Source organism: Hyperolius riggenbachi, chromosome 9, assembly GCF_040937935.1.
Source record: "Hyperolius riggenbachi isolate aHypRig1 chromosome 9, aHypRig1.pri, whole genome shotgun sequence".
Classification (NCBI taxonomy): Eukaryota; Metazoa; Chordata; class Amphibia; order Anura; family Hyperoliidae; genus Hyperolius; species Hyperolius riggenbachi.
Genome location: NC_090654.1, coordinates 74,094,028 through 74,229,239, shown reverse-complemented (window position 1 = coordinate 74,229,239; position 135,212 = coordinate 74,094,028). Strand labels below are relative to the sequence as shown.

At 45.9% G+C, this 135,212-nt stretch overlaps 2 protein-coding genes and 1 long non-coding RNA gene across 6 annotated transcripts; 2 read left to right on the top strand and 1 right to left on the bottom strand.

Annotated features, from left to right (window-relative positions):
• Nucleotides 1–1,353: 1,353 nt before the first annotated feature.
• Nucleotides 1,354–9,327, top strand: LOC137531636 (uncharacterized). Its single transcript, XR_011023690.1, has 2 exons — nucleotides 1,354–1,494; nucleotides 9,020–9,327. It is a non-coding gene; the product is annotated as an uncharacterized lncRNA (long non-coding RNA).
• A 37,412-nt stretch (nucleotides 9,328–46,739) lies between these two features.
• CFAP100 (cilia and flagella associated protein 100) lies at nucleotides 46,740–89,124 on the top strand. Of its 4 annotated transcripts, none has more exons than XM_068251575.1 (17): nucleotides 46,740–46,807; nucleotides 47,028–47,172; nucleotides 53,700–53,815; nucleotides 56,509–56,598; nucleotides 56,674–56,774; nucleotides 57,197–57,380; nucleotides 58,528–58,595; nucleotides 59,357–59,520; nucleotides 62,639–62,719; nucleotides 64,324–64,523; nucleotides 75,007–75,112; nucleotides 76,934–77,003; nucleotides 79,777–79,928; nucleotides 80,025–80,160; nucleotides 83,661–83,863; nucleotides 84,661–84,754; nucleotides 88,908–89,124. In XM_068251575.1, exons 3-17 carry the CDS (start codon nucleotides 53,761–53,763, stop codon nucleotides 89,019–89,021), a joined length of 1,818 nt encoding a protein of 605 aa, XP_068107676.1. In that variant the 5' UTR covers nucleotides 46,740–46,807; nucleotides 47,028–47,172; nucleotides 53,700–53,760; the 3' UTR covers nucleotides 89,022–89,124. The 4 variants fall into 4 exon arrangements, with proteins under 4 accessions (XP_068107676.1, XP_068107675.1, XP_068107673.1 ...); XM_068251574.1 differs by having other exon boundaries at nucleotides 53,582–53,815; XM_068251572.1 differs by having other exon boundaries at nucleotides 47,028–47,249.
• A 2,835-nt stretch (nucleotides 89,125–91,959) lies between these two features.
• On the bottom strand, nucleotides 91,960–125,304 carry ZXDC (ZXD family zinc finger C). The gene is made up of 10 exons (XM_068253074.1): nucleotides 124,270–125,304; nucleotides 116,328–116,480; nucleotides 114,831–114,909; nucleotides 113,896–114,026; nucleotides 110,474–110,638; nucleotides 103,787–104,448; nucleotides 100,558–100,642; nucleotides 99,440–99,600; nucleotides 99,058–99,159; nucleotides 91,960–94,584 (listed from the first exon to the last, which is right to left on the bottom strand). Exons 1-10 carry the CDS (start codon nucleotides 125,108–125,110, stop codon nucleotides 94,498–94,500), a joined length of 2,466 nt encoding a protein of 821 aa, XP_068109175.1. The 5' UTR covers nucleotides 125,111–125,304; the 3' UTR covers nucleotides 91,960–94,497.
• Nucleotides 125,305–135,212: the final 9,908 nt, after the last annotated feature.

The window sequence follows — 135,212 nt, the reverse complement described above, 5'->3', positions numbered from 1 at the left end:
TAAACATCCCCTAAGACATCATTTATCAGCCTGTGGGTATTTTTTTTATATATGTTTTCTACTGGCTGTAATTACCATCTCAGTAATACTTTAGTAATATTTTAATTGTTATTTGGTTGAACGGAGTTGACATTGATGTCATACTTTATTGGGACCATATAAAACCTGCCAGTCCACTGACTGGCTTAAAATTGTACCCATGGTAGGCTGTCACAGTCTGTGTTCTTTAAGGCCAACTGGGTGAGTTTGGCTGCCTTATAATAAAGGGAGATATTGGGCAAGTTAGGCCCCCTTTTGACCACTTCACTACTGAGGGTTTTTTTCCCCTTCTGTAACAGAGCAATTTTCACCTTTCAGCAATTCTACCATTCAGCCACCAATAACTTTATCACGATATATTTATAAACGATCTATATCTTGTTTTTTTTTTTTTTGCCACAAATCTTTGGGTGGTACATTTTTGTAAGAATTATTTTATTCTAAATGCATTTTAAGGGGAAAAATAGGGAAAAAAAGGAAATTCATTATACTCAATTTTCAGCCATTATAGTTTAACCCTCCTGGCGGTCTAATGAATTCCGCCAGGAGGCAGGACAGCAGTTTTTTTAGTTTTTTTTTTTAAATCATGTAGCAAGCCTAGGGCTCGCTACATGATAGCCGCTGCTCAGCGGCATCGCCCCGCCCGCTTCGATCAGGAAATCCCGTTCAAAGAGATGATCAACGAGGTGCTCATTTTGCAGACTTGTTGCAAATTTGTTGCGATTGTCATCCAAACTGGGAACAGCCTAACGCAAATTGGCAGCGACTGCATCTGATTGGTCCCGTTTGAAGCTGAATTTGAATTTCGTAAACTGCAAACGCATTTAAACGCATTTAAATGCATAAAAACCGCATTTGCACAAAAAACGCAAAACGCTGCAAAATGCGGTAAAAACACAATAACAAATCACAAACGCACCATCCGAAAATGCTACTTTTTTACGCTATGTCATTTCTGAACCCAGCCTGAGGACTAGGACGCTTCTGATGTCACTGGATAAGATGTTCTGGGGGCGGGGTCACTGCGGTTTCCCTTTTGGCGCAGAGAAAAGCGGAGCTGTCCGGGGAGGCTGCGCTGACCGCTGGATCCAGGCTGGGTAATGTATTTAGCAGGCGATCGGGGGGATCAACAGTAATCAGGGGGATGCCGGCCACCACTACTAGCTAGCCTACTGCTAGCTGAAGCTATTACAGCCATGCAATCAGTTAAAATTATACTGGGGGACTCTCGGCTGCAAACCCTCCTGAGCAGCATAACGCTCGGGAGGTTAATAAATAGCAGTTGCTAAGCCCAACTGCCAGAATAGTGTTCAAACTGTTGGGTGGGGGTGCATCTTTGTGTAGATGTTTTGCAAAGAATGTTTTTGTAAGGAATAATTGAAATACTGAAGATCCCCCATGAAGATATGGACTAGTCAAAAACCTATCAGTTCCATTAGATTTCCACTAACTACTGTAAGTGACAGCAACATAGGAGAAAAGCATTTTACTTGAGATGAAGCATATTTCTTATTTGAATGTGTTTACATGTATTTTAAATTTATTTATTTATTTTTTTGCCATAGTGATCCTTTAGGCCCGGTTCACATCTGTGTTTTTTTTGCGGAACGTAACCGGACTGTACAAATGGAACGGACGCGAACAGATTCAATGTTAATCTATGGGACCGTACACACCCGTCTGTTCGTACAGATATGTTTCGTACGTTTCGGTTCCCAGATTGAAAAAATTGCTGCAGGCCCTAATTTTCCGGACCGTTATTCTAGTTATTGCCTGAATCGCTGGACTTTGTTTTGTTTTTGTAGTCAGTGAGTTTTCGCATCATCTGTATTTACTCTGTCAGAGCTGCTGTTTTTCATTGACTGGCGTTTCCGCCAGTATTGCTGCAGAAATGCCCCCCTGAGCAGCAGGTGATAATTATGCAATAAATGACTTCAGCCACTTCACGTGCGGGCTAATGACTGAGGATTGCTGACATGCCAGGCCTCCGTCATTTTATATTGCTCCACATACTAGTTTCAGCTTCCCCCTGTTTCCTATTAGCACTTCAAAAGCCCCCCGAGTTATCTGCGACCACTGCAGGAAGCCATTAAGTAAAATGATGTGTTCTCGAGCCTTTCAGTACTTCACATACCACATCTGTTCCTGCGGCCTGAGAACTATACATTTTCCTAATTGCCCGCAGTACAGTATGATGCAGAAAATACTGTAACATTGCTGTTTTGAAATCTCTAATGGACATACTGCTACCTGTGCTGTTTACTGATTGGTTCAGGTTGGGGATATGGGATGTCCATAGCCGGCCTTTGATATGAGCGACCGGTGCGGTCGCTCAGGGCGCCAGCTTCCAAGGGGGCACCTATAGCTGGCTACCTATACTGAGGGCACCTATAGCTGATTTCCTATACTGAGGGCACCTATAGCTGGCTACCTATACTGAGGGCACCTATAGCTGATTTCCTATACTGAGGGCACCTATAGCTGGCTACCTATACTGAGGGCACCTATAGCTGATTCCCTATACTAAGGGGAACCTATAGCTGGCTACCTATACTGAGGGCACCTACACCTGATTTCCTATACTGAGGGCACCTATAGCTGGTTACCTATACTGAGTGCACCTACACCTGACTTCCTATACTGAGGGCACCTATAGCTGGCTACCTATACTGAGGGCACCTATAGCTGGCTACCTATACTGAGGGCACCTACACCTGATTTCCTATACTGAGGGCACCTATAGCTGGCTACCTATACTGAGGGCACCTACACCTGATTTCCTATACTGGGGGCACCTATAGCTAGCTACCTGTACTGAGGGCTCCAACACCTGGCTACCTATACTGGAGGCACCTAAGCCTGGCTACCTATGGGGGGATGGAGACCTTCAACTGAATTCCTATACTGGGGCACCTATGCTTGGCAACCTATATTGAGGGCACCTACACATCAGATCCTATACTGGAGGCACCTATACCTGGCTACCTACCTATACTGAGTCTGAGTGCGTTTTAGAGGGGGGGGGCGCACTGCGGCTATAACGCCTGGTGCAAATTGTCGGTGCTGTGCTATCATTCTAAATGGGGGGGGAGGCGCCTAACTGTCCCACTGATTGTTTCTATTAATATTCCTGAAAGGTTCTAGCCTCCATTTTTATGTATATTCAGGATAATGCACTCTTTCCATCCATTCGTGGATCGTGGTTATTAATAGTATTTTTTCTATTATACATATGTGACGTGTCAGAGATCTGAGCATTTGGCGTGATGTGCCACAACGTCACAAAGGTTGGGAACCACTGTCCTAGGAGATATCTCAGGAGAAAAGGTGAATTGCATATGGGCCTGTGTGTGTGTATGCGTGCGTGCGTGTATTTGCACGTGGGAAGAGCATGAAGGGGGGGGGGCAAAAAATCAGGTTTCGCTCAGGGCGCTGTGAAACCTAAGGCCGGCCCTGGGGATGTCAACACTTAAGCTCAACACACACCATACAATCTTGGTTGTACAGATTTACCAAATCTATGTAGTATAAGGGCCAACAGAGTGAAAATACCTTGAATGATTGACTGGATAAGCTCTTATACTACATGAAAGTGGTAAGATTGAACAACCAAGATTGTATGGTGTGTGTTGAGCCTTAGGCTAGGTTTACAGTGGTGGGTTGCATAACGCATGCTTTGTGTGAAATGCAGTGGATTCTGGACATTGACGTTAATTCAGAGCCTGCATGTAATGAGTTAGAATAATGCGGGATTGAGCGCAAGCGTGGTAAGAAACAAGATTAGGTGGTTTTCTGCCTGTCAAATTCTGTGGGATTACAAATGCTCCCATTCTCACTAAACAGGCACGGGTTGGTTCAGGGGACACATATCCCCTTCCACCTATTCCTCCTGCATTGGGGGCCATCGGGAGCGTGCATGTGCACACCCAATCGCGCGCTGCACCCAGCAGAGTGCACACACATGACTCTCATGTCCGTGCGGCTATAGCAGCCGGGGACATTACTCTCGCATCCATGGCGTTAAGGGGGAGCTTATGTGAAATACCGTAAATGCCAACAACGCAGTTCCAATCCATTGCTAAGTTTCCCCTCTACCTAGTTTCTGTTAACCATGGTCTGTACCCGGGCCATAACAACAAACATGGGTTCCCTCTAGCAAAATGCTAGTGAGGTCCCCCTACGTTCATAACCTCACCCCGAAGACCCCCAGGGCCAAGAGGTCCACCTGCCAGGGGATATATAAGTAGTGTGGCCACCATGACCCTTCTCCTTCACTGTTTGGTCACCACGACTCCAGACCCTCACCCATAATAATTCTGGCCACACAAGCTACTCTGGAGGGGGGTGGGGGGGGCCTTGTATCTAGGAGGGTAGGTTACTTATACCTTTTGTTTGTACACATACACCACTCTGCACTGGCACCACCAGGGTTGAGTAAACTGAGTTTGTGGATGAGATTCAGCAGGAAGAAGAGTTTGATGATTGGCTGAAGGGAATATCCTGTCAGTTTGTGTACTAATTTAGCCAAAGCATATAATACCACCTGCCTGGTGCCCAGTAGCATAACTAAGGAGTTTGGGGCCCTGGTGTGAGTTTTACATGGGGCCCCAAACACTCTATTGATATGGAGCCCCAAAACCTACCTAGGACAGCTGCAGTGTCAGAGAAGTGTCATCAGAATAAGAAGATTTTTAAGGATTCAATGCACAAATAGAGGTGTTCATAATGATCACAGCACCAGTGGCGTTCCTACAATAGGGCGCAGGCGGGGCGTGGCGCACCGGGTGACAGCCAGCCAGGGGGGTGTCGCCACGACCTCCCATTGTTGCAGACAGTGCAGGAGGGGAAGAGCAGCGCTGGAAAGAGGGGTGACTGGGATAGCGGCGGGGAGGGGGGAAAGATCCCCCCCTCCCTCACCTGGGTCCCCTCCTTCTGCCTCTCTTCCCCTCCAAATGACAGTGGGGGCAGCGGGCAACTTACAGTCAGGGCGGGTGGGCAGAGACTACTCACTTTACTTCTGCGTTCCAGCAGCTGGAACGCTGGGTCGCCGTCACGTGCCTCTTCTGCGCCTCCAATGCTGTGACACGCATTGGAGGCGCAGAGGCACGTGACGGCGACGGAGCGCTCCAGCTGCTGGAACGCAGACGTAAAGTGAGTAGTCTCTGCCCGCCCGCCCTAACTCTAAGTTGCCCGCTGCCCCCGCTGTCATTTAGAGGAGAAGAGAGGCAGAAGGAGGGGACCCATGTGAGGGAGGGGGGGATCTTTCCCCCCTCCCCGCCGCTGCCCCCACTGCCCCTCCTTCTAGCGCTGCTTCCCCCCTCCTGGAGCAGCTATACTGGGGGCAACTAAACTAGCTATACTGGGGGCAACTAAACTAGCTATCTATACTGGGGGCATCTATACTAGCTATACTGGGGGCAGCTATATTAGCTATACTGGGGGCAACTATACTAGCTATACTGGGGGCAACTATACTAGCTATACTGAGGGCAACTATACTAGCTATACTGGGGGCATCTATACTAGCTATACTGGGGGCAGCTATACTGGGGCAACTATACTAGCTATACTGGGGCATCTATACTAGCTATACTGGGGCAACTATACTAGCTATACTGGGGGCATCTATACTAGCTATACTGGGGGCAACTAAACTAGCTATACTGGGGGCAACTAAACTAGCTATACTGGGGGCATCTATACTAGCTATACTGGGACAACTATACTAGCTATACTGGGGGCAACTATACTAGCTATACTGGGGCAGCTCTGGGGGCAACTATACTATCTATACTGGGGGCAGCTATACTGGGGCAACTATACTAGCTATACTGGGGGCAGCTATACTGGGGGCAACTATACTAGCTATACTGGGGGCAACTATACTGGGGCAGCTCTGGGGGCAGCTATACTGGGGGCAACTATACTAGCTATACTGGGGACAACTATACTGGGGGCAACTATACTAGCTATACTGGGGCAACTATACTGGGGTCAACTAAACTAGCTATACTGGGGGCAACTAAACTAGCTATACTGGAGGCAACTAAACTAGCTATACTGGGGGCAACTATACTATCTATACTGGGGCAGCTCTGGGGGCAACTATACTAGCTATACTGGGGGCAACTATACTAGCTATACTGGGGGCAACTATACTAGCTTCACTGGGGCAGCTATACTGGGGGCAACTGTACTAGCTATACTGGGGGCAACTATACTAGCTATACTGGGGGCAACTATACTAGCTAATACTTTAAATTACAGTTAGCTCCGCCCTCATCCGGTCATGACCACGCCCCATTTTTTTGCCGGTTGTGGCCACGCCCATTTTTAAAAGGGGGGTGTCTTTTAATACCCAGCACCGGGTGCCAAATGCCCTAGGTACGCCACTGCACAGCACCAATAAAAAGCTAAAAGGATGGATAAAGGAGGACCCCTAGTAGGCCCCTCTGCCTCAAGGGCCCCGGTGTGGTCGCAACCTCTGCATCCCCTATTGCTATGACTCTCCTAGTGCCTCATACTGTGTAGGTCTTCCTTGTTCTGCACAAACAGCTGTGACCTGTTGAGGCATAGACTTCACTAGACTCTGAAGCTGTCCTGTGGTATTTGGCACAGAGACGTTAGCAGCAAGTCCCAAATCCTGTAAGTTGCAAGGTGGGGCCGCCACGGACTCGACTTGTTTTTCCAGCACATCCCACAGACAAACAACACGCCCGGCCATCCACATGTTCTAAACAAAAACAAAATCTTGCTTCACCTTCTTCTGTTGCTGCATGGTCTGGTTCAGATGCTCAGATGCCCATTGTATGCACTGTCAGGAGAAGACAGGGGTCAGCATGAGTGCTCTCACTGGTCTATGGCTACACAGCACCATACGCAGCAGGCTGTAGTGCACTGTGGCCAGTATGCATTCACTTTCTCTCCTGAGGTTTCGCCTACTTTGCCTACTACTATGGTACTTTGTTTAATTGTAGAGTGCTGAAAATGTATTTTAACAGAAGATGAAAAACTCTCTCCTAAGATAAAACTCAGGAGAAAAGTGAATTGCAGATGGGCCCTGATGTACAGGGTGCACAGTATGCAGGCCAATGAAAAGCACGCAAGAACAACAAGAAACCAGGGGCCATAAGCAATTCACTTTTTCTCATGAATTTTCTCCTAGGAGATACATTTTCATCTTCTGTTAATAATAACTTTTCAGCACTGTGCAATTGAAAAAGTACAAAAAAGAAGGTGGGAAAGTACTGTCAAAATTATTTTGAGTATTTTCTTGATTGCTTATTGCTTAAAAGGCATTTCATTGACAAGTGTGAAAATATCACCTAGTATATATACACAAAACAATACAGCGCTCACCACCTTATTGCAATATAGTGTCCAGTTTGCTGCTTGCTGTCTAAAAAGTCAGAAAAAATCCTCCTCTTTACACATATACGTTTATCACAGCCGCGCTGCTGGCAAGGTTATTCTCTCTATATTCAGCCATCCATGTGGTGTCCCTAGGAGAGAGGTACAAACACATAGCGGGTAACCTCTAACAACAGTACACCCTGTGCTCAGCAAACACACTGGGCCTGATTCACAAAGCGGTGCTAACAGTTAACACGCTGGTGAAAAGCCCTTTAACACGCCTAAACTCAGTTTAGGCGTGATAAGCTTAGGCGTGATAAGTTTAGGTGTGATAAGTTTAGGCATGATAAATTTGGGCGTGATAAGTTTAGGCGTGATAAGTTTAAGCACCAACTGGGTTAGCACCGCAGTGCACAGCTGATCAAAAGGTTTTGCGCTAGCAAAGTCTGGTGCACTTCGCATAGAGTTTAATGGCGCTGCTTTGCGTGCGGGACTTTGCGCGCGATCTAAACTTATCTAAACTTATCATGCCTAAACTTATCACGCCTAAACTTATCACGCCCAAACTGGCTTTTCACCAGCGTGGTGCAATGGTTATCATGCCTAAAGTCTTTTAGGCGTGCTAACTGGGTTAGCACCGCTTTGTGACTCAGGCCCACTGTGTTAGGGAGAAAAACCGCCACATGCAGGATGGGTACACTCACTCCCCCCGTCAGTTGCCAGCTCTTGTAAAACTGCGTATCAATATCACAGTGATCCAGGCTCTGTGAGTGAAAAACAGACCACACCACTTCTCACAGCGTAAAAATGCTTATTTAATATGGCTCTCAAGCCCCACCTAAAATTCAGCGTACCAGATAGTAATCTTTAAAACAGCATATCTCACATATCCAATGATAGGTAGGTCTCTCCGCGTCTCCTCCGGCAAACCATCCGTCCAGCTACCGGTCAGGGAAAGCGTACGTGTCTCTGGCTCCGCCCTACACGTTTTGTCACTAGGGGGCGTGACTCATCAGGGGCTGAGACACATACGCTGTACTAGCTCTATTCATATGCAAAGGTGTCGCCCAGTTCCCCGCCCCCCCCCCCCCCCCCCGGCTATAGAACCCAACTAGGGTGTGCGTCATTGGTCCGCCGGCAGAGAGGAGGAAGGGCCTGTTGCGGCATAATTACTTTCTCTGCTACCCTGTTTTGCCTTCCTGGATAGCCTCCCACTACCCAAATAATTCAATTTAAATAAATACATATATATTACATATTGCAGATGCCTAGATTTAATTATAAAACACTGTGTTAATAAACATTAACAATAATAAAAGAAGGACATATCAAGGCATCTGCAATATGTGATATATATGTTTTTAACGCATCGCGCGCCACACCAGCACCCCCAACCCCCCCTCCCCTCCGTCCCAGGTTGAGCCAAGAAAAATCTGGTCACTGTACCTAGGAGAAAACTCAGGAGAAAACGTTAATTGCATATGGGCCCAGGATGTTCTCAGATCTCTTCTAGGGGTAAAACCAGTGGTGCATTATTATTAAATTATTGCACAAACCATGATTTAGTACATATACGTTATGAATTCATCTATCCATCCATTAACCTTTACTAGTTTTGTTTCCACAGAAGTTGTGTCAGATTTCTGTCTCCCACTGTGGCTTCCCCCAACTGTTCACAATTTACCTCATAAACTGGCACTTTGTGAGATGACGTCACTGGATACAATCTATGATTTATTGAGGAGAGAGTGTGCCGAGGTCAGAAGATCAGTGTATCCTTGTGGGCTTGCAGAATGATTAGAATGGTTGGAACACGCTCTGATGAATGGATCGGCTCAAAGGCACGCACTGCGATGAGAGACGCAGAACAGCTCGGCCAACACTGAGGTTATTGTCCAGAAATACAGGCAAAATTCACATCAGATGCTAAATGAACACCTTCCCCAAGCGTGATCCGCTTCTTAAGACAACATAAAACTGTCATTCAAGTGCATAGAACAACAACCCTTTACTTAAAGAAAAAGCTACTCGGAAAGCAAAAAGCAAAATAACAGTAATCTATTGCAACTCACGAGAATTCATGATTTACTGATAGATGAGATCCTATTGGCTGATGAGGTTTGGTGGACTCTCTATCAACTACTTATTTTCATACCTGAAATTCTTTATAGGGCATTCCTGAAGCCTCTTAAGCTACATATACACTTCCAATTACTGTCACCCATAAGGATCAGGGCTCAATCCCTTGAGTGACAGTATAGGGTTAAGTGCTGTACAGACATATTGCTAGCTTAGAGGCTAGTTATGTGTCTGTTGCTATGGAAATAAAGCAGGTTCAACCTAAGGCAGAGGCTCAGGAGAAACCAGCCTCTGGATGCAGAGTCCTGAGGGTGCACCTGTGCCCCCCAGGATGTCCCCCTCACCTGGCCATATGCTCACTCACCAGTTGGCGCCACCAAGATCCCTCTTCAGCCCTGCCGCGCAGTCTCACCTCTATGACACCCTCTAGTGGCTCCACTAGAGGGAGTCATAGAGATGAGTCTATGCGACAGACAAGGCTGAAGAGTACAGACTGGTCAATGAGGTCCGCTTTGGTTGCTCTACTCTGCATATGGAAGAGGGGAGGCTATATAATATTGGAGGCACACCTGGCTCTCTAGTCTGGGAAGGGGGCTGTTAATACAGGGGGAATATCTGGTTAGCTATACAGAAGAGGGGGCTACCTAATATTGGAGGCACAACTGCTAAGCTATACTTACTGGGGAGGGGGGCTACCAAATACTGGGGGGCACATCAGAGTCAGATCATCTACAAAGCCATTTAGGCAGATGCCTAAGTCCTGAAAAAGAGACTAGGGGGTCTGGTTGACGTTAGTCCCTACCAAATCTTGCCAAAAAACCCAGGCGGGTGTCAAGAATGGACCCAAAGTTCTTACTTGCCTAGGGCCCCTTTGCACCTTAATCCGTCTCTGGGCACATCTGGCTAGCTATACTGAGGAGCAGGGCTACCTAATACTAAGTGCACATCTGGCTAGCTATACTGAGGAGCGGGGCTACCTAATACTAGGTGCACATCTGGCTAGCTATACTGAGGAGCGGGGCTACCTAATACTAGGTGCGCATCTGGCTAGCTATACTGAGGAGCGGGGCTACCTAATACTGAGGAGCGGGGCTACCTAATACTAGGTGCACATCTGGCTAGCTATACTGAGGAGCGAGGCTACCTAATACTAGGTGCACATCTGGCTAGCTATACTGAGGAGCGAGGCTACCTAATACTAGGTGCACATCTGGCTAGCTATACTGAGGAGCGGGGCTACCTAATACTAGGTGCGCATCTGGCTAGCTATACTGAGGAGCGGGGCTACCTAATACTGAGGAGCGGGGCTACCTAATACTAGGTGCACATCTGGCTAGCTATACTGAGGAGCGAGGCTACCTAATACTAGGTGCACATCTGGCTAGCTATACTGAGGAGCGAGGCTACCTAATACTAGGTGCACATCTGGCTAGCTATACTGAGGAGCGGGGCTACCTAATACTAGGTGCACATCTGGCTAGCTATACTGAGGAGCGAGGCTACCTAATACTAAGTGCACATCTGGCTAGCTATACTGAGGAGCGAGGCTACCTAATACTAAGTGCACATCTAGCTAGCTATACTGAGGAGCAGCGGGCTACCTAATACTAAGGGCACATCTGGCTACTTATACTGAGGAGCTGGCTACAACAACAACAACAACAAATAACATTTGTAAAGCGCTTTTCTCCCGTGGGACTCAAAGCGCATAAGCATGGCTCCGACCATCGTGGTACAGAGGAAGAATTTTATAAATCTGGAAATGCCAGGCTAAACAGGTGGCTTTTCAGTCTGGATTTGAATAGCTCCAGGGATGGTGCTGTCTTTACTGGGTGTGGTAGGGAGTTCCAAAGAGTAGGGGCAGCATGACAGAAGGCTCTGTCTCCAGATTTTTTGAGGTGCACTCTGGGAGTGACCAAGTTTATAGAACTTGCTGAGGTTGTGCGAGGTGTGGTGCAGCTTCAGCAAGTCCTTCATGTATCCAGGGCCCAGATTGTGCAGGGATTTGAATGTCAGCAGTCCAATCTTGAAGAGTATTCTCCATTCTACTGGTAGCCAGTGCAGTGAGCGAAGGATCGGTGTAATGTGACAGTGGCGAGGCTGGTTTGTTAGCAATCTGGCAGCAGCATTCTGCACTAATTGCAGGCGACGCAGGTCCTTTTTGGGGAGGCCAGCATAAAGGGCATTGCAGTAGTCCAGCCGTGATGTGATGAAGGCGTGGACTAGGGTTGGAAGATCCTCTGGGGGAATCAGATGTTTAATCTTTGCAATGTTCTTCAGATGAAAGAAGGAAGATTTAACTACAGATGAAATTTTGTTTCTGAAACTCAATTCCCCATCGATTGTTACGCCAAGGCTGCGCACAAGGTTGGAGCTGTTTATGTCTAAATTCCCAATCCTGATTGGTGTTGCTTTAGGATAGAGCTGTTTTGATGGCGAGCACTGGCTTTGGACAAACAGGACCTCAGTTTTGTCAGCATTCAGTTTCAACCAGTTATCATTCATCCATGCCTGAAGCTCAGCTAAGCAAGAGTTTATTTTTGGGGTAGGGTCTGTTCCACCAGGTTTGAAGGACAGGTATAGCTGTGTGTCATCGGCGTAGCAGTGGTACGTCAGGCCATGTCGTTGGATAAGTGTACCGAGTGGCAACATGTAGATTGCAAACAGCAGAGGGGATAGGATTGATCCTTGTGGCACTCCGAATTGTAGAGGTGCAGGTTTGGACATTATAGGTCCTAGGGATACTCTCTGTGTTCTGTCAGTCAGGAATGATCTGAACCACTGGAGGACTGATCCACTGATGCCACAGTACTCCTGCAGTCTGTTAAAGAGAACCCGAGGTGGGTTTGAAGAATATTATCTGCATACAGAGGCTGGATCTGCCTATACAGCCCAGCCTCTGTTGCTATCCCAAACCCCCCTAAGGTCCCCCTGCACTCTGCAATCCCTCATAAATCACAGCCACGCTGCTGACAAACAGCTTGTCAGAGCTGTCTGTGTTTATCTCTATAGTGTCAGTCTGCTGCTCTCCCCGCCTCCTGCAGAACTCCGGTCCCCGCCTGCATCCCTTCCCTCCCTGCTGATTGGAGGGAAGGGACGGGGGCAGGGACCGGAGCTATGCAGGAGGCGGGGGAGCAGCTGAGACTGACACTACAGATGTAAACAGAGCCTCACAGCACGGCTGTGATTTATGAGGGATTGCAGAGTGCAGGGGGACCTTAGGGGGGTTTGGGATAGCAACAGAGGCTGGGCTGTATAGGCAGATCCAGCCTCTGTATGCAGATAACATTCTTTAAACACACCTCGGGTTCTCTTTAAGCAGGATTTCATGGTCAACTGTATCAAAAGCCGCTGAGAGATCCAACAGGATTAGGATGAAGCATTCCCCTCTGTCCCTTGCCATGAGCAGATCGTTGCAGACTTGGATGAGGGCTGTTTCACAGCTGTGGTGTTTCTTAAAGCCAGATTGTAGAGGGTCCAGGATGTTGTTTACTGACAGCCTGGTTTCAAGTTGCAGATAGACAGCCTTTTCAATAACTTTACCTAAGAATGGGAGGTTGGAGACAGGTCTGTAGCTGCTCATAGCATCTGGATCCATGGAAGGTTTTTTAAGAAGGGGCTTGATGATTCCTTCTTTTAGAGAGGTAGGAAATCTCCCTGCTTGCAGAGAGCAATTTACTATTTTGTGAAATGCTGGACCAAGCAGGTCAGGGCATTTCAGCATATGTTTAGTTGGTCCAGGGTCCAGGTCGCAGGTTGTCTGGCGGAGACGACAGAGGATGTCTGAGATCTCTTCCTCTCTAATACTTTTGAAGTCAGTCCAGGGTGTTAGGTTGTTTTTGCAGCTATTTCCATTAGTTGCATGAGTCTTGGGTGCTACCTAATACTAAGGGCACATCTGGCTAGCTATACTGAGGAGCAGGGCAACCTAATACTAAGGGCACATCTGGCTATCTATACTGAGGAGCGAGGCTACCTAATACTAAGTGCACATCTGGCTAGCTATACTGAGGAGCGAGGCTACCTAATACTAAGTGCACATCTGGCTAGCTATACTGAGGAGCAGCGGGCTACCTAATACTAAGTGCACATCTGGCTAGCTATACTGAGGAGCAGCGGGCTACCTAATACTAAGTGCACATCTGGCTAGCTATACTGAGGAGCAGGGCAACCTAATACTAAGGGCACATCTGGCTAGCTATACTGAGGAGCGAGGCTACCTAATACTAAGTGCACATCTGGCTAGCTATACTGAGGAGCGGTTTTACTTAATACTAGGTGCACATCTGGCTATCTATACTGAGGAGCGAGGCTACCTAATACTAAGGGCACATCTGGCTACCTATACTGAGAAGCGGGGCTACCTAATACTAAGGAAACATCTAACTAGCTATACTGGGGAGGGGGGCTACCTAATACTAAGTGCACATCTGGCTACTTATACTGAGGAGCGGGGCTACCTAATACTAAGTGCACGTCTGGCTAGTTATACTGTGCAGGGGGCTACCTAATACTAGGTGCACATCTGGCTACTTATACTGAGGAGCAGGGCTTCCTAATAATAAGTGCACGTCTGGCTAGTTATACTGGGCAGGGGGCTACCTAATACTAGGTGCACATCTGGCTAGCTGTACTGAGGAGCGGGGCTACCTAATACTAAGGGAACATCTGGCTAGCTATACTGAGGAGCGGGGCTACCTAATACTAGGTGCACATCTGGCTAGCTATACTGAGGAGCGGGGCTACCTAATACTAGGTGCGCATCTGGCTAGCTACACTGAGAAGCGGGGCTACCTAATACTAGGTGCACATCTGGCTAGCTATACTGAGGAGCGAGGCTACCTAATAGTAGGTGCACATCTGGCTAGCTATACTGAGGAGCGGGGCTACCTAATACTAGGTGCACATTTGGCTAGCTATACTGAGGAGCGGGGCTACCTAATACTAGGTGCACATCTGGCTAGCTTTACTGAGGAGCGGGGCTTCCTAATACTAAAGGCACATCTGGCTAGCTATACTGAGGAGCGAGACTACCTGATAGCAGGGACACATCTGGCTCGCTATACTGGGGAGGGGGGCTACCTAATACTAGGTCCACATCTGGCTAGCTATACTGGGGAAGGGGCTACCAAATACTAGGTGCATATCTGGCTAGCTATAATGGGGAGGGGACTACCTAATACTAGGTGCACATCTGGCTAGCCATACTGAGGAACGGGGCTACCTAATACTAAGGGAACATCTAACTAGCTATACTGGGGGGGTTACCTAATAGCAGGGGCACATCTGGCTAGCTATACTGGGGAGGGGGGATACCAAATACTAGGTGCACATCTGGCTAGCTATACTGGGGAAGGGGCTACCAAATACTTGGTGCATATCTGGCTAGCTATAATGGGGAGGGGATTACCTAATACTAGGTGCACATCTGGCTAGCCATACTGAGGAATGGGGCTACCTAATACTAAGGGAACATCTAACTAGCTATACTGGGGAGGGGTACATCTGGCTACCTATACTGAGGAGCGAGGCTACCTAATACTTGGGGCACATTTGGCTACGTATACTGGGACAGGCACAATTTGGGTGAGGGCGCTCTTTGGAATCTCTGCCTCTGGTGCTGAAATTGCCCGGGGGGGGGGGGGGGGGGGTTATATTGTGTGGCACACAACTGAAGGGATGTGTGAGAAGGACAACAATGCGGGGGGGGGGGGGGTTGGATGTCAGTAAAGATCTGCCATGCCAGGTCATTAGGAAGTGTTCTGTACACACTCTAGAATCTTGGCCAAGATGCTCCATAATGGCCGCCACGGCTGAGTTTAACCTAGTGTGTGCCGTTAGCTTAACAGTGAATCACACGACCCCATGAGGAAGTCTCATGACTAAACCGGTCTGTGATTGACAAGGGGAGTTTGTGGCTGGGTGAAGGAGGAGCTGGCAGGGGAACAAGCCAAGTGCTTGGATTGTAGTGGGCATTAAAGTGTACCTGAGATGGTACACTGGCCCCTATTTATACTTACCTTGGGCTTCTTCCAGCCCCATGAGCACCGTGGCTTTCCTCGCCGTCCTCTTTGGCCCCTCGGTTCTGGCGCTGCACCTCCCAGTACTCCGGTCAGTCGCCGCCAGTCGTGAGTTTCTGCGCAGGCGCAGAACGCTCCAGACCGCGGAAGCATGATGATGGGTGCGTGCGAGTCCAAGCTGCGCATGTGCAGAAGCCTCTAGAAGCCAGAGCGGAGGGGCATAGTGGCAGAACGGAGGGTCCGAAGAGGATGGGGACAGGGGCCACAGTGCTCATGGGGCTTAAGGAAGCCCCAGGTATATATAAATAGGGGCTAGTGAACCATCTCAGGTTCACCTTAAAGCTTTTAAACAGTAATACACTATTGGAGATTTTCTCTATGCATGTTATGGTCCACTGAAAGATTTAAAAGCAACAGAGCCTCATTCAGAACAGACAGGCATAAGGACAACACACACATATGAACATTTGGTATGATCATATTTTCTGGTGAGTTTGTTCCCATTAGAGGCGTGGTGGGGTTTTTTGTTAAGAACAAGAAGAGTGACAGTGACAAGCAGTGCAGTTTTAATTGTCAATTCACAGCACATGGGGAGTTGGTCAAAAGTACATTATTCCTATTACAGCAGAGCCCCCTTGTTAATAATAACACATGAAGGAGGTGCCAGACCGGCAGACAGTTCATAAAAATGCATGTGGGATTCCCCCAGTGACCCCGGGACAGAGGAACATGTTGCAATGATCTCCCTGTGTCTGTCAGATTACTCTTTACAAAGAGAAGGTGCATTGCAAACCCAGTGACCTGGTGCTAAACCCAGCGACCCCTCCGAGTGACACATTCACAGATCTCAGGGCCTGCAGCGTGCCATTCCTCCTGCTCTGTGACGACTGCCAGCCCATGCCTGATATCAGCTACAGGAAGCACGGAACACCCCCTCCTCTGAGCTTGTATTGGTGTAAACAGCATATTTCATGGTCTTATTTATCTCTGTAAAGCTTTTCGGGTATCAAGGTCATGCTATGTCCAAATAAAATAAGGCCCTGTTAACATCATACATAGGAATCGCTGACACCAGCGTTTTGAGCGTGATTTTTTTTTTTACCTGCCTTCATTTTTTTCGTACAACGCTTTTGTAAGCGCTTTTGCAGAGCGATTTGTTTTTTCACTACCTGACGTCAGCCAGGAAGTGAACTCTTTGACCCGGAAAATAATAAATACAATGTATTTATTCTTAAAAGTGCTGGGGAAATTGCTATACAAAGCGCTTTTTCAAGCACTCTGCGATTTCCACATACCTTCCATTACAAGCAAATCGCCCCAAAAATGGTACAGGCAGCACTTTGGTGAGTGGATCGGAATCGAACCGCTCATATGTGAACACTCTCATAGGGAATCATTGCACAAGCGCTTTTAGGGCGATTTCTGAAATCGCCTGTGCTCAAACACCCACAAACGCCCTTAGTGTGAACTAGCCCTAAAGGTGGCCATACATCTAGCGACTTGCTGGCTGATCCACCATGTGATTCGATTATTATAATCGAATTGTATGAAAGTGCCGCCAAATGCATGGCCGATCGATGATGCGCATGTTCTCGATCAGGTGCGCAGCAGTAATGGCGTGTGATATCGTGACAAACCATGAATGCGCTGGAACCCCGGCACTGCCCCCCACCCCCGTGTTCCGTGCATGAATACTGGACAGTGTGCCCATATGTGGTTGCCTGAGTGACGTGGACGAGCGTGCATGCTGTCACACATACATACACACATAACACCAACAACCACGTGGGGTGCGTGTAGGTAAGTAAGAGTGCACATATGGAGACAGCGGCAGACACCGACAGGTAAAGTATTCATACATGGGACACCGAGAGAGGCACATCTTAAACGAAGGAGGTCAGTGACTGGTGGGGGCGAGGTGGCATCACTAGGCCGATTCCCGTAAAGTTTCATCCTGAAATCCATGTATGAGCAGCTGACAGATCTCCATTCAGACTCGATCAGAGAGAGATCTGCCTCTTGTTCAAAACTGCCCATCATTGCTAGATGTATAGTGGCCACCTTAAAGGTATACTTAAAAAGTCTAAAAAAAAAAATTATATTTACTCACCCGGGGCATCCCTCAGCCCCCTGAAACTGGATGGTGCCCTCGCAGCCCCGCTCCGATCGTCCTGTCCCCGCCGGTGGCTACTTCTGGGTTCGGCGACAGCCGCCGACAGGCTGGGAACGCGAGTGATTTTCCATGTTCCCAGTCGCTATATCACCCTCTATGCTGCTATAGCGTATATCGCGTTCCCAGCCTGTCGGCGGCTGTCGCCGAACCCGGAAGTGCCTGCCGGCGGGGACAGGACGATCGGAGTGGGGCTGCGAGGGCACAATCCAGCTTCAGGGGTCTGAGGGATGCCCCGGGTGAGTAAATATCATTTTTTTTTTTTTTAGACTTAAGTATTCCTTTAAGTCTCTTCAGATGGACACCTTCTACTGTTCTAGGAGATGTTTTGTCTCTCCTGCAGTGAAACATCTTCAGGTGTAAGGAGTGGAAGAGAATCCCAGATATGTGCAGGTAATCCAGTTGGGAGATACGATTGTGCCAAAAGCTTGAAACATCATCTTCATGTAGGCCCCATGCTTGTATTGTACCATTGTTCCTTCAGCTGAGCTTAGTGGCACCATCCACACTGAAAGCATGACCTCTGAGAGAGGTAGCACATGTTTTTTTATTAATTAATGGACCCACCTTGAGTTGGGAGTTTTGGAATGGCAATAAACATAAGATTAACAAAGATCCTTCTCATGAAGTAAAGCTAGACATGAGGCAGCTTGTAGAACTTGCAAACAATGTGAATATTTATTGAAAATGAATACATAAGATTTCTAGTAGCAGCCGGTTGCTTAGCTAAGCAGAATGCAGTCAGACACCATCTAGCATACAGATGCCCATACATCTACCAATGTATGGGTAGATCGACCAAGAGACAGATCTCTTTATTATTATTTATTATACTGTATTTATAAAGCGCCAACATATTACGCAGCGCTGGACAATAAATAGGGATACATACAATGGAAACAAGGAGTGACAGAGAGGTGGCACACGGTTATACAACATAGCACAAGGTTATCCATGCAAACAGGATATAAGATGCATGATCATGGGATTTTACAGAGACCCAGCAATTCAAGACCGAGTTAGTCCATGAGAAGGATGTCATAGCTGGGGTTGCAAGATCAAGAAGGGCACACTAAGGGGGGGGGGGGGGGGAGACCCTGCCAAAGACTTACAATCTAAAGTGTGTGTGTGTGTGTGGGGGGGGGGGGGGGCATAAAGTAGGGCTGTGGAAAAAGTGCTTGGCTGAGAGAGTTAAAGTGTGGTAGATGGAAGTAGGACATTTTAAAGAAGTGTGTTTTGAGGGCTTGCTTGAAGGTTTCTGAGTCTGAGGGAGGGTGGGAGGGAGTTTCTTTGGTGGGCACGGCTCTTGAGAAGTCCTGTAGGCGAGCATAGGAGTGAGAAATGTATGTGGCAGTCAGTCTATTTCTGATCGAATCTGATCAGAGACTGATCTGTTGGCTGCCTATACACCGCAGGCTGATTCCTGATCGATTTCTTGAGAATCGGCCTTGTGATACTGGCTCCGCTGCTGTCCCTCCAAATGTTAATGCCACCATCATCCCCCATCCATGTTTGCAGTCAAATCTTACCTGATCCAGCTGCTCTGGGTGTCATCTGCTGCTTCTGCATGAGCGTCACACGTGGTTGTCGTGTATAGCAAGTGTCTCGTGTGTGTGATGTCACAGGCATGCCACGTGCTACACAGGAACCACATGGAACTCTCGGGGAAGAAGCAGAGGAGACCCGGAGCAGTAGGAAAGTTGTGGCAGCTGGACCAGGTGAGAATTGAATGCACAGGCCCCGGGGGCGAGGGGCAAATTAACATTTGGGGGGACAGTGGCTACGTTGGCCTGAAATTTTCCACCATGCTTGATTAATACATTCGACTGATTTTGGCCTGAAATTGGTTGAATTGTCGATCGGACATGCTTGTTCCGGCACCGACTTTCATTCGATTCAATCAACTCACGCCCAGCAACGGGCGATTCCTTCCCTGCCCGCTGCATGACGCCGTGCACACACCACTCCGTTGCCCCTCCGCATAGCAACTGTACGTGTTGTCAGCCATACAGCTGACTCATGTCTGTGTAGCCCGGTCAGAGATGTCGCCCAAGGTGATCGGGTCCCGATCCCCAATGGGCGACATCCATCAAAGGTAAGGCACCTTTACACTTTAAGTCTGTACATAAAAGTTATCAGAGGCTCTATCTGCACTAGTATATCTGAACTGAAAGGGATATGGGAGCTGCCATATTTTTTTTCCTTTTAAACAATACCAGTTGCCTGAAAGCCCTGATGATCTCTTTAGCTGCAGTAGCGTCTAAATCAATCACCTCACAGTTAATACTGCAACGCAGAGCAAAACACGTGCCATACATTTTTGTAAAGAGAAGTCAATGGTTGGCACTCCAAAAAATTGGTACAGACAGATCTGTAATTCATTCTGTAATTAAGATAATCCAAAATTCCAAAGCAACAAAGTACCTCTTTATCAAGAAAAAAAACAGTGCAAGTTAAAGGGGAACTGAAGTAAGAAGTATACGGAGGCTGCCATATTTATTTCCTTTTAATCAATACCAGTTGCTTGGCAGCCCTGCTGATCCTCTGCCTCTAATACTATTAGCCATAGCCCCTGAACAAGCATGCAGCAGATCAGGTGTTTCAGACTTTAAAGTCAGATCTGACAAGACTAGCTGCATGCTTGTTTCTGGTGTTATTCAGATACTACTGCAGAGAAATAGACCAGCAGGGCTGCCAGGCAACTGGTATTGATTAAAAGGAAATAAATATGGCAGCCTCCATATACCTCTTACTTCAGTTCCCCTTTAATCTGAAAAACAATTTTCGCAACAATAAATCACCATAATGCACAATAAATAAATACATTTGAAGTAGCCCAAGAAAAAGAGCGTCACCATCGTGGAGGAACACAAGTACCAAACACTAAGGTAGAGAATGTGTGGACAAGTTTTAAAGGTGGCTAAAAGTGCTGCTAGCCTGGAAAGAGAACCACTCTGAAAGTTGAAGACAATAAATGGGTCATTAGACTGGGAGCAAGATAGGAAGATAAAAAGCCAACAGAGGCTTTTTCCTCCACTCCCTCTCTACAGTTATCCATATAATAATTCCTTTTTTTGTATAGCGCTTTTCTCCTGTCGGACGGAAAGCGCTTGTGAGGCAGCCACTACAGAGCACTCAGTAGGCAGTAGCAGTGTTAGGCCCAGTGCACACCCAAACCGCTAACAGATCCGCAATATGCTAGCGGTTTTGGGAGCTGATTTCAGAGCGATTCTAGGTATGTTTAGAGAGGTTTTCTAAACATACCTAGCGGTTTTGGGAGCGTTTTTGTGTAGCAGATTACACATATTGTTACAGTAAAAGCTGTTACTGAACAGCTTCTGTAACAAAAATGCCTGGCAAACCGCTCTGAAGTAGCGTTTGTCAGAGCGGTTTGCGTTTTTCCTATACTTTACATTGAGGGCGAAACAATTCCGAAAACTGCAAACGTGCAGCGGGAGGCGCGTTTGCGGCTTGGCAAAAACCTCAACACACACCATACAATCTTTAGAAAGATTGAAGAAAAATATCTGGCATTCCGGATCGATAACAATCGAAGAAAACGGAAACTCCGATCGGATTTTTCAGTCGAATGAAAAAAAAGCTTTCGATTTTTTTAGGGAGATTCGATCGTTTTTATTGAATTGCCGTAAAATCTGATCATTTTATTGTATCGTGTGTGGCCACCTTTAGAGATAGCCAGTTTTAAATTGTGCAAATCGTGATGCAAATCTAGCCCCCAAAACACAAAATGAGGTGGCAAATCAACATTCAACATTGAGGATCTCAAGGCTTGTGTTTGTGAAATAAATAAAATAGGAAAGGAAGAAGGAAACAATTGGAAAAGGATAGTCGAAAAATGGAAGTTGAAAAATGACAGTTGGAAAATAATGGCAGCCGAAAAACAGTTGAAATTTGGCTGTTGGAAAATGACAGTTGAGAAATGGCAGTTTAAAAGTGACAGTTGAAAAACAACAGTTAACATTTGGCAGTTGGAAAATGGCAGTTGGAAAATGGCAGTTGGAAAATGACAGTTGGAAAATGACAGGTGGAAAATGGCAGTTGGAAAATGACATTTGGAAAATGGCAGTTAAAAAATGACAGTTGAAAAATGACAGTTAGAAAATGGCAGTTGGAAAATAACAGTTGGAAAAAAGCAGTTGAAAAATGACAGTTGAAAAATGACAGTTGGAAATGGCAGTTAAAGTTTGACAGTTAGAAAATGGCAGTTGAAAAATGACAGTTGAAAAAATGGCAGTTAAAATTTGACAGTTGGAAAATGGCAGTTAGAAAATGGCAGTTAAAATTTGACAGTTGAAAAATGGCAGTTAAAAAACAACAGTTGAAAAATGATAGTTTGAAAATGGCAGTTGGAAAATGACAGTTTAAATTTGACAGTTGAAAAATGACAGTTAGAAAATGGCAGTTAAAACTTGACAGCTGGGAAAATAACAGTTAAAAAATGACATTGACAGTTGAAAAATGACAGTTGGAAAATGGCAGTTAAAATTTGACAGTTGGAAAATGGCAGTTGGAAAACTGCAGTTAAAAATTGACAGTTAGAAAATGGCAGTTAAAAACTACAGTTGAAAAATGACAGTTGAAAAATGACAGTTGGAAAATGGCAGTTAAAATTTGACAGTTGGAAAATGGCAGTTAAAAAATGGCAGTTGGAAAATGGCAGTTGGAAAATGGCAGTTAAAATTTGACAGTTGGAAAATGGCAGTTAAAAACTACAGTTGAAAAATGACAGTTGGAAAATGACAGTTGGAAAATGGCAGTTAAAATTTGACAGTTGGAAAATGGCAGTTAGAAAATGGCAGTTGGAAAATGGCAGTTAAAATTTGACAGTTGGAAAATGACAGTTGGAAAATGGCAGTTGAAAAATGACAGTTGAAATATGGCAGTTGGAAAATGGCAGTTGGAAAATGACAGTTGGAAAAGGACAGCTGAGAAATTACAGTTAAACTTTTAACTGCCATTTTCCAACTGTCATTTTTCAACTGTCATTTTCCAACTGTCATTTTCCAACTGCCTTTTTCCAACTGTCATTTTCCAACTGCCATTTTCCAACTGCCATGTTCTAACTGTCATTTTTCAACTGCCAAATTTCAACTGCCCTTTTCTAACTGTCTTATTTAAACTGTAATTTTCCAACTGTCAAATTTCAACTGTTTAAAGGACCACTACAGTGAAAAAAGTGAGCAGTTGAAGAAGAAATTAAGTGAGAGGCATATTGAGGCTGCCATATTTATTTCCTTTTAAGCAATGCCAGTTACCTGGCTATCATGCTGATCCTCTGCCTCTAATACTTTTAGCCACAGCTCCTGAACAAGCACATGCAGGTCAGGGGTTTCTGACAATATTGTCAGATCTGACAAGGTTAGCTGCATGCTTGTTTCTGGTGTGATTCAGACACTTCTTCAGAGACATAGCTCAGCAGGGCTGCCAGTCAACTCATATAGTTTAAAAGGAAATTAATATAGCAGCCACCGTAGTATTCTTCTCACTTAAAAGGAGTTCTTTTGCATCCTAAGAATCAAACAAGCTGACACTTACCTGGGGCTTCTATAGCCCCCCTGCATCGGTAATGTCCCACGCCGTCCTCTTCCGATGCTCCGTTTCCCGCCGCCGGTCCCAGTGTAATCACACGAGTTATTACACTGCGGCTGTACAGTAAGTTCCCGATGACGCGAGCAGGAGCTAACATTAGTCGCCTGTTTAGACGAATATTAAACCGGAACCGGTGGCGGGAACGGAGCATCGTAGGAGGACGGCACGGGACATTACAGCTGCAGGGGGCCGATAGAAGCCCCAGATAAGTGTCAGCTTGTTTGATTGATTTTTAGAATCCCACAGAACCTCTTTAAAGGAGACCTAAACTCAAGCACTGCAGTCAAGGAAAACAAATACTACTGCGCATGCGCAAACACCGACAAGGAGAACTATGGGGCTCCCAGAGCTGGATCCCTTCTACTGTGGAGGAAGGGGGAAACCTCTTTAGGATACAAAGGCCTCCCCTTCCCTGAGGTAAGTATCCCCCCCCCCCCCGGGCACTTTTTTCTTACAGGTACACTAAGAAAAGAAGAAGGCATATGGGAGGGGAAATGTAGGAGGCATTGGTGGGGAAAACGACTACAATTAGATTGCAAGCCTACATATTGTCAGTATTGGCAATCTGTGGGTAGAATTCCAATATAGGTAGCCTTGCAAGTTCCTCTTTCCCCTCCCCCGCATACATATGAACTGCCCGCCGGGAGACTTGGGCGCAGGATACAGCTGGTATACGGCTATTGCTGGAAGCCGAATTGCAGTGTTTTAAAAGCAACTTTAGCACTGTCTTCTGATGGCGCCGAAGTTACTGACTATGCGCCGCTATAGCCGTAATTCCTATTTCGGCCTATGATGGCGCTGGCTGCCCCCAAATCTCCTGCACTGTAATTACAGTGCTCGCCACCCCTCCCCTCCCCCCCCCCCCCCCCCCGCATTATTATAGGTAGCCTAGTCCCACCATCAGAGAGCTGAGAGATAGGCAGTGACTCACCACAAAGTTCGGCTCCCCCCCCCCTTGCTCACTCCTTGCTGTGCTGCCCTGTGGAATAGTCCACACCTTAGATCATCGGTAAGCCAGCCGCAGAGAAGTGACAGTCAGGCAAACGGTGCATGGTGACGGCGTGTATACTTCAACTACAGGAAGTGAGCAGTGATGTCCCTTTCTGTATCTGCGCCATTACTGTGCACTATTTGCCTGGCTGTCTCTTCCCCACTGATCTGAGGTCTGAAGTATGCTGCAGAGCAGCACAGCAAAGAGCGAGGGATAAGGCCCCGTTCACACTTGCGGTTTTGCAAAAACCGCACCGGATGTCCGGACCGCACCGGAGCCGGATCGGACCTGAACCGTACGGTTCCTGTCCGGATCCGGTCCGGATCCGGTCCGGTTGCATACGGTTTCCGTGCGGTATGAACACGGTTGCGGTCCGGATCCGGATTCTTAAAGAGATAACAACCTGTATAAATACCTGGGGTTCTGGGAGGTCAGCAGAAGCTCTGGGGTCATTGTTGGAGACAGCTGGACGTGTGGAGACCATCCTTGGATACAGAGACAGCAGTTGGGACCATGGATCCAGTCATTTTTTACGCTTATTACCTGGGAATTCTCTCCTTCCTGTTGTTTACCTACTACTATGTGGGGAGAAGGCGTGCTCCTCGCAGGAGATGGTGGGTGCACCCTCTACTAGCCAGGAGGCAGAGGAAGGGAGAGTTCCAGGCCCTCTACCGGGACCTCAGACGACACCCACAGAAGTTCTACAGCTACACTCGGATGTCTATTCCCCTGTAAGTATATAGGCCTAAATACACCAACCCCCACCATTCCTAAACACCCCACCCTCACCCCCACAACACCTCATCCCTGTATACCTAGCTAAACACACCACCCTGACCCCCACACCCCTGTATACCTAGCTATACACTACACCCCCACCCTCCACAACACTCCCAAACCTCTGTAAACACACCTCCCCCATCCTCCACCCAACACCTTGTCCCACAACATACTTTACAGCTTCTTCCTTTACATCTCCTGACAGGTTTGATACCCTTTTGGAGATGGTGAAGGATGACCTTAGGAAGAAGGATACCACGTTCAGGAGAGCAGTCACACCACAAGAACAACTACTCATCACACTGAGGTATGTAAAAACAAATTTTTTTATTGCAAAAACAACCACTTTCCAACATGGAAACATTCTTCCAACATGGAAGACAAAAAAATAACATATCTATGGTATAGCCCGGTCAGTTTTAAGGAACACCAACCACCAACTTTGTGCTGGAAGAGTTGCAGGGCATAGCTGCCCAAGTGTCTTTCGGGGACACCAGGCCCTAATAAATTGAAGTGCTTCAAAAACCTAACCACTGGCACATGACCCTCTGAGCCATGGGTGAAGGACACAGGTCAGTGAAAAGGCTAGGCCTCTCACCGACCAGTCAAGGTGTCCTTCATCCATGGTTCAAAGGGTCTTGTGCAAGTGGTTAGGAACAAGAACAAAGTGAGGAGCAAGAGGAACCGATGGCAGAGGAGCAGGACTACAGGTGCAGTGCAACAGGCACAAGGTTGTGACCCAGGTAGTGTCTTTCGGGGACACCAGGCCCTAAAATTGAAGTGCTTTAAAAACCTAACCACTGGCACAGGACCCTCTGAGCCATGGGTGAAGGACACAGGTCAGTGAAAAGGCTAGGCCTCTCACCGACCAGTCAAGGTGTCCTTCATCCATGGTTCAAAGGGTCTTGTGCAAGTGGTTAGGAACAAGAACAAAGTGAGGAGCAAGAGGAACCGATGGCAGAGGAGCAGGACTACAGGTGCAGTGCAACAGGCACAAGGTTGTGACCCAGGTAGTGTCTTTCGGGGACACCAGGCCCTAAAATTGAAGTGCTTTAAAAACCTAACCACTGGCACAGGACCCTCTGAGCCATGGGTGAAGGACACAGGTCAGTGAAAAGGCTAGGCCTCTCACCGACCAGTCAAGGTGTCCTTCATCCATGGTTCAAAGGGTCTTGTGCAAGTGGTTAGGAACAAGAACAAAGTGAGGAGCAAGAGGAACCGATGGCAGAGGTGCATGACTACAGGTGCAGTGCAACAGGCACAAGGTTGTGACCCAGGCAGTGTCTTTCGGGGACACCAGGCCCTAAAATTGAAGTGCTTTAAAAACCTAACCACTGGCACAGGACCCTCTGAGCCATGGGTGAAGGACACAGGTCAGTGAAAAGGCTAGGCCTCTCACCGACCAGTCAAGGTGTCCTTCATCCATGGTTCAAAGGGTCTTGTGCAAGTGGTTAGGAACAAGAACAAAGTGAGGAGCAAGAGGAACCGATGGCAGAGGTGCATGACTACAGGTGCAGTGCAACAGGCACAAGGTTGTGACCCAGGCAGTGTCTTTCGGGGACACCAGGCCCTAAAATTGAAGTGCTTTAAAAACCTAACCACTGGCACAGGACCCTCTGAGCCATGGGTGAAGGACACAGGTCAGTGAAAAGGCTAGGCCTCTCACCGACCAGTCAAGGTGTCCTTCATCCATGGTTCAAAGGGTCTTGTGCAAGTGGTTAGGAACAAGAACAAAGTGAGGAGCAAGAGGAACCGATGGCAGAGGAGCAGGACTACAGGTGCAGTGCAACAGGCACAAGGTTGTGACCCAGGTAGTGTCTTTCGGGGACACCAGGCCCTAAAATTGAAGTGCTTTAAAAACCTAACCACTGGCACAGGACCCTCTGAGCCATGGGTGAAGGACACAGGTCAGTGAAAAGGCTAGGCCTCTCACCGACCAGTCAAGGTGTCCTTCATCCATGGTTCAAAGGGTCTTGTGCAAGTGGTTAGGAACAACAAAGTAAGGAACAAGAGGAATCAAAGGCACAGGTGCAGGACTACAGGTGCAGTGCAACAGGCACAAGGTTGTGACCCAGGTAGTGTCTTTCGGGGACACCAGGCCCTAAATTATTAGTGCTTCTAAAACCTAACCACTGGCACAGGACCCTCTGAGCCATGGATGAAGGACACAGGTCAGTGAAAAGGCTAGGCCTCTCACCGACCAGTGAAGGTGTCCTTCACCCATGGCTCCAAGGGTCTTGTGCAAGTGATTAGGAACAACAAAGTAAGGAACAAGAGGAATCAAAGGCACAGGTGCAGGACTACAGGTGCAGTGCAACAGGCACAAGGTTGTGACCCAGGTAGTGTCTTTCGGGGACACCAGGCCCTAAAGTTCAAGTCCAGCAAAACCAAAAGTTCCCCGACATGGTCATCTGAACACCTCTGAACCTTGGTTGAAGGAGATGGGGCAGGGAAAAGGTTGGGCTAAAAAGCCCTGTGATGGTATCCTTCCTCCGAGGATCGGAGGTATTCAGAGGAGCATGTCCAGGAACAATTTGACTTTTTTTTTCAAATTGTATCGGCACCACTACTAGAAAAGGTGGGAGTTGCTGCATGGAAATCTGGACTCTCTTGGGTGCTGGTCGTGGATGAGCTGGACCCTGACAGCGGTGGCCCATATTGACTGCCTCTGTAGCCGGTGTACATCTGTGATGATTGCCAGGTGGGCACCGCTGTTGGTTGTGGGGGTCTAAAAATTGGTGGTTGCAATAATGGCGTGTCCATGTGCTGTTTAATCACCTCCAGCAAATTGGAATGGCACGCCATCAGGTTTTGGGAAGGCACCTTTTCCAAATATGGTATTAGAGACATCACAGTGTGAAAACACGGGTGTGCCTGCAATTTCAGAAGTTCCTTGCTTTGTTGATGCATTTGCTGCATCATGTTCTGCAGCTGGCCCACCGACTGATGATGCTGCGCACGCAGTTGGTCGATTTCTCCTCTGTGCATCTCATGCATCATTTTAAGCTCGTCCCTGTAGTGCCCATGTACAGCGTCGAGCTCACATTGCAGTGAAGTGATGTGGGACTTGTACTGCTCCATGATATGGCCCCTGTCCTCATCTTGCAACTGCCGGGTTATGAGAGTTTGGTGGCTCTGAAGAATCCCGAGAAGTCCGGAGACAGCCCCGGACATCTCGGACTCTGTCTCTCTCCTTGTTGGGGGGAGGGTACCTCGACGCCTCACTGGTGTGGTGGTCCTCACTGGTGGTGTGGCAGCATCTTCCCGTCCTCTGGCCTGTGTCGGGGTTGCCCTGCGCGCTGGTTGTGCTGCAGTCTCTCGGTGCTCCTCACTTTGTTCTTGTTCCCCTGGAGCTTCCATAGCGGTCGATTGTGGAGGTGCAGCTTCTTCCACACTCGGTCCTGCAACCTCAACATCCAAGCTCTCTTCTGCCAAGTCATCATCAAAGGAGAGAGCTGGGATTAAGGACTCCCTCCTCCTACTCCTCTCCTCGGGGCAATAGGTTACATCGGCGACGTCATCATCCACCAAGCTCTCCTCACTGCTGAACCGTGCCTCCTGGGTCGGTTCCTCTTGCTCCAAATTGTCTTCAGTCCTGTAGATAAAAACAATATTTATTGGTGTGCCAAACAGCATGTGGCGTCAATTCACAGAGCTAGCAAACACTAGCAAACACTTTATCAACCGTTTCTACCCAACATTTGATAAAGCTTGTGAGAAAAGTTCGCTAGCCATGGGAATTGAGGCCAGTTTATAGCAATACATGGCCGAAGTCATGGTAGTAAATGAGCTCTCAGTTCCTGCCCACAGTAGTGGTACTTACAGTCTAGGTTCCAGGCTTGCATTGATGAAAGACAATTGCTTGGCAAATTGGTAGTCTTTTTGTCGCCTTCCCCCGCCACTGCCACTTCGTTCGGCAAGTTTTTTCTTCCGTAGCCATTTCACGTATGCATCACGTATATTGCGCCACCTTGTCTTGAACCTTTCTCCTGTAACGACATGAAAAATTGATTTCGATTATTTCTCTTGTAGGTACATCGCAACTGGACAAACATATACATCGCTACATGTCACATTTCGTATTGGGAAGAGCACGGTGGCAGGCATCGTCGTGAGGACTTCGAGGATCCTTTGGACGCGACTGAGGGCCAGATACATGCCTGTGCCGGACACCACGAAATGGGAGGAGATCGCCCAGGGCTTCTGGACCGAGTGCAAGTTTCCTAATTGTGTTGGCGCACTGGATGGGAAACACATCCGGATTCAGAAACCCGTGGGGAGTGGCAGCCATTATTTCAACTATAAAAAATACTTCAGCATTGTTCTAATGGCAGTGGCAGATGCGGACTACAAGTTTGTGTACGTGGATGTGGGGTCGTACGGTAGTTCCAATGACTCTGGAATTTTCCAGCGTACGACCCTTTGCCGGCTGATGGAGGAAGGCAGACTGCGTCTCCCCCGTGACAGACCCTGGCCTGGGACAAGGGCACCGGCCTACCCCTATGTGTTTGTGGGGGACGAGGCCTTCGCCCTGTCCGACCATGTAATGCGTCCGTACCCAGACAGGGGACTTGATGCCAGCCAGCTACACTTCAATGCTCGGTTGAGCCGTGCAAGGAGAATGGTGGAGTGCACATTTGGGATCCTGGTGTCAAAGTGGAGGGTGTTCCACACGCCCATGCTGCTGAAACCGGGCAACGCAGTTGTCGTGGTGAAGGCAGCATGCATCCTCCACAACTTTGTGCGGCAGGAGGAAAGAGAGACTCCGGAACCCCCGAATGTGCTTCCACTAATGCCCCTGCGGAGGTATGCAACCAGGCCAAGGGTAGTGTCACTGCGGAACAGGGACCAACTGAGACTTTATTTTACCACACCACCAGGACGAGGGTGAATGTTTGGTTTTTAATATGTTTTGTTGAAATGTGTTTATTTTGGAGTTTCAAGTTTTTAAGTGATTTTAAATGTCTTAATTTTTTACAATAAATTGATGTTTAATAATTGGTCATTGTGTATGTTTTATGTGCACAGGTGGGGTACATCGCAGGTGGGTGGGATACATCACAGGTGGGTGGGATACATCACAGGTGGGGTACAGGTGGGTGGGATACATCACAGGTGGGTGGGAGACATCACAGGTGGGGTACAGGTGGGAGGGATACATCACAGGTGGGTGGGAGACATCACAGGTGGGTGGGAGACATCACAGGTGGGGTACAGGTGGGTGGGAGACATCACAGGTGGGGTACAGGTGGGTGGGAGACATCACAGGTGGGTGGGATACATCACAGGTGGGGTACAGGTGGGTGGGATACATCACAGGTGGGGTACAGGTGGGTGGGATACATCACAGGTGGGTGGGATACATCACAGGTGGGGTACAGGTGGGTGGGATACATCACAGGTGGGTGGGATACATCACAGGTGGGGTACAGGTGGGTGGGATACATCACAGGTGGGTGGGATACATCACAGGTGGGGTACAGGTGGGTGGGATACATCACAGGTGGGGTACAGGTGGGTGGGATACATCACAGGTGGGTGGGATACATCACAGGTGGGGTACAGGTGGGTGGGATACATCACAGGTGGGGTACAGGTGGGTGGGATACATCACAGGTGGGTGGGATACATCACAGGTGGGGTACAGGTGGGTGGGATACATCACAGGTGGGTGGGAGACATCACAGGTGGGGTACAGGTGGGTGGGATACATCACAGGTGGGTGGGATACATCACAGGTGGGTGGGATACATCACAGGTGGGGTACAGGTGGGTGGGATACATCACAGGTGGGTGGGATACATCACAGGTGGGGTACAGGTGGGTGGGATACATCACAGGTGGGTGGGAGACATCACAGGTGGGGTACAGGTGGGTGGGATACATCACAGGTGGGGTACAGGTGGGTGGGATACATCACAGGTGGGGTACAGGTGGGTGGGGAACAGGTGGGTGGGCCACGGGTGGGTGGGCAACACGTGGGTGACACAAATCCATAGCAAAAGTGGAATACATCACAAGCTTAAACCACAAGCCCCCCCCAAAAACTTCTAGTCAACATACCCTCTGTGCCTTGCTGTCTCTTGCTCAAGTGCTCAACGTCCTCCACATACAGCTTGGCAATTTTTTTCCACAGGCCTCTGCATTTTTTGATGTTGCTGTGGTCCGCATCCCCCTTGTCCCACAGGGCTGGTACCTGCTGCACCTGTAGGATGAGGTCTTCTGATGTGTAGGGCCTCACCCCCTCGCTATCAGACAGATCCTGCTCCATATTGCTGCCAAAGAGCTCCAGCATGAAGTCACTGCTGCTCCACTCTGTGAACGCTGGTGCCATGTGGTCCCCATCCAAAATGGCCACCATACCATAGAGTCAGCATAGGAAGTGTGGTACAACATCCGGTTTTTATAGCCAGTGTGTTGTGCGCTCTCCGGTTCTCATTGGTTTCCATTGGCCGGATGCAACATTCCGGCTCCGGTCCGGATACGTCAGCCGGACCAGCCGGACCAAAAAATAGCGCATGTTGGAACGGACGCCGGAGTCCGGATCCGGTCCGGCTCCGGTCCGGACGAAACGGACGCATGTGAACGGTCGCATAGACTTTCATTGCTATGCCGTGCGTCCGTTTCGTCCGGTCCGCATGCGGTCCGGCTCCGGCACGGCTCCGGCACGGCGATTCCGGATAGCAGCCGCTAATGTGAACCGGGCCTTAGAAGCAACCCTGTCTCTATGATTACTGCGCCCTCTAGAGGGTGCTCAAATTGTAGCAATGGGGATGTGTGGAGAAGATAGATTGTCAGTCGAGAGGTGAGTAACTATAATGCTGCAGCTGCACTGGATTCTGGGGTTAGGGGGGCCTGCTGCGGGTCTCCACAAGGTCCCCAATATCACCACTGCACAGCTGGTTGCTATGGATGTTATGGTGATCCATATGCCACTGAGCCTGTCTGTCTAATGCTGGGGATACACAGTACGACCCAGCGGCTCGATCGACTCCCGCCGCGTCCTATCTGCCTAATTGCTAGGCAGATAGATGGTTAGATAGATAATTTCCAACTTATTATCTAGGCAGGTAAATCTAACAGAAAATCTAAACAGACAATTGTATGGTGTGTACCTAGCATAGTCAGAGCCTGTCAATGCAACAGCTTCCACATCAGCAGTGACACTGTCTATCTACTTACTACAGCAGTCAAGCTGCTGCTGTACACAAGCCAATAAGCTCAAGGACGCCTTATTAAAGATATAGTGCTGTGCCAAGCTTGCTTTTTACGCCCTCTTGTGGTAGTTTTCGTCTTCTTCCTTTTTTTTTTTTTTTTTTTTGCTAAACATGTTTCTAAAGTGAGCTAGCATTACATTTGTAAAACTACTCTCTCCTGTGGCCTCAAAACACATTGGCCTCAATTCTGGTGACTATGCGAGGTAAATATTTTTTTGGCAGTAAAATACCTCATGCGGTATTTTCCTCTTTTTTTAGCAATTCTAAAAGATATTTCTGCATTTCTGAACAAGCGGTAAAACGGCCGATAAATGCATAAAGTGCGGTAAAACGTGCGGTATTTCAGCTAGAATGCGGTAAATAAATAATAGTAGTCTTAAATTGTCTTCCATGAGTTAGGATAGTCTATGGAAGATGTTTTCTTTTGAGGGAGGAAGGTGTATTTGATTATGTAACAACCTATGTAACGTATATTTACATGGCGACACTTGGACGTGATTGGTAGAAGGTTCATGGTGACTCACAGGGGCGTCTCACCCACCAGGCAAGTATAGGCGGTTGCCTGGGGCGCCATGAGGTGGTGAGGCGCCATGAGGTGGTGAGGCGCATTCCCCCGCCGCTGCTACCGTGTCCATGTTTTTTTTTTATATTATATTACCTCCCGACTTAGTCCCCGGTGCTCGGCACGCTACCATGTGCTCAGCAGTGCCTCCACCTCCACTTCTCCCCAGCCAATAGAGCAATCAATACTGCTCTTCTCTGCCAGGCTCCTTCTTTAAAGCCGTGCCCCTTCTTCTCAGTAGCCACACAGGTAAAGTGTTTACCTCGTGTGGCCCAGCCTTTAACTCCGCCCCACGCCAGTCAAACCAGGGGCCAGCGGCCAGCCAGCTTATGCCCCCGACAGTCTGACCCCCCACCTGTGTCACTGGCTGCACACAGACACTGGAGCGAGACAGCCAGGGGACAGATGCAGTCACAGAGAGAAGAATGTGATGTGTCCGTGTTGGAGCCCTGCCCCCCGCACAAGACAGCAACACAGCCCGGGAGAAGGGAAGTTTTTGCTCCAGAGTAGTGATGGGAATTCCGGCTCTTATCAGAGAATCGACTCTTCTGAATTGGCTCCCATTAAAGAGCCGGCTCTTACGGCTCTGAATCGGCTCTTCATTAAATATCACTAAACACCACTCAGAATCGGAGTAAAAGCCCCGCCCCCGTCTCCATGACAATTCCAGACTGCTTCTCTGACTGGGGCAATCCCTCCTGCTACTGCTCTGCTCCGCCCCATACACTCCTACAAGCTGCAAGAGGAGGACTACATCTCCCAACATGCCTCAGCGCCCTTTATTGCAGAGCAAAGCAGAGCTCTGTGGGGCGGCTGAGGCATCGGCTCTTTCAAAACTGAGAACCGGCTCTTGTCGTTCGCAGCAAAGAGCCGGCTCTTAGAGCCGGCTCGTTCGCGAACGACCCATCACTACTCCAGAGATGATAAGCTGCATGCACAGGCAGAAGAGAAGGTATGCAGGCAGGCTGCTAAGAACACTTCCTGTCCTGTGTGCAGACTCCCAGTACTGTTATAACTGCTAGAATGTGCCCTGCTCTTTTGATACTAGAGTTTTCTTTGAAAGCTGGTTAGGCTGTAGGCTGTTAAAGCTGTAAACCTGTGCTTTAGTGCTGTGCTGTCTCTCCCTCTCCCCTCTCTGTTCCTCTGCCCCCTCTTCCATCTTATGCTGTCTCTACCCCTCTCTGTTCCTCTGCACTCTCTTCCATTTTATGCTCGGCTTTATGTTTGTTTACATGTATTTTCTGGTGAAACGCTTTCACATTACGATTATTTTCTGACAACGCTGCCCCATTACGATTATTTTCTGGTGAAACGCTGCTGCCCTATGATTAATTTCTGGTGAAATGCTGCTGCAATAAGTGTATTTTCTGGTGAAACGCTGCCACCTTACGAATATTTTCTGGTGAACTGCTGCTGCAATAAGTGTATTTTCTGGTGAAACACTGCCACATTACGATTATTTTCTGGTGAATTACGATTCTGAATTACGATAATTACTATTATTTTCTGATGAAACACTGCCGCATTATGATTATTTTCTGGTGAAACGATGCTGCATTATGATTATTTTCCTGGGGGGGAGGGGCTTGGGGGGGGGCGCCACAGGTTTTCTCGCCTGGAGTGACAAAATGACTAGAGGCACCCCTGCTCACTATATAAAGAAATGTAATGTGAAATGTATTCAGACGCTGACAAGAGCTTGAGAAAGGATGACTGCCCTCCGAAACGTCGCTTATTCTTTTCTATTACACAGCCTAGGAACTCCACTAAAACAGCATTAGGAACTCCACTAAGAACTGCAAAATGCATACAAATTGACTTTACCACCAGGCAGGTCTTAACCTCCTTAGTGGTATGCCTGGCACTGTGTCAGGCATGCCGCTCAAGAGGTTTTACTGGCCTCAGGAGTCTCCCCCTCTAAAACTAATAGGTTATCCGGCTGTACTAGGCTAGCTAGTACATGTGTTCAGCCCGCGATATACAGTCCGCTTATACTTTACCCAGCCAGGATCCAGCGAACGCCGCAGCCTCCCGGCACAGCTCCGGTCTTCTCAATGGGGAGGATCGGGTCTGCGCATGACATCGATGACGTCATTACGTCATGTGCGATCCTCCCCTTAAAGAAGACCGAAGCTGTCCGGGGAGGCTCCGGCGATCGCTGGATCCTGGCTGGGTAAAGTATAAGCGGACTGATCGGGGGGATCGGAGGCAATTGGGAGGGGGAAGGGGGGTGCCAATGATTGCATGTACTAGCTAGCCTATTGCTAGCTATGATCTTATACAGCCGGATAACCTATTAGTTGTAGTGGAGCAGACTCAGGCTAGCAGAACTTCCTGAGCGTTGTAACGCTCAGGAGGTTAAACTGATTGGTAGGATTGCTTTGATACCCCTAATCACGGATTCGAGTGAATCCCATCATGGCTCCGCCCACTTCCGGACTGGCCGTGATTGTGATTTTGAATAGAATCGGAATTCCGAATTTAATGCGGGTTTCGAGTCGCAATTTCGCATTACACCTGCAATCATGAGTCTGAATCCGTGATTACTTTAACGGTTAATAGCAAACCCCCCTTACGTGCTAGAAACACCATTGTGGGGAGTGGTGTCGGATGTGTGGAGATCTTCAATCAATGCATCACGAAGAAGGTCACAAGATAGAGGATATTGGCTTGGGATCTTTTCCGAGGATATTGGCGTGGGAACTTTTGTTTAAAGGTACAGGCAAGTATTTCTGGTTAATTAAGACTAATAAAGGACTTTATTTGTGGTTGTGTTTTTATTTCATTTAACCCTTTGTGAAAATGGGTAAGGTAAGTACCCCTATACTAATTTCGCCTGGGAGGGGATGGGCATCTGGGGGTCCCCTTCTTAAAGGGGACTTCCAGATGCCACCATGAACCCCCCCACTTCCTTTTGGGGCACCGCAGGTGGGGAAGAGCCCCTTGTCCATGGTTTGGACAAGGGCTCTGGGAGGGAGGGGGAAGCAGGGCCAGTTCAAGTAACAATTGGGCCCTAGGGCAAGATTAGCCTGGGGGCCCCCAACAGACACCCCCGACCTTTGTTGCAGCCAAATCTCCCTCCTGGGCCCCTGAGATGGCTGCTGACCCTCCCCCAATCACCTTCCAACTTAACAGACTCTGCAGAGTCCCTGGGGAGCAACAGTTAGGATGGGGAGGGACACTTTGGGGGCCCCTACAGGCTCTGGGGCCCTAGGGCAGCTGCCCATTTTTTCCTATGGTAGCTCCGGCCCTGGGGGGAAGCTTGGCCCCTCATACCATGGACCATGCTGGCTGGTATAGCTCAGGGTTTCTGGTTTTGTGCTCAGTTCCCTTTAAGCAGCCATAAGGGTGGTGCAGTTTTAGCTACAGCCGATGCAGAGCCTGATTGTGCTGCCCTAATGCTGCCTTCATGCGCATGCTCAGTGGCAAAATTTCAGGTGGCGTAGACTACTATTCCCCCTCTAGGCTGCCATGGACTCTGGGGTAAGGACAGGATAGGATCCTACTAAACATGCGGGCAGAGCAAATTTTAGGGAAGCACAATTGGACACAGCACCGGTCCTGAAGCTGAAGTGAGAGGGATATGGAGGCTGCCATATTTATTTTCTCTTACAATGCAAATTGCCTGGCTGTCCTGCTGATCCTCTGCCTCGTATACTGTTAGCAATAGACCCTGAGCATGCATGCAGATTAGAGGTTTCTGACTAAAGTGTGACTGGATTAGCCACATATGCTTGTTTCAGGGCCCGTTTCCATTACACGCAGTGCGGTCCGATCATCGCACCGCACCACATCTAAACTGCAGCACATGTTAGTCCAGGCATGGGCAAACTCGGCCCTCCAGCTGTTACAGAACTACAAGTCCCACAATGCATTTGCCTTTATGAGTCAGGACTGTGGCTGTCAGACTCCTGCAATGCATTGTGGGACTTGTAGTTCCGTAACAGCTGGAGGGCAGAGTGTGCCCATGCCTGTGTTAGTCGATGGAACAGTCTCCATTGACGCAAATTTTCAGGCGCGAAGTGGCGAGATGCGAGGTGAGGGAAGTTATGGATAGCATGCTGCAGTTTTCTGCAGCCCGCATCCGAGTCCCCATTGACACTAATGGGAAGCTGCCTGACATCGCATCCGGTTGTTTGCGCGACAACCGGAAATACCCGCGGGGGAATGTAAAGTGATGCGTCGATCGCTTAGCATCCCAAATGCCAATGGAAACTGGCCCTCAGGTGTGTGACTCAAATTCCTCTTAGGCCCAGTGCACACCGAGCGGTTTTTGGAGCGATCCGCCGGCCGCATCCGCCTATAAAAACGCTTGTCTAATGTATTGCAATGGGATGGTGCACTCCGGCGGTTTGCGGTTTTTGCCAAGCCGCAAACGCGCCTCCTGCTGCGCGTTTGCGGTTTTCGGAAGCGTTTCGTCCTCAATGTAAAGTATAGGAAAAACGCAAACCGCTCTGAAAAACGCTACTTCAGAGCGGTTTGCCAGGCATTTTTGTTACAGTAGCTGTTCAGTAACAGCTTTTTCTGTAACAATATGTGTAATCTGCTACACAAAAACGCACGCAAAACCGCTAGGTATGTTTAGAAAACCTCTCTAAACATACCTAGAATCGCTCTGAAATCAGCTCCCAAAACCGCTAGCGTATTGCGGATCTGCTAGCGGTTTTGGTGTGCACTGGGCCTTAGGCCTGGTGCACACCAGAGGAGTTTTTCTGAGCGTTTTGAGTTTTTAAATCTGCTGCTAATGTTATCCTATGTGTCTGTGCACACTGGAGCAATGAGGTTTTGTAAAAAAAACCTATAGCATTACATTGGGAAAAGCTTTTGAAACCTCTAAAAGCTCTTCCCAATGTAATGCTATGGGGTTTTTTACAAAACCTCATTGCTCCAGTGTGCACAGACACATAGGATAACATTAGCAGCAGATTTAAAAACTCAAAACGCTCAGAAAAGCTCCTCTGGTGTGCACCAGGACTTTGGCCTGGTGCACACCAAAAACCGCTAGCAGATCCGCAAAATGCTAGCAGATTTTGAAACGCTTTTTCTTATTTTTCTGTAGCGTTTCAGCTAGCGTTTTGCGGTTTTGTGTAGCCGTTTTGGTGTAGTAGATTTTATATATTGTTACAGTAAAGCTGTTACTGAACAGCTTCTGTAACAAAAACGCCGGCAAAACCGCTCTGAACAGGCGTTTGCGTTTTTCCTATACTTAACATTGAGGCAGAAACGCATCCGCAATCCAAAAAATGCCTCACCCCGGGAGTATGCGTTTCTGCAAAACTTAGGGCTGGTGCACACCGAGCGGCTTTTTCAGCGTTTCTGCAGCCGCTTGCGGCTGCGGATACGCTTGGTCAATGTATCTCAATGGGGTGGTTCACACCAGAGCGGGAGGCGTATTGCTGAAACGCATACTCCCGGGGTGAGGCATTTTTTTGGATTGCGGATGCGTTTTTGCCTCAATGTTAAGTATAGGAAAAACGCAAACCGCTCTGAAAAACGCCTGTTCAGAGCGGTTTTGCCGGCGTTTTTGTTACAGAAGCTGTTCAGTAACAGCTATACTGTAACAATACATGAAATCTACTACACCAAAATCGCTACACAAAACCGCAAAACGCTAGCTGAAACGCTACAGAAAAAGAAGAAAAAGCGTTTCAAAATCTGCTAGCATTTTGCGGATCTGCTAGCGGGTTTTGGTGTGCACCAGGCCTTAAAGTAGATGAGCACCAACATTGTTGCTGCTTGATTCCTTTCCTGCCAATTTACTATTTTTAATGTAGTGTTGCAAAGTGCTGACACGTTATTAAGTTTTAAAAAAGGAACTTTAACCAAGGATTGAACTTCATTCCAATCAGTAGCTGAGCTGATACTCCCTTTACCTTTTCTCTAATGCTGGGAATACACAGTTTGTTTCTACCGTGCATTTCTGCTCTCGATCGTTTTTGCGGCTCGATTCTGCAGTCAATTATCTTATCTTCCGCTCGTTTCTCTTATCTTTTTCCATTCACTTCTATCAGAAAACGAGCGGCCAAAGAATCAAAAGGGAGATCGGACATGTCGGACTCGGAAATGATCTATCGAACCATCTAATCAGTTAAAAAACGAACCATGTAGGCCCGGTTCACATTAGCGGCTGCTATCCGGAATCGCCGTGCCGGAGCCGTGCCGGAGCCGGACCGCATGCGGACCGGACGAAACGGACGCACGGCATAGCAATGAAAGTCTATGCGACCGTTCACATGCGTCCGTTTCGTCCGGACCGGAGCCGGACCGGATCCGGACTCCGGCGTCCGTTCCAACATGCGCTATTTTTTGGTCCGGCTGGTCCGGCTGACGTATCCGGACCGGAGCCGGAATGTTGCATCCGGCCAATGGAAACCAATGAGAACCGGAGAGCGCACAACACACTGGCTATAAAAACCGGATGTTGTACCACACTTCCTATGCTGACTCTATGGTATGGTGGCCATTTTGGATGGGGACCACATGGCACCAGCGTTCACAGAGTGGAGCAGCAGTGACTTCATGCTGGAGCTCTTTGGCAGCAATATGGAGCAGGATCTGTCTGATAGCGAGGGGGTGAGGCCCTACACATCAGAAGACCTCATCCTACAGGTGCAGCAGGTACCAGCCCTGTGGGACAAGGGGGATGCGGACCACAGCAACATCAAAAAATGCAGAGGCCTGTGGAAAAAAATTGCCAAGCTGTATGTGGAGGACTTTGAGAACTTGAGCAAGAGACAGCAAGGCACAGAGGGTATGTTGACTAGAAGTTTTTTGGGGGGGCTTGTGGTTTAAGCTTGTGATGTATTCCACTTTTGCTATGGATTTGTGTCACCCACGTGTTGCCCACCCACCCGTAGCCCACCCACCTGTTCCCCACCCACCTGTACCCCACCTGTGATGTATCCCACCCACCTGTACCCCACCTGTGATGTACCCCACCTGTGCTGTATCCCACCCACCTGTGATGTATCCCACCCACCTGTACCCCACCTGTGATGTATCCCACCCACCTGTACCCCACCTGTGATGTATCCCACCCACCTGTACCCCACCTGTGATGTATCCCACCTGTGATGTATCCCACCCACCTGTACCCCACCTGTGCTGTATCCCACCCACCTGTGATGTATCACACCCACCTGTACCCCACCTGTGATGTATCCCACCTGTGATGTATCCCACCCACCAGTACCCCACCTGTGATGTATCCCACCCACCTGTACCCCACCTGTGATGTATCCCACCCACCTGTACCCCACCTGTGATGTATCCCACCCACCTGTACCCCACCTGTGATGTATCCCACCCACCTCTACCCCACCTGTGATGTATCCCACCCACCTCTACCCCACCTGTGATGTATCCCACCCACCTCTACCCCACCTGTGATGTATCCCACCTGTGATGTATCCCACCCACCTGTACCCCACCTGTGCTGTATCCCACCCACCTGTGATGTATCACACCCACCTGTACCCCACCTGTGATGTATCCCACCTGTGATGTATCCCACCCACCAGTACCCCACCTGTGATGTATCCCACCCACCTGTACCCCACCTGTGATGTATCCCACCTGTGATGTATCCCACCCACCTGTGATGTATCCCACCCACCTGTACCCCACCTGTGATGTATCCCACCCACCTGTACCCCACCTGTGATGTATCCCACCCACCTGTACCCCACCTGTGATGTATCCCACCCACCTCTACCCCACCTGTGATGTATCCCACCTGTGATGTATCCCACCCACCTGTACCCCACCTGTGATGTATCCCACCCACCTGTACCCCACCTGTGATGTATCCCACCTGTGATGTATCCCACCCACCAGTACCCCACCTGTGATGTATCCCACCCACCTGTACCCCACCTGTGATGTATCCCACCTGTGATGTATCCCACCCACCTGTGATGTATCCCACCCACCTGCGATGTACCCCACCTGTGCACATAAAACATACACAATGACCAATTATTATACATCAATTTATTGTAAAAAATTAATACATTTAAAATCACTCAAAAACTTGAAACTCCAAAATAAACACATTTCAACAAAACATATTAAAAACCAAACATTCACCCTCGTCCTGGTGGTGTGGTAAAATAAAGTCTCAGTTGGTCCCTGTTCCGCAGTGACACTACCCTTGGCCTGGTTGCATACCTCCGCAGGGGCATTAGTGGAAGCACATTCGGGGGTTCCGGAGTCTCTCTTTCCTCCTGCCGCACAAAGTTGTGGAGGATGCATGCTGCCTTCACCACGACAACTGCGTTGCCCGGTTTCAGCAGCATGGGCGTGTGGAACACCCTCCACTTTGACACCAGGATCCCAAATGTGCACTCCACCATTCTCCTTGCACGGCTCAACCGAGCATTGAAGTGTAGCTGGCTGGCATCAAGTCCCCTGTCTGGGTACGGACGCATTACATGGTCGGACAGGGCGAAGGCCTCGTCCCCCACAAACACATAGGGGTAGGCCGGTGCCCTTGTCCCAGGCCAGGGTCTGTCACGGGGGAGACGCAGTCTGCCTTCCTCCATCAGCCGGCAAAGGGTCGTACGCTGGAAAATTCCAGAGTCATTGGAACTACCGTACGACCCCACATCCACGTACACAAACTTGTAGTCCGCATCTGCCACTGCCATTAGAACAATGCTGAAGTATTTTTTATAGTTGAAATAATGGCTGCCACTCCCCACGGGTTTCTGAATCCGGATGTGTTTCCCATCCAGTGCGCCAACACAATTAGGAAACTTGCACTCGGTCCAGAAGCCCTGGGCGATCTCCTCCCATTTCGTGGTGTCCGGCACAGGCATGTATCTGGCCCTCAGTCGCGTCCAAAGGATCCTCGAAGTCCTCACGACGATGCCTGCCACCGTGCTCTTCCCAATACGAAATGTGACATGTAGCGATGTATATGTTTGTCCAGTTGCGATGTACCTACAAGAGAAATAATCGAAATCAATTTTTCATGTCGTTACAGGAGAAAGGTTCAAGACAAGGTGGCGCAATATACGGGATGCATATGTGAAATGGCTACGGAAGAAAAAACTTGCCGAACGAAGTGGCAGTGGCGGGGGAAGGCGACAAAAAGACTACCAATTTGCCAAGCAATTGTCTTTCATCAATGCAAGCCTGGAACCTAGACTGTAAGTACCACTACTGTGGGCAGGAACTGAGAGCTCATTTACCATGACTTCGGCCATGTATTGCTATGGCCTCAATTCCCATGGCTAGCGAACTTTTCTCACAAGCTTTATCAAATGTTGGGTAGAAACGGTTGATAAAGTGATTGCTAGTGTTTGCTAGCTCTGTGAATTGACGCCACATGCTGTTTGGCACACCAATAAATATTGTTTTTATCTACAGGACTGAAGACAATTTGGAGCAAGAGGAACCGACCCAGGAGGCACGGTTCAGCAGTGAGGAGAGCTTGGTGGATGATGACGTCGCCGATGTAACCTATTGCCCCGAGGAGAGGAGTAGGAGGAGGGAGTCCTTAATCCCAACTCTCTCCTTTGATGATGACTTGGCAGAAGAGAGCTTGGATGTTGAGGTTGCAGGACCGAGTGTGGAAGAAGCTGAACCTCCACAATCGACCGCTATGGAAGCTCCAGGGGAACAAGAACAAAGTGAGGAGCACCGAGAGACTGCAGCACAACCAGCGCGCAGGGCAACCCCGACACAGGCCAGAGGACGGGAAGATGCTGCCACACCACCAGTGAGGACCACCACACCAGTGAGGCGTCGAGGTACCCTCCCCCCAACAAGGAGAGAGACAGAGTCCGAGATGTCCGGGGCTGTCTCCGGACTTCTCGGGATTCTTCAGAGCCACCAAACTCTCATAACCCGGCAGTTGCAAGATGAGGACAGGGGCCATATCATGGAGCAGTACAAGTCCCACATCACTTCACTGCAATGTGAGCTCGACGCTGTACATGGGCACTGCAGGGACGAGCTTAAAATGATTCATGAGATGCACAGAGGAGAAATCGACCAACTGCGTGCGCAGCATCATCAGTCGGTGGGCCAGCTGCAGAACATGATGCAGCAAATGCATCAACAAAGCAAGGAACTACTGAAATTGCAGGCACACCCGTGTTTTCACACTGTGATGTCTCTAATACCATATCTGGAAAAGGTGCCTTCCCAAAACCTGATGGCGTGCCATTCCAATTTGCTGGAGGTGATTAAACAGCACATGGACACGCCATTATTGCAACCACCAATTTTTAGACCCCCACAACCAACAGCGGTGCCCACCTGGCAATCATCACAGATGTACACCGGCTACAGAGGCAGTCAATATGGGCCACCGCTGTCAGGGTCCAGCTCATCCACGACCAGCACCCAAGAGAGTCCAGATTTCCAGGCAGCAACTCCCACCTTTTCTAGTAGTGGTGCCGATACAATTTGAAAAAAAAAGTCAAATTGTTCCTGGACATGCTCCTCTGAATACCTCCGATCCTCGGAGGAAGGATACCATCACAGGGCTTTTTAACTTTTGGTTTTGCTGGACTTGAACTTTAGGGCCTGGTGTCCCCGAAAGACACTACCTGGGTCACAACCTTGTGCCTGTTGCACTGCACCTGTAGTCCTGCACCTGTGCCTTTGATTCCTCTTGTTCCTTACTTTGTTGATCCTAATCACTTGCACAAGACCCTTGGAGCCATGGGTGAAGGACACCTTCACTGGTCGGTGAGAGGCCTAGCCTTTTCACTGACCTGTGTCCTTCATCCATGGCTCAGAGGGTCCTGTGCCAGTGGTTAGGTTTTAAAAGCACTAATAATTTAGGGCCTGGTGTCCCCGAAAGACACTACCTGGGTCACAACCTTGTGCCTGTTGCACTGCACCTGTAGTCCTGCACCTGTGCCTTTGATTCCTCTTGTTCCTTACTTTGTTGTTCCTAATCACTTGCACAAGACCCTTGGAGCCATGGGTGAAGGACACCTTCACTGGTCGGTGAGAGGCCTAGCCTTTTCACTGACCTGTGTCCTTCATCCATGGCTCAGAGGGTCCTGTGCCAGTGGTTAGGTTTTAGAAGCACTAATAATTTAGGGCCTGGTGTCCCCGAAAGACACTACCTGGGTCACAACCTTGTGCCTGTTGCACTGCACCTGTAGTCCTGCTCCTGTGCCTTTGATTCCTCTTGTTCCTTACTTTGTTGATCCTAATCACTTGCACAAGACCCTTGGAGCCATGGGTGAAGGACACCTTCACTGGTCGGTGAGAGGCCTAGCCTTTTCACTGACCTGTGTCCTTCATCCATGGCTCAGAGGGTCATGTGCCAGTGGTTAGGTTTTTGAAGCACTTCAATTTTAGGGCCTGGTGTCCCCGAAAGACACTACCTGGGTCACAACCTTGTGCCTGTTGCACTGCACCTGTAGTCATGCACCTCTGCCATCGGTTCCTCTTGCTCCTCACTTTGTTCTTGTTCCTAACCACTTGCACAAGACCCTTGAAACCATGGATGAAGGACACCTACACTGGTCGGTGAGAGGCCTAGCCTTTTCACTGACCTGTGTCCTTCATCCATGGCTCAGAGGGTCCTGTGCCAGTGGTTAGGTTTTAGAAGCACTAATAATTTAGGGCCTGGTGTCCCCGAAAGACACTACCTGGGTCACAACCTTGTGCCTGTTGCACTGCACCTGTAGTCCTGCTCCTCTGCCATCGGTTCCTCTTGCTCCTCACTTTGTTCTTGTTCCTAACCACTTGCACAAGACCCTTTGAACCATGGATGAAGGACACCTTGACTGGTCGGTGAGAGGCCTAGCCTTTTCACTGACCTGTGTCCTTCATCCATGGCTCAGAGGGTCCTGTGCCAGTGGTTAGGTTTTAGAAGCACTAATAATTTAGGGCCTGGTGTCCCCGAAAGACACTACCTGGGTCACAACCTTGTGCCTGTTGCACTGCACCTGTAGTCCTGCTCCTCTGCCATCGGTTCCTCTTGCTCCTCACTTTGTTCTTGTTCCTAACCACTTGCACAAGACCCTTGGAGCCATGGATGAAGGACACCTTGACTGGTCGGTGAGAGGCCTAGCCTTTTCACTGACCTGTGTCCTTCATCCATGGCTCAGAGGGTCCTGTGCCAGTGGTTAGGTTTTAGAAGCACTAATAATTTAGGGCCTGGTGTCCCCGAAAGACACTACCTGGGTCACAACCTTGTGCCTGTTGCACTGCACCTGTAGTCCTGCTCCTGTGCCTTTGATTCCTCTTGTTCCTTACTTTGTTGATCCTAATCACTTGCACAAGACCCTTGGAGCCATGGGTGAAGGACACCTTCACTGGTCGGTGAGAGGCCTAGCCTTTTCATTGACCTGTGTCCTTCATCCATGGCTGAGAGGGTCATGTGCCAGTGGTTAGGTTTTTGAAGCACTTCAATTTTAGGGCCTGGTGTCCCCGAAAGACACTACCTGGGTCACAACCTTGTGCCTGTTGCACTGCACCTGTAGTCATGCACCTCTGCCATCGGTTCCTCTTGCTCCTCACTTTGTTCTTGTTCCTAACCACTTGCACAAGACCCTTGGAGCCATGGATGAAGGACACCTTGACTGGTCGGTGAGAGGCCTAGCCTTTTCACTGACCTGTGTCCTTCATCCATGGCTCAGAGGGTCCTGTGCCAGTGGTTAGGTTTTTGAAGCACTTCAATTTATTAGGGCCTGGTGTCCCCGAAAGACACTTGGGCAGCTATGCCCTACATCTCTTCCAGCACAAAGTTGGTGGTTGGTGTTCCTTAAAACTGACCGGGCTATACCATAGATATGTTATTTTTTTGTCTTCCATGTTGGAAGAATGTTTCCATGTTGGAAAGTGGTTGTTTTTGCAATAAAAAAATTTGTTTTTACATACCTCAGTGTGATGAGTAGTTGTTCTTGTGGTGTGACTGCTCTCCTGAACCTGGTATCCTTCTTCCTAAGGTCATCCTTCACCATCTCCAAAAGGGTATCAAACCTGTCAGGAGATGGAAAGGAAGAAGCTGTAAAGTATGTTGTGGGACAAGGTGTTGGGTGGAGGATGGGGGAGGTGTGTTTACAGAGGTTTGGGAGTGTTGTGGAGGGTGGGGGTGTACTGTATAGCTAGGTATACAGGGGTGTGGGGGTCAGGGTGGTGTGTTTAGCTAGGTATACAGGGATGAGGTGTTGTGGGGGTGAGGGTGGGGTGTTTAGGAATGGTGGGGGTTGGTGTATTTAGGCCTATATACTTACAGGGGAATAGACATCCGAGTGTAGCTGTAGAACTTCTGTGGGTGTCGTCTGAGGTCCCGGTAGAGGGCCTGGAACTCTCCCTTCCTCTGCCTCCTGGCTAGTAGAGGGTGCACCCACCATCTCCTGCGAGGAGCACGCCTTCTCCCCACATAGTAGTAGGTAAACAACAGGAAGGAGAGAATTCCCAGGTAATAGGCGTAAAAAATGACTGGATCCATGGTCCCAACTGCTGTCTCTGTATCCAAGGATGGTCTCCACACGTCCAGCTGTCTCCAACAATGACCCCAGAGCTTCTGCTGACCTCCCAGAACCCCAGGTATTTATACAGGTTGTTATCTCTTTAAGAATCCGGATCCGGACCGGAACCGTGTTCATACCGCACGGAAACCGTATGCAACCGGACCGGATCCGGACCGGATCCGGACAGGAACCGTACGGTTCAGGTCCGATCCGGCTCCGGTGCGGTCCGGACATCCGGTGCGGTTTTTGCAAAACCGCAAGTGTGAACGGGGCCTATTCCCAGCACAATAGATCATCAGGGAGGTCTGTATGGCTGATATCAGGGTGAAACCCCTCCTACAGTGTCATGTCATGAACAAGGTCCTGACCGTTTACTGTCTGTGAACCTTGCTGGAATGTGGGAAACAACAGCTTTTCCCAACTGCCAAGCCTATCTCCCTCTGTGCATAGAACTCTCAGTAACGAACATTCCATACAGATCAACAGGTAGAACTAAAGATGACACCACCAGGGATACATTTCAGAATGTAAATCAGGGGTAGGAATCTATAAATAAATATTATAAACAATAAGCATTTTTTTTGAATTATTTTATTTTCACTACAGTTCCTCTTTAATAGTACTAGTATTCATATTTTGTAAAAGCATAATGGTCATAACGGTCCTGGACTGCATTTTTCACAAAAATATACTTTAACAATAGTAATTATTGAATAATTACCACATTTCATTGCAATGTTGTTTATTTCTTTTTATAGTGCGCCCTCTGCTGTCCATTCTGCAAAAATGCAAAGGAAAACTAGAGAAGGAGGGGGAAGGGCTGCTAAGCATTGTAGTCCTGTTGCCATAGAGAGGAGCTCTGATCTCCATGGAGATGTAAACAAGGAAGAATCGTCCCACGTGGTAAGCATTGTGTGGCCTCTATGGAAGCTTATCAATATTTTATCTCCAAGAGGATGTAATCAGCTGTTCTATAGAAGGTGAGTGGAACAGAGGGAATGCTTTTTGGGGTGGTCGTTCTGGAGACTGATATTTGTGGAGAGGGAAGTTAGCTGAGTGCAGCTTATTTGTGTTTCTATTTGATTATAGTTTTGTTTTTCCTGTTTCTGTATGTCCTCCTCAACTTGCAGAACTCAACCTTTAACATCACAGTGCAGTGGATTGTAGAGCTGGCTGCTCACAGCGCAGTAAAAATCGGTACTCTTCTAAAACAGATTTAAAGAGGAACTGTTGCGAAAATCTTAAAATCTGTAACACATACAAATAAGAAGTTCATTTCTTCCAGAGTAAAATGAGCCATAAATTACTTTTCTCCTATGTTGCTGTCACTTACAGTAAGTATTAGAAATTTGACATTACCGACAGATTTTGGGCTAGTCCATCTCTCCATAGTGGATTCTCAGCATGGCCTTTATTCTTTATAAAGACATTCCCTGAAAAATATGTATACAAAGATGCTGGCCAGCCTCCCTGCTCGCTACACATTTTTTTGGCAGTTGGACGGAGCAACTGCCATTCACGAAGTGTTTTTAAAATTAAAGAAAACCCTGAGAACCCCCCATGAGAAGATGGGCTAGTCCACAATCTGTCAGTAATGTCTGATTTCTACTTCTTACTGTAAGTGACAGCAACATAAGAGAATAGTAATTTATGGCTCATTTTACTCTGGAAGAAACATACTTCTTATTTGTATGTGTTTACATGTTTTTAAGATTTTTACGACAGAGGTCCTTTAAATCAATTTGTATTGGCAGGCCGTCTGAGAGCAGCTTGGTAGCGGAGGATCATTTCAATTGGCTCAAGCAATGAATTGATGGATTACTATTGAGTTGAGCAATGCAAAACCATTCACAGCAAAGGTTGTTACTCAGTCCTGAAGTGCTGAGCATCAGTTCATCCGTTCAGAAGTGTATTTTGATTGGAGAAAAGCTATATAGGTAGTCCCTGCTTACTAACCTTAGTTACAGAGCACATTAATGGTACCTTCACACTGACACGGTGCATTGTGACGGACGCTTAGTTGCGCACAGTAGTGCGTTGCAATTCAAAGCTGAGATGGATTAAGATGTAATGGGGCCCTAGGAAAGTTAGGAGATTCAGGGCCCCCTTGTGGTCCTTTTGGTAAGGTGAAGTGGAGAGAGGTCAGAGAAGGTGGCTGGTGGGTGCCTTGACACCCACTAAACCCCGACCACCTGCCTAGTGGACAATCCTAATATAATATACAGAGGCGCCAAATGCAAATCAATACTTGTGTTTCTTATTTTTTGTGTAAGCCCACCCTTACCACCCACATATTTTACTGAATTTTAATTGGTACTACTTTTATTCTATTGGCGCCTCTGTATATTATATTACAATTTGATCCACCTGGTGGATGGGTGTTGATACCCTCATTTTTTCTTGCTACGGAGAGCGACTTTTTTAACCTGAGCGAGGGCAGGTCTAATCTCCTCGTCTGCGATTGAAGTGGTTGCCCTGCATCGGCAACCCAGACTTGTGAGTATAATTCCAATCGTCCTTTCATTTATGCTAATTATATAACAGTGATACACTATCGGGGGCTCTCGATTGTCTTCTTTTTAGTGGACAATCCTGTTCTGATTCAAAGTCTATGTACAGGTTACACCTTATAAGCAGCACTGCCATACATGGGTGTATCTACACTAAGCCCCCCCCCCCCTTCCCCTTATTCATTTAACTGACATCCACCACAGTGGGACTGGCCTGCCCCTGTAGCTAAGGCCTGGTACACACATCCAATTTTTATTGGCAAATGATTAGCCAATTTTACCATTTCCATGTAGTATGAGAGCTTTAAACCTGTAACAAGACAATACCACCCCCCACCCCACCGCGATCCTGCGCAGAAGTAGCCCAGCCCAATCGGGTTCACTCTACTGCGCAGGCGACTCAAGAGAGAGAGCACTGTAACCGAGGGACAGAAGAGGATGGGGGAAGCCTTGTTAGGATCCAGAGGCTTCCCCCTTCCGAGGTAAGTATCCCCCGGGGGATGGGGGGAGATGCTTGTCACGGAGTCTCTTTAAAGTCTGTTGGCTCTCATAATACATGGAGGCGGTAAAATTGGTCAGTGATTGGCCAATCAAAATCGGATGTGTGTATGCGCCTTAATGCAGAGCGGCAGTGGAGCGTTATACATTGCCTACTCCCATGACAGGTCCTCTTCAGTGCAGCTCGGAGCAGGGATTACTCCATGCAGTGCATCATCATGTGGCTCACATGACATGCAGAGAGTGGACCCGCAAGGTGATTGAGAGAACCTGTCATGCCGCTGGGACCAGGTAATGTATAGTGATCTGCTGCTGTTCTGCCCTATGAACAGGAGTAGGCCGGATTCATTGTTAAAGCGCAGAACTTCTATATTTTGATAAATTGGTGCCTGGATTCCTTTAGCATTTGTGTTTGGATCCATTCTTACGTTATGAAATGTGAACAGTTGCATTATAAGATCAATCAGTTTCTGGATGTAAAGCAGACCATACACTATGCAATGTGTACTCGGATCAGCGATCAGTGTTCCGCTGTCTGTTATTATGACACACTGTACATTGTGTGCTATCCGCATAGTACCGTGAAAGTCCATTTTTTGAACACTATAAACCCTAACAGTCCATTGTAACATTGACACTGTTGCCTTAGTACCATACTACCATGTGATGCAGCAGAAAGCTATGCAGTTGTCAAGTGCTAATTGCTGAATACGGTGTCAGCCATTTAGTAAGTGCTCCACACACTGATTGCCACTTTATAAATATGGTAATCATTACTTACTGTCGTCAAAAGTGGCGATGACAGGAAACAGGCAAACGTACATTAGTGGTGATTAATTAAGTCTGTTGTCACTTTAATAAATATAGTGACCAGCTGATCTGCAGAAAAGTGCCAGCAATATATTTGCGATCAGCTAATCCCCACCTTTATAACAAGACCACTCAAAAGAGATTCACTTCACACTCAATATGCTGGACACATCCAGGACCTCATCAGTTACAGGATTCACAATCATTGACTCCAGTTAGAATAGAGACGTTTTGATTATTATCAGCACAAGGTGTTTATGTCCATGGCCCGAGGGAGTAGCCATGGGGTGGTACCGAGGCAGAGTAGCCAGTTATGGAGAAAAAAACAGGTATTGGTTTGGTTGGCCACACGTTTTAAAGTTGAATTTCACGCATATCAGGATTTCTGCAATGCATCTTTGCAGAGACTACGCCCCTCAGCTTCATAAGCATTCATCATTTCAAAACGTTGTTTAGCATCTTCTTGAAGTTAATAGATCTACAGTGTGACACAACAGCTGCTGTGCTGTGCAGCCCCATGCTCCCAGGAATGATGGCTTATGGGAGGAGGCGTGGCCTGGCAGTCCAGGGTTGGCTGTGGTTGGGAGCAGTCTCTAAAAACATCAAAAAGGATTTTTAGGGGGTTTTTTTGGAGGGGGGGGGGGGGGGGGTTAAAGAGACTCTGAAGTCTCCCTAAAATGAGGTTTTTATTTTAAAAACCTCATTACCATTATAGTCCTTCTTAAAACACCGCATCCCCGCGGCTGAAAACCCCCTCGATCACCCCAAACTCACAGGGGTGCACGGCGGGCTCCTTCCACATAGAGGCAGCGCAGCTCTGCCTCTATGCGCGTCAATCAGCATGGCTCGCCGCCTCTCCCCCGCCCCTCTCAGTCTTCCTTCACTGAGAGTGGCAGGGGAGAGGCGGAGATACGCGCTGATTGACGCGCATAGAGGCGGCAGCAAAATCCACGACCAAGAAAGTCGCGGATTTTGCCTGCCGTGTACCCCGTGAGTTTGGGGTGATCGAGGGGTTTTTCAGCCACAAGGATGCGGCGTTTTACGAGGGACTATAATGGTAATGAGGTTTTTAAAATAAAAACCTAATTTTAGGGAGACTTCAGAGCCTCTTTAAGTGTTGTTTTTTTATTTATTTATTTAAATTTGTACTAACTCTCAGGCTCGGCTCACAGTAGCTTTTGCCAACAGAACAGTCCATATGGTTGAGTTGTCCGTTCCTCTGAACGGACAAAAAAATGCAGCAGGACCCAATTTTCCGGACTGTTTCGCTCAACGGAAGGTTTTGCAGCTACATAGGAACAAATAGAAAACTGACAGTTTTTATCTGATCCTGATGGTCAGATCCGTACAGCCGGCTCCGCAAAAAACGCAGATGTGAACCGGGCCTCAGGCCCATATGCAATTCCCTTTATCTCCTGAGTTTTCGCCTTCGAGATTTTTTTTCAATAACTTTTCAGCACTTTGCAATTGAGAAAGTACCAAAAAGTACTGCCAAAATTATTTTGAGTATTTTCTTGCTTGGTGATGGTTCAAAATGCATTTATTGACGAGATGTGAAAATATCACCTAGAGGAAAACTTAGGAGAAAAACATGATTGCATATGGGCCATAAGTTCTACTAGAGACAGTTAGTGTGATGCTAATTTAAACTTGCAGGCAAATGTAATTTGAGGAAAACTGTATGCAACTTGGCCAGTTCTAAGCTGTGTACAATTTGCCACCTCCAACTCCATTGTTGTGGATTGGGTGTTCTATTTACTCATAGATGTTAATAAGCATCCTTGGCACAAAAAAATATAATACAGTATGTACCGTATATTATTTGATCACATTGCACATGAGTTTTTCCAGGCATGTCACTGCACTTCCTTGGTCATGTCGCACCTTTATTATTTAGGCAAACATGGGCTATATTATTGACATGCATTTGTAGTTGCCAGGATCTGCATCTTAGACTGCACAATGGGGGAGATATACTTCACCTGAGTGCCAGTTCTGCTGGTCAGAAGGGCGTATCTTTTTACAACAGGGAGTTTTGACTGATGATTGCCTCCTACCAGGCCCGGATTTACATCACAGAAGCCTATAGGCACAGATGTCCTGGCTCCCTAGACTTCACTCTCCATGAACATACAAAACCCGCCACACTACACCGCACATGTGCTGGCTGGCCCAGCTGTCACATCTCCCTTACTTTGCTTGCCTGGCTATCATAGGTCAGAAGACGGAGCTGAAGTTACTTTTAAAACACAATAATTGCTGGAAGCCGAATTATTTCATTCCACACCATCCATGGCGGCCTGGAGGGGGAATAGTATTTACCACGGCCGGGAACTTGTGCGGCAGCAGGATCAGCCATATACCGGCTGTATCCTGTGCCCAAGTCTCCCGCGCCGATAGCTCTCATATGCAGCTACAGGTGCCCCTGAGCATTAGGTAGCCAGAGGAACCCTCAGTATTAAGTAGCTAGTGGTGCCCCCAACTGAAGGGAGATCTCGTCAGTGGAATCCCAAGAGCTGGGTGAGTAACCTCTTATTTATGCTCTGCTTGGGACTCTGCATAGGTAAGGAGGATGGGGCGCACTAGGGGAGGGGGATGAACCGCCTTTCCATCATTAGATGCCTGTAGGCGTGTGCCTACAGTTCCTTATGGTAAATCCGGCCCTGCCTCCTACACACTATGGGCTTGATTTACTAAACCGTGATAACTCAAATATCACACCTTATCAGAGATCACATTATATGAAAAGATATCACACCTTATCAAAGTTAACACGCCTTAGCAGAGTAGCATAGCAAGCGCTACAAACTTATGCCTGCTAATTGCCAATGACACTCGTCCTGCCCTGAGCCCCTGCAGGTTCCTAGCGCTCGCTATGCTACTCTGATAAGGCATGTTAACTTTAATAAGGTGTGATACCTTTGATAAGGTGTGATATCTTTTCATAAGGTGTGATCTTTGATAAGGTGTGCTATTTGAGTTATCACGGTTTAGTGAATCAAGCCCCATATGTGTTTATGGTTTTAACTGGTTTTATTCTGTTCTTTGTACTAGTAATTGCTAAATCATACCTCCCAACTTTTTGGAATATGAAAGAGGGACACTTACGCCACACCCCTGCCACACCCTTAATCATGCCTCTGACACACCCCTAGTCACGCATACCAAAAAGATTTGATAAGAAAATGATGTTGTTTTATAATTTAATCTACACTGGTATTTTGTATACTGGTTCAGTTTTATTTATATTAACATTTGAAAATTAGAAATATATCAATTTGAAGGATGGGAATAAAGTCAATAAAAATTTTTTTTGCAGAAAATAGATAAAATGACATAGATTTGTACATGATTCCTGAAAGAGGGACAAATGCAAGAGGGATGGAACTGGAAGGATTTGGTTCCCAAATAGGGACTGTCCCTCTAAAACATGGACAGTTGGGATTTATGGCTAACTAAAATTTTGTATTGGTTTATTCTAATTGTAATTTCAGGGTTTCTTGTTCTACTATTCATCTGTTGTATAGTCACGGGACTGACAATACTCACCTAGATAATATGCAGTATCTGCCGGATAACAAGGCCCTCCACTGACTTCCCTTTTGTGGGCAGGTTGTAACACTGAGCACCTAAACGTCTCCAGACCGTGAAGCGGACTCTTCCAGAATCCAGAATGTCATCTCTAGAACGCTCTGTGGTGTCACGGGAGAGCACGGCCTCCGGATCCAGTAAGTGCTTCAATATATTATTGTAAAGTTCAAACAATTCTCCTTATTTGCAAAACTCTTGATCCGGGGAGGGAGCCAAAATTGGAAACAGTAAATTCGGGCGCCTGAGGCTAGTGGACAAATCGGGCGCCGCCATTCACTCCTATAATAAATATCGTTTAATGGGCGCCCGATAGGAAAAAAGGGCGCCGGTGAAAAATAACGTTTTAAAAGCGGCGCCCGGAGACTTAATGTTTTATTACTGCTTCTCATGATTACACATTATTTAATGATTTATACATTTTTAAATATTATTTTTAAACGAAAAACAGTACAATATTTTTTTTCAAACATTATTTTTAAACGAAAAACAGTACATTTTTTTTTTACAATATTTTTAAACGAAAAAACCAACAGGGGGGGGTCTTAGGTTTAGGCACCAACAGGGGGGTCTTAGGTTTAGGCACCAACAGGGGGGTCTTAGGTTTAGGCACCAACAGGGGGGTCTTAGGTTTAGGCACTAACAGGGGGGTCTAGGGGTTAGGGGTAGGTACAGGGAGGGTTACTTAGGCACCAACAGGGGGGGTCTTAGGTTTAGGCATCAACAGGGGGGTCTAGGGGTTAGGGGTAGGTACAGGGAGGGTTACTTAGTAATTTTTTTTTTAAACGTTATTATACGTTTCAGTATTTAAACGAAAGATTAACGTTTTTACTATTGCCGATTTAATGCACATTATTTAATGATTTATAACTTTAAAAAACATTAATTTTAAACGAAATACAGTACAATACATTTTTAAACGTTATCCATGCTTATCGTTAAAAACCCGGCGCCCTTTTTTCCCAGCGCCCCTTTTTAACGTACGCGCCAAAATTATCCTATGAAAATTAGCCTATGGTAATGTATTCAGGGACTCACTAATTCATCAGGATCTGCTGGCTTTGATATGCTCCTGGATCTGAGGAAATTAACTTTTTAGGAGAATGGTTTGCTTTTCGTCAGCACATTTCAGACTGAATACAGGATGGGGGTCTTTGTGGCTAAAGAGATTAAAGGACCACTGTAGTGAGAGGTATATGGAGGCTACCATATTCATTTGCTTTTAAACAATACCAGTTGCCTGGCAGCCCTGCTGGTCTATTTGGCTGCAGTATGCTGGGAATACACGGCTCGATTTTGAGCTGATAAGATGGCTCGATGGATAATTTCCGACATGTACGATGACAGTTCCATCGTTTTGCCGCTCGATTCATCATTGAAGTGAATTGAAAAAAGATAAGAAAAACGAGCAAAAGATAAGAGAATCGAGTGGGCAAAACGATCAGGTGCAGAATCGAGCGCCGGAATCGACCCGTGTATTCGCAGCATAACACCAGAAACAAGCATGCAGCTAATCTTGTCAGATCTGACAATAATGTCAGAAACACCTGATCTGCTGCATGCTTGTTCAGGGTCTATGTCTAAAAATACTAGAGGCAGAGAATCAGCAAGGTAGCCCGGTAACCAGGCCCGGCCCTAGACTTTTTGCCGCCTGAGGCAATTTTTAAAGAAATCGCCGCCGCCGCCCCCCCCCCCCCCCCCCCCCAAGCCGTTGTTGTGGGGGGCCGCCCGAGCTGGAGGGGATAGCGGGCAGGAAGGGGGTATTGGGCCTAGCGGCGGGGAGGGGGGTCGGACCCCCCCTCCCTCGCCTGGGTCCCCCGTCCTCCGCTCCCCTCCAGCTTTAAAAAGGTCCGTGCTGTGGCTGCAGCTATTCGTAAGAGGCAACGGGCGGGGATTACTCACCTCTTCCTCGTTCCAGGCCAGCGTGCGCTCCACTGACGTCACTTCCTGCGGCGTAGCATGTGTCTCATGCTCCCTGTCACCTCCTTTCAACCAAAAATATGGCTGCCATCATGAAATCAAACATTTGCCTGTTCTTTTAAAACAGTGTGGGTAAGAGATTATGTTACCTATCTATTTTAATTAACATAACTAATGCAACTTAATGACAGTATGTTTGTTTAGGCTGGAGTTCCTCTTTAACCTTTTGTTGAATGTAAAAACACAAACAAGTTGCACTAACATTTAAGTGGATAAATATGCGTATAAGGCCGCCAGCTTGTCCTCTCTATGCTCCCCAAGCCTGGCCAGGGCTATAATATCGGTAATCTGTAGTTACTAATATTGTACTGGCATTTGTAAGTAACCTCCATGACCCAATCCCATAGCAGCTCACAATCTAATGTCCCTACTAGGGGCCCAAGATTATGGTAGAGACATTACACTATGACTATGGTAGGGACCAGTGACAAGATGCAAATAATTTTGTGTGCAAATTTATAAAACTTGAAAATGGACCAATCAAATTTTACCTCAGCAGGATTTGATTGTTTTGTTTTCAAGCTGCATACATTTGCATACAAACATTTCATAATCCTACATCAACTCAAAATTATTTGCATCTCATTGACCATCACTGGTCCCTACCATAGTCATAGTGTAATGTCTCTACCATAATCTTCGGCTGATTTGGGGGAATACCAGTTATTTTACCATTTTGGGCTTGGGAAGTAGGAGGAAAGCCACACAAACATGAGGAGAACACCCGAACCCCATGAAGATGGTGCTTGGCCAGAAATAGAACCTCAAACCCTGCCGTTGGAAGGCAAGAGACTTAGCCAACATGCTGTCCTATATATGAGCATTCCATCATCCAGCCTTGCTTTTCCAACAGGAGAGGCGCGCACAGGATCCCACCGCTCAGCCCAGAGGTCCATTCTAAGCTCTGCTAAGTCTGGCACTGATACCAAGTCAATCATGTCAGGTATGTAGGGCACCGGTTGTGTTGGGTGTGTTCACTACCCTCTTTTGGCAATTGATTAGAACTGTTCGCCCTCAGCTCAGGCAAAGAAGAAAAAGAGTGAACCCAACCCCTTCAAGATCCCACCGAATGCTGACTTCTTCCTTCTTCGAGACCAAGAAAAGGAGAGAAAGCAAATGGTAAGTACCCCATAGTATGCCAAAGAAGAATTAAAAACATACTATCAGCTGTAAGTAGCATGCAGTAAAGGTTTGTAAGCTGCGGTCCTACAGCCTAGCCTTCTGTAGTGGCTGCTATTGCCAGACAGGACACCACCCTTATCTTGCTTACATGAGGAGGGGAGGAGGAGGCGGCACAGCCAGAAGCTATGGAAACACTAGTCAGGGATCTAGTCTGCATTAGTCCTGTTATGTATGTTTTATTTTCATCCTTACATGAGTGGTAAACAGAAGGCGTTCTTAATTATGAAAACAAGGACAATTCAGTCAGAAGCAATGAGCTCAGGCAGTGCAATAGACAGCATCTCTGAAGTCTTGTAGCTTAACGGGGCTGAGAATATTGTGTTTGTGTTGATGGTATCTTTATGCCCACACCTGCACAGGAAAGGGAAATGAATAAAAACCTGAAAGTGCACCAGAAGGCCACCTACACCAGCAAAATGAACGCCAAGATGGCGGGGCTGCGCAAAGAGATTGAAGCTGAGGAGATGGAAGAAAACGCAGAGGAGATGCAGAAATCCGTGGTTGTGCCAGACAATCCTTCCTGGAAACTGGCTGTAACCCGAGGTAAGAACCAGGAGGAAGGTGGGAGGTGAGAAGTGAAGAAGGGACTCTGAGCAGTGCAGAAACTATGGAAAGATGCATATCATTTTAAAGCTCTCTTTCTCCTCTTTCCAATAATATACGCCTTTTAGTTTTTGCTATTTTCGCGATTGAAAATGCAGCGGCCGCGATTTCGATTGCAAAAATAGAGAAAACTAAAAGGCGTAGGGTGCCGATTTAGGTGTCGCCAGAAAGAGGAGAAAGAGGGTTTTAAAATGATATCCATCTTTCCATAGTTACTTGTATTACACAGGGCGACTTTTTCTCAAAGTCAGCAGCTCCATTCAGTAGAAAAAGTCGCCCTGTGTAATACAATGTAACTATGGAAAGATGGATATCATTTTAAAACCCTCTTTCTCCTCTTTCTGGCGACACCTAAATCGGCACCCTACGCCTTTTAGTTTTCTCTATTTTCGTGATCGAAATCGCGGCCGCGGCATTTTCAATCGCGAAAATAGCGAAAACTAAAAGGCGTAGGGCGGTGGTTTATATATCATTGGAAAGAGGAGAAAGAGAGCTTTAAAATGATATGCATCTTTCCATAGTTTCTGCACTGCTCGGAGTCCCTTTAAACATACCATCCTTTCACTTATTGGTAGTCACTCATGCATAGCTACACTCATTGCAGTTTTATAAAGGTCACTGCAGAGTATTACAACATAACTGCTTATCGGCATTATCATAGTGTCCTGAAGACCACTGTGTTTTGCAGGGCTGTTATGTGGCACAAATGAGGTCTCTGACACACCCCCTGTAGGCTTATGCAGCTGAGAAGAGTGTGATGATGTCACCAACACCCCTCCCACAGACCTGCCCAAGAGGTGCTCTCATTCAAATGCACTGCATCAGCAGGTTTCTTCATATTTTAAACTTAGATTGTGTTTAAACAGGTTTATCTATAAAATGTTTTGTCTTCTTTTTTTCTTACTGAGAACTTTGAAATCAGAACATGGATGTCAGAAGGAGCAGAACTGTTTACATGGCTAAATATAACTTCTCATCATTTTATGTCGGTTTGGGAAGCCGGGAGAGGCTGCCAACATCCAGCTCATCTTCGCAGATTCTTAGAAAATGAAATAGCTGAGATTATAATTCCATCTTTTCCTTCCAGATAAACAAATACAGAAGGAAAGTCTACATGAGTACATTGACAAGAAGAAGGAAATGTTCCTTTTGCAGGTAAAACTTATCGGAATTCACTGGATTATTAAAAGAGAGCTATTATATGTTTGTTGTATTTACTTTAATGCAGACAACTGTCAGTAATAGCATGGATGGTTTAATTAATTATTATAATTATTATTATTATATCTTTATAATTAGTAGTGCTGACTTTTGCAAAGGGCTTTGTGGACTACATTAAACAATTCATGTCACTAAGAGCAGGTCCGGGACAAGGCCCCCCAACAGAGGCAGAGATGGCAAAGTGCACCAGCACCTGGCTGTACCCCCAAATTGTGCCTGCCCCAGTATGAGTAGCAGATGTGCCCCAGTATTATGTAGCCCCTCAGTATAGGTAGCCAGATGTGCCCCAGTATCAGTAGCAGATCAGTAGCAGATGTGCCCCAATATTATGTAGCCCCTCAGTATAGGTAGCCCGGTATTAGGTAGCTACCATCCCCAGTATAGATAGCCAGATGTGCCCCCTCTCTTTCATGCGCAGCTGCCTGGGGCAACAGCTCTCCTCTTCCATGTGTTGCTCTCTAGTTGCTGCCTCCCTTTTCCATCTTCTATACACAGCAACCGATCTTCCACATCCAGCCATCCCCTGGCCTGCAGCTGACCAAGGCCTGGGCCCTTGTGGTCTGTCCAGAAGTTTGACCCTGCAGGCAGGCAATTCACACGTGCCCCAAAATATGACCGAGCCAACTGCACAGTATCAGCTTTACACACACCAGTCAGTGAATGGAATCTAACATTGCATCTGTGCCCACCACTAGTACTCCCTGACGGTGAAACGTGACGAGATCCAGAAGCTGGAGGCCATGGCTGCCACTGAGGAGATGAAGCTGGAAAAGGCTGAGCAGTATCTGGAGGAAGATGCCGTGAGGTTTGATGAGTTTCTGAAACAGAACGACAGGAACTCTGTGGAAGCTTTAAAACAGTGAGTTTAAAGAGTATTGAACTTCATCCCAATCAGTAGCTGATACCCCTTTTCCCACAAGAAATCTTTACCTTTTCTCGAATAGATCATCAGGGGGTCTGTGTGGCTGATATTGTGGTGAAACCCCTCCCACAGTGTGATGTTAGGACCATGGGCCTGACAGTTTCCTGTCTGTGAACCTTGTTGCATTGTGGGAAATAACAGCTTTTCCAAGTGCCCAGCAAGCACTATCTCCCTCTGTGCATAGAATATCTCCCTCTGGCGGAACTAAAAATATCACCACCAGAGATACATTTCAGAATGTAAATCACGGAGAGGGAAGATTTTACAATGGGCAAACACTGACTACAAATAATAAATAAATTCTAAAAAAAAAATGTAAAAAATAAGCAATTTTATTATAATTACAGTATGATATTTTCACTATAGCTTCTCTTTAACAGCCCAGACTGATATACTGTGTATATATATATATTTCCTCCTGGCAAGGGACATCCCATGTATTTTCCACCCTGGCTTGTAGAAGAACTCTTCAACTAGTAACTGGGGTGGTTTTTCGTAATGGGCACTAGCAATATGTAAAACACTGGAGTGGAGGCACCTGGTAAATGTAGTGAGCTAACAGTATTGTAATAAATTAAAAGGAGAGGCAAAGCTTACCTCTCCAGACGAAATCCAGAACCAGCGTTACTAAAACCAGAATTTTATTCAGCACAATTAAGACAACACGTTTTGCTGGTCCCTTGCCCACTTCTTCAGGTAAGGACAACAACAAAGTGCCTAAAATACAAAAGTATGTCTTCTTACCAACTTACATTTACATATAACAGATTCAGCTATTTTCATTAAATTAAATTCTCAAAATCCACAATTTCAATTTATTATAATATAAAATAACGTAGACTACATAATGTCATTCATAACACAGCAGTTCACATCCTGTATCCCTGAATGGGATAAATGAAATAATTGATTTTGTCATTCATTTATTTTTTATTTTACACATTGCCCCCTTTTATGGTGCTAAAAGTGCATAAGAACAGAGCTATAATGATAAAATTATTATATTGATAATGGACTGTTAACTTCAACAGAGCGCCATGAGACTCTCAGATGGGAGGGGATGTGGAGTGTATTGTTATAAAAGATAGAGGTGCATGGCTCTTCTACTGACCACATATGTTATTGCTGATGAAGCGGGATCAAACCTGCAAAGCGCGTTGCATTGTCCCCGGAGTATGTAAATAAACTTATTGTATTTGACAAATTCATTAGCAATTTTTGTGTCTGCTTAGAGGAGGTAAGTCCACCACTGACTCCTCATGTTTTAAACTTTTTAGATACTTTATCCTTTTGGCACCTCTGTATCCATACCTTGTTATAAAAGATGGTATATTAGAGTATACAAATAACCCTGGGTGGGTTCTTGCCTGATATGGAGCTGTTAAAGCAAACGTGAAGAGAAAATAAACTTATGATGAATTGTATGTGTAGTACAGCTAAGAAATAGAACATTAGTAGCAAAGAAAAGAGTCTCATATTGTTTTCCAGTACAGGAAGAGTTCAAAAAACTTCAATTGTTATCTATGCAAAAGAGCCCCTTTGAGCTATTTGACCCTCTGCGTTGAATACAGTCCTGTTTTCTAAAGCACTTAAACAGCAAAGAGACAGTTATTTCTGCTTTGTTTTATAGTTTAAAAGACAGAGTGTGCTTTTAAAACGGCAACTGTGACAGAATGTAATGTTATTTTTAAAAAAAGGCATATAACTGAAAATAAAAATATGAGACTCTTTTCTTTGCTACTAATGCTCTATTCCTTATCTGTACTACACGTACAATTCTTTATCTCAAAAGCTTTTTTTCGCTACAGGTTGCTTTAAAGAGATACTGAAGTGGTAAAAAAAAAAATGATATAATGAATTGGTTGTGTAGTACGGATAATTACTACAACATTAGTAGCAAAGAAAATATTCTCATGTTTGTATTTTCAGTTATATAGTGTTTGTATAACATTGCATCATTCTCTAATATTTGCAGTTTACACTCTACTCAGCATTCTAAATGATTATACAGAGCAGGCCAGTGAACTTTTGAACTGTTCTCTAGAGAGAAAAAGAAATTACAATGAATGACAGTTGAGATAACAAGCTTCAGAAGACAGAGCGCTCTGTGACTTTAAAAGTCGTGGAGCTCAATGGCGCATTTACATAGGAAACAACTGGAGTTTCTTAACTCTTCCTGTACTGGAAACAGTATTAGACTTATGTCTCTGCTCCTAATGTTTTATTTCTTAGCTGTACTACACATACAAATCATTATATCATCATTTTTTTCCGCTTCAGTGTCTCTTTAAGAGCGTGAGCGCCTATATATGGGGATGTGAGCACCTCTAAACATGTGACGTTATACTAGAAATATCACTGTCCAGAGTTCGCCAAACTCCAGGATCTGCTTACTTACCCCCACCGCTACCTCCTCCGGTAGCTATCTCTGCCAGTCAGTGGCCAACAGTGCCATACTGGGCCCCTGTGCAGAATAAAAGAAGGGGCCCCATGTGAGTGGCCATAATCATATCAGATTATGGTTGGATCCAAATAGTGTTGATAATATAAAAGTACATGTATTCTGTAGGCATTGTGTTTATGTAGCACACATTTCATACTTGTGTATTACTGGGCCACACGAAAATATCAGTGTTCCTCCTGAGTTTCAGCTGAAATACACAGGGAGGAGCCAACAGAATAATCATGCCCTAACTGTGGTGCACCTAGAGGGCATGGGGGCCCTGTGCGGCTGCACGGCCTGCACGGGCCTACGTCCGCCTCTGCTGCCAGTATTCAGAGTTCGGCAACTTGACAGCCAAATGCTGCTTTCTAACCCCCGCTGTTGAAATCTACTGTATATACGAACTCCTGACAGACTGATTCCCACCACTGCCTCCGCCAAACCCCGCCACCCAAATTACAGTGTGGTCTATGGTGGCGCCTAATTTAGCAATCAAGCTAATTGACGAAATGACCTGTTTCGAATGGAAATCCAGCAGCTACAAATCCTTTTCAGTCTAACCAGGGCCCTGTGACCTCTCATTTATTGTCTATCTTCCTTCCCTCTGCTCAGAGCCGACAAGGAGACCAAACTGAAGATGGAGCAAGTTGCACAAATCAAGAGTCTGACGGCCCAAATGATGCACATAAAAAGGTACAGCAGCAGAGGCGTATCTAGAGGGGTCCACATAGGGCACCTGCTATAGGCGCCCCTAGTCACTCACCTGGGGAGGGCAGTTCCCTAAACATGTCATAGTGAGTGTGAAATGACCAATGGTGAGGAGGAAAATCTCCAGATCACCCCCCGGCCAAAAAAAAAGTGCAAGTTTTGAAAAGTATAACATTAACATACCTGCTGAAAAAATAAATTCACAGCTTCCTGTTTCCTCCTCACCAATTTTCAGCTGCCTGCTCATCCCCTCCTGGTCAGTCTAAAGTCATAATTGGCTGTTAGTAGTAGAGAGGAGTGGCTTTAGTTAACAGAGCAATCAGGCTCTCCCCTTCCTGTGACTATGCAGGAGTGTTTTAGATTCAGGTCTGAGGCTTCCATAGTGGCAAACTGGGCAATTGCCTAGAGCCTCTGGTTCCTTTAGGGGCCCCCAAATCAGGGATTGCAGAAATCATAACTTATTTGTCAGTAACATTTTAAAATGTAAGGGGCCCCAAATACATACATACATTTTTCTGATGCTGAAACCAGGATAATTAATGTAAAACTGTCTATCCTGAATAGTTTATTGCATTCTACTATTTGTCACTACGGTGTATCTTTAGGGCCCTTTTCCACTGGCCGCATTGCCGCCATACGGTGCGATCATCATCCTACTCCGTACCGAATACACCCACAGGCACTTCCGGTCACGCCATGGTTCAATAAAACCTCCATTGGATCCGGATGCGAACTGCGGAAAACTGCAGCATGCTATCCATAAATTTAGCCACATCGCAGCCGGAAATTCGTGTCAATGGAAAGGGATCCATTGACTAACACTGAATGCAGTTTGTGTGCGACCACACCGCACCACGTGTAGTGGAAACGGGCCCTTAATAGACCCCTGGTGGTCTTACCCTGTACAGTAGTAAGTGCTGTGTCCTAAAGTTTGCTCACCGATAGAATCCCATTACTGGGAGAGATGGACCTACAGACTACTATGTATGCTGACATTTTAACCCTTTGCCGACCGCTGCACGCCAATTGGTGAGAACGCGGCGGCAGCCCCAGGACCGCTCAACGCAAATTGGCGTGAAGTACTGGGGGGCACTGCTCTGTCATCAGTCTCTCAGCGGCGATCAGTCTCCCAGCCACTAGGAGACTGTTAGATGGCGAAACCACCGTCTATTTACATGGTACAGCACTGCGATCTACAGCAGTGCTGTGTGACACGGCTGTCCCCCTGGGAGACTCAGGAGCGATCGGCTGTCATAGGCTGATGTCTATGACAGCCGACCGCTGTGATTGGCTGGTGGGAGGAGGGAGGGAGTAAAAAAAAAAAAAAGGCACATTTATTTAAAATAAATTAACAAATACAAAAATACATAAACATGCCGGCAGGGATCAGAGCCCACCAACAGAAACCTCTGTTGGTGGGCAGAAAGGGGGGGGGGAGAATCACTTGTGTGCTGAGTTGTACGGCCCTGCAGCGAGGTCTTAAAGCTGCAGTGGCCTGAATTGCAAAAAATAGCCTGGTCACTAGGGGGGTGTAAGCCTACAGTCCTGAACAGGTTAAAGACTAATATTTAATCTTTGTTTCTCCCCAGTGACATTTCAAAGTGTGAGGAGATACTGCGTGAGTATCTGATGTACAAAGAATTCCTCTTCCGTCTGTCCCCCAAGGAGTGGAAAGAGGAGGTACTGAAGAAGAAAGCAGAGAGGAAGAAACCTGTCCCTCCAGCTTCCAGAGATCATGAAATGCGGAGCTCGGAGGCCAAGGTGACCCTCCCCCCTGCATCAGGGAAGAGTAAGTGTATGGCAACGGCTCTGCTTCTCATTCTAAAGTATTTTTACTATTCCCACTAACAAATGTATAGCTCTGCGGACATGCTCAGTAGCAGAAGTTTGCAAGTGGGTTAAAGAGGTATTGTCGGCCACAAAATCAAATTCCATTTACCCACTACTCAGTGTTCATTATGCAGCCTGGAACCTCACCCTGCTTTGCAAACACTCCAATCTAATCAGCATTTTTTTTGTTGTAATAAATCTTATATCAGACAGCCTGGTTCGATTTAAACAGCAAACTGGAGGGCGCAGCCCAGAAAAAACTGTGAGGGGAATAGCTCTCACTATTAAACCCTCACAGTAAATACTTCCTCCTGCCGCGACCACCCAAGGTGGGGTTCTCCCCTTACCCCACCAAAAGAGGCAAAATTATATTGTAATAAGGGGTGCGCTGGATATAAATTATTGAATCAATGCTGTTTCTAGGTAAAACAATTTATTTCAATTATAGAGCCATAAAATATAAAGCATATGTACACTCTCATGCATTCATACATACACACGAAGAGCAAACTGGTTCCCCTAAAAAATGGATAAAAAAACCACAATTGTGGGTATATAAAAAAATATTTCAAGACAAATGGACGTTTCAGAGGATAGCGCTAGACATTTCGCATACAATAATGGATCCCTGGATAATTGCAAAATACTCCTGGCCTATACAAGTTATGGCTCCTTTAATTGTGAGCACTGGCCGTTCCACAAAGGTAGCCTATGAGTTCTCACCTATTCCTCAAGTCCTCCGCTCTGCGTCCCCCAAAAAAAGGATCCTCAAAAGCGGTGTCCCAGCAGCCTCCAAGGAGTCCTCCTCGGCACGGAAAGCCGCTCCTAATCCCTCGGCAAGCTGTGTCACTACAGCGGTGAGTTGCTGCTAGAAAGAGTTGTACCGAGTCAGCTTAAACATGCGACTTCCGGTCTTCCGGTACACCAACCTTGAGGGGGAGACGTCACTTCCCAGTGCGTCTCACCAGATAGCTGTGGTTACATCCTTGCGTTCCAGTCCTCCAAGCTTGCTCCAAAGTTATTACATGTAACTTTACAATGTTGCAATATGAGCGGAGGGGACGTGGAGGTAAACCAGTCTGTAATGCAATGGGGCGCCCCTTTCACTACAGCTTCAAAGCTACTTGATTGACATGTTTCAGCGGCTCGGCCGCCTTCCTCAGAATCTAAAGGTTTGGTGCAAACGTCGCCATCTTTTATATGGAGGTGTTCAATACAATACCACTCCTTCTTTCAGAACATTAAAGTGACAGTTCCTTTCATTACAATACAATACCACTCCTTCTTTCAGAACATTAAAGTGACAGTTCCTTTCATTACTTTATAGTCCACAATTCTCATAATACTTCGAGCGTTTTGCTGTTAGACACTTATTATATCTGTAATAGCTTGCTAACTCTATAAAATTCATATATGCTAATATATGTGGGGGGAACCAGCAGCTCAATGAGGAACCAGATTGCTCACAGTCAGAGCCAACATACCAACATTAAAATAAAGTTGAGTTATAGTAAAATCAAATTAGATGACATTAAAAATGAAGTGTATATATATGAAAGAGGCTCCTAATCATAAGAACCCCATCCATACATATATATGTGCATAAGAGGAAGAGAAAAAATATATATTACATCCTAAAGCCAAACAGTTCCATTTCATCATTCAACCCTTTTGGCATCAAGGTATCTAAATTGAAGATCCACTTACTCTCCTGCCTTGACATTTTGGCTATATAGTCACCCCCCCTTATATCTCTATGTACCACCTCCAGACCAAAATATACCACATCCCATGTACAGCACTTATGAGTGTCCCTAAAATGTTTGGACAGTGGGTGCCCTTCCCAACCCTTCCCAATATTATTAAGGTGTTCACCTATCCTGCTGGCCATTGACCTCTTAGTACGGCCAATATACTTCTTCCCACATGGGCATATCAGACAGTAAATCACTCCCTTAGTGTCGCACGTAATCAGTTCTTTAATTTTATAGTTCTCATCCCCCTCTTTTACTTGCGTGATCTTTTTGTAGGCCTTAGTTCTGTTACAGTTACTACACCTACCACATCTCACAAAACCACCCCCACCCATCATCCTTGGGTTATTTACATAATCCCCAGCTGCCATAGCCAACTTGAGGCCTATATTCTCCGACCTTCTATATGTAATGGAGGGGTTTATAGGCAAAATCTCATTCAGAAATTTATCTTGTCTAAGAATGGCCCAATGTTTGGAGATAATATTCCGTACTGCTCCACTACGTGATCCATATCTCAAATTAAGTCTAAGTGAAAAGTCTTGCTGATGCCCCCTATATTTCTTAATAAGTAAATCCTTTCTGTCTATAGTGTCCACTTCTTTTCTCGCCTCTTTAATAATGTCTTCTGTATATCCCTTCTCACCAAATCTCCTTGAGAGTGTTTCTACCTCCTTCTGATATTCCCCATCCTCCGTACAATTCCTTTTCAATCGAATAAATTGACCCTTAGGAATAGTGTTTAACCATGGGGGGAAGTGGCAGCTGGTGGTTAGGATATAACTGTTTACGTCTGTAGGTTTAGTATATGTGCGGGTTTTGAGATTACCATTCTCCACATATATGGCAATATCTAAGAAATGTATCTCTTTATCACTAATCTCAGACGTAAATTTTAAATTCACATTATTACAATTCAAATCACCCACAAATTTCCTAAGGGAATCTTCAGAACCCCTCCAGACAAGCAGGACGTCGTCAATAAATCTTTTCCAGAGGACCAGGTCCGCGCCAGGCCCCCCACGCCCGTATACATGGGTGTCTTCCCAATAGGCCATGAAGAGGTTAGCATAACCCGGCGCGAACCTGGTCCCCATCGCCGTCCCACTCGTCTGGAGGTAGAAATCATCACCATATCTGAAGTGGTTATGTGTCAATATGAACTGTATCCCACTCAAAATAAAAAGTCTCTGCTCCTCCCTAACATTGGGGTCCAAATCTAAAAAATGGCCGACCGCCCTCAAACCATCATTATGTTGGATTGTGGTATATAGCGACGCTACGTCAAGGGTGGCTAGAAACCAACCTTCCTCCCAGGGTGTCCTATCCAAAATATTCAGGACATGCCTAGTATCCTCCAGGAAGGCCGGAGTAGATCTCACATATCCCTGGAGAAAGGTGTCCACATACCTAGAAAGATTGGACGTTAACGACCCAACCCCAGAGATAATCGGTCTGCCCGGAGGATCAATCAGACTCTTGTGTAACTTTGGGACATGATAGAATATAGCAGTTCTGGGATGGGACACATTCACAAACTCATATTCCTTCTTATTCAGGATTCCTACCTGGTGGGCATCCTTTAATAGCTGTTCTAGCTCTTTGCCAAAACTTATCCCAGGATCACCCTTCAAACGTTTGTATGTACTGGTGTCACTCAATAAACGAAGAGCTTCTTTATTGTAATCATCCTCTCTCTGAACTACTATCCCTCCCCCCTTATCTGCCGGACGTATGGTAATATTCTTATTCTGTTGGAGGTCATTCATAGTCTTGAATTCTGCCCGAGATAGATTATTCAGAGACGTAGGAAGCGATTTAATCCTCCTAAGATCTCTTATGACATTGTGTTCGAATACATGCATCTCCTTACTGGTCTCATATGTGGGGTTAAACTTAGAGGGATTCTTTAGGTTTGTATGTTGGAAGACGGAGACAGTCTGTTTAGGGACTAGCGGATTTTTTTGGAAATATTTCTTTAAACATAATTTCCTCATGTATTTTTTTAAATCAATATAAGTTTCAAATTTGTTCAGTTTGGAGGTGGGGGCGAATTTTAGACCCTTCGCTAATACTTTTTTCTCAGTCTCATTCAATTCTACCCCACTTAAATTATAAATACCTCTTTCTTTATCTGTTTTGACGATACTGTCTACATTCTTGGTCTTGCGGCTACCCCTCCTCCCCCCTCTAGTCCCCCTCTTCCTCTTCCCACCCCTCCTCCCAGCCTGTGACCTTGGGTTAAAAAATATTGGTTGATGGTACCACCATTTCCTACATCCGGATTTAACTTAGATCTATTTCCTTTTAGGGTCCTCTGATTCTCTGAACCCCTTGGTACAGGGTTCTTTTTTGGGTCCTTTTTATCAAAAATAATATTCGGGGTTTTCTTATATCTCTTAGGGGCCTGCTTGAATATTGATCTAGGATCACCCTGAGGGTCTCCTACAGTGTCTTGTAGGGTGGAGAATCTATTGTGGGTTGGGATATCAGGGTACCCACCATTCATTACTTTACCTCTGGTGGACATCTTGTGTGTATTTATATTTTTCTTTAAATTTTTCTTGAATACTTTCCTTCTCACAACTTTATCTAGCTTATTATTCTCAAAGTCCTTGTTATTCATGTTTATAAGTCTACTCCATTCTTGTTTGGCTTGCTGAGCATGATCCACCCAGGGTGTGCCCAGAGAGTCTGGGGTACTAGGAACGCTACCGGCACCTGTAAACTCCTCTTGTACCTCCTCCTCAACTATCGGGTTGTTTACCACTTCCCCCCCGCCTTCTGCACCTCGAAGATCCCCCCCGTCTGTAATCATTTCTTCTAAGTTGGTATTCATTGTGTCATCCCCTTCCCCTATCTCCCCTATATCACATATTCCAGTTGCATCCACAGTTTCAAATGAGTGGCTATGTATGCTCCATTCACACTCCACTTCATCCGTAACCTTAGGGGCACCCTGTGGAACCAGTGTATGTATAGGGATAGAATCTCTTATAAACTTTCTTTTCTTTTTCGCTATAATCTCTTTCTCAAGGTTCCCTAATCTGTTGAGAATATTTCTTTCCAGATCTTGGTATTCAGGAACCTCGCTAAATGGTTCCATATCTTCTTTCATATTTCTAATTTCATTATTTAAATCAAAACACTGGCTCCTCCTGGTGTCCCTAATGAATGAAACAACTTGCATTGAAAATCCATGGAACATCTTGTCCCATTCCTCTTGTACTGTGGGTGTTGAGAGGTCTGCCGCCAATTGTTTGTAAACTGTCAATCCCACAGGTGACACTTCCCATAACAAATACTGGTCTAAGGTGGCCACCTCCCATTGGTTTTTGGTTTCCTTAATCAAGAGTTTTTCTAAATGTCTAAAATCATAGACCACATCCTCCCAATACACACCCTCTCTCTCATTATATTCATGTCGATTAAAAAAAGCATCAATTCTGCTGGTTTGTTGATCTCTAAATTTCCAGATGTTACAATTATAGTCGGTTGCTGCCATCTCCAAGAAAGGGGATTGAATAAACCACTATTAAAACAGCAAACTGGAGGGCGCAGCCCAGAAAAAACTGTGAGGGGAATAGCTCTCACTATTAAACCCTCACAGTAAATACTTCCTCCTGCCGCGACCACCCAAGGTGGGGTTCTCCCCTTACCCCACCAAAAGAGGCAAAATTATATTGTAATAAGGGGTGCGCTGGATATAAATTATTGAATCAATGCTGTTTCTAGGTAAAACAATTTATTTCAATTATAGAGCCATAAAATATAAAGCATATGTACACTCTCATGCATTCATACATACACACGAAGAGCAAACTGGTTCCCCTAAAAAATGGATAAAAAAACCACAATTGTGGGTATATAAAAAAATATTTCAAGACAAATGGACGTTTCAGAGGATAGCGCTAGACATTTCGCATACAATTATGGATCCCTGGATAATTGCAAAACCACAGCTATCTGGTGAGACGCACTGGGAAGTGACGTCTCCCCCTCAAGGTTGGTGTACCGGAAGACCGGAAGTCGCATGTTTAAGCTGACTCGGTACAACTCTTTCTAGCAGCAACTCACCGCTGTAGTGACACAGCTTGCCGAGGGATTAGGAGCGGCTTTCCGTGCCGAGGAGGACTCCTTGGAGGCTGCTGGGACACCGCTTTTGAGGATCCTTTTTTTGGGGGACGCAGAGCGGAGGACTTGAGGAATAGGTGAGAACTCATAGGCTACCTTTGTGGAACGGCCAGTGCTCACAATTAAAGGAGCCATAACTTGTATAGGCCAGGAGTATTTTGCAATTATCCAGGGATCCATAATTGTATGCGAAATGTCTAGCGCTATCCTCTGAAACGTCCATTTGTCTTGAAATATTTTTTTATATACCCACAATTGTGGTTTTTTTATCCATTTTTTAGGGGAACCAGTTTGCTCTTCGTGTGTATGTATGAATGCATGAGAGTGTACATATGCTTTATATTTTATGGCTCTATAATTGAAATAAATTGTTTTACCTAGAAACAGCATTGATTCAATAATTTATATCCAGCGCACCCCTTATTACAATATAATTTAGCCTGGTTCGATTTGTTGCATTGCCAACAAGAAGGAGGCTTGTAATTCCCCCCTAAACACACACATACACATTCCTGCTCCTCACTGATTGGCTGAGAGCAGTTTAGCGCTGCTGAAATATGTACTATGCTGTGCTGTCATGTGTTTACAAAGCAAGCTAGCTATGACAATGCATATTCTAGGAGGGGAAAGAAATGAAGGGAGGAAATGATGTTAGGATTAGCTTCAGTCAGAGGGAACCAAAATGGCAAATGTCTGGAACAGAATTCTCTTTATTCACTGTATAAAATTCACTGAAATCAAAATGTGGACAATACAATACATCTATTATTTAAGCAGAACAAGTAGTTATCTACTTATATATGTGGTTTTTTTGAAGGAGTATAAAATAGCTGAACTGCTGTTGGGCTTTTTGTTGTTGTACAGTATATGTTATAAGAGTTTTAGCGCTTAACAGTCAAAAGATAGTCTTAATCAGTGGGGCGCTCTATGATGGTATCCCAAGCCACATACAAAACACACAGAGTGGCAGCGCTATGCTCAATCCAATGGTATGAGCTACAATTAGCCCTTGTTTGGGCGCTGGGGTTTGGAAGTTAGTTCTAGGCAGTTGGGGGGTTAGGCATTAGGTGCAGAAGTTAGGCACTTAGAGGGGGGTGGTTAGGGCTAGGCATGGAGGGAGTTGTTACGCACTCACAAATGAGGTTTCAAGTGAGAATGGGAACTCATGCAGCACTGCCGCAATACATACTCCCAAACACAGTCTATAAATGTAACAATGGAGTGAGGAGGATTACTCAGTCAGTTGGTGCTAAGCCCTAAAGATAGCCTGATGGCCGTTTCACGCTGTGACATGTTCTTCTTCAGAGGCTGTGGCAGACATTAGAGCACAGCACCCACTGACTGGGCAATCCTCCTCACTTCATTGGTACATTTACTGTCATCATCCAGTGGTGTATATCTGTATCTAGACAAAACTGAATTTTTGACGGAATGCTTCAATAAATGTCAAGTGTGTTTGCAAGCAGCAGTGCCAGGTGCAATCTGTTTTCTCTTCCTTTTGCTGCAATACAATTTTTCTTTGGCATGCAGAGCATGCCATCTTTGTTTGTAATGTGAAATACCCCCAATTCACAATAAGTGCACATCGCTGTCATTGTCGTGCCGGCTTCACTGTTTCTGTAAACATTTTTAGCAAACCTTCCTACTTGATAAAACCCCAGGTTTCTGCGTCCACGCGTGTGTGTTTACCTCTGCACTGCACAGGGACATGTGGCATGCGTGTGAGAGGTCGGGTGCAAGATGCTACAACAGATGTGCGATTTGCAGGAGCGTGTGCAGGTGCATGGTTTGTGTGAGCATGTGCGCATGAGGTTGCACTCAATGCAGTTTCTAGGCTAAAATGCACCCAGGGCCCCCCCCACCCCCTTCCACCTGTATAGGCTAGCGCTGCTATACACACTTACTCACCTCCCTGGTTCCGATCGCCGCTCCCGCCCTGCTGGTCTCCTCTCTGCATAGCCGCTGATACACACGCTGCTTCCTGTTTAACAGGAAGCAGTGTGTATATCAGCGGCTATGCAGTGGAGGAGCCCGGCGGCTAGTGAGCGGCAATTGGAACCAGGAAGGTGAGTAACTGTGTATAGCAGCGCTTCCCTGCGTGCTAACTCTGCTGCAGTCCGAGGGGGGAGCATGGAGGGCGGCCCGGGGAGAGGGAGGGAGAGGTCGGGCTGCCCTCCCCGCGGCTTTGGCTCCCCCCTCCATCTTAGCGCCCCCCCTCCCTCTGCGCTCAGGGCAGCGGCATGGGCCGCACGGCCCTAGAAACGGCCATGGCTTGCACTGTTCAGCGCCCGTTATCTAACAGGCTAAAATGATTAGTAAATGAATGAAACAAGTGACAGGATCTCAACAAAGACAATGTCTTGAATCTGCTAAGCATGCTCCAGTCTCAGCCCGCTGACAGTGGAAAGGAAGTGACATAATTTCCCTGCTCAAGTATGACAGGTCTGCCTCTGAAGAAACAGGAAGTCATTAGATCTCTAAAATATTGTGTATTTTTAATAATTTAGTCTTAACCTCCTTAGTGGAAATCTGCAGCTCAGAGCAGTAACCCCGAGCCTGACCTTTGGAAGCCGACGGGAGGTATGGATGAACAGTGCAGTGTGGAGACATTTCAACTCACCTCCCCAGGATCCAGACGCTAGCAGCCATTCTTATTCGTGTCGTCGGAGGCTCTCGATCCCTCTGGTGAGATCGCCATCTGTCTTCATGATGACAGACGGTGATCTCACTATAAGGGTAGAGCACCACCCAGTGGACGGAGGGAGAATTGCAGCACTGGATCCAGGGGAGGTAAGTAATCACGGATGCTCATCACAGAATAATCACGAGTAACCACGGTGGTTACTCGTGATTCAAATTAACTTTAATTGCTGCACATGATCGGCTAGATGCGGTGGGGTTAACAAGGTGTTTCAACAAGGTGCAAGTGTCCTAATGGATGCATTGCAAGCCTCGCTATGGCGCACTTCATCCTTTAAGCCGGAAGAAGGAAGTGCTCCATAGCGAGGCTTGCAATGCATCCATTAGGAAGCTTGCACCTCGTTGAAACACTGGGCGGAGAGCGGCATTATGGGTAATTAAAATATGGGTAAAAGGCAGCGCATCCCTGACCTAATACTACAGTTAAATGGTTAATCGCTGTGGCGTACACCGCCCCTCCTGGACTAAAATGCACGCCTGCATCCAAACAATGCAATACTGGTTTATGGAGAAAGTTTAGCTTTAATTTATAGTTTGCATGCAAAATACAATTTACTGGACATCTGCACCAACGTTGAGGTAATTCTCCGGAGCAGATGTCCTACACTATCAGACCTAAGTTAAAAACATATGTCCTAACCCTGGCAGCAGCTAAGCAGAAATGTGTAACTTACATTCAATATGGACAGCAGAGAATAAAGCCAGCACTCACCACATGGGCTGCATCTGAATGACTTATCACCTCATGTGCACCACTTAACAGCTCAAATACACACTCAGCAATCAAGCAGATGCAAAACATATGCATAACTAAATACTTACCATGCAAACGGGAAAGCACAATGGGAGCTGCTAACCTGGTAGTTACAAAACTATGGAAACAAAATATGGGTAAAAGGCTGCGCATCCCTGACCTAATACTACAGTTGAATGGTTAATCGCTGTGGCATACACTGCCCCTCCTGGACTAAAATGCACGCCTGCATCCAAACAATGCAACTAACGTTGTAACTAAAGCATTCAAACAATGTAAGTTACACATTTCTGCTTAGCTGCTGCCAGGGTTAGGACATATGTTTTTAACTTAGGTCAGATAGTGTAGGACATCTGCTCCGGAGAATTACCTCAACGTTGGTGCAGATGTCCAGTAAATTGTATTTTGCATGCAAACTATAAATTGCAGCTAAACTTTCTCCAAAAAACAGTATTGCATTGTTTGGATGCAGGCGTGCATTTTAGTCCAGGAGGGGCGGTGTATGCCACAACGATTTAACCATTCAACTGTAGTATTAGGTCAGGGATGCGCTGCCTTTTACCCATATTTTGTTTCCATAGTTTTGTAACTACCAGGTTAGCAGCTCCCATTGTGCTTCCCGTTTGCATGGTAAGTATTTAGTTATGCATATGTTTTGCATCTGCTTGATTGCTGAGTGTGTATTTAAGCTGTTAAGTGGTGCACATGAGGTTATAAGTCATTCATTATGGGTAATTAACCCCGCCGCATCTAGCCGATCAGGTGCAGCAATTATAGTTAATTTGAATCACGTGTAACCACCGTGGTTACACGTGATTATTCCATGATGAGCATCCCTGTAAGTAATGTGCAGATCTATGTAGCAATATTCTTATTTTATGCTTTTAGGGTCTAAAAGCTTGTGAAAAAATTGCACCGCTTTTAGACCCTAAAATCTGGAAGCAATCATACCGCTAGGGAAGTTAATAAACTCCATGCCAGCAGATTGCCAAATGTTACTGATGTTCTTATAGATTCATTTATGAGTATAGCTTCCTTTTTTTCTTTTGTTACTTCTAATTTTTGTAATAAAAACAGACCACACATTACTTTGGTTTCAGAAGCAGAAAGTCGTTCCTCAGGACAGATCAGCCAGAGTCGGGATTCTCTGCGGGATCCCCGACAATCGTCCAGACAAAGCATGAAAACCTCGAGCTCCAAGAAAGCGTGAGTAACTTTCCTAATGATTTTGTGTACAGTATGTGTCTCCGCCATTTGCAGCACTGAAGCCTGCTTCACTGTACCTACCGCATTGGGTTCAGGAGAATCATGAAAATTTCCGAGGCAGCCTCATTCCACATTTGAAGTTAAAGTGCACCTGTCTTGAGATAAATATAAAAGAGACACCTCCTGTATATTTACATCAGTGGACAGAAATCTGCAAAGCCTTGCACACACGTATGGGAACTGTCATCTGAAAGGGATCGGGATTTGATCCCGTAGGCAACAGTTCGGCAGCTAAGGCTGTACAGTTGTATCGCTAGCCTGTAGGCTTTAGATGTGTTCTGTTGCTATGCAGGGAGAAGGAGGGCCAAAGGTGCACTGCGCACAAAGGAGCAGGTGGGGTGAGTAGGAGAACAATGCCCTCAGGCCTACACTCAGGAAAACCATGTATAAACTAAGCTTTAACGTCTTGTCGGTCTGCACTGTCATCCAATTTTTTTACATTCAAATGTTTGATAGAGGCTTTTATTGCTGTACTTCAGCATGCAATCTGCAGAAAGAACAGGCAGATAAGGAATGCTATAATGACCAGTAGCAATGAGCATACAAAAGCTTTCATCAGCACGGGGATAGGACACTGTACTTCAAAGAGTTTAGAGAGCCACACTTTATTTCATTCACACATTCCCCTGGATAAATAAGGGCAGAGGGGAAAATGGCAGCTCCTACAGCTATTAGAAACCAGGACAAACTGCAGAAAAAAAAGCTGCTTGGATCCCTTTAAGTGGGTGTCATAATTAGTGATACTTTATTACAGAATTAATAAGGATGTACTTGAAAGGACAACATTTTTCTGGTTTATAAGGTAAAAACATTCCCTACATGCAAAGTGGTGAGACACAGTCATGAATATAAACAGTTGTGTGCATATCACACCATGTGGATGTGAAAATTACCGGTCAGAGTGATAGATTGCAGGAAAAGTTTGCTCGGGGATCTGCCACTCTGCATGAGACCTAAAAGTAAAATGTTGGGGTTTGGTTGTTTGTTTGTTTTGTTTTGTTTTTTTTATAGATTCACTTACTTACATGCCATAGTATGCAGTAGAATGTGAAATATTTACATATAATTCTTATTTAAATATCATTTAAATATATTCTTGATTAGCAAAGAAAAAAAACTGATTTTTAGTAGTGAAAATAAATTATATACCACTATATATACATTCCTCTTCAAACAAACTTTGCTGCAAATTGTGAGGAAAACCTACTGACCAAGAATGTTATTAGCTGAGCAGTTACTGGCAACCATAAGTGGGTGTGTACCTCAGAAACAGAGAAGCTGATTGGTTAGTCATTTTCAGGCATAACATGGTGAACAGATTACTTGTATGCAGGTCTTTCTTTATGTTGGCAGACGCATCCTTATAACACTGTGCAAAGATAACACTGTGCAAAGATAATAAACAGTAAAGGTGGCCAGACACAATTAAATTTTTGAACTTTTTTTGGACCAGAAAAATCTGATAGATTTTTCAGCTTGATTGAATAATCAGAAAATTTAATCAATATACCATATGCTGCTCATGATCAGTTTTTTAAAATATCAAATAAAACTTTTTTTTTTTTCCGCTATCTGATTTTTCCAACATATCCTATCACATTCTTATAAATATAAAACTCTTCTTTGTGTATGCCCACCTTAAAGCATAACATTAATTAACTTTTTGGGATCAGTCAGGTTTATTTAAGTGCTCTGCTCATCTCTAACAGGGAAACCATTAAAGCTGTTTCATAACTAATGAACTCTGATGTCCATTTTCAGGAGTAGTGCAACTTACCAGGCAGAAGATAAAAGCCTGTCGGAAATCCTGGCCTCCTCAGACAGTGAAGAGGTAGGTGCACTCCAACCTGAATAATCGCAAATACCTTGTTTTAAGAAGGAAAAGGGGAGGAAATGGCAGCGCTTTCAAACATAGAGAGAGAGAGAGATTTTTAAAAAATTTCCGACGGAATCCGGAATTCTACGGAACTTCTAACAAATACGGCGGAATTTTCATAACTGAATTTGCTGGACAGTTGGAACTAGTTGGTGGTCTAGGGGGTAAGTCAGATACCTACTACACACTGAGACCTGGGTTCAAATCCCAGCCATGGTATGTAAGGTGGCTTTTGAAAAACTGCAATTCCCTACAAGAGGAGGGAGGAGAGAGAGAGAGGGAGAGGGAGAGAGGGATTTTTTTCTCAATTCCGGAAAATTAAAACATTTCCGTGGAATTCCATTTGATAGGTATAGCAATTCCGTTCCGACCACCGGAATCGGAATTGACCTAATTTCGGCCAGAATCGCGGAATTAAGAATTCCGCGGAATCCAGCGAGCATCCCTAGTGCAGTCCAAACATGGACAACTTACACAACTTGCATTCAAAACAGATCCAGCAAAGGAGGACATTGGCTTCATGGACAGCCTCTGCACAGATTGTTCAGTACTAGACTCTTCCACGACGATGACATGCTCTCTTGGGAGAGACCTAACACTAACTGACAATTAAACATAGTTAAAACCTGGGGCTGCTAGCCCATAAATGGTCTACACAATTTCTGTTTTGCACAGTGTTTCTAGTAAGAGGGCTTTTTGGTCTCTTTCAGCCCCTTACACACTCCTAAGGGCTCGTTTCCATTATGCAATGCAGAGCCATGCGCTCAGCAGAGCTCTGCATTGCACGTGACTCCCCGGGGGTGGCGCTTGCGATCCCATTCATTATACTTATTGGGATCGCGGGTGCAATTGCCTCAAAATGCAGGAAACCATGCGTTGCGATTCAGTGGTGCCATGTATGGAAACAGCAGACAGCGCAGTCTATGCAATGTCTGATGTCCCCACCATCGCGTTTCCATAAGCACGGATGGAAACACACATATGGAAATGAGCCCTAAGAGTTCTGGTTCACCTTGAGCTTGCTGGGCAATCTGTAACTTTTTTTTGTACAATATTAATTTATAAATTACTTTCTGCACCCCGAATTACATTCTCAAATTTAACACAGGTGGCGACATCTTTAGTCTTGTCAGGTGACCTCTGCGGAATGTTTGTTTACCGAGAGTTCCTAAGTTTGTTTACCGAGAGTTCCTAAGCTAGCAAAAAAATAGCAGGTCTTTAAGAATGGACTAGATGGAGAATTTACGCATATCTAAACAGCCAAGGCTAAGCATCACTGGGAGAGTGGGGTTACATACCATTATGCAGCAATATATAGATATAGGATGTGTTAGATGCTGAAACCAGGAATATTATAAAAGTGGCTATCCTGAATAATTGACTGCATTCTACTATATTGCACTACAGTTCCTCTTTAAGTAAACACCACCCCGCCATATGCATTCATGAGTACACATTAGTGAAATATTTTCAAATACAACAAGAAACCATCCAGCTGAATCTGCTTTATGTTCCTTTGGATAAACTAGACCTGGATGCAGGGCCGGATTATCCTGCTAAGCATTCCAAGCAGCTGATTGGGGCCCCCATCAGCATGTAATCCGTCCCTGGTGTCCTTGCCACTGGCTTTTCTCTCTCCCTGTGTTCCGCCTCTGTGCAGTGGTGTAGCAATACGGGGTGCAGAGGTAGCGACCGCATCGGGGCCCTTGGGCCAGGGGGGCCCCAAAGGGTCCACCCTCTAACACAGTATTAGCTCTCTATTGGTCCTGTGCTGGTAATAATCACTTTTGCAGATGCTTTGAATAGTAGTGATCATTAACACTGTTCCCCATCCCCTTCTTGCACCTGACACTGTGGTTGTCGTTTGCAGGATATGGTGCGGCGTATCAATTGTTATGTATAGAGTGCTTCGGGGGTCCCATGTAAAACTTGCACTGGAGCCCATAGCTCCTTAGCTACGCCACTGCCTTTATGGTTCCCTTTCTGCAATACTCACATGGCCCCGTTCCAACGCCGAAGCTTGCTCTCCTGCTTAGCATACCATCACCATGGTTACACACCAGCCTGGGCCTCTCATAACGTCAGAGGCGCTAGACCAGGGGTGCCCATTGAGTAGATTGCAATCTACCGGTAGATCGTGAAGGTCTTCATGGTAGATCCTGACCGCACTACATTTTCTATTCGGTATATACACCTGTGGTCCTAATATTGTACATAGGTAGATCATTTTGACTTGCTAATTTTTAGAGTAGCTCACAAGCCGAAAAAGTGTGGGCACATCTGCACTAGACAGAAGTAACTGCGGTGATCGGAGCTAAATGGCCTGCAGGAGAGCTGCAAGGTTTGGCACTGGAACGGGGGCCATGTGAGTTATGGCAGAAGGGAGGCAGAGCATAGGGAGAGAGAAGAGGTGGCACGGGGGAATAGAGGGGACACGGGGGGCTACAGAGGGGACACAGGGGAACACGAGGTGGCACAGGGGTAAAAGAGGTGACAAGAGGTGGCATAGGGGGAACAGAGGGGCACAAGAGGATGCACAGAGGGGACATGGGGACAAGAGGTGACTTGAGGGAGGGGAGTCCAGATCTGCTATTTACTTAGGGCCCCATTTGGCCTTAATCTGGCTCTGGGTGTCTTCTAAAGTTATAAACAAGCTGTTATATAAATCACCAATGACACAGAGTTTCAGGTTTTGTTTGTATGACCCTAACTTGTGACCTCTACCCAGGAGCCGGAACTGTACTTCACGGACCCCCAGCAGCTCCTGGACATCTTCTCTGAGCTGGAGGAACAGAACCTCTCCCTTATTCAGAACTCCCAAGAAACAGAGGAGGCCTTGGAGGACATCAAACATACCATCACTTTGACCGAAGAGAAAATGTAAGAGGAACGCTCAAGAAGGACATCAGTTTTTTTCTTTAGAATACTTACAGAAAATCTTAATCATATCATTTACTACACTTATTTTTATAATAGGGAGACTGAGACACAACAGCTGAAAGACCAAATTGCACATTTGAAGACTTCTATTGCTGAAGAGGAGGAGAGAGCAGCCGACCTGGAGCTTAAATCTCGTGTGTTTGCCTTTGGACAGTACAAATCTGAGGACCAGGTGAGACATCTGGATTTATTCAATACAATAGGAGCTTGTTGAGCCATCGTTGCCAATCACATTGCTGTTACTTATGTCAGATTATTAGAAGGACCTCACAGGATATATGCGTTCACTTTTCATATTTATTCCACATAGAAACTCAGGCTGACGCCATCCTAGCAGTCCATAACACATTCAGGGCAGTCCCGCAAATTACAGAAAGAGGTTGCAAGGCATACATTCAAAAAGGGTGTCGGGTGAAGCCACTAGGAGAATATTGGCAGTACTATTCTACTGTCGCTTTACCTAACCGACCTCTTACACTACCCCTCCCTTTACCCTACGCATAACACATCCACAGTGTGATAAGCACAAGACCAATTGGTATTCATGACCGTGTCTGACCACTTTGCATCACGGGAATGGTTTTACCTTCAAAACCAGAAAATGTTGACCTTCCATGTACAACCTTATTAATTCTGTCATAATTTATCACTACTGATGACACCCACTTATAGAGTACCTGAGGAGAGAGGGGTATGGAGGCTTACATATTTATTTCATTTTGAACAATGCAAGTTTCCTGGCTTTCCTGCTGATCCTCTGCCTCTAATACTTTTAGCCATAGACCCCGAACAAGCATGCAGATCAGATGTGTCTAACTTAAGTCTGACTGGACTTGGGCGAGGGGGGAATATTTACATTTGCAGCGGTGGCACAGGAGAGAACGAGGGGGAGGATGTGTAAATATTTACATTGTGCCGCCAATCTGAATGCATTTTGTGGGTAAATCTGCAGCTATTCTGAATGCATTTTGTAGGGGATCTGCAGGCAATCTGACGGCATTTTGTGGGTAAATCTGCAGCCAATCTGACGGCATTTTGTGGGTAAATCTGCTGCCAATCTGAATTCATTTTGTTGGTAAATCTGCAGGCATTGTGTGGGTAAATCTGCAGCCAATCTGATGGCATTTTGTGGCTAAATCTGCAGCCAATCTGATGGCATTTTGTGGCTAAATCTGCAGCCAATCTGATGGCATTTTGTTGGTAATTCTGCAGCCAACCTGATGGCATTTTGTAGGTAAATCTGCTGTCAATCTGAATGCATTTTGTGGGGGAATCTACAGCCAATCCGAATGCATTTTGTGGGAAAACTGCTGCTAGATTTTTTTTTTCTCTCCCTGGGGGGGGGGGTTATTGGAGGAAAACGGCCCTCTATGCCCACAAAGTTGGACAGCACTGCTTTAAGTGATTATATATTTCTTCTTTTCAGGCTACTTTTTATATTCTTTCGGCTGGTGTATTTTCATATGCCCCAATATCCAGCGTATAAGACTACCCCCAACTTTTCCAGTTAAAATATAAATTTTGGGATATACTCGCTGTATAGGACTACCTCTCTTAACTCTATATGTACTGGTGCTATACTGTATAAACAGGTACAGATACTGGTGCTGTACTGTATGTGGTACCCAGTATACAACAACCAACCAATCACGGCAAGCGATGTACCTCATCAGTGATTGGCTGGTTGCTGTATACAAAGCCTGCCTGGGTTGGTCAGCTATGCCTGTCTCCAAGACTATCAGAGCGGTAGTGCAAACACGCCTCTTTCACCCATCTGGCCCGCCCTCGTAAACTATTACCTCCTTCTCTGCCTCACAGATCTCACACATGCGCGACTGCGCCGCTTCACTGCAGTCCTCAGGAGTGAGATCTGAGAGGCAGAAGGAGGTACGGAAATGGGATACAAAGGCAGGCCGAACAGGTGAAAGAGGAGTGTTTTTCTGGGCACAACGCCACTCTTTTTTTTCATACCCCGGGCATCCAGGACGCCTGCAGCTTGCTCCGCCCTTCACTTACACATTCCTAGCGAGGTGCCCCCTGACCTCATCATCGGGACTGTGTTAAAGCGGACCCAAACCGAACATTTTTTTAATACAAAATATTTAGTTGCACCACTCTGACACATACAAAGATAAATAAACACTCCTTCAAGCCTATGAGCATTTCAGTGCATGCTTTTCACCCTTCTCTTTTCATAACTAGGGTTATACAGGTGGCAGCCATTAGCAATTTCTCCTTTGCCGGACACCTTCTACTTCACCAGTTTGCCGGATTCTGTCCCAGCAATGTGAAAGGAAGGGGAGGGGTTCCTCCAATAAATGTAAAATATTTTATATTTGGCATCATGCAGCTGAAAAAAGGCTGCTATTTATTATTATAATTTAGAAAATAGATTTTATTTCTGAAATCTTGTATTTTTAATTTGGGTCCACTTTAAGTCACTTTTTTCCATTAATCCTGGTAAATGGATTTTCTTCTACCATACTTGTACAGCACTGCCCTTGCTGCTGTCATATGGTCACCGCATATGGCGGGGATGTGGTTGCAGATGTTTTTGAGCTCCCCCGCCACATGCGGCAACTGCAGATTCTCCAGTCCGGCTCGGAAGTTTCAGCACCCGCCCTACCTAAGATGACACCCGGCTTATAAGACGACCCCTGACATTTGAGAAGATTTTCCTGGGTTAAAAAGTAGTTTTATGTGCCAGAAAATACAATTATTTTTATATTTTATGCATTTTAAAGGTAAAATGAAGATTTTTGTTTTTTTCAATACTGGTATATGCTATTCTCAGTTTTTGCCCATTATACTTTATGAAAAAACCAGTGTTGCTGTATAAGCCACAAACGGTATTCAGCCATTTATCGTGTTTACCACAATACTTACATTGTGTTGCTGGCACAATGTACATTTGACAGTTTGAGAAAAATAAAAAAAAAATTTCACCTTGTGTACTTTTTTTCCTCTTTGCAGTGCATTAGTGATGTTTTTTTTATCATGCTTTCCATTAAAGAAAGACTGAAGCTAGTTAAATAGCATTTGATTAGTGTAAAGCACCTTACATAGTGCTAAACCGCCGCCATCCCGCAGCAAAACGAGGGGTTTAAACCCCCCAAATCCCCTCTTCTAGGTCTGGGGAGCATTTCCTGTTTGAGGCAGAGCTAATGGCTGTAGCTCTGCCTCTCAGCGCGTCAATCCCTGCTGATCGCCGCCTCTCCCCGACCCTCTCAATTTGCCTTCAGAGGGGTGGGGAGAGGTGGAGATCCGCGTGGCGATTGACGCGCATGGAGGCAGACCTGCAGCTCATAGCTCTGCCTCCATAAGCAGCAAAATCCACGACCAAAAAAGTTGTGGATTTTGCAGGGGGGATTTGGGGGTAAAAACCCGTTTTGCCACGGGATAGCGGTGGTTTAGTACTATGTAAGGTGCTTTACACCAATCAAATGCTATTTCACTCGCTTCAGAGTCTCTTTAAATTACACCTGAACTGAGAGATATATGGAGGCTGACATTTATTTCCTTTTAAACAATACCAGTTGCCTGGCTGTCCTGCTGATCACCTGCCTCTTAATCCTTTTAACCATAGACTCCAAACACTTGTAGTATTTTACATAAGAGGACGCAGGTGCTGCAGTTTGACCTTTGAGCCTTTATTCTGAACTCTTCTTGCAGGATAACATGTTGACTTCTCTGAGCTCCAAAGTGGAAGAAGTCTACAGGGCTTGTATTGGGGAAAACCGCGCCAATCTCAACGCTCTCCAGATGTTAATGGTGATTGAGCACCAGTTGGAGGAACTGCTGGACAACATCGAAGTCATGCCCAAGGAGAAAATTGAGATCGCCGAAAAGGCCAAAGAGAAGGAACGACGGCTAAGGTCTGGGCAACTGAAAAACCCACTGTAGATTAGGAAAAAGTAAACCACATACATGCTTTAACCATTTGAGGACCACAGTGGTAAACCCCCCTAGTGACCAGGCCATTTTTTGCTAAAATGGCCACTGCAGCTTTAAGGCCTCGCTACAGGGCCGCACAACTCAGCACACGGGATTCCCTCCACCAACAGAGCTTTCTGCTGGTGGGGTCTGATCGCTCCCCCAGTGTTTATTTTTTTTATAATTTTTTTTTGCATTTTTCGATCGCCGCCCCCCCCCCCCCCCTTCAGACTCTGTGCGCTGCCGGGTTAATCAGTGCCAGGCAGCGCTGCCTGGTTAATCAGTGCCAGGCAGCGCTGAGAGGTGGATCGGGACTCCCTTTGACGTCATCCCGCCCATCGCCATGGTGACGGGGGAAGCCCTCCAGGAAATCCCGTTCTTTGAACGGGATTTCCTGATCAAAGATCGCCGGAGGCGATCGAAGCGGGTGGGGGGATGCCGCTGCACAGCGGCTATCATGTAGCGATATAGCAAGCCCTGGGCTCGCTACAGGATTTTAAAAAAAGAAAAAAAATTAAAAAAAAAACACTGCTGCGCTGCCCCCTGTTGGTTTTTAATAGACCGCCAGGAGGGTTAAGAATTGACACCGTCATTCAGCCTAACAGACTCATCTCATGATGGCTAGTTCTAAATGGGGAGCTTATTTTATAATACAATATCCAGGGATTAGACATTTCTCCATTATAGCCCCTATAAAACTTCATAAAATGTGATTCAAATCCTTGTCATGTTTCCTCAGACTGAGAGAGGAGAAGATTAAACAGCAGAAGCTGCACCAGGAAGAGAGGCTGCGGCGAGCGCTGGAGAGGGCACAAGCCGACCCCAAGAAAACGGTGAGGCTTCCTACAAGGAGGAGATTCCGTCAAGTGTTATCAGGACTCACACCAACTGTATACATATCACTGTGCAATTTGTACAGTACTCTGCTGGCTGAGGGAGATTATACCTAGAGCTAGTCAGGGACAGGCTAATAATTCCACCTTGTATCTAAAGGAAATGCAAGTTGTATGCTTGGAATTGGGCCAGACATATGCAGCACGAAGTACATCTGATTGGCACAATTCAAGCTAAATACAATTTCCATGCAAGATAATTAGTGGCAGCTCATCGAGTGTGTGAAATCTGAGGTTTAGCAATAAGGGAAGCTTTTTTTTAGCCTATTAGCAACTTCAATGAAGTTATCTCGTTTGAGATAAGTGCACTGCTTTTGACCTCAGTCGGCAGAACTGGTTGTGCTGTAAATACTTGGAATGCTTGGATTTCTCTCTACTAGCAGAAAATATGGAAACTCAAAGCAGAAGTCCTCTGATATTGTCTCACACTGCTCCCCTATTTCAAAGTAGCCATAAATACACATTACAGCAGTACTAATTAGAAGCAATGAAATGTAACAAATAAGAAATAAAGTGCTAAAATTGGCCTGAGCACTTGCAACCCTCTAAATAAATTGGCTGTTAAAGGGTTAAAGCCCAGTTCCAACTCCTCCCTTTTAACTATAGCTTCTGACTCCTCTAGCTAACATATGAACTCCCAGACCACATTCACCACCAAGGTCTTTAAGTTTGGAGTTCCACTCCCCTGTATCTAGCCAGAGCAAAAACACTTCCCAGATTCTTGAGCTCCAATTAGTACTGTCCCAGACTCCTGCTTAAAGGGAACCTAAACTGAGAGGGATATGGATGTTTCCTTTTAAACAATACCAGTTGCCTGGTAGTCCTGCTGATCTCTTTGGCTGCAATAGTGGCTGAATCACACACCTGGAACAAGCATGCAGTTAATCCAGTCTGACTTCAGTCAGAGCACCTGATCTGCATGCTTGTTCAGGGGCTGTGGCTGAAAGTATTAGAGACACAGAATCAGCAGGAGAGTCAGGCAACTGGTATTATTTTAAAAGGAAAAATACACGTCCTTCTCAGTTTAGGTTCCCTTTAACCTCACACCACGTCAATAAGCGTCTTGGCTTGAGACCAGTAACAGCAGGCTGTCGCCGCATAGCCCTATAATTGTATTGTTTTTTCAATAAAAGAGCTATTACTGCAGTGCCAGCCTCCATCCAATACTTACCTACTACGTGGACCGAGTGGTGCGGAGGTCCGTTGAGGCTTTGGCATGCTTTCCTTTGGAAGTGAGTGCCACTTTTACCATTTAGAACCTTCTATAAGTAGCCCCATTTCTAGCGGTGTGTAGACAGAGGGAACGCCTGGGGTGCTGTGAGGGAGTACCAACTTCCTGTGAGTGGCAATGTACACACAGAGAGCAGCCCTAACACCCTGATGCCGCAGGAGATCTATTCAATGGATGGGGAACTACGGAGGGGGGCGCGAGGAGAGGGAGGAGTATTGTATTGCAACAAGGATTTTGTTGTAAGCTCTGTATTGCAACAGCCTGTGGGAGGGGGGGGGGGGGGCACCTATAGCTGGCTAGCTTACCTATACTGAGTTCACCTATGGCTGCTTGGCTAACTATACTGGGTGCACCTATGCTAGGGCACCTATGGCTGGCAAACCTATACTAGGCAGCAGGGCTGGATTTCTGGGAAGGCCACAGAGGCCATGGCCTAGGGTGATAAAATCAGATAAGATCAGAAGGGCGGCAGGACTTGCAGAGAGAAGAGGGTATATGTCAAAGCAAATCATCTCTTCTGGTCCCGCAGCACAGCCAGCCAGCGCCCTGCTCTGCACTAATAGCTGAATTCCAGAGTTCCCCAATTCCTGCAAGTCTCTCTCTCACACTTCTTGATGTGTTATAACAATCAGAATCAATCATAACTGCCACCTGATGATCCATTCCTGGTGATGGACATACAAGTGAATGTGAGAAATAAAAGGGATTTACATTACAAAGCAGATAGAACTAAGTTCCGCTGAGTTTAAATGCAGGAATTCACAAACATCAGTGAGCTCTGCTAGTTTCTTAACTTGTGACTGTTTCTCTTGTTTTTTTTCTTCCTAGCCAGCAGTGATCTCAGTTAACTCTTTCCCGACTCATTTTCTGTCCTTCAGCTCCTACCATCTATGAGAACTGCAGGAATAAAAATGTTGTTTTCTTTCCTTTCATTGCTACACTGTCACTGTCACCTGAGCTGTTACTACCTCTATGCTAGTGTGTATGGTTTGGCATCCTTATACTTTCCTGTAGCAGTAGAGCATTGTTCCATCTTAGCCATCAGCGAAAGCAGAAAATTTTGAATCAGGAGGATACCATTTATTGGCTTAAAAGAAAAAGAGTAATCTTTCTGCTAATAAGCCTTCTTCATACTTTGTTGCTGTATACTGCCAATATGTTATTATTATGTACATTCAGCATTCAAAAGAGATACATAGATTTTTCAGCAAATATAAATAAATGTCATTCAGATGCTTTAAAGTGGAGCTGAACTCTTGCACAGGACAGAAGGAAAACAGAGAAATGTACCCTGTATGTATTTAGAGAGCCTGTCTAATTCCCCCTCATCTGTCTCTAATCACAGGTTGTAATTTGATCTCTACACTGTGTCACCTGACTGCCACAACATCTAAGCTCATTTGAAAGCACAGGATGTTAACGATAGGTCTGCTTCCATGAAAGCAGGAAGTAGACACACTGCAGATTTATTGCAGGATTTATATCAGCTGTAACAAAGAAATGTTTTTCTTTAAAGGTTATGTTGTTGCATATATTTTAGAGCAGAGAGGAAGTTTTGAGTTCAGGTCCACTAATTACAACAGAACGTCCAAAGTGAGTCCTGACAGGATGTTTGCTACTTACCTGTTCTCGGTTTTGGATGGGCTTCTCTCCATTGCACTGCCCTGCCACCTGTTTGTGGCTCCAACTGCAGCAAGTCGCACAGAGGGCAAAGAAGCAGCGCATGCTCTGGCCACTCGCGCTCCCTGTAATGCTGAATACACACCATACGTTTCCACGTCGAATACGTCCGTCGATACACGTCGATTCGATTATTTCCGAGCATTTCCGAACGCATTTCAATGATTTTTAGGTCAATTGCCATGTAAAGTATGGCAACTCGACCTAACAATCCATCAAAACGTGAATCGGACATGTCGGAAATAATCTAATCGATGCGCATCGACGGACGCAACGAACGTGGAAACGCATGGTGTGTGTGTATCCAGCATAACATCTCGCTCCTGCCCAGATGTGCACAGCAACCGAGGCTGGTAGTGTTATGCATTCTTGACAAGTACCAGTCATACATCAGTGTCATTTCTCAAGTATGCATGCCCAGAACACTATCGGCTGCTGTGCACATTCGGGCAGGAGAGCAAATTACAGGAATCATTTGTTGAATGGGGGGCAGAGCAGCACAACTAAAATGAGCCCATTCAAACCAGTGATCGCTAGTCCGTGTTGGACAGAATGTTTTTTGGTGGTGGTAATGGTGGTGGGGCGCTTGGTGACAGCAGGCCTAGGGCACTGGAAAGTACAAATCCGCCCTGCTCGGCGGCAAAATATTGCCTTGTAAGCAACTTGTTCAAGCCCGTGTTGGAGAGGGGCAAGTTGATCACCCTTGCCCTGGGAGCATTTAGCCTAGAAACTGCCCTGCTCATAGTCTGAGTGGAGACAACCCCACCCTTACCAGGATGTCACCATGACAAAACAGGCCACTTTGATAATAGCCTACTTCCATAAGCCAACAAGGTCAGGATGTAAGCTCCAGCATGAGGTCATCACTTTGAACTTTCAGGTGTCCTGGTGGGTTTTGGGATTGGAGGGAGGTTGACTACCATTAACTCTGGGAGGGGAGGAGCAGAATAAATATTTAAATGTAGAGAAAGGCTTTAAGAGGGGACATATTTTGAATGTACATTATTTAATATGGTATATAATATTAATATGTACTTTACCTTAAAAAATCCCCACACATAGTTTAAGAGCCAAAGTTTTCTTACAAATCTGAATAAATGAGAAAAGTGGTTAAACTGGGTGCAGAGGTATCAATACATTTCTACTAAACCACCTTTAACCATGGTTAATTCTCATTCGCAGACTGGCAGAAAATTGATGACACGCTCAGATCCTCCAGCACTGAAGCTAAAAACTGACAAGGACCAAGACCAGATGGACAAAGAGAAGGAGGAAACCCTGTTGTTCTTTACTTAGCATCCCATGACAGCTGTGCTGTGTTCTTCATGCTTACCCCAAAAACTGACCTCAATCATTACATAAATTATTGGATTAAACTATCTGCTTTTAAAACAACAAATGTCAGTAGTGTGTGTGTGTAACAAAGAGGGAAATGGAAGATAGGTAAAGGGGTATTCCATAACACACTGCGTCCTGGAATCTAGAGAAGACAGTATGGACTATCCTGGGTCGACTCAGTTAATTTTCTCCTGAGTTTTCCGCTCATGAGAATAATAATTTTATAATCTTAATTACAAAATATTTTTCAACATCCAGAAAGTAATACAAGTACTAATAAGAAAAGCAAAAGTAATAGGGTCTGATTTACACACCTGAAACAAGCATGTGGCTAATCCAGTCAGAAACATATGATCTGCGTACTTGTCCAGGGTCTATGGCTAAATGTGTTAGAGTCAGCCAGGCAATTTGCATTAAAAGGAAATAAATAGGTCAGCCTCCATATTCCATCTCAAGTATGGTGACCCCCATAAAACATACTGAAAGTGATACAGCTCTGGCTAGCAAGGACAGTGAGGACTGGCAGAGCAATTGTTTCTGGAGGTGTAGAACATGGCAGAGCAGATTGTGATGAAAAGTTTACTTAGCGATTCTTATTGTCCCCCGTGAGGTAAGTTGCAATCTAATAAAAGGTACACCATGATTTAATGCAAAATAAGGCAGCAAATACCATAGTAATGTATACTGGCAGCCAGGCAGGTGGATTTGGAGGATGAAAGGGAGTGTAGGTTGAATAGGCTCATATGAAATCATTTCATAAAGGACCTCCAATCAAGTGGTCACTTTTTTTGAGCACCTGACTGATGTCACGCCCTCTGTAGTCTGACAACTGCCATGTTTGGATGGCTGGTCACATAGCATTGAGGATACCCTGTGGCCAGGTTTCCACTGACATGCCATGTCTGATTCTAAAACGGACGTGGCTCAGGTGCTAATGTGAATTTGTATATAGTCGTGCCATGCATAGCAGTGTTCTCCCCAGAAATTTTTTCCAGCCGGGTGGCATAGAAAAGTAGTCGAGTGGGGTGAGATGAGAGAATGCAAGGCCAGTGCTTCTGTGAGCAACTCTGCTTACAGCATAGGAGGAGGTGAGCCGATGACAGCCAGGTGCTTACCAAAACTAGCCGGGTGGAGTACCCGGCTAAAAGAGCCTGGGGAGAACACTGCATAGCTATGGGGATTTCGATTCCTTCTGCGAAAACGTGCAGCAGGCAGCATTTTTTCCCCCAGCATGTGATTCGGGCGTACCATATTAATTTAAATAGGCTGCGTTTCTGCATCCAAAATTGTGATACAGCTGCAGTGGAAACAGCCCTATATGTATATCACCACAGTGTGTTGGCATTTCAGTGGTGGCACTGGATGAAGTCCCAGGATACAAGCCAACAGAGATGACCAAAATCACCTCTCTACAACATGGGGTCTTTGAAGACTGGAACGGATTACAATAAGGCTTTGTTACTTATTTATGATACAAAAACATGGCGGATGTTATTTAACAGAGTGGGCAGCTAATTGTTCTACAACATTATGGTTTGCATTAGTTCAGCTTCTCAGGTATCATGTCTGCCAGGCAATAGCAAATCCGTACAGGAGTGAGGAAATACCATAAATACAAACAGGATACTGTGCAAGTGTAAGCTACTGGGAATAAACCACTTAGCCAATCAACCTCAACTGTTTTCCAAGCTAACATCCAGGAACATTAAAGAGAAACCGTAACCAAGAATTGAACTTCATACCAATCAGTAGCTGATACCCCCTTTCCAATGAGAAATCTAATCCTTTTCTCAAACGGATCATCAGGGGGCTCTGTATGGCTGATATTGTGGTGAAACCCCTCCACAGTGTGATGTGAGCACCTCACAGCACTGAGGTACTGACATCACACTGTGGGAGCCTTGTTGCATTGTGGGAAATAACAGCTGTTTCCAACTGCCAAAAAAAGCAAGCCGCATCTCCTTCCAGTGACATCACGAGCAGTAAAAATGTCACCATGTGATAAATGTCTGAATGTAAATCAGGGAGAGGAAAGATTTTACAAGGGCAAACATTGACTAAATCATTTATACATAATTATTGTAAAAATTAAGCCCTTTTTTTAATTACATTTTCACTGGAATTCCTCTTTAAGCTGGCCATACATCTACCGATTTTGTGGCCCGGGTGACTGTGGAGGAGTGGCCGGGAGCTGTGCCAGCAGACAGGTGGCAATTCTCCGAGCTTAGGCACATTTAACACTTAAGTGGCCAGGCAGGAGGCACCACTAAGCCGATTCCGGCTTGGCACTCTCTAATCAGAGAGCGATATGTCTCATGGTCGATCTCTCCATACATTTCCTGACATATGGGAACCTTCAGGGCTCGTTTCCACTGTTGCGACGCGATTTCGGCCGCATTCCGACGCTTGTAAAAACGCATGCGGATGCGTTTCCGCATGCGTTTTTACCCGCGATTTCGCATGGCAGGGTGCCATGCGAAATTAACCATGACACTGCCAGGGCTAAATAAAATTGAAAAAGGTGCGAAATCGCACGCGAAATCGCGGGTAAAAATGCATGTAACAAACGCATGCGTTTTTACTATTAAATACATTAGCGGCGATTCGCACGGATTCCCGACGCAGGCGAATTCGTTGGCTCTTTTGTGCGTTTTTTTACCGCTGAAAAAAAACGCACCTCAACAACGCTACAGTGGAAACAGGCCCATCCACTTGCATTACATGTGCGGATCTGCATGTGTTGGACGCATGCAGATTCGCGATAGTGGGAACGAGCCCTCAAAGAAAAGATCCAGCACATACCCCTATAACAGCAGTACGCCCACAATCCATTCCACTCAAACATACGCACGCACACACACACACACTCTACAATTACACCAGATAAGTCAATAAATCGAAAAAACAAAAAAGTTTAATACTTTTTCATCCGCCACCAAAATCACCCCACCTCCCCCAAAATTGATATACAGAAAGGGGGAGGGCAGGGGGAAGGCTGTAGGCTACAGGAAGGACAGAATATAAATATTTGTACATCTCTGTACAAAAAAGGCAACACAGTTCTGCAACATACACAAATAAAAAGTCAGATAAGTTAAGTTAGTGAGCAGCCGATGCTCAGTCAGCAGTATCCACGGTTTGTTAAAAAAAAAAAAAAAAAAAAAGGGGGGGGGGGGGGTGTTACCAGAGTGGCAAGCGGTTCATTAATATATCCAATTCATGGCTGACAGCTTGTATTCCAGAGGTAGGTTTACATCACACTGAAGAGATCTCTGTTCACAAGAACAGCCTGAAATACTCTGTACAAGGAGGAGGAGGGAATCCTGCTAACGGAAGCTAAAACTCCACATTAAAACCATTTTTCTTGCTTTTTGGGGGTTAAATCCCTCAGATGTCTCCTGCCGTCGGTGACCACTATGTCCATTCTCCTGTGTTGTACATGCCGGTTACAGTCCTATGGAAATCAGCTAGTAGTAAAGTGCAGCCAGCATTATGGCAGCAGCACTTTTATGAAGGGAAACAAAGAAGTTGGAGGATCAGAGCTAGTTGGTTGGTGGAGGTCTGACAGCAGTAAACAGTACAGAGGATTAAACCCATTCTTTCAGCACAGAAAAAGAGGTTTTGGGTGGAGTCCTGCTTTAAAAAGAGAACACATTCCTTGTTGGTCACTGTAATACAACACACTGCAGGTTTATTTCAACCTGCATTGTTTTCTGGTAAGCACTAAGGCAGGGTTAACACTTGGCCAAGTTTGAGCACGTTTTTCGCATTCGGAATCGCAAGCTGGCGCACATCCAATGTCAATGGTTACTTCTTCACATTACGCGATTTTACAATCGCATTGCATGATTAAAATTCATGTTTACGTTATATTTTCCATTGCGTTGCTTTAACGTGTTTTTCGCAAATGAAAGCGAATGGTGTTCAAAAAACTGCGTGCATGATTTCCAAGTATGTGAACCTACTCAAACAGTTCACTGGCTATCGTCACGTGATGCCTGTAGATATATGTATATTTTTTAACTAATAAGGCGCGGAGGCTGCCATTTCTGACCACCTATAAAAATATACCCCCTGGGTATACTCAATCACACCATCGTAGTCAGAAGATCAGCATTACAGCCATGTATAGCCGACTTCATTAGTTGGTCAGCAATGGTAGTCTTCATATTGGTCTCATGATTAGTATATGGTAAAATCCTGCTGCACAGGACAAAACGATATAGTTTTGGATAGTGTGTAGGAAGATACCACAGAGGTTTTACTGCTGTTTCCTCAGGAAGGCAAACTTCTCTTGCACAGGAAGTGGCTAAAGCTCTCCTGATGTATCAGACAGCAACAAACACAAGCTTTATGTGTGTCCTGGTTAGGGAAGGGGAATTAGACATTTTATCAAGTTTAACGCTAATGGGAACCTGAAAAAAACCAAAACAAACATACTTACCTATGGAGAGGGAAGGCTCTGGGTCCTGTAGAGCCTTCCCGCTCCTCTCAAGAATCCCTTTATTGCAGCGCAGTCACCGCCCGTAGCAGTATTAAACCGATGGGTCGAATACCGCTGTGTGCTGCTGCAGAAGGAAGTCTTTAGAGGAATTCGGAAGTCTTCGGGAGCCAGAGTGCTCCCAAAGACGGGCAGCTCCGTACTGTACCTGCGCAAGCAGGCTCTCTCGTGAGCTAACGCACGCACAGTACAGAGCAGCCAGTCTTCGGGAGCACTCCTGAAGCCTCCACCGGCAGGGTTTCAAACGGGGGAGCCAGCACTGCAATGGGGGGACCGTGAGGGGTGCGGGAAGGCTCTATAGGACCCAGAGGATTCCCTCTCCTTAGGTATCTCTGCTTTTTTCAGGTTCCCAATAGCTTTAATTACACCACCCCATTTCTTATCCCCCCGGATCATCAGTGTCCGTATCAAGCCATAAAATGTCCTGTGACAGGAATGGAGTAAGAATCTTGTCAGTGAGGACACAGCCAGCAGTGAAATGCTCTAAAATGGTCCTGACCCCTTTCTACACTATCCAAAAAAATAGAAAAAAATTCCTAGAGTTAGGCTTTAGCATGCCTGATGAGGAAGATGTATACAGCTTCCTATAAAGGTTTCCTGACGGTAGTCCTATGGAGGCATGCTACAGAATACCAGATTCCAGCCAGTTCCTGCATCTGGGAGAATACATGGAGGATTCCATACTGTTACACCAAATCCTGTGTGGATTCAGCAGATACAGACAGGTGTGGAGCAGCTTCTGGTCAACGCTGAGTACAGGAGAGAGTCCAGCTATAGTGCAAAGTGAACACTTTCCGGAGGAGGAGGGGAAGGTGCAGTTATCTCGGTCCCAGAACACTCCTGCGGCTGGAGGGAACGGAATAGGAAGCTCCACCCTCCCAGCCACATCATAACACTTCCATCTTTCCTATGGGAGGAGGAGGAGTCTGAGGTTTACTCAAGGTCTTGCAGGTTGATTGTGCTTCCTGTAAACTGGGAGTTGTCGGAGGCGGCGTCATCTTCTGCAGAGGCATGAGGCTCCTGTGGCAGAAACATTCTACATGTGAGAACAGACAAGTGATACACAACTAGCTGCCACGCTTCCCCCTCCCTCATATTGGGCCTTGTCTCATGGGTGACATGGCAATAAGTTTCTAGCCAAAGACGTATCAGCTTTTACCAATCTTCAGTCACTGCACAACTGGAAGTAGGCATTCAAAAAACCATTTAGTTTAGAAAAAGGCTCCTAATGAGGCTCCCCAGGTGCTCCTGTGCCGTCTCATTCCAGCGCTGGCACCCTGGAACAATTAACAACAATAACTGCGGCCTGCACTAACATCTTTCCGCGTAAATAGCCGTGCCCGATCGGGACCGCTTTACTGCGCAGACGCAGTAGAACTGACCTAATCAGGCTCGGCCATTTCGCCTAGGTCCCGAGCGGAAAGCTGTAGTGCACTTGCACGCAGCAGCAAGAAGCAGACTGTCGGGGGTCGCAGCACTGGATCGCCTCTGCTGAGGAGGACATGGGAAGCCTCTTTAGGATGCATAGGCTTCACTCTACCGAGATAAGTAGCCCCCTAGGGACAATATTTTCACTTAAAGAGTCTGAAGCGAGAATAAATCTCGCTTCAGCTCTTATATATAGCAGGGGCATGTGTGCCCCTGCTAAAACGTCGCTATCCCGTGGCTAAACGGGGGTCCCTTACCTCTTAAATCCCCCTCCGTGCAGCACATCCCCTCTTCCGCATTTAGGCAGGGCTAATGGCCGCAGCCCTGCCTCACGTGCGTCTGTCAGCGCGTATCTCCGCCTCTCCCGCGCCCCTCTCAGTCTTCCTTCGCTGAGAGGGGCGGGGTAGAGGCGGCAATGCGCCGCTGATAGACGGCGCTGAGAGGCAGGGCTGCAGCCATTAGCCCTGCCTCAACAGCAGCAAAATCTACGACCAAGCTGGTCGTAGATTTTGCGGGGGGTGGGGGGGGTCTGAGGGGGGGGTTAAGGGACCCCAGTTTAGCCGCGGGAAAGCGGCGCGGGAATATATATAAGCACTGAAGCGAGATTTATTCTCGCTTCAGTGTCTCTTTAAGGGCCACTTTAAAGCACACCTGAAGTGAGCTGAATACATAGGTGGAGATATTAATTTCCTTTTAAACAATGCATATTACCTGTCTGTCCTGCTGAGCCTTTACTAGCTGTAGACCGTGAACAAGCATGCTAATTAGATGTTTCTGACTGGATTAGCTGCATAAAAACAAGGAACACCAAAAGCCCCAATAGTGTAATATGTACTGGTAAATGGTTACTAGATAGAGTAAATATTAATACTCACAAACCAGGGTTACCATTAGGCAACCACTGTAAAGGCAGGTGGGGAGATTTTCCTGGCCCCACTCAGGAATAAGAAGTCGCTCTCTGTAGATGAGAAAAAAGGGGGTTCAACCCTCCACCCAGGGTGGACTCAATATTATGCAGGAGAACAGAGGCGCCAAAAGGATAAAAGGAAGCTAAATGAGCTTAAAAACCAAATTCTTGGTAAATAGAGGAGGTAGTGGTGGACTTACCTCCTCCAAGTAGACACACAACGACTGTAGTAAAGACAGTTTCACAGTATTGATCCCGCTTCATCAGGCAATAACAACGGAGCAATAGCTGTAAACGGAGATAATTGGCTCATAACCCATGTGTAGTCATACAGTCATTAAAGGGACTCCGAGCTCATCTAAAAAATAAAAGTTGTACTCACTCGGGGCTTTTTCCAGCCCAGTGCTGGTCGGGAGGTCCCACGACGGGGTCCTGGCTCCTCTCCTACTCCCCGCTCCGGAATGGCTGACCGGCCGCAGCCCGGGCGACACTCGGCCGAGTGTCGGGCTGCTCCTTCCGCGTATGACGCGGCTGACGTCACACGCCGGCCGCCTCGCGTCATCACGGCGGCCAGCGTGGCAGTACAACTTTTATTTTTTAGATGAGCTCTGAGTCCCTTTAATGACTGTATGACTACACATGGGTTATGAGCCAATTATCTCTGTTTACAGCTATTGCTCCGTTATTGCCTGATGAAGCGGGATCAATCCTGCAAAACACGTTGCATATTTGGAGTTCATAAATATAATATATTGACTGTCTTTTCTACAGTCGTTGTGCGTCTACTTGGAGGAGGCAAGTCCACCACTACCTCCACTATTTACCAAGAATTTGGTTTTTAGGCTCATTAAGCTTCCTTTTATCCTTTTGGCGCCAATGGATTAGCTGCATGCTTGTTCTAGGCGTGTGATTCAGACACCACTGATGATCAGCAGCATGCCAGGTAAGTTGCATTGTTGCAAAGAAAATAAATATGGCAGCCTCCATATCCCTTTCAGTTTAGGTGTATTGAAAAATTTGTCAGCTGTCATTTCTAATGCAAGGCAACTCCTAGCAGACAGTGATGAGCAAACCTTTTTAAAGTGGATCCGAGATAAATTTTTACACATTGCATAATTGTGTTCCTTTCATATAGTTTATAAGGCATTCCTCCAGCCAAATACTTTTGTTTTAATACTCCCCTTCCCTATAAAACTAAACAAGCCTCACCCATAGCTCCTTTTGTGCCTTGGCGCTGTAGCAAGGGCTTATGGGAGCTCAGTCTGGGCAGGAGGAGGAGGTTACTAGCCATTGATTTCAGAGGCAGAGGGGAGGAGGAGAGGGGGGTGAATTTACACACAGGCAAGCTGATAGCATCTCCAGCCCTCAGCCTGTGACAATCAGAACATGGCTGCCCTCATTGTATTACAGGAATAAATAATCATAAACGTTTGAAGCTGTTTGCAGCTAGATATGCTGTGTCAAGTTACTTGTTATAGTTTTTCATCTCGGATCCGCTTTAAAGAGGCAAATCAGATCCATAGTGGATGGGAATGCCCTAAGGTCCATCAGATTTTCATTAGATTCGGTGCTGGTATCAAACCAGACTCCTGCGAAAATGTATTAAAAACACGCATTACAGTGTACACCCTTCTTTAGAAGGATTGTTTGTACATCTCCACTAGCAAGTGTTTGGAGGCCAGAAACCCAAAGCTACATGTTGCACCAGGTCACAGACTCAGGCCCAGTGCACACCAAAACCATTAGCAGATCCACAAAACGCTAGCGGTTTTTGGAGCTGATTTCAGAGCGATTCTAGGCATGATTAGAGACGTTTTCTAAACATGCCAAGCGGTTTTTGGTGCGTTTTTGTGTAGCAGATTACACATATTGTTGCAGTAAAAGCTGTTACTGAACAGCTTCTGTAACAAAAACGCCGGGAAAACTGCTCTGATGTAGCGTTTTTTAGAGCGGTGTGCGTTTTTCAGATACTTCACATTGAGGCAGAAACGCTTCTGCGTACCGCAAACGTGCAACATTGAGGCAGAAACGCTTCTGCGTACCGCAAACGTGCAGCAGGAGGCATGTTTGCGGTTTGCTACAAACCTCAAACAACCGGTGTGCACCATCTGCTTGAAATACATTAGCCAAGCGTTTTTACAGGTCGGCGGATCGCATTCAAAACCACTCGGTGTGCATTGGACCTCACTGCCTGTATCCACATGGATGCTGGAACTGAATGCTTGCTGCATGGTCAGCTGCCAGGAAGCAAGCACCATCAGTCATTGTGTAATTCAACTGAATGGCAGCATTTGTAACCATAGGTGTTCCAGTGGCCGGCATGCTGTGCAGTTATTGCTCATTAGAAAGCTGCAGTGTAGTGAGCAGCTGCTGCCTAGTCAGATATATATGCATAAGACAGGCGTCACCCCTTCTACCCAGCTCAGAGGTGTCAAACTATCATGTAATCATCGGGTCTCCTCTGTTCTTCCCGACAACCACATTCTCTATGCGACCATCCTTTGGCTTGCAATGCATGTCACGTGATCAGCAGTCAGACATGCAGCATAGAGTGTGCAGCAGGAAGAACAGAGGAAACATAATGCAGCGCTGGAGCAGGTAAATATTACAATGCTCCACTGAGCTACTCTACGATGTGGGGAGAGTGTCAGGAAATGAAGCTGTGCAGGCCTGTGCTTTACCAGCAAGACAGGGAATAGGAGTTTGGATCCCCGGAGGGAGCCCCATGGGCTGTTACTGCACTGCTGCTCCACATAAAAGGGTAATTTGGATGGGAAAGCAGTGCATTATGTCTACTGCTTACAATCATGCGCATTTGAAGTTCTCAGGGGACACATTAAAAGGCAAGCCGGGCTGTAGTAGGCCCATGGACCTTGAGTTTCACCCATGAGATCCACCTGAACACTAGAATAGGGCAGTTGATAAGTGATGTACACTGCTGTCAACTACCTGTGTGAATACACCCCAAGTAATGAAGCTATATAGTAAGCATGACAAGTAGACAAGCAGAAGTGCCAAATGCACTTTTTGCAGATTGTCGGCTGGTCACAGTTCACAAGTGCCCTGCTCTAAATTTATGCAGAACCCAGCTTCTAAAAGCAGATCAAGAGCAAGCCTCTATATAAAAAAAAAAAACACTAAAAGAGAATCTACAATACCTGCAGGATGTGCACCGGCAGATCAACCGTAAGCTGCGTGTGAGCTGCTGGAGACTGTGCGCCTAGCTGGAAAGGTAAGTCTCCATCCCCCGCAGGATCATCCTAGTGAAGACACAGGCATAGTAACTACAGGTGGGAAATGGTTTCAGCGAGTCAGTGCATGCGCCTGCTTAATGCTGTTCAACTGCATCCTGAAAGCGGTGCAAGTTATCTCACAGTAAAATGGTCATGAGGGATAAAAATGGGACTTCACTGTTCACTTGGTGAGAGGACTTTCACCTTTTTCCAGAGACAGTAAATGAGCCTCCTGCGAGACTGCAGAGACAGTGTTGCGATTTGACAAGCAGAGCAGCCTACGCAGCATTCCGGAGGATATGCTCACCTGCAGCAGCTGGATCTGTACATACTGCGTCCCTGTGGCCGGGTCCCGCAACGTCAGGCCGCCATTTGGCATAACAACACCGTTACCAAATCGGGTACCAGCCGGAGAGATAGCAGAGTTCTGTTTTGTACCTTTATTTTTCTTCTGAGTAGGTGAAGTTCCTGAAAAAATCCACATAAGACTGTAAACAAACTGCATACATAATACAACAAAGACACAGCAGTATCTGCATACTTAGTAATTGGAGTGCTCAGATTGGGCCTGATGTCATACACTGTGGTAAGAAAGATGTGTGCAGGTAGCGCATGGCAATGTTACTGTAAGGCCTGGTACACACTTTCACTTATGATTGCCCAATCGCTGACCACTTTTACCCACTTCCATGCAGCGTGAGGTTTTACCTACACAATCTGCTCATAGTCTTCAATGTCGGCTGCCCCTCATACTACATGGAGGTGGTAAAACTGGGCAGTGCTTGGCCAATCATAATTGAAAGTGTGTACATAGATTTACTACAGCTGCCAGCATGTCGTATGTTGCCCAGTTACTGTGATTCACATTACCAGCGGTAGTAGCCACAGTTTACTGACTCAAGGCCATTATTTTTGTGCGACGTGTGGCTTCTGCAGCTAATACCTTTTTCTGAAATTCTGAGCTCATGTTGAAAAGAGTAGTAGCTTGTGAGGCAGCTTTCAGGCTCTGAGTGTGGCAGCTGATCATGCCTGGACTGCATTCCCGCTCTATTCCTACTGCAACCAAGAAAGGCACAGCCTAAAGCCACCCTCTTCTCCCCTTAGCCAGTGTGTCTGGCTTATTTACAAAGCAGCCGGAGTTTAGATGCTTCTTCTTTGCTTGTAAGGGTTTTTCTGGATCAACAGAAATATGTGATGGAGAAGGCTGGTGTTGTACTTTGTTCTCTGGATAAACTCGATGGACGTATGTCTTTTTTTTTTTCAACCCAAATAACTATGTAACTATAACTGCTACTGCCTATACAGCGCACCCTAGTGGCTGCAGCTCTGAGTCCATCAGAAGACTAGCGCATTATAAATGTTCTGTGTCTTGTCTAAAAGCTCCTTCCTGCATGCCCAATAGACACAAATGAGATTTCTGCTCACCTGAGCTGCTGGTCCCGCCTTTCTTTTTGCTTTTCACCAGCTGAATGGCTCTGTAGTCTGTCCTGGCCGATCCTCCACTCTCCTGCTGTAAGACAGACTCAGAGTTTAATGGAAAGAAAACTACAATTGCTACACAAGTATACAGGATCTTCTCAAAAAATTAGCATATTGTGATAAAGTTCATTATTTTCAGTAATGTACTGGTAAACATTAGACTTTCATATATTTTAGATTCATTACACACAACTGAAGTAGTTCCAAGCCTTTTATTGTTTTAATATTGATGATTTTGGCATACAGCGCATGAAAACCCAAAATTCCTGTCTCAAAAAATTAGCATATTTCATCCGACCAATAAAAGAAAAGTGTTTTTAAAACATAAAAAGTCAACCTTCAAATAATTATGCTCAGTTATGCACTCAATACTTGGTCGGGAATCCTTTTGCAGAAATTACTGCTTCAATGCGGCGTGGCATGGAGGCAATCAGCCTGTGGCACTGCTCAGGTGTTATGGAGGCCCAGGATGCTTCGATAGCGGCCTTAAGCTCATCCAGATTGTTGGGTCTTGCGTCTCTCAACTTTCTCTTCACAATATCCCACAGATTCTCTATGGGGTTCAGGTCAGGAGAGTTGGCAGGCCAATTGAGCACAGTAATACCATGGTCAGTAAACCATTTACTAGTGGTTTTGGCACTGTGAGCAGGTGCCAGGTCATGCTGAAAAATGTAATCTTTATTAAGCTTTTCAGCAGATGGAAGCATGAACCCACTTTTGAACCAGAAACAGCGGCAGAGGTGCCTGACCTGGGCTACAGAGAAGCAGAACTGGACTGTTGCTCAGTGGTCCAAAGTACTTTTTTCGGATGAAAGCAACTTTTACATGTCATTCAGAAATCAAGGTGCCAGAGTCTGGAGGAAGACTGGGGAGAGGGAAATGCCAAAATGCCTGAAGTCCAGTGTCAAGTACCCACAGTCAGTGATGGTCTGGGGTGCCATGTCAGCTGCTGGTGTTGGTCCACTGTGTTTTATCAAGGGCAGGGTCAATGCAGCTAGCTATCAGGAGATTTTGGAGCACTTCATGCTTCCATCTGCTGAAAAGCTTTATGGAGATGAAGATTTCATTTTTCAGCACGACCTGGCACCTGCTCACAGTGGCAAAACCACTAGTAAATGGTTTACTGACCGTGGTATTACTGTGCTCAATTGGCCTGCCAACTCTCCTGACCTGAACCCCTAGAGAATCTGTGGGATATTGTGAAGAGAAAGTTGAGAGACGCAAGACCCAACACTCTGGATGAGCTTAAGGCCGCTATTGAAGCATCCTGGGCCTCCATAACACCTGAGCAGTGCCACAGGCTGATTGCCTCCATGCCACGCCGCATTGAAGCAGTCATTTCTGCAAAAGGATTCCCGACCAAGTATTGAGTGCATAACTGAACATAATTATTTGAAGGTTGACTTTGTTTTAAAAACACTTTTCTTTTATTGGTCGGATGAAATATGCTAGTTTTTTGAGATAGGAATTTTGGGTTTTCATGAGCTGTATGCCAAAATCATCAATATTAAAACAATAAAAGGATTGGAACTACTTCAGTTGTGTGTAATGAATCTAAAATATATGAAAGTCTAATATTCATCAGTACATTACAGAAAATAATGAACTTTATCCCAATATGCTAATTTTTTTAGAAGATCCTGTATATGCCCCTGTCAACCTACAAGGCAGCAGCATAAAGTCCTCTATGGCAGAGCTGTCAGTTGAAAACAAACAAGGATGTCACACCGCTCTGTGAAACATTTGGGGTGAAGTGCGGCACAGATGCGTCTAGCCTATAGGCTAGAGTTGCATTCTGTAGCTATAGAGGGGGTGAGGAGGTGTTATGTGCAGCACTTAACCGAGCAGTTTCCAGTGGGAGAGGTAAGAAGAACAATGCACTCAGGCTAAGGAGGTCTGTTATGCAAGATCATTCAGCATCACATCAGGGCTGCCATACACATGCTAGATTCTGGGGAAAGATGGCTCTGATCATGCGCCTTGGGCAAGAAGCAACTAGTATGTATGTGTGTTTGGGGTTGATGTACCTGAGATCAAGTACGGTAAATAGCCTGTATTTATGCTGATCTGGAGCTTCCTCCAACCACATGAGGTCCGTGGCTCCCTAGCGGTCCTCCTCAACCACTCTGTTCTGCTGCTATCTGGCCCGGTAATCCAGCAGCACATGCATGTCTACAGGACAGGCACAGAACGCTCCCGGGCAAGTCGCACATGCGCTAAAGAGTGTGGGCAGCCCAATTACCAGGCCAGAGAGGCCCAGGAGGACAGCAAGGGACCGTGCATGCGAAGTGGCCTGAAAACTGGCTGGACTGCAGACTCCACAGTGAAAGAACAGACAGGACCGGACCGACATGGAGGAAGCTAATGGACTAGAGGCTGGAAGAAACCGCAGGTAAGTATAAATCATTTTGCCATCATCCCAGGTTTACTCAAAGAGTAACTGTCAGGCATAGAAATAGAGAATTCATCCTCTATTTCTAACTGTTAAATAAGTAATAAGGCTGCTAAACAGGCAATCCAAAAGTTCATAATCAGTCTTACTTTTCTTTTCCAGGAGAAAATCATTCCCCATGTCTCCTGGCCCTTATCTCGTACATCTTATGCATGGCCGAGTTTTTTTTTATTCCTCCTTTGTTGCTCTCTGATTGGCCGCATCCATGGGCATCCCCTCTCCTCCCCGCAGCATTAGAGAGGGCAGTGGGGAGGAATAAGGGCAACACCCACAGACTCACCTCCTCTTGGTCCGATGGAGTTCCCATCTATACTCTCTGCACTACCGCCGGCAGTAGTGCAGAGTATGGACGGGAACTCCAGCGCCTGGAACCGTGATGAGTCTGTGTGCGCTGCCTTTATTCCTCCCCACTGCCCTTTGTAATGCTGCGGGAAGGAGAGGGGAAGCCGCGGGAGTAAGGGAGGAAAGGACTTCAGGATTGGCTTCAACCTGGCCAGGATAGCAACGGCCAGGAACAGAATTCTCTTTATTTTCTATATAAATTTCACTGAAATCAAAACGTGGACAGCACAATACATCTGTTATGCAAGTAGAGCAAGTATTTATCTACTTACATGTGTTTTTTTCCTGGCATAGTTTGGCTGACAGTGGTTCTTTAAAGTACTTTAAACAAAGCAATTCAAAACAATTCATACTTTCTAATTTCACTGTTGAAAATCTTACCAATACTGAATTTCCAGCACCTGAACTAAAATCCATTTCTTTTTGCGCACTAAAACTTCCGGTGGGATTTGGAAATACAAACTGTGTCACTACTTTACTTCCTTCCTGCTGCTCCAACACCTCGGAGCTGTGCAACAAGCTGCTTTCAGTCTTGATCTGAGTGAGTATTTCTGGCATAGAAGCACTGGCCCCCAGAGTAACAGAAGGTGCAAGGCTAGGTGGATCTATAGCCAGGTTGTTGGTGGAGGTCAGTGCATGTAATTCCTGGCTGGAGCCCCTCATGGATAAGGAAGCCAGAGAGCCCAGGGCCTCAGCATTCACAGTCTGCACGTCATCCAAGTTCAAATTGCCCTGTTGGAGGATGGAGGCCGCAGCACCAAGCAGGAGGGAGCTGTCCAAACCATTATGGGTCTCATTGTTGGTCACAAGCACCAAGGGGTCAACCTGATGCACCAGAGAGTTAGTGTTGGCTGCCAGGTTTCTCACAGAAGACACATCGATGGTCAGTATTCCAGAGTTAACCAGGGTCAGGTCAGCTGAGATTCCAGAAGCGTTTGAGGACACATTGGTGAAGAGAGATGAAATGTCCAGATTACTGAGGTCACTCTGCCCTGAGCTTGTGAGTTCACTGCTAGGAGTGAGAGAGCTGGAGGCTTCCAGATCTGTAACACAAAACATGGAGAACGCGTGAGCAAGGCTAATATTTATAATAGCAAGTCCTAACTAACAGAATGACAATGTAACTACTTAAAGGAAACCTAAAGGGAGAAGGATGTAGAGGCTGCCATATTTATTTTCTTTTAAACAATACATATTACCTGGCTGTCCTGCTGATGCTCTGCCTTTAATACTTTTTTAGCCATAGACCCTGAACATGCATGCAGATCAGGTGCTCTGACTGAAGTCTGACTGGATTAGCTGCATGCTTGTTTCTGGTGTGATTCAGACACTACCAAAGAGTTCAGCAGGATAACCAGGAAACTGGTATTGCTTAAAAGGAAATATAGAGGGCTCGCTTTAGGTTCCCTTTATAGCCAATGTAAATCGGAAAAGAACAAGCAAGCAGATACTTATCTATGGAAAGGAAAGGCTCTGGGTCCTATAGAGCAGTGTTCCCTAACCCTGTCCTCAAGGCCCACCAACAGTGCATGTTTTGTGGAAATCCACACAGGTAGGTAATCATCCCTGCACAAACACTAATTACCCCACCTGTGCACGTTTGTGGTTTCCTACGAAACATGTACTGTTGGTGGCCCTTGAGGACAGGGTTGGGGAACTCTGCAAGCCTTCCCATGCCTCTCACAGTCCCCTCGTTCCAGCGCTCTCACCCCCATTTAAATCTGCGGCAGGCTTTGGACTGCGCATGCATGAGCACGCAGTACTGAGCTGATTGGCTCACATTGATCACAAAGTCAGGAGCCAATGAAACACGCCCCTGACGAGCTCAGAGCTCTACTGTCATACCGACAGCAGAGCAGCACGACGCGCGGTAACCGAAATCTAATGCCGTGGCAGGGATAACAGGTTTTAAATTAAAAAGGTTTGCACACCTGGTTCACACATGTAAACCTCATAAGTAACAAGCAGGGGACCTAATTGGGTGCTCAGTCTGTAAACCAGACCGTAGAAGCGGTCCTACAAACGACGTGAAAAGAATATTGACTCGCACACCAGCAGGAAGTACTTTGCATAAAGATTTGTATTGAGAATAAATGGTACACAAGCCCACATAGGGCAAACCACAAATAGCTTTCTAGCAGAATACAATGGAATATATCAAAGTGGAGAATACATCAACACAATAGCCCTTGGGAGCACATAGCCTCTTAGGGCAAACTTCAGTAATAACATGCCAAGCATTTAGACAAAAACAATAATAACAGCAATACAACTGGTCAGTGAAATAGCTTAAATGACATGTAATAGAGATGTCACATAGGGCTGAATATTACCCTGACAGCGCCGTTTCAGGAGGTTCCTTCCTCACAGGGTATTAAGTAGATGCTCTTTCATGGCTGCTGCAACAACGTCCTGTAAGCTAGTACAATATATACCTGCAGATAGAAAGGCCCACGCCCGCAGGTACCAAACAGGGTGTACATTTCAATTACCAATGCCTGGAAGCAGTTAAAGAACTCCAGCTCAAACTCTTACGTTTAATTGCAGTGTGTACCTCAACTAATGATGCGTCTGTTCACTTCCTGTGTGTAATTATTGACAATATGGAAATTAATCTCTCCATCTGGGACCCATAAAAACAACAAACACCTTGCTATAAAACAGACATTAGGGCTGCACAAGTTATTTTGTGATTAAAAATTATCTTTCCATTTCACATTGTTGTCGGCTATGAATTTTCAAAACTGACTAACTGCACTTATTTCCATGAAGGGTATATGTTCCCTCTGGTGTATTGACTGCCTAGAGATACTCATGTTGATGTGTGAGTAACTAGCTGCACAGAGCAGCTGTTTCCCCTTGTCAACATGGAGTCTAATCTAGTGATTGGCAGCAAGCTTTGACAGTCTCGTCCAACTGTCTGTTTGGAACACTAAGGCCCCTTCCACACTTGCTGCATTCCACTGTGGTGCGACCATACAATGAGGCAAACATGGCAATAAATGTATGTCTCACTGACAATGTAAACTCCATCATACTGTTAATGCACTGCATGCAGTGTGTTACTGCATGGGGATCTGCCACACTCAATGTGAATGCCCCATAGGCCCATCATTGCTTCTGCAACGTGATGCGGAGATATTGTGCAACGCAAAGGTGCAAGTGTGAATGAGGCCTAAAAGTCTGCATTTTGTATAAACAGAAAATAAGTGAAATAGAGTTGAAACGGTAAATAGCTTTTCTCCCTTTTTGCCGTCTTGGAATGCATCCATGTTATATCAAACACCTATAAAGCCCATCTAAAGACTATAATAAACCTTCATTACTGAACAAAATCTAGAATTTCCCAACTGCTCCAATAGACATCACCTTTAAGTAAAAGACATTGAGGCTACTTACACACCAGGACGTTGCATTTAGGGGACGTTATAGGGCACATAACGTGCCCTTAACGCAACGCCTGGTGCTCTCTGATGTGGACGTCAGAGTGAGCCGCGTTGTGCAGCTCACTCTGGCGTCCGTGATGTCGTGATGCGTACTCTTGGACGCATGCGGCATCACGTGGTCCCGCCCGGCCAATCGCCGCACAGAGCGGCCGCTCCAGGAAGTAAACACTGCACGTCACACCGTGCAGTGATTAATTAGCCATGTGCCTGGCCGTTTTCCACTCCTCCCCAACACTACTGAGCATGTGCGCAAGCATAACGCACAGCATGCAGCACTCTCAACGAATGTGCTGCGTTACAATGTAACGCAACGTGGGCACTGAACAGCCCATTGATTTTTCATTACTGTGCGGTGAGGCTGCGTTACAGGTTGCACTAACGTGCGCCTGTAACGTCTCACTGTGAAAGCAGCCTAAAGGGACTCCAAGCACCTTTCATGGGCATGTCTTTAAGACACCGCCCAGTACTGCAAAGTACTTAAAGAAAACCTGTAACAAAAAAAAAATTCCCTGGGGGGTACTCACCTTGGGTAAGGGAAGCCTCCGGAACTTATTGAGGCTTCCCCCGTCCTCCTCGGTCCCATGGCAGTGGCGATAAAGATCCCCGTACAGCAGGGATGTAAATATTTACCTTCCTGGCTCTCCGCTCGGAGATACATGGAAACAGCTGATCGCTGTCGGCCCGCTCTACTGCGCAGGTGCAAGTCTCCATGCGCCTGCGCAGTAGAGCAAACCCAACAGAAATTGGTTATTTTCGCCCATCTCTGTGCAGAAAGACGCAACAGCGCCATCGCTGGAGCGAGGAGAGGTAAATAAATCAGCGCTTGTCGGTGGAGGATTGCCGGACACATTGGGGGAGCCAGCGCTGGATTGCCTGCAGCTACGGGGAGGGGGAAGCCTCAGTGGGACCCTGAGGCTTCCCCCTCCCGAGGTGAGTACCCTCCAGGGGATGTTTTTTTTGTTACAGGTTCTCTTTAAGGATGCATACCTTTCTGTAGCGTGTGCTCTCCTCTTTCATTTGATCCCTGAATCGCCATTCTACACCAAATAGTTTTCGTTTGATTTCAATTTAAAAATTGCGGCTGCCATCTTGGCTATGATATAACTTCAGGGTCACCAGTCTTCTCTGTTAGAGAAGTGCATCACTGAATGAAGCAGGAAGAGGAAATTACACGCATGGCCATTGCAAGAGGCTCCTCGAGAAGGGTCATAGCACGACTTTGTTGGAAGTCGTCTGTCTTAAAGGCATGCCCATGAGAGGTGCTCGGAGTCCCTTTAAGAGTATTTACACTAAAACCTAGCTGCCTGCAGTAAAGCAATTAAAAAAAACAACTCTGAACAAAGTCGACCAAGGCAGAGTGTTATAGTACCTAATGTCCATTTGTAGTCCAACTGTACTCCTTGCAATGTGCAGTGCAGAACTGAAAGGACTTTTTTTTCTCATTTTAGATCTATCCAAACTAAAATAAAGTTTAAGCTAACAATACCTTAGAGACAATAGGTTTTCTTCACAAATGGCAGTTCAGTAAAATCATTTTGGTTGGTAAAATACATCATTCGGTATTTTTTTTTTTTTTCCAAATTCACAAAAGTTTTTTTGCATGAGGCAGAAGTTTGGTAATTTACTGAACAAACATGTTTCAATTCAGTAAGCCCTGCTCAGTAAGTGTCATTTACCAGCCATGTAGCAGGTCAGCGGTGAGGCAGGGAGCTGCGTGTATGACTCAGAGGTATTCTGTGCAGTGTATCCTGTCATCCCTTTAGATCTGCTGCAGCCACCAGGGGGAGCTCTTCTGTATACCAGAATACAGATTTCCACATCTAATGGGATGCAAACAAGCATCCTAAAAAGTCAACTTCCTCTGCATTGATACAGTGAAAGACCCACCGGAAACCCTGTCACATGAAATCAGATTCAGAAGCAGGGCTGTGTGGCTCTCCCTATTGGCTGCCTGGTTCTCCCTAAATGCTGTCTGTGAAATCTACTGCACAGAGAGAGCATGGTGAGAGTGAGTTACCGGCTGCTATAAGCTGGAAAAAAATATCAAACACTTTTGCCCAGTTAAGCTGGCCATACACTGGCCCGATTTGCCGCCGTTTCGACAGCAGATTCGATAACTGGGATCGAATCTGCTGCCAATCGCTCGCGCTACACGCTGAATTTCGATCCATTCCGTCCGATCCAGTCGATCGCGCCGTGCGGAAAATAACCGATCGCCCGCGGGCAAAGAGCGCATCGCTAGCGGCGTTCGAGTGACCGACAACCGACGCAATAGAGCTGCAATACATTACCTGCTCCGCCGGCGCGACTCCCGGGTCTCCGCTCTGGTCTCCGGCATGCTTCCCTTCTTCCTGTCCCGGCAGGAAGTTTAAACAGTAGAGGGCGCTCTACTGTTTAAACTTCCCCCAGACAGGAAGAAGGGAAGCATGCCGGAGGCGTACGAGAGAGAACAGCGCCGGAGACTTGGGCGCAGGACACAGCCGGTATATGGCTGATCCTGCTGCTGCACAAGTCCCGACGTGTTAATTACTATTCCCCCTCCAGGCCGACATGGATAGTGGGGGAATGAAATAATTTGGCTTCCAGCAATTGCTGGAAGCCGAATTATTGTTTTAAAAGCAACTTCAGATCCGTCTTCTGACGGCGCTGAAGTTACTCCCTGTGCCTGCGATAGCCGTAGTTCCTATTACGGCCTATGGTTGCGCCGGCTTCACCCAAGTCTCCTGCGCTGCTGCGCCCAAGTGTCCAGCGCTGGATTTACCGTGTTCGTGCTGGAGACCAGACCAGAGCGGAGAAGAAGAGCGGAGATCCGGGAGTCGCGCCGGCGGAGCAGGTAATGTATGCGGGCGGGGGGGGGAGGGGGGGGGGGGAGCGGCGGCAGCACCACCACAACATATTGTGAACGGTTTCAGGCTGAGATCGGTTCACAATCTGTTTGCAGTAAAGGTAGCCATACGATCCCTCTCTGATCAGATTCGATCAGATAGGGATCTGTCTGTTGGTTGAATCTGATGGCAAATCGACCAGTGTATGGCTACCTTAAACCGAATGCGGAAATCTTTGTGAATTGCAATGTATTTACATTTCTTGGGGTATTTACCTCACAAGCCAGTAATAATTTTTTCTGCTGTAATAGGTTTAGTAACTAGTAACTGGAATTTGGGAAGGTGATCGGTAAAATAAGCTGTTTTCAGCATTACCAAATGCGGTAAATGCTTTGTGAATAGAGCCAAAAATGTGTATTTTTTAGAGAATATATATATATATATATATATATATATATATATATATATATATATATATATATATATATATATATATATATATATATATATATATATATATATATATATATATATATATATATATATATATATATATATATATACACACACACACACACACACACACACACACACACACACACATATATATATATACACATACTTTACTACTTTATTCACTTACTATAATGTTGCAAGTGTTAGCAATCATGATTTAGGCTGTACAGCAGGAGTGCTTTATAAAGGATATGTCTGTATTGTGTATCACCTTTGCTTTACTCAGTGTACCCAGTTACCATCCTCCCAGCTACCTGTGCTGCACAAATGCTATTGCTCACCTCGGCCATGCTGTTTCACCATGTGGGATTTCAGGCTTTGCTTAGAGGTGAAGATCTTGTTGCAGTTGGATACTGAGCATCGAGCTTTTGTGGCGTCCACATCCTGGAGGTGCTTTTTGGAATGAATGTATAGACTGCTTCGGGCAGAAAACTTGGCTCTACACCCTGGAGAAATGAAACAATCCTCTGTCACAGAGAAGAGAGTCTTACTATATATCACTTACCTCTAAACTGATCACATAGCATAAGCTCAGAAAAAGCAATGAACAAAACATGCAATCATTTTTGATTGGATTGGAAGACAGTTTTGCACATACTCTAGAAAAGACTCGGCTGAAACGGGCAATAACGTCCGCCTCTGTGTTAGCGTCTATACAATATTATAAGCGAACCAACCTATTTAGCGAGCTTAAAAGGACAGTTGAAAACTTTGTAGCTGCACCAGTAAGAAAGACAAAAGTAACTATGAAACTGTGAGGGCCCATTTCCACTAGAAACAGTTCGGCTACATAGCCGCATCGCACCGTGGGTGTCCTGAACCTGTTGCACGGCAATGAAACAGGCTCCATTGCGTGCAGATCGGTGCGGAGCGATCCGAGAATATGCAGCATGCTGCAGATTTTTACATGGCCGCATCCGGCCGCTGTCCCCTCCATACACTTCCGCATTGGGAGATTAGAGAGTGATGTGGATGCCAGCGGAAAAGATGCAATGCGGCTAGGTTGTCGCACTCGCATCACTTGTTGGTGGAAACTGGCCCTAAACACTGCATGTGACTCATACAAAAAGTATTAATTGTGCCAGATCATACTGTTTGTCTTCCTTGGAGGACTTATTTTCATTTTATTTATTTTTTTTTGCACAATTTTATCTCCAAACTTTCATTTCCAATCCTTTTTTGTGTAAGAGTGTTGTAGCCTTTCATAAATGAAAGTTACTTAGTCATAAAATCTATATATGAGCAGGATTTCTGTAAAAGGTTACTAACAGTATAATAATATGAGCTTTTCAGAATCACCAAGGATCAGGTGACTTGCATATGAAATGGCAGGTGCTTAAAGCAGTAGGATCAGCCATACTATTCCAGGAAAAAAAACACATATATAAGTAGATAAATACTTGATCTATTTACAGAACACATGTATTGTACTGTCCAAGTTTTGATTTCAGCGAATGTTATATAGTAAATGACGAGAATTCTGTTCCTGGTGGGAGCCATGTCTTTTGCCCACAGTAAAGGCTAACTCGTGATGTAATTTCTGCCCTTTACTTTTTTTCTTGTCTCCTCCAATCGCTGAGTCACCTCAGCCTTGCTTGTAAACACAAGTGATTAGGGGGATCAGGTTTCAGATAAGCAGCAGGCAGGGAAATAAAGGTAAGAGGAGGAATATATTATGTATAAAAAGGACCCCCAGCATGCAATGCTTTGGCACCGACTACTAAAGAGCCAGTGCTCCTAAGGTTTATGATAACTCCAAATCATAACAGCAGAAAATGCAGGATTAGCATCTTTATCACTTAATACACTCAGACCAGTTGCTGTTGAAATTTGATTTTTATGGTGACAATACCGCTTTAAAGAGAATCTGTACTGTCCGATTTGTACAATTAGAAAAAAAAAAAAAAAAAAAAAAAACATACCACTCAAGTCACTGTGATCTCTTTGCCGTTTCCGCCGCTCCCTGCCACAATCCTGGCTTTTAATTGCCAGTTTTAGGCAGTGTTTAAAAAAAAAATATGGCGGATAACCAGGAAGTGGTGTGTGTGTGTGTGTGTGTGTGTGTGTGTGTGTGTGTGTGTGTGTGTGTGTGTGTGTGTGTGTGTGTGTGTGTGTGTGTGGTGTGGGTGTGTGGTGTGTGTGTATTATCTGCACTCCTGTCAGGGATTTCCAGTTTCTCAGCATGACAAGCTGAAACAGAGAGCAGAGGCCTGTCTGTGCAAGATAAACAAAGCACACACACAGAGCATGCAGGGGCCTGCAGAGGGCATGCATAACTTCTCTCTATCACAGCAGAGGCAGCATTCCTCTCTGTGTCGACAAAGCAAAGAAGATTAGTTATATTACAGAGACAGTGCAACTAGTGCAGTGCAACTAGAAAAGGCTGCAGTAATCCAAAGCACATTACAACAGGTATAGGAACGTATAGGATAGAAGACATAAGGCTGAAAATTGTGTTACAGGGTCTGTTTAAGAATAAATGCATTTATAAAAAAAAAATTCACAAGCAGTTAGCCAAAGAGAGGGATTTATGCCCATTTAACTATTTCCAATTAAATGATGGGGACCCAAATGTAAGGCCGTCTTTGCTCTTTCATATTATTATCATTATAGCACGTAAAGCCTTATTCAGTTGGTGGTTAAAACCAAGTCCACCAAAAATGCTTGACATCAGAAAAGAAATGTTTAATTTATTTGCAATAGAAAAATATCTGGTTTTGCAAGCAAAAGAGAAACGAGCAAAGAACTATTTTAAACTCTGGAGGAACTTTATTGTCCATTATTTTACACAGGAGGAAATAAACTTGCTCATGGAAAATTTCAAATATACAACATGGTACTGTACAGAGGATCTTACGGACTCTTTGGGCAGATTGAAAATAAGATCTACGAATCGCTGACACTGTTTATTAAAGGTGTCTTTAGAACCAAAATCCATACAGCAGGTGTGAGGTCCATGCAGAGAGAAGGGGGGGGGGGGGGGATAATGGAAGGGAGGGATGGGAGGAGGGGAGAAAAGGGGGGGGGGGGGAAAGACAACTGTTCCACTGTTTATTTTGTTTATTAAATTGCTCTGAAGATTTGTACTGGTTTGGGGCAATTGTCTAAGAAATGGCTTGTGTATGACTTGTGTGTCTGCTTATGCAGTTTTGTTGTACCTTGCTGCACATGGAACAAATAAAATATGTTTAAAAAAAATTAAAGTTATCCAAAATGCCCCTTCTAGACCTCTGTACCCTACTTATCTAAACCTCCTGGAAGTTCAGTCAGTGGTCTGATAAAATGTGTTTACTGCCTAAAATCTCCCTTCTGCCATGTCCGATGGTGCAGGCATGTTCTCCACTGAAATTAAGGCTCTGTTTTGCACTAGAGTGAACTTAGAGCGGACATTCACACTTGTAACACTGCAACGGATCAGCGGAATCCGTTGCAATAAGTGGACCGCACTTCTGTGCAGTCCGCGATAATCCTGGGCAGGCGGATACGTTCCCCCATGTAGCCTATGGGGGAGCGCCTCCATCCTGGGCTCCAGCCAGACCAAGGCAACCATCGGCTCCCGCTGGCCACACGAAACACACTTAAGAGAATTTTTTTTTAATAAACAGAATACTCCACTTTTAGAGAACCAAAGACAACATTTATGCACTTTTCTTTCTTTAGGAAGCGCTGTCATTTCCTGTACAACAAACAGAACAAGACTTACCCTCCACAGGGCACTCAAAAGGTTTAGTGCCCAGATGAGTAATTTTGTGACCCTTTAAGTGCTCGGCCCTGGTGAATGACTTTCCGCAGCCTTCTACTGGACATGGGTACCGCCGATCATCATCATGCTTTCTTGTATGCAAAAACAGGAACAAGTCAGGCACATTATATACTGAACAGATTGAGTTATTACATGACATTCTCTGCCGTGTAGCAAACATAACAACCAGATCTAAGAAAACACTGATGGGCTCAATCTGAGCAAGCTCCAAGTCAAAGAACTGAATGACCAGTGATTAAATGCCCACCACTGTTACCTGCTTGGTCACAAGAGCATTAAATAGCATCATCTGTTAATCCACTAGCTGTAATCCTCTGGATCAACAGGGATATGTGAGGGAGCAGGCTGCTGTTGTACTTTTTATTCTCTGGTTGAACTCGATGGACTTATGTCTTTTTTCAACCTAAATAACTATGTAACTACTGCAGCCAAATAGACCAGCAGGGCTGCAGGCAACTGGTATTGTTTAAAAGGAAATAAATATGTCAGCCTCCATTTTCTACGCACTTTAGTTGTCCTTTAAACAATGCACATTGCCTGGCAGTCCTGCTGAGCCTCTGCTTCTAGTACTTTTAGCCACAGACTCATTCAGAAACTACTGCAGTTAATGCATTTGAAGAGATCAGCAGGACTGCCAGGCAAAGCCTGTTAAAAGAATTCAATGTTGCAGCCACCATATCCCTCTCAGTTCAGATGTGGTTTCAAACAAAACCAACAAATATTACATATACAAGTATCAGGTGTAAAGAAAGTGACAGAAAAGCGCCACTTGCTAATCATATGGTTTAACATTCATGTGAATTGATCCAAGAACACTGACAGAAGTTACATTTTATCCTGCAAATCATTTCACAAAAGCACTGCAGAATAAATACCTTTTATGCCTTAGTAGCTTTGACATGCTCGTAAAGGATGCACCGCAACATTCAGAGTCACAAACAAAAGGTCTCTCACCTAAGACAAAAGTAAAGTCACACATTAAGAAAATACACGGCCATGCGTGTCCATCATGTTAGTATACACCTTTTCACTTTCGCCATACAAGAAGTACATTTCCCCAAATGTAAAAATGCACTAACGTTTACTCCAATGTCGCTGTCACTTATGGTAGGAAGTGCACAAATCTGACTTTCGACTAGTCCATCTCCTCATGGGGGATTCTAAATATTTAAATTCCTTACAAAAGCATTTCCTGTAAAGGATCTATACCAAGATGCCTACCTCCCTACTCATTTGCACACTGTTTTGGCAGCTGGATGAAGCAATTACCATTGTCACTACCACACCGCTTTGTCGGATTAGGTGCCAACTTGAGCAGGCGATATGCCTTGTATGTCTGTACGAGGCTTGAATTGGCATCCACCAAGCCAAGAGACTTGGGTTTCTGTTATGTTACAGATTTGTTTACCAGGGATGATACAGCACTTATAAAGACTGTAGATAGTGCAAAGGTCCATACACACTTGAAACTTAAGAGGTTGACTAAAATTTGAGACTGCAGTTTGGTCTGCAGTTGTCCCCAAGGGCTCCTCTGTTAGAGTTACTCCTCACTACAGGCAGCTCGCACCCTAACAAGATTGGCAGAGAGACTACCTCTGTGCAACCATTTCAGCTTACAATTATTGCAAGTGTGTGCGGCCATTACACAATACAAGTCCCGCAGAACACACTAAAAGACTGATGCCTACCGTGTTTCCCTAAAAAAATAGTCAGTATTGTATTCATTTTTGCATCAAAAGATGTGCTACGGCTTATTTTCAGGGGGTGTCATATTTCTATGAACACACAAGTTCCTGTGCTGTGTGTCGTCCTGCCTTCCCCACTGTGCTGCCTCTTCCTCTGCTGGATCCACCTCATGCGCCCCTGTGTCCCCCTCTGTACCCGTGTCCTCTTTTATCCCCTTATCCTCCTGTGTCCCTCTATGTCCTCCTCTGTGTATTTCACTGCCCATGGCCTCATGGTGTCCCCCATGTCCTTCAATGTTGCCCTGCATCCTTCTCTTACCCCCAGCTCCATGTCGCGCTGTCCCTGTGTCCTCCGATGTCCTGCTGCATCCTGAGGAGCAGCGAGTGCAGTGATTGGTGCAATAACAGAGCCATGGTTCTGCCCACGAGACCATCGGCTCCAGTAACAACATCAGTTGCCATACCTTTTCCCCGTGCTACTGCTAGGGCTTATTTTCGGGGTAGGGCTTATATTTCGAGCATGCTCAAAATTCCTCCTAGGTCTTACTTTCGGAGGATGTCTTAATTTCAGAGAAAGAGGGTAGCTACAAGGCATAAGAAGCTGTATTCCCTTTACACACATTGATCATGATAGATGACAACATCCCCTGCATCCAGTATGAAGCACATGCTGAGAACAGGCCAGACCTGTGTGACTGCGCAGGTGGATCTTCAGCCTGCAGGCCTTATCGTATTGCTTGTTGCAGCCAGGAAAAGAGCAGATGAATTGTTCCTGTTCCCGGACGTGAGCTCTGTGATGCGAATACAAGGCCGTCATTGTAATAAAAGTCTTGTCACAACCTACAAGAAACCAAAAGAAACGGTTGTAATACTTCAGTCTGAATATAAAAATGTCAGTGTCAGACCTTAAAACAGTAAAGCTTTATAAACCTGAATTATTTGTGAAGTGATTTAACCCACATCAGCTACATGTCACATCCCTGTAAATAGAGCTTTTAAAGCAGACATTGGACATAAATTATTACTATTATTTACAATAGCTGAGATATCAAATCTGAGCTGACTGAACAAGTCACATGGCGAAGCGTGCCTGAAAAGTGTATGAAGGCTCCACCATAGCCTAAACCCAGTTTTGGGGAAGCCATCACTTTGTGTACACGCAAGGTTTGTGCAGACAGGCTGTTTGGCTCACAGCTGAGCAGCACATAATGCTCTAATGAGGAAGGACAGACATGTGAGGAGAAGTACACTGGGGAACTTCATTCCTACAGGAATTTCCAATGCCTTCATTCCTACAGGCATTGGAAAGGTAATCCATGCTAGCAGACAAGTAAATACCATCTATAATGCCTCCTATAGATTTTGCTCATTCATGTAAATGGTTGATATTTAACCGACAATTACCTGGATTTCCACCTTCAGTGTTCTCCCCAGACTCTTTTAGCCGGGTGCTCCACCCGGCTAGATTTGGTGACCACCCGGCTGTCATCGGCTCACCTCTTCACCTCCTCCTATGCTGTAAGCATAGTTGCCCTGCATTTTCATCTCTCCCCACCCGGCTACTTTTTCATGCCACCTGGCTACTATTTCATGCCACCCAGCTGGAAAAAAATTCTGGGGAGAACACTGACCTTGTACCTCTTTAAAGGAATCAGGCGATTTTTAGAAAAATCTGCTTTACTCACCTGGGGCTTTCTCCAGCCCCTTGCAGCCGACTGTCCCACGCTGTCATCGCATGGTGCAGAGGACGACTGCGAGGTCGCCCTTACTACGACTGCATCAAGCGCCGCTGTCAATCACGGCCACATTGTCCATGGCTTACTGCGCAGGCGCAGTAGTTCTGCGCCTGCGCAGTAAGCCGTGGACGACATGGCCGTGCTTGAGGCAGGCGCAGTAAGGGTGACCTCGCGGTAGTCCTCTGCTCTGTGTGGCGACAGCGGAGGTGACAGCGTGGGACAGTCGGCTGTAAGGGGCTGGAGAAAGTCCCAGGTGAGTAAAGCAGATTTTTCTAAAATCGTCTGAAGATTCCTTTAAAGTGAACGGAATATCAGCCATCTTCATCCCCTTATAAACAATGCCAGTTGCCTGGCTGTCACGCTAGGCTTTGTTTTTGAGTCACATGCTGGCGTCACACCAGAGTCAAAGCATCTGATCTGCATGCTCATTCTGGGCAAGTAACAAAGTATTTCTTGAAAAGAGAAAGGATCTGGGCACCAGGTAAGCTCAGTGTTCTCCCCAGGCTTTTAGCTAGGTGCTCCACCCGGCTAGTTTTGGTGAGCACCCGGCTGTCATCGGCTCACCTCCTCCTGTGTTGTAAGCAGAGTTGCTCACAAAAGCACCGTCCCTGCATTATGTCATCTTGCCCCACCCGGCTACTATCTCATGCCACCCGGCTGGAAAACATTCCCAGGGAGAACAATGTAAGCTGCAATGCTAACACCACTTTATTGCATCACACAGCAAACAGACACGGCAAGTGTATGGTGGCCTATACACTTGTTTTGTTTGTTTGCTGTCAAATGCAATAAAGTGGTGTCAGCATTGCAACTTATCTGGTGCCCAGACCCTCTCTCTCTTTTCAAGAATTGGACTGTCTGTTATGTCTGAAAAAACAGTAAATCACCCAAGCTTCAGAGGTAGCCTGGATGCATCTAGTGCCGATCCCTTTCTCTCTACACATAAAACAAAATATTACGGTGGCCATACACCTAGCGATTTGGCTGTACGATCATCCATTCGATGAAATCATTTTATTGAGTAAAAAGTGAGCTCCAGTATACCAAATCGATAAAAAGATCACACATGAATTGGCTACTGTTCACATATCATTTGATCGACACTGAATTGAGTTTTGCATCCAGAGCAAGGAGGCACAATATTGTTCAGATCGATGAGTGAAGGAGAATCAAATAGGATCTGGTACCGGTGCTATTGTCTCAGTACGGCAATATTAACGCTGGTTAAAACATCGGGCCTATGACCACCAAAAATAAGATGCAAGTTAAAACCACCTCAATTTTACATGGACAGTTGACAGCTGTGTGTTCATCTTCTGCTGTGGATCTATCAAGCACTAGCAGTGCAAGTGCATAGTTCAGCTATGTCTGTGCCTTGCTCCTAATTCTCATAGGAGAAATGTATAATCTATATTCACTAATGGAGACACAACCAGCAACAAAAGAAACCTGAATCGGTAAGGACTAAATGTGGCAATTCATGAATCGATGGTCTGACCTGGCTAATGATCCCTGACTAGAAATCAACAGATTTACCACCTTGAAATGAATCACGTCAGTCTCACCAAGTTTTGATTAAACTTTTGGATGCTAGTCTAGATTAGGGGACTCAGAAGGAAACCTCATAGTGAAATTCAGCTAACGTGATTGGGTGGACAACACCCTCTGGAACTGCCAAGTTTCATATAGGTTGCGCAAAAGGTGGATCAGCGCAACAACAGGCCGCCTCCGAATGGCCTCCAATCAGAGGTGCGCTGAGCCCCCCCAGAAACTACAAACGCACCTTGAACCTTGCTTTTGATGTATATGCAGAGCTTCTGTTTGGGTTCAAGGTGCGTTTGTAGTTTCTGGGGGGGCTCAGCGCACCTCTGATTGGAGGCCATTCGGAGGCGGCCTGGTGATTGCGCTGATCCACCTTTTGCGCAATTTTCAATTGTATTTGATTAGCCGCACCCAGGCTATGCATATACATAGGTTAGGATTTAGTTAGTGTTAGGCCCCTCCCATGGAGGATCGACTTCTACGCAGTGGGAGGGACGAGTACTTAATAGGTTGCATGCAAGCTGTTACAGGAAACTAACAGCCTCCTCCAGTGGTAGACAGGTCATGTGTATGCTCGGTGTGTAATATATCCCACAAGTGGGGCTTGCACTCTTTCGCAGGTAGGCACTTGCCTGTTTTTAAGTAGCGCTGTTCATTTCCTTGCTATGTACTAGATTCATATAGGTTGTCGTAAACTACGCCAACACTGGCCAACCACAACGCTTCATGCTGTAGAGGATGCTGTGTAGGCCTGAACGATTTATCGTTTTTGTATCGAAATTGTGATCACGGAAGTGACGATTCCGTGATCGCCAAAGTGTCGATTTTTGCCGATATTTGTTGTACTGCTCCCTCTTGCTGTACAGTAGCAGCAGCGCAGCATGTACAAATGTCTGTGTACAAAAAGCGGCGGCTCTCACTCCCCGCGGCAGCTCAGTATCTCTATACTTCTGTGTAGTTAATGCCACCTTCTCCTCCTCCTCCTCCTGTCATCAGCAGATCCCAGCAGCGGCAGGCTCTTGCTCTGTCACTCCTCCTAGCTTGATCTTCAGCTCAGCTGGGTGGGCGGCAGACTCCGCCCACAGTCTCTCGCTCGCTCGCTCCTTCTGTGAAGCTGATATAGGCACTAAAACTAATAGGCACTCATTTGCTCCACTGATGTGCAGACCACAGCGAGACAAAAGCTATTGTCTGGTCTGACTTTTCCTCCGCATTACAAAGCAGCTCAGCGTGTAGCAGAGAGCAGAGAAGAAATTCCCTCCCTCCTCCCCCCCCCCTTCCAGAAGTTGTCAGGAAGCACAGGAGAGAGCACATGGATCTATCTGCACAGCGTGGGGGAGATGGAGCTGTAGGCAAGACTGCAGTGCGTGACTGTGTCTTTCAGTCAGTGTGTGTGGATAAGTATGTGTGTGTGCATTTCAATGTGTGCTGCAGGATGTGTGTGTATCAGTGAGTGGATAAGTGTGTGTGTATCAGTGAGTGGATAAGTGTGTGTGTACTGCAGGATGTGTGTAACTATCAGTGAGTGCTGCAAGATGAAGTGTGTGTATTAGTGAGTGTGGATAACTGTGTATCAGTGAGTACTGCAAGATAAAGTGTGAGTGCTCTGAGATGGAGAATTAAGTGTGTGCGTGTGTATCAGCGTAACACCCATCCCACCCCCAATGCTTACCTTTACCATACCTACCCCATTCCTAATATTAATTGTCCCGACCGCCTCTGTGACATGACTCATACCCCCCCATAATAAGTGCCGCAAGGGGAAACAAGGGATAGGCGACATGATAATCTCCCCGCCGCCCCTCGATGACTCTCGCCTTGGTCTGGTTGGTCTAAAGCTTGATTTGAATAAAATCGTGAATCGAATCGAAATCGCAATTTCTGACAGAAATCGTGCGATTCAATCTTTTCCTAAAATCGTTCAGGCCTAATGCTGTGATTGGATAACTGTTCCCTATGAGGTTTCCTGCTGGGTCCCCTAAACTAGACTTGTGCCCACTATGGACCCAATAGCAATATACTGCTCAATGTCCTAACAAAACTGCATGGTTGTCAGTCCTCCCAGAGTTCAACCTCACTTTTAATCAATAAACTGTACAAAGTCAAGCAGAATGTCATTTGGCATGAAAAACTCACTGGCAGGTATGATCATACCAACTGGATCTGCCACAGAACTTAAGAGCGTACACAAACAAAATTTGTATGTACAGTATTTTCCCTTTAAAGCCATACTCTGCATGAAAACTCATTCCTCGGCTTTATGTAATGTGAGGAAAGATTATGACCAAGTTTATTTTACTGCTGTGCACCTGTTGAGGTTTCCTCTTTCCTTTCACTTCCTGTTTATTGTGACAACCACAAGAGGGACAGGAAGTGAGTAACATACATCAAATGGGTGCATGAAGCAAAACAACTCATCACTGGGCAGAAGGGGAAAGAGAAAAAAAAAAAAAGTATTCCACCTGCCAGTCGAATCCTTGATTTGGGTCGTTCCCTAACTTCCTGGCCTTTGTGTTGCCCGAGAAAGTTACAGGAATTAAAATAAGTAAATACGGTAATCCCCAAGTAGTGGAAAGCCCCTAGATGCTCCAGAGACCTCCCATGTCCTCCTTGACACTACCTACCACTACTGGCTGGGACCCTCTTCGCGACCACACTCCCATCTGTGTACAAGGGCAGTCATACTACGCGTGCGCGATTACAGCATACACAGTAGCCCAAAGCCACTTGTGCATGGTGGAAAAAGCAGCGCATGAGAGGCTTTATGCTTTTGTGCAGGATTGGAGTGTATTTGCTAATGCGCAATACTGTCTGCTATACTCATAGGCGAACCGGAGCACAGCCACAAGAACATGTCCAACAAGCTCTTGTCTCATATAGTCAGAGGGATCTGGCATGGGTACAGTGAAGGTTGAGGATGATCAGAGAAGCCTCTGGATTATCTAGATGCTTCCTTCTACTGTGGTAAGTAACAATACTGATTACTAGGCCTGAACGATTTATCGTTTTTTGATCGAAATCGCGATCACGGAAACAACGATTCCGTGATCGTGAAGGTGACGATTTTTCACGATTTCCCTGGCAACAGTGTACTAGTTCAGCCCGGCAGTCCATCACCCGCTTGCCGCTCTGCAGCGGCGGCTTAGTAGCTCTCACCAGCTCCTTCCTAGTGGCCGCCTCTACCCCCTACGTCATCAGTGTCTTAATTTCTCCCTCCGCCTTGCATATTCATCATCGGTGGACGGAAGGCTGCAGGAGGCACTCACTCTCGCTCCGCCCAGCCTAGCACATCATCAGCTGGGCGGGCGGTGGACTCCGCCCACAGGTACTCGCTCTTTCCCTCCGCCTCGCCTAGCGACTAGCGAGTCATCAGCTGGGCGGGTGGCCGCCACGGCTCTCACTCACTCTCACTCCGCCCAGCCTAGTGCATCATCAGCTGGGTGGGCGGCAGACTCCGCCCACAGGCTCTCGCTCTGTTTCCCTCCGCCTACCGTGTCATCAGCTGGGCATGCGACAGGACTGTCACTAAAGAGTTTGGCCAGGTAGTGCACGACAATTTTTTATATATATATATATATATATATATATATATATATATATATATATATATATATATATATATATATATATATATATATATATATATATATATATATATATATATTTTTTTTTTTTTTTTTTTCTACCAGCCAACCACCTAAGATTTACCACTGCTCCGCCTCCTTTGCCACTCTACATCAGTGCAACTCTGCACATCACGCTGACACCCTGTGTGTGCCTCATCCATTCTGTATGTGTACAGGATGATGTGTGCTGGGCAGTGGGCAATTTGAGCTGAGGTGACTGTGAGCTGGACTGTGTGATGTGATTTTATATGTATTCACGATTTTTCTTCAAATCTAGTCCTTGCTGTGCAGTGTGCACTGTCCTGAGCCCGGCCACAAGGATCAGTTTGTGTGAACAGTAGTGTTCTTCCATAGCTCTGCACTCCGTCCGCACGACAGGCTTTGGCCAGTTATCAAGCCTGGCAGGAGTGGAACCACAGTGTGTGTGTGTGTGTGTGTGTGTGTTATATCTTGCCAAAGCCTGTCCTGCGGAGTGCTGAGCTATGGAAGGACTCTATTGTTCACACAAACTGATCCTTGTGGCTGGGCTCAGGACAGTGCACGGCAGGAGGAGGATTAGTTTTTAAGAAAAATCGTGAATCGAATCGAAATCGCAATTTCTAACAGAAATCGTTCAATTCAATCTTTTCCTAAAATCGTTCAGGCCTACTGATTACTACCCTGCTTATCTTCTGCCTTCAATACACAGACCCAGAACAAAAAGGCAGATCAGGTACCCCCTGACTTAACTGACCACACTAACTATTTAGGCTTGTGATTTCACCACCACTAAAGCCAGATGGATCAGTGGGATATCCAGAATTAGCATTGTTTAAAAACAAATAAGTATTTTTTGTAAAAGAGAAAACAAATGGCACTGCTGCAATTCAAGTTTGCATTTAATGATTTAAAGGAAACCTGCAAGGACTTAAAAAAAAAAGTTGAAATAACCTGGGGCTTCTACCGTCCCCTCTGCAGACGCTCTGTGCCCGTACAAAACAAACCTCCGGTATCCACCCATGGCGTAGTTTCATCATCGCCGACTCACAAATCAACAGCCATTTCGCCTGCGCAGTCCTAGCCGCACGCTTCCTCATTCTCGCTCTCGTTACCAGGAGCATCCTGCAACGGGAGCGTATACGAGGACACCAGGCGCAGTGGCAGCGTCAGGTAGTCACCAAAAATGAAACTGAGCCACAGCGAGGAACCGGAGGATCGTTTTGTCACGGCGTGGGCACAAGACGTCTGCAGGGGACCAGTAGAAGCCCCAGGTGAGATACATTTTTTTTAAAGTCCTTACAGGTTTCCTTTAAATGCATAGACTTCAGTTGCTCAATATACAGTGGTTTTCAAATTCAGAAGTGGTACACAGGACACATACCGGGGGTCCGAAGTGGATTCTCATACAGTAGGTGCAGGCACAGGTAGCTCAACGGCGCTTCTTCTGAGGCTGTGTCTCACAGCCTTGGAAGAAGCAACGACAGGTGCGAAACGGCCGCCAGGCTACCTGTGGTAGAAAGCACTAGAGAGCACAGATTGATTTGATCAGGGAAGTAAGCATTATTCAATACAAACATTTACTGTACATAAATTTGGGTGCTAGTCTAGTTTAGGGGACCCAGCAGGAAACCTCATAGGGAACAGTTCTCCAATCACAGCACCCTTTTACGGCACAAAGATAACTAGTCCTGATACTCTGGCCAACCTGCTGATGTAATTTCTCCAAGCCCAGAAGCCGCCACCTACCCTCAAATTCACACTTATAGGGCCTCTCAGGCTCAAAGTGAGTCCGCCGGTGGGCACCAAGCTTAGTGGCGGTGGGAAAGGCAAACCCACAGGCCTCACATCGGAACAGGTTCTCTTGTTCGTGTGCCTTGATATGAGCTTTCAGGTTGTAGACAGTGGTGAAGCTCTTTCCACAACCAGGGGCTTCGCAGGCGAAGGGGCGCCTCTTGTCATGGGACTGGAGATGGCGCTTCAGCTTGTAGAGGGTGGTGAAGGACCAGCCACAGTCGTCCACCTGGCACTTGTAGGGTCGTCGCTCCTCAGCATGGCTCAGAAGGTGCACCTTTAGCTGTTGCTTGCGGTCGAAGGCCTTGGCGCAGCCAGGCTGGGGGCAGCGGAAGACAAGCAGGACCCCCTTACGGGCCAAATCCAGGGCTTCCCCCAGATTGACCTGCAGCTCCCCAATGTCCTCCACCAGGAAGCCCTGCTCGTCCCTCAGCACCAGGTCCACATCCTCCAGGCTGTCAGGGAAAGCGGCCTGGCCACTGCTGGAGGCTTCCCCATCCTGGCCTAGTCCCGCCCCCCAGCTGTGGTGAGGGGTGGCCGGCGCGCTGTTACTGCCAAGCCGAGGCTGCGGCCTAGTCCCGGCCTCCTCTCCGCTCTCCAGGCTAAGCACGCCATTCTCAAGCTTCACCGTCACGTAACCGGGCAGCGCCTGCTCGGCGGTCGGGCTGGGCCGGGGAGGCTCCGCCAGGCTGACCACCATGAACACCGGGAAGACATTTCCGTCCTCGTCCCCCTCCTCTCCTCCTGAGCCGCCATCTTGTTGCCGCTGCTCCGCCGCCGGCCCCTGGATTTCCATCTTGGTGTCCCTGTAGCATCAAGTCCGCGCGCGGAGGGAGACGGGGAAAACCAGCGTCGGCCAGTGTGTGGCCTCTGCTTTGCGCCGCGCACTCATCCGCCGGATCAGCCGTTGCCTGGCAACCATGAGCCGGGACTATTTTCTAGAAGCGCTGACGAGTGACGAGGAACTGGTGGCTGGAACACTCCTTGTTGTTGTTACCGGTAGCAACAGATCAAGCCTGTGCTGTTTCAATAGTTATGCGGCTGGAGAAGAGGCGGGGGTTGTGTAATGTCAGTTACGAGGCAGATGCTGATTGCTATGAAGGCTGCTTTGGGAAAGGAAAACGAGCTTTGTCACGTCACAAGTATATTAGTGGACAAGAACAGCAGCAGCAATAAATCTGTTCTTTTCCACAGTTGAAATGACCCAGCAGCAATACCAGTATTATCCTATACAGTGCTGGCATCTTCCACAGTACACTACTTTTATAGTATCCATACCTCCCAACTTTTTGAGATGAAAAAGGGGGATACTTAAGCCACACCCCTACAACACCCTGGTCACGCCTCTAGTCATGCATACCCTAAAGATTTTATAAGAAAAAAATATGTTGTTTCATAATTCAAATCACACTTGTCCTTTCTATCCTGGTTCATTTTCCTTCATATTAACATTTTAAAATTAGTAATATATAAATTTTAAGGATGGAAATAAAGTTAAGAGTCAAACACATTTTTTTAGTATAGAAATATATATTTAAATAGAAAGAGGGACAAAAGTCCCGAAAGATGGACAAATGAGTAGGACTGAGGGTTAGGGCTCTCAAAAAAGGGACAGTTGGGAGCTATGCAGCAACAATACCAGTGTCAGTAACTCCTATACAGTGATAGCATCTTCCACAGTACACTACTTTTATAGGGTTATTATCTATATATAGCAGCATCTTCTGTGGTCACTCTTCTGTCTCTCAGAGGAGCTCAGTCTAGTCCTGTCAGTTCATACATCCGTCACAGCCATGTTTGCATCAGATTATCCCCTTAAGGTGGCCAACTGGCCATACATTATACAATGTTTTTAAATATCTGTTGAATTCAAGAATTGCAATCAATTTTTTTGACTGATTGTAACATTTCAATAATATAACCACTGTACCACATGTTCAGTTTTTCCCCAATTATGATAAAAATGATTGGAAACTGAGAAAATTGCTAGGGTGTGTATATATTAATAAATTGACAATCTAACACACATCATACAATATGAAGAAACATTTCCAGCATTCCAGATCGATAAACACAAAAACCCAAGAACTCCGATTGGATTTTTCAGTCAAATGAAAAAAAATAAAAAATAAAAAACCTTTCTATTGTAATTGGAAGAGCCGATCATATTTATCGAATTGCTGTAAAAATCAGATCATTTTATTGTATCGTGTGCGGCCACCTTTATCGTAGTCACTACTGTGCCTGTGTTTTGTTTTTTGTTTTAAACTTGCATCTTATATTCTACCCTTTGGAGATGGTGGATATGTACCAGACACGCCACACACAGTATTGAAAAGAGGAGGAGAAGGGACCCAAAGACATACAGTCCCATGTATTCCCACAGGGCTATTCACGAATTCTATTTTCACTTGCTCAACTCACAGTATGCACAATACCCAATAACAGTACAATATTTTCATCAGATGCAATCTTTCAATGCAATATTTACATTCAAATTGTACAGAAAATCAATGTGAAATTAATCTTTGGTCAATTGGAACTGAAAATTCTGATAATCCGACATTTTACGATCGTATCTGAAGAGATAAAATGCTCTATACAACCTGCTTATGGGAACAATTGACAATTACGGTACCTTCGGATGACTTTAGATCATAAAATGTATGTGAAAAAAATTACATGTGATGAATCTGTTAATGGTCACCCGATATAAAAATCTATAGAATGGTTGTAGAGCATACTATGCCCCCAAGAATCCATGTAAAAAGAGCACTGCATTAATTTGGGCACCACTAGCTGCCAATTCCAATATTGGGAAAAATTACAGATTTTGTACTATCACCTAAAAAAAAATCTTCTCACACTAACCCTCCCTCTCAGGGCTGGCTTTACCATAAGGCACTGTAGGCATGTGCCTACAGGCGCCTGATGATGGAAAGGCGGCTCATTAATACTTGGGGGCTCCTCCAAATACTTAATAATGAGGATACTTCTAGCTACCCAATACGAAGGGGCACCTGTAGCTACGTAGGACAGGCAACGGAAGTAAGGGAGAAGTGACAGCCAGAAAACTTGCGGTGCGGTTCGGTGGGGGTTTGAAGGGTCATGAAGGGCGGAGTCTAGGGTGCCAGATCATCTGTGGCTATAGGCTCCTGTAAGGTAAATCCGGGCCTTCTCCCTCTATCTGCCATACACCAGATGTTTCTAAACGTTTTAAAGGGATACTGTAGGGGGGTCAGGGGAAAATGAGTTGAACTTACCCGGGACTTGTAACGGACCCCCGCAGACATCCTGTGTTGGTGCAGCCACTCACCGATGCTCCGGCCCCGCCTCCGGTTCACTTCTGGAATTTCAGACTTTAAAGTCTGAAAACCACTGCGCCTGCGTTGCCGTGTCCTCGATCCCGCTGATGTCGTAAAGAGCGCACAGCGCAGGCCCAGTATGGTCTCTGTCTGCGCAGTACACTCCTGGTGACATCAGCGGGAGCGAGGACACGGCTGCACAGGCTCAGTGGTTTTCTGACTTTAAAGTCAGAAATTCCAGAAGTGAACTGGAGGCGGGGCCGGAGCATCGGTGAGTGGCTGCACGGGCACAGGATGTCTGCAGGGGACCATTAGAAGCCCCGGGTAAGTTCAGCTCATTTTCCCCCAACCCCCCTACAGTATCCCTTTAAGCCAAGAGCCATATTTTCATTCTTGAGAGTGCTAGGGGGCCAAACTAGCGAAATAAAATCATTTTTGCTGATTGCTGTTACACTATGCCGGTGACATTTAGTCTAATAAAACATTTTTATGGGACATAACCAATATACAGTGTGCAGTTAGCACAGTGGCAGCTGCTACAGTAGTACCTGAAAACCTACAGGCAAGTAAAAGGGGGTAGAGGGGAGCAGATTAGATAATTTCCAACTGGTCCAATTGGATTGCGTTAGATTTTGGATACTTCTCAAAGCAAAATCTATCGCAAAATTGATCTGAAACAATTTGGACTCCAACACAATGCAGTTTCTTATTAGATCCATCTAAAGGTTGCCATACACATTTTTAAATATCTGTTCAATTTAAGAATTGCAATAATTTTTTCTGAATGATTGTAACATTTCAAAAATATTACCAATGCACCACACACGTATGTTCAATCTTTCCCCAATTATGATAAAAATGATTGGAAACTGACAAAATTGCTAGAGTGTGTATATTAATAAATTGACAAACACACACCATACAATCTTTAGAAAGATTGAAGAAAAATATCTGGTATTCCGGATCGATAAAATTCAAAGAAACCGGGAAATCCGATAGGATTTTTCAGTCAAATGAAAAACAAAAAAGCATTTGATTTTTTCCGGGAGATCCAATAGTTTTTATCGAATTGCCGTAAAATCGGATCATTTTATTGCATCGTGTGTGGCCACCTTTAAAGAGACTCTGAAGTCTCCCAAAAATGAGGTTTTTACTTTAAAAAAACCTCATTAACATTATTACCCCTCTTAAAACGCCACAGAACCACAGCCGAAAACCCCCTCAATCACCCCATACTCTCGGGGGTACAAAGCGGGCTCCTTCCGCATAGAGGCAGAGCAGCTCTGCTTCTATGCGCATCAATCAGCCCGGATAGCTGCCTCTCCCCGCCCCTCTCAGTCTTCCTTCACTGAGAGAGGCGGAGATACACGCTGATTGACGAGCATCGAGGCGGCAGCAAAATCCACGACCAAGAAAGTCGTGGATTTTGCCAGCCGAGTAAGGGGTGATTGAGGGTGTTTTCAGCAGCGGTTCTGCTGTGTTTTAAGAGGGGAAACAATGTTACTGAAGTTTTTAAAGTAAAAACCTCATTTTTGGGAGACTTCAGAGTCTCTTTAAAACCCCATCTACACCATACAATTTTTTTTGTCCGATTTGATTCATTGATTCGATTCAATCAGACATGTCTGATCGGGAAACACTGGCAAATTGAATCAACTCGAATCCCGATCGGACATGTCAGATTGAATCGAATCAATAAATCAAAAAAATTGTATGATATAGATTCCCCCATCACCATCACTGTCTCAGCCAATGTCAGCACTGTCTGCTGCCGCTAAGGGCTCGTTTCCACTATTGTGGTGCGGAGTCGCCTGGATTCCACCGCTGATGAAATTGCATGCGGATGCGTTTCCCCATGCGTTTGCTGTGAATTCGCATAGATGAGGGTATATGCGATTTTAACCATGTCACTGCCTGTGTGAATTTACATTGGTACCTATGCGAATTCGCAGCAAAAAACGCATTAAATACATTGCATGCGATTCGCATGCATTCCACTCGCAGGCGAATTCTGCGGCTCTTGTGCGTTTTTTCACAGCTGAAAAAAAAAAACGCACCTGACCAACGCTACAGTGGAAACAGGCCCATCCACTTGCATTACATGTGCAAATCCGCATGTGTTGGACGTATGCGGATTCGCGATAGTGGAAACGAGCCCTAAAACCACCTTCTGCCAATATCTGTGCCACCTTTAACTGCTTTTCATCAGGTGCCACCAGTGCCCAATTATATAGTAGGCACCCATTTTGCCAAATTACCCACTTTGCATGTGAGCCAGCTTAGTTATTCATGGTAACAGAGTAAACTCGCCCATCTGTCCAGCATACTCCCGTTTCCTTCGGGCTACCAGCTCCCTGTTCTTAGTGATCCGGCAGCATGTAAGCACTCAGGTAACATACCGCTGGGTCACAGAGAGTGGTCGCCAGTGAGGATGAAGATGGAAGGACATAGACTGGAGGAAATGCACTGCCTGGACAAGTGAGGGTGGTCCGCTGAGAGTACTCTGCAAAGGCCCCGGGGGACCTCTATTAGCTTTGAGGAAGGGAGACCTGTGAGATAGATGTTGCGGACCTCCGATTTTCGGTTCGCGAACTTTCGCGGAAGGTTCGGTTTGCGCGAACCGCAATAGACTTCAATGGGCAGGCGAACTTAAAAATTTTGAAAAATGATAGAAAAGATGTTTCAAGGGGTATTCTACCTGGAGGAAGACATGGTTGAGTGAAATACACATCAATAGTCCCAGAAAAAAATAAATCTGGATTTAATACAAAGCAGTGTTTGAAGATCAGAAATCTCATTGAATGTTCAATTGCAGGCCTACACTGCTTTATAACATCAGGAATCCCTCTCTCCCTCGAGGTCTTGTCTTCCAGGGAATTGTAGTATTTCAAAAGCCAGCTTACATACCTTGGCTGGGAATAGAACCCAGGTCTGAGTGTGTGGTAGGTAACTCACTTAACCACTATACCACCACTACATGCTGAAACTTCTTGGAGCAGACATACTTCCTCCCTCCAAAAGACACACATACATCCCCATAAAATCATTCAACAGCAACTGCGTGCACAGTCTGTGTGGCACAATTGGTTAGTGCGTTTGGCTGTTAACTGCAAGGTTGGTGGTTCAAGCACACCCAGGCATGGCCTTGCCTTTTGTGTTCAACAGTTGTCCGAAGAGAACCCCAGATAGCCAGGTAGATTCATCTCTCTCTCTAGTGGAGATGGTCACCGATTTCCGCTGAATTGTATTTTAGGCGGAAATTGGTCATTCCGTTTGGTCGGAACAGAAATGCTTTTTCAATCTATTCGGAATTCCGAAATTGCCTGTGAAATTCTGCCGGTATCAGTTGATGTCATTGAAATGAATTTTCAGCTTAAAACCATCAAGTCCTAGAGAGAGAGCTCATTTTTCTCTTGGGTATATCACAATGGTGCATGCTAGGCTGGCTTCAGCAGCATTTATTATGACAGGTCAGTCTTCTATCTGCATTCATAAAAATTATAGGCACCAGCCCGTTTGCATCCTGTCCACTGCAGTGACAAGGATGCAAAGGTTTTATATTTAACATGATCCTTCAAAACGTCTGTTACACCATCCCTTGAAACTCAGGCTAGGAACACACTTAGCAGAAACGCTAGCATTGCATAAAACGCGTTTTTGCCTGCAATGGTAGTCAATGGGCCACATCAAAAAAGGCATACGAGTTTTGCATGCATTTTCTAATATACTGGTTTTGTTGCATAGTTTTCAATAACGCAGATAATGAAGATCAAGGGATAATGCAATGTAATGCATTTTGTATGAGGTTTCATGCGTTTGTGCTTTTTTTTATGGTTTTATGATGCATTTCCACTTCCTGTTATCTTCCTAGTGATTTCCATAAACCACAATAGGAAAACTTATACAAAATGCAAATGTGTAAAAACGCACGCAAAACACTAGAAAGATGCAAACGCACATGACAGACATGACAAAACGTGACCTTTCACCAGCCTGAGCGTTTCCCTGAATAGAGAACACTGTAAAACGAGAACACTGTAAAACGAGAACACTGTAAAACGAGAACACTGTAAAACGAGAACACTGTAAGGCCCAGTGCACACCAAAACCGCTAGCAGATCCGCAATACGCTAGCGGTTTTGGGAGCTAATTTCAGAGCGATACTAGGTATGTTTAGAGAGGTTTTCTAAACATACCTAGCGGTTTTGGGTGCGTATTTGTGTAGCAGATTACACACATTGTTACAGTAAAAGCTGTTACTGAACAGCTACTGTAACAAAAATGCCTGGCAAACCGCTCTGAACTAGCGTTTTTCAGAGCGGTTTGCGTTTTTCCTATACTTTACATTGACGAAACTCTTCCGAAAACCGCAAACGCGCAGCAGGAGGCGCGTTTGCGGCTTGGCAAAAACCGCAAACCGCCGGTGTGCACCATCCCATTGCAATACATTAGACAAGCGTTTTTAGAGGCGGATGCGGCCGGCGGATCGCTCCAAAAACCGCTCGGTGTGCACTGGGCCTAAAACCTCTGATCCACTGGTCATTTGTTGGACACTGGTGGGCACTGTGGCTCCTTAGTTTTGCACTCTTTTTAAATGTTGGAATCCATAACCCTTGAGTTGATATGGGCAGACTCATGGGGAAAGGTGGGCAATTGGAGATCACCCAGTGCTGCGTCACCAGTACGATTTTACAGGACAACACCCGTAATAAGTGCTAAGCATGTCGATCTCTCCCAGATTCCTTTATACCGATACAGTATTACATGCCTTTATTAGAGGTCTTTTGGTGGAAACCGGTTTTATGATGACTAAGGGGCGGGCTCTTTCACACTAAGACGTTGTGTTTGATGCAACGTTAAGGTTGCATAACGTGCCCCTAACGCAATGCATGTTAGCTTTGAAGTTGGACGTTACATTGAACTGCGTTATGAGTCTCTTGATGCGTACTTTTTGACGCATCTTGATCGAACGAAAACGACGCATGCGGCACATAAAAAAAAAAAAAAAAAATCCATTACTGAGCATGTGCAATCATTCTTACGCAGGGAAATACGAGTATAACGCACAGCATGCTGCACTTTCATTTAACGTGCTGCGTTATACTCCAACGCAACGTGGGCACTGTGAACAGCCCATTGATTTATCATTGCTGTGAGTTGGGCTGTGTTACAGGCTGCTGTAACGTGGGACTTTAACGTCCCACTGTGAAAGCAGCCTTAAAAGAGAACTGAAGTGAGGAGAATATGGAGGCTGCCATATGCATTTCCTTTTAAACAATACCAGTTGCCTGGCAGCCCTGCTGTTCTATTTGGCTGCAGAAGTGTCTGAATCACACCCGAAACAAGCATGCAGCTCATCTTATCAGATCTGACAATGTCAAACACCTGATCTGCTGCATGCTTGTTCAGGGTCTATGGCTATAAGTATTAGAGGCAGGGCAGCCAGGCAACTGGTATTGCTTAAAAGGAAATAAATATGGCAGCCTCCATATCCCTCTCACTTCAGTTGTCCTTTAAGTCAAATGTCAAGTGAATGGAAGCAATTAGCCGCAAATCTGTAAAAATCACCATTGCTGACTGCTAATGTTCCCCACCACTTCCTTTGGCACAGGAACATGCTAGAGCCCATCTGTTACAAGTCAAAACCTCCTATAATCAGTATAAACCTGGTACATGTCCAATTTTGAGGGGCCAATTTTACCACCTCCATCTAGTATGAGGGTTTACCTGCACAATCTGCTCGTAGTATTCCACGTCTGTTGGCCCTCATACTACATGAGCAATCTCTACATAGTCACGTTAAAGAGACTCCGTAACAAAAATTGCATCCTGTTTTTTATCATCCTACAAGTTCCAAAAGCTATTCTAATGTGTTCTGGCTTACTGCAGCACATTCTACTATCACCATCTCTGTAATAAATCAACTTATCTCTCTCTTGTCAGACTTGTCAGCCTGTGTCTGGAAGGCTGCCAAGTTCTTCAGTGTTGTGGTTCTGTGATGCATCTCCCCCCTCCAGGCCCCTCTCTGCACACTGCCTGTGTATTATTTAGATTAGGGCAGCTTCTCTCTTCTCTCTTATCTTTTACAAGCTGGATAAATCCTCCTCTGAGCTGGCTGGGCTTTCACATACTAATGAATTACATACAGGCAGAGCTGTCTGCACTCTGCAGTAAGAAACAGCCTGACATTTCAGTGGAAGATAGCTGCAGGGGGAAAGAAACTCACAAATGATCTCTTGAGATTCAAAAGGAAGGGTGTATACAGCCTGCTTGTGTATGGATGTATTTTCTATGTGTGGACATGCTGTACATCAACCTACTTCCTGTTTTGGTGGCCATTTTGTTTGTTTATAAACAAACTTTTAAAAACTGTTTTTAACCACTTTTAATGCGGCGAGGAGCGGCGAAATTGTGACAGAGGGTAATAGGAGATGTCCCCTAACGCACTGGTATGTTTACTTTTGTGCGATTTTAACAATACAGATTCTCTTTAAAGGGTAACTGTAGTGAGAAGAATATGGAGGCTGCCTTCCTGATTTCCTTCTAAACAATACATGTTGGCTGGCAGCCCTGCTGATCCATTTGGCTGCAGTAGTGTTTGAATAACACCATAAACAAGCATACAGCTAATCTTGACATCTGGCAATAATGTCAGAAACACCTGATGCTGCATGCTTGTTCACGGTCTATGGCTAAAAAGTATTAGAGGCAGAAGATCAGCAGGACAGCCAGGCAACTGGTATTGCTTATAAGGAAATAAATATGGCAGCCTCCATATTTCTTTACAGTTGTCATTTAAAGGAATACTATCGATTAACTTTTTTTCAATGAGGTAGGAAGTTGTTGGGAAGTACTGGTGTATACATTTGAATCCTTATCTCTTGGTTTACTTTTATCTAATTCCTTTCACACTTTTCTGAGCGCAGTCTTCTCTAATCTTGATGCTAGAGAGCCATGAGGGGAGGGGGGGGGGGGAATTCCCTCACAGTGCGTCAGTTAACTCTGTGTGCAGAGAGCTCAGTCAGAAACAGGCAGAACTTTCTCTCACAGAGAGCAAAGGAAATTGTCTTATGTGCAACATAAACATTTGTAATTGTGTGTGTGAAACCTGATACCTGACAGGCTTTTCTTATAAGGCCTCATTCACATTGCCATCTGCGTTTGCATGCTTTGCGTGACTGATCCCATTCACTAAAGCCATGTGTTTTGCTAAAAATTTGTGCAGCATGCGTTTGCGCACCGCACTGGTACGGAACGCATGCAGTGTGAACATCAGACAGGGCAGTCTATGCACTTCTGATGTTCGTGCATGTCTGCCTCCTACACGCGTTGCCGAAATACGGACAGCAATGCGTGTAATGTAAACGAGGCCTAACTCTGCTTCAATATTACACTGTTCTTAGCATGTCAGACTACAGAGATTCATACCTCTGCAAATGAGACATTGCAAACATAGCTAAACTCAACACAATGAATTACAACTTTTGCATCTGACATTTAACATGAAAAGAAAAAAATGTTTACACAGCTACTTAGAAATTTGTCATTGTCCATTGTCATTTTAGAACACTTGGGTATTGATTGTGTTCCTTT

What these genes read in the sequence shown, in the direction of transcription:
- CFAP100 (XM_068251575.1), top strand. Translation starts at nt 53,761, where the DNA reads ATGTCATCTCTAGAACGCTCTGTGGTGTCACGGGAGAGCACGGCCTCC. An exon ending in TACCAAGTCAATCATGTCAG is followed by an intron (nt 56,599 to 56,673) that starts GTATGTAGGGCA and finishes GTTCGCCCTCAG; the next exon opens with CTCAGGCAAAGAAGAAAAAG. An exon ending in GAGAAGGAACGACGGCTAAG is followed by an intron (nt 83,864 to 84,660) that starts GTCTGGGCAACT and finishes ATGTTTCCTCAG; the next exon opens with ACTGAGAGAGGAGAAGATTA.
- ZXDC (XM_068253074.1), bottom strand. Translation starts at nt 125,110, where the DNA reads ATGGAAATCCAGGGGCCGGCGGCGGAGCAGCGGCAACAAGATGGCGGC. An exon ending in AGGCGGGACCAGCAGCTCAG is followed by an intron (nt 99,601 to 100,557) that starts GTGAGCAGAAAT and finishes GGATTTTTTCAG; the next exon opens with GAACTTCACCTACTCAGAAG. An exon ending in TACAGATCCAGCTGCTGCAG is followed by an intron (nt 99,160 to 99,439) that starts GTGAGCATATCC and finishes TGTCTTCACTAG; the next exon opens with GATGATCCTGCGGGGGATGG.